The sequence below is a fragment of the Schistocerca nitens genome, chromosome 5 (genome assembly GCF_023898315.1).
Source record: "Schistocerca nitens isolate TAMUIC-IGC-003100 chromosome 5, iqSchNite1.1, whole genome shotgun sequence".
NCBI classification, from domain to species: Eukaryota; Metazoa; Arthropoda; class Insecta; order Orthoptera; family Acrididae; genus Schistocerca; species Schistocerca nitens.
The window spans coordinates 42,319,105-42,463,283 of NC_064618.1; the positions used below are offsets into that span (position 1 = coordinate 42,319,105).

Here is a 144,179-nt window from a genome sequence, read left to right on the forward strand (position 1 = left end):
TAGTTTACGTTGTAGCGAAATTGAATTAGATAGTTCCTGTGAGTTAGTGTGGGCAGAGGTCATTCTTGGCAACCGGAATAAAATAATAACTGGATCCTTTTACCGATCTCCCAATTCAGATGATACAGTTGAAGAAAGCCAGCTTGATTTCAAACACTACCCGAACATACAATTATAGTTGGTGGTGACTTTAATTTACCCTCTATATGTTCGCGAAAATATATGTTTGATTCCGGAGGTACGCAAAAAACATCATCCGACATTCTGCTAAACGCATTCTCTGAAAATTATTAGGAGCAGTTAGTTCATGTGCCCACGCGAATAATAAACGTTTGTGAAAAGACACACCTCTTAGCAACAAATAATCCTGAGCTAATAAGGAGAAACAAAGAGGATACAGCGGCTAGTATCACAGGACTGTCGTAGCAGGACTGAATATTGTAACCCCAAAATTCTCCAAAAATAAAGGAAAAATAAACCTATTAAAAAAAACTCACTTGACGCCATCCTGAGAGACAATCTCTACTACTTCGAAATTGATAATGTAAGTGTGGATATGTGGCTTGAATTCAAAGCAATTATATCGGCAGCAATTGAGAGATTTGCACACAAAACGGGTAAGTACACTGTTGCAGAAACAACGAAATAAACATGCCAAATACAAACGGACACAATATCTCCAAGATTGGCGATCTCTTACAGAAGCTCAAAATTTAGCGCGGACTTCAATGCGAGATGTTTGTTATAGTTTCCCCAACGACACCTGGCCGGCGATTCTGGTCGTATGTGAAGTATGCGGGCGCCAAGACACAATCAGTGCCTTCTCTGGGCTGTACCAATGGAGATACTATCGAAGACGATGCTGCCAAAGCATAGTTAGTAAACATAGCCTTCCGAAATTCCTTCACCAAAGAAGACGAAGTAAATACTCCAGAATTCGAATCAAGAACAGTCACCAACATGAGTAACGTTAAAGTAGATATCATCGGAGTAGTGAAGTAACCTAAATGACAAAGCAAAAGCAAGTCTTGCGGTCCATATTGTATACCAGTTAGGTTCCTTTCAGAGTATGCTGATACAATAGCCCCATACTTAACAATCATATACAACCATTCGCTCGACGAAAGATTTGTAACTAAAAACTGGAAAGTTGCACAGATCACACTAATATTCAGCAAAAGTAGCAGGAGTAATCCACTAAATTATAGGCTAATATCATTAACGTTGATATGTTGCAGGATTTTGGAACATATATTTTGTTCGAGCATTATTAATTATCTCGAAAAAAACTGTCTGTTGACACACAGTCAAAACGGATTTTGAAAACATCGTTCTTCCGAAACACAAATAGCTCTTTACTCGCACGAAGTGTTGAGTGCTACTAACATGGAATTTGAAATTGATTCCGTATTTCTAGATTTCAAGAAGGTTTTTGACACTGTACCACACAAGCGGCATGTAATGAAATTGCTTACTTATGGAATATCCTATCAGTTACGCGACTGTCTTCGTGATTTCTTGCCAGAGTGGTCACAGTTCGTAGTAATTGACAGAAAGTCATCGAGTAAAACAGAAGTGATTACTGGCGTTCCCCAAGGTAGTGTTATAGGCCCTTTGCTGTTCCTTATCTATATAAACGATTTGGTAGACAATCTGAGCAGCCGTCTTATGTTGTTTGCAGATGACGCTGTCGTTCATCGAGCAGTAACGTTATCTGAAGATCGAAGAGAATTGCAAAACGATTTAGAAAAGATGTCTGTATAGTGCGAAAATTGGCAGTTGACCTTAAATAACTAAAAGTGTGAGGTCGTCCACATGACTGCGAAAAGGAGTACGTTAAACTTCGGTTACACGATGTTATTGATGTTGTGGTCTTCAGTGCAGATAATGGTTTGATGCAGCTCTCCAACTAATCTATTCTGTGCAAGCTTCTTCAGCTCCAAGAAACTACTGCAAACTACGTCCTTCAGAATCAGCTTAGTGTATTCATCTCTTGGTCTGACTGTACGACTTTCACCCTCCACACTTCCCTCCAATACTAAACTGGTGGTCCGTTGATGTCTCAGAGTATGTCCTACAAATCGATCCCTTCTTCTAGTCAAGTTGTGCTACAAATTTTTCTTCTCCCCAATTCTGTTCAGTACTTGTTCGTTAGTTAAGTGATATATCCATCTAACATTTAGCATTATTCTGTAACATCACATTTCTAAAGCTTCTATTCTCTTCTCGTCTAAACTACACTCCTGGAAATGGAAAAAAGAACACATTGACACCGGTGTGTCAGACCCACCATACTTGCTCCGGACACTGCGAGAGGGCTGTACAAGCAATGATCACACGCACGGCACAGCGGACACACCGGGACCCGCGGTGTTGGCCGTCGAATGGCGCTAGCTGCGCAGCATTTGTGCACCGCCGCCGTCAGTGTCAGCCAGTTTGCCGTGGCATACGGAGCTCCATCGCAGTCTTTAACACTGGTAGCATGCCGCGACAGCGTGGACGTGAACCGTATGTGCAGTTGACGGACTTTGAGCGAGGGCGTATAGTGGGCATGCGGGAGGCCGGGTGGACGTACCGCCGAATTGCTCAACACGTGGGGCGTGAGGTCTCCACAGTACATCGATGTGGTCGCCAGTGGTCGGCGGAAGGTGCACGTGCCCGTCGACCTGGGACCGGACCGCAGCGACGCACGGATGCACGCCAAGACCGTAGGATCCTACGCAGTGCTGTAGGGGACCGCACCGCCACTTCCCAGCAAATTAGGGACACTGTTGCTCCTGGGGTATCGGCGAGGACCATTCGCAACCGTCTCGATGAAGCTGGGCTACGGTCCCGCACACCGTTAGGCCGTCTTCCGCTCACGCCCCAACATCGTGCAGCCCGCCTCCAGTGGTGTCGCGACAGGCGTGAATGGAGGGACGAATGGAGACGTGTCGTCTTCAGCGATGAGAGTCGCTTCTGCCTTGGTGCCAGTGATGGTCGTATGCGTGTTTGGCGCCGTGCAGGTGAGCGCCACAATCAGAACTGCATACGACCGAGGCACACAGGGCCAACACCCGGCATCATGGTGTGGGGAGCGATCTCCTACACTGGCCGTACACCACTGGTGATCGTCGAGGGGACACTGAAGAGTGCACGGTACATCCAAACCGTCATCGAACCCATCGTTCTACCATTCCTAGACCGGCAAGGGAACTTGCTGTTCCAACAGGACAATGCACGTCCGCATGTATCCCGTGCCACCCAACGTGCTCTAGAAGGTGTAAGTCAACTACCCTGGCCAGCAAGATCTCCGGATCTGTCCCCCATTGAGCATGTTTGGGACTGGATGAAGCGGCGTCTCACGCGGTCTGCACGTCCAGCACGAACGCTGGTCCAACTGAGGCGCCAGGTGGAAATGGCATGGCAAGCCGTTCCACAGGACTACATCCAGCATCTCTACGATCGTCTCCATGGGAGAATAGCAGCCTGCATTGCTGCGAAAGGTGGATATACACTGTACTAGTGCCGACATTGTGCATGTTCTGTTGCCTGTGTCTATGTCCCTGTGGTTCTGTCAGTGTGATCATGTGATGTATCTGACCCCAGGAATGAGTCAGAAAAGTTTCCCCTTCCTGGGACAATGAATTCACGGTGTTCTTATTTCAGCCCGCATCTCATGGTCGTGCGGTAGCGTTCTCGCTTCCCACGCTCGGGTTCCCGGGTTCGATTCCCGGCGGGGTCAGGGATTTTCTCTGCCTCGTGATGGCTGGGTGTTGTGTGCTGTCCTTAGGTTAGTTAGGTTTAAGTAGTTCTAAGTTCTAGGGGACTGATGACCATAGCTGTGAAGTCCCATAGTGCTCAGAGCCATTTGAACCATTTGAACCATCTTATTTCAATTTCCAGGAGTGTAGTTATCGTCCATGTATGCTACACCCCATACAAATACTTTCAGAAATGACCTCCTGACCTTTAAATCTATACCCGATGTTAACAAATTTCTCTTCTTCAGAAGCGCTTTCCTTGCCATTGCAAGTCTACATTTTATATCCTCTCTACTTCGACCGTCATCTGTTATTTTGCTCCCCAAATAGCGAAAGTCATCTACTACTTTAAGTGTCCTCCTTTCAAGATACTGTCCATTCCGTTCAACTACTCTTCCAGATTCCTTGACGTCTCTGACAGAATTACAATGTCATCGGCGAACCTCAAAGTTTTTATTTCTTCTTCAGGAATTTTAATTCCTACACCAAATTTTTCTTTTGTTTCCTTTACTGCTTCTTCAGTATACATACTGAATAACATCGGGGATAGGCTACAACCCTGTCTCACTTCCTTCCCAACCACTGCTTCCCTTTCATGCCACTCTGGTTTCTGTACAAATTATAAATAGCCTTTCGCTCCCTATATTTGACCCCTGCCACCTTCAGAATTAGAAAGAGAGTATTCCAGTCAACATTGTCAAAAGCCTTCTCTAAGTCTACAAATGCTAGAAACGTAGGTTTGCCTTTTCTTAATCTATCTTTTAAGATAAGTTGTAAGGTCAGTATTGCTTCACGTGTTCCAACATTTCTACGGAATCCAAACTGATGCTCCCGGAGGTCGGCTCCTACCAGTTTTTCCATTCGTCTCTAAACAATTCGTGTCAGTATTTTGCAGCCTTTTCTTATTAAATTGATAGTTCGGTAATTTTCACACCTGTCAACACCTCCTTTTTTGGCACTGGAATTATTATATTCTTCTTGAAGTCTCATACATCTTGCTCACCAGATGGTAGAGTTTTGTCAGGGCCGGTTCTCCCAATGCTAAAAGTAGTTATAATGGAATGTTATCTACTCCCGAGGCCTTGTTTCGACTTAGGTCTTTCAGTGCTCTGTCAAATTCTTCACGCAGTATCATATCTCCCATTTCATCTTCATCTACGTCCTCTTCCATCTCCACATTACTGCCCTCCGAATGGGGGACTACTTTACCTCCGGAATATTTTACCCAAGAGGACGCCTTCATCATTTAACCATACAGTAAAGCTGCATGCCCTCGGCAAGAATTATTGCTGTAGTTTCCCCTTGCTTTAAGCCGTTTGCCGTACCAGCACAGCAAGGCCGTTTTGGTTAGTGTTACAAGGCCAGATCAGTCAATCATCCAGATCGTTGCCGCTACAACTACTGCAAATGATGCACCTCCTCAGACACCACACGTTTGTCTGGCTTCTCAAACGATACACCTCCGTTGTGGTTGCACTTACAGTACTGCTATCTATATCGCTGTGGCATGCAAGTGTCCCAACCAGTTTCAAGGTGCTTGTTTCACGGTTAGGGGAGGAGGGAAGGGGGACGGTTACACGATAGATCAGTCAAATCTAAAATCCGTAAATTCAGCCGAATACCTAGGAATTACAGTTAGGAACAACTTAAATTGGAAAGAGAACATAGAAAATGTTGTGGTGAAGGCTAATAAAAAAACTGTGTTTTATTGGCATGACACTTATAAAACCTAACTTGTCTACTAAAAAGACTGCCTACACTACTCTTGTCTGTCCTATTTTAGAATACTACTGCGCGGTGTAGAATGCTTAGCAGATAGGATTGACAGAGTACATCGAAAAAGTTCAAAGAAAGGCAGCACGTTTTTTAATCGCGAAATGGGGGAGACAGTGTCAATGAAATGACACAGGCTTTGGGGAGCACATCATTAAAACAAAGGCGTCTTTTGTTGCAGCGGAATCTTCTCACGAAATTTCAATCACCATGTTTCTCCTCGGAATGCGAAAATACACTCCTGGAAATTGAAATAAGAACACCGTGAATTCATTGTCCCAGGAAGGGGAAACTTTATTGACACATTCCTGGGGTCAGATACATCACATGATCACACTGACAGAACCACAGGGACATAGACACAGGCAACAGAGCATGCACAATGTCGGCACTAGTACAGTGTATATCCACCTTTCGCAGCAATGCAGGCTGCTATTCTCCCATGGAGACGATCGTAGAGATGCTGGATGTAGTCCTGTGGAACGGCTTGCCATGCCATTTCCACCTGGCGCCTCAGTTGGACCAGCGTTCGTGCTGGACGTGCAGACCGCGTGAGACGCCGCTTCATCCAGTCCCAAACATGCTCAATGGGGGACAGATCCGGAGATATAGCTGGCCAGGGTAGTTGATTTACACCTTCTAGAGCACGTTGGGTGGCACGGGATACATGCGGACGTGCATTGTCCTGTTGGAACAGCAAGTTCCCTTGCCGGTCTAGGAATGGTAGAACGATGGGTTCAATGACGGTTTGGATGTACCGTGACCTCTTCAGTGTCCCCTCGACGATCACCAGTGGTGTACGGCCAGTGTAGGAGATCGCTCCCCACACCATGATGCCGGGTGTTGGCCCTGTGTGCCTCGGTCGTATGCAGTCCTGATTGTGGCGCTCACCTGCACGGCGCCAAACACGCATACGACCATCACTGGCACCAAGGCAGAAGCGACTCTCATCGCTGAAGACGACACGTCTCCATTCGTCCCTCCATTCACTCCTGTCGCGACACCACTGGAGGCGGGCTGCACGATGTTGGGGCGTGAGCGGAAGACGGCCTAACGGTGTGCGGGACCGTAGCCCAGCTTCATCGAGACGGTTGCGAATGGTCCTCGCCGATACCCCAGGAGCAACAGTGTCCCTAATTTGCTGGGAAGTGGCGGTGCGGTCCCCTACGGCACTGCGTAGGATCCTACGGTCTTGGCGTGCATCCGTGCCTCGCTGCGGTCCGGTCCCAGGTCGACGGGCACGTGCACCTTCCGCCGACCACTGGCGACCACATCGATGTACTGTGGAGACCTCACGCCCCACGTGTTGAGCAATTCGGCGGTACGTCCACCCGGCCTCCCGCATGCCCACTATACGCCCTCGCTCAAAGTCGTCAACTGCACATACGGTTCACGTCCACGCTGTCGCGGCATGCTACCAGTGTTAAAGACTGCGATGGAGCTCCGTATGCCACGGCAAACTGGCTGACACTGACGGCGGCGGTGCACAAATGCTGCGCAGCTAGCGCCATTCGACGGCCAACACCACGGTTCCTGGTGTGTCCGCTGTGCCGTGCGTGTGATCATTGCTTGTACAGCCCTCTCGCAGTGTCCGGAGCAAGTATGGTGGGTCTGACACACCGGTGTCAATGTGTTCTTTTTTCCATTTCCAGGAGTGTATTTTGTTAACGCTGACTTATATAAGGAGAAATAACCGCCATAATAAAGTAAGGGAAATCAGAGCTCGCGCGGAAAGACACAGGTGTTCGCCGTTCTCTGCGTGCTAGACGAGATTAGAATAATAGAGAATGGTGTAGGTGGTACGGTGAACCTTCTGTGAGGCACTTAAATGTGATTTGCAGAGTATCTATCTAGGTGTAGATGTAGATGTATATGTACCTCAAGTCTTCTGAATTTGTCTCCTTTATCTCGTAGCGCAAAATATCAAAACGTAGGATGCTCTTTACTTTTTATTCATTAACGTTTAGCGGTAATCAAGAAATGAAAGAAAGAGCCAGATTATGACCATTCATTCAGGCCAGGTTCTCATTCAAATGAGAAAAAAATAGGCAAAGTTTTGAAATTTTTTTGAGACAACGAAAAGAGATGCAAAGGATCTGTTTGGGGATTATGACTGATCAAGCTTTATTTTAGATTTTCAATACAAAAATACCAAAATGACGGGCATAATTACGTCTTGATCAAGAGCCTACGAGACTAAAGTACGCAGACTGCGTTCAGTGTAGACCTTCAAGAGTTATCAGAAATAAGAAATGGATAACATCAGTCAATGCTACATATAATTTATGGGAGCTTATACCTAATTATAATAATATTAAGTTTAATGATATGGTGCTCACTCGAATTCTTTGATTTATGTTCTTTTTCACCATTTACGGCCTTAAAAAAACTAGTTGATATTAACAAATTTCGTATATTATACTTTCAAGCTCCGAAGAAAAGTGTTTACTTTCCGGGGGTCAAACGTAAAAGTTAATAGATGGAACCGTTTCTATTTTATGTTCCACGAACTTTTGAAAAATCGTTTCTCAGGAAAAACCGTTTAAAGTAAGGGTAAACATTTATACGTATTATTAGTACAATTCACACAAAAACTACAAGTTACTAGATATTTTTAATGTCACTGAACACAAATCTGAAGTCATAATTTCTAAATTCAAAATGGCTAACCCAATATGGCGGACCAAAATTTATGTTTTGACCAATTTTGACCAAAATTTAACCAAAACAGAGTGTATCCGCCAGTTATGAGAGTCTGCAATTCCAGAACCGTATATCAACCCTTACTCTAACTCGAATTGTTCCTGGAGAGCAATTCCCTCGTTCTTCTTTGTGAGAAAACCCGATCTGGCTGAGCTGGATATGCAGCTTTCGGCATCCTGCACACGTTGTTCGTTAGCTTTTTCGGCGAATATGTTTGCATGCGTAGTGCAATATACACCATTCTTTTGAACGCGCGCCAAGGCACGACAGGTTTTCCAGCGAAGCCGGGTGACTCCGGCTGAGAGCGTCCCACGACGGTCGTGACACTGCTTCAAGCAATGGGCTGTAGAAAATTTTGTAACGCACTGATTGAAAAACCTTCTAGTTTCAATATTCTAGGTGCATAGTCATTTCAAAAAATCGAATTTTCGACCATTTTTAATAAGAATCTGACCTTAAATCAAATTCCGAAAGAAAAGATGACTATGGCCAGAGAACCGCCACAGGACCTATTCTAATGAATCACAGTATTACAAAATGAGCAAAACTTCCCACGACCGTTCACCAATGCACCGTTTTACTTGACAATGATCTTCGGTAACTCGTTGCATTATACCTTCCAAAGCGCGCGTTGCACTTGTTCATACCAGATATAAGACTTCCAGTGAGTTTTTACAAACCTTTCCCGAGGCACTGTTAACCGCGACGACCAATTATCGGCATTGTATTCCACGTGACCTCTCCGACGCGTGTTACCTTGATACTTTGGCGCCTGCTTTTTCACAGCGCACATCTCAAAGGTCCTTCATTTACCACCATTAACGACCAAGTTAAAATGTTCTTCTCATTTATGTTTTACTTTAATTAATGACTTTACGAAATTGCTATTAACCTCTCAGCGCAACTAATGTTGGCGGTATGGCTGGAGGAGCGTAGCAATTTTCAAATAATAGATATTATTAACAACATTGTATTGTTTCGCGCCACGCGCACTATGTGACTGCCGGCTGTCTATACGATACTTCAGCAGGCTACAGTCAGCGCTAGCAGTCCGCAGTTCCACGCTTTGAAAACGTCTGTGGCACAACTCAATGGACGGTATGTAATCTCTCTCTACCTTGCTGCTTCTGAACATTCTTGACCGACTGATGGCCAGCAGGAGGAGGATAAAAATGCTATGCGGGTGAAAAATGTGACAAGAACGTCACAATGTACCATGTCTTTTCTGGCTATAAAACATCCTTCTGGAGCAAACACGTTTTGCAAATTCCTATGTGCGGAATAGCACACAAGCGGCTCGTAGTGAAATTGCGTGCTTTTGGAATATCTTCTTAGTTATGTGACTGGATTTGCGATTTCATGTCAGAGAGGTCACAGTTGATAGTAATTGACGGAAAGTCATCGAGTAAAACAGAAGTGATTTCAGGCGTTCCCCAAGGTAAGCCCTTTGCTGTTCCTTAGCTATATAAACGATTTGGGAGACAATCTGAGCAGCCGTCTTCGGTTGTCTGCAGATGACGCTGTCGTTTATCGACTAATAAAGTCATCAGAAGATCAAAGCAAACAGCAAAACGATTTATAAAAAATATCTGAATGGTGCGAAAAGTGGCAGTTGACCCTAAATAACAAAAAGTGTGAGGTCATCCACATGAGTGCTAAAAGGAACTCGTTAAACTTCGGTTACACGATTCATCAGTCTAATATAAAAGCCGTAAATTCAACTAAATACATTACAATTACGAACAACTTAAATTGGAAGAAACACATACAAAATGTTGTGGGGAAGGCTAACCAAAAGCTCCGTTTTATAGGCAGGACACTTAGAAAATGTAACATACCTATTAAGGAGACTGCCTACACTACGCTTGTCCGTCCTCTTTTAGAGTACTGCTGCGCGGTTGGGATCCTTACCAGATAGGACTGACGGAGTACATCGAAAAAGTTCAAAGAAAGGCAGCACGTTTTGTATTATTGCGAAATATGGGAGAGAGTCTCACAGAAATGATATAGGATATGGGCTCGGCATCATTAAAAGAAAGGCGTTTTTCGTTGCGACGAAATCTTCTCACGAAATTCCAATCACCAACTTTCTCCTCCGAATGCGAAAATGTTTTGTTGACACCGATCTACATAGGGAGGATCGATCACCTCGATAAAATAAGGGAAATGAGAGCTCGTACGGAAAGATATAGGTGTTCATTCTTTCCGCGCGCTATACGAGATTGGAATAATAGAGAAATGTGAAGGTGGTTCGATGAACCCTCTGCAAGGCACTTAAACGTGATTTGAAGAGTATCCTTGTTGATGTAGAAGAACGTATGGTAATATTGGAGGTCCCAAGAAACTGAGCACTAAAGATCTTTTAACCTGCAGTGGTCAGTTTCTTAATACCACATAATTTCCATGCGTTCTTCTGCAAAAAGGTATTTGATATTTAACGCGCTACACTGCACTAACGCACAATACTTTCTGATTTTCATGTTTTTATTATGAACATACGAGTGCATAAAAATAGGAAAACGGGAATGTTTTCTGTGGTAGAGCAGCGCAGTGTGCTAAAAATATACGGCCTTTCTGTTGGAGAAAATATGGAAATATTAAAGGAAACCAAACCCAAGCCACCGACGATGCTTTCAATAAAGCTGAATGCGTCTGATCCCAGTAAGATGGAATAGCTCCCAGATTACTTGCAAAACCGCATGTGCGGAATATAAACATGAAAAACAAAATGAATACATGCCTTCTTTTGTAGACCAGAATAAACGCGAAGCACGATGCTGAAGTGAACATTCTACAACTGGCTGAACGATGAACGACAAAACTGTAGATTATGTTTGTCTTTGTCTGATAGTTTGACACGCCTTCCTTTTTGAAATGAACGTGTTTCGTTGGTAACAAATCGTCCTTGTGTACAGAGACTGAGTCAAGCGCTGTCAAAATGACTGAATACTTGCGCTAAAGTAACACAAATTTCGGCCAATCTGCTGCGTTTCCACCCCACCCGATCAATGTAATAATGTTGTCTCACGCAAATGTCATTTTCTCTGGTGCTCTCCATCTGAGTGGTCTTTCGTTGAAGGCAATAATGGCACATATTCTGTGACGCGTTCTGAGTGCAAACTGGCAGTTGCGTTTTACAAATCCGTACTCCGTGAGCTTTCATCTGATACTAATTCAAAGTTCTTCTGCATATTTTATGGTTATCATAATTCCCTGAATGACGGGCTGGTATAAAACACTGACACAGGAAAATATTTGTATGAGTAACATTACGAAAAATATATGCCTACACGCAATTGGACGCTATCAAAGTACTAAAGCCAGAGATGAGATGCACTTTCTCACAAGAAAAATTTTGTAATGACTGCAAGGGAGCGTGCTGAGGTATAACAAGAATGAGCATCTAGCATGAGATCTATAAGGAGCGATCAAAAAGATTCCGTTTGAACGCGTTGTTGCAGCGCACGTGTACAAAGGGCGTTCAAAAAGTTGTGCACAGTCGTCTCAAATCTTTTGTAGGAGGAGAATGAAATTTTTTGTGAACATACTTAGAAAATTGGTATACAAAATTATTTTCTTTTATTTCCAGGTGAGCCATAATGGAGTGTGAAGTAGATGTCAGGTTGCAACTACGGTCGGTGCTGGAGTTCCTCTTCAAGACTGGCGATGACTCTGCCACATCGATTCACAGGAAGTTGCTCCCAGTCTATGGGGAGGACACAGTGGATCGCAGCAGTATCTAGCGGTGGTTGCAGATGTTTAAAGAAGGGGATTTCTCTCTACTGGACAATCCACGATGTGGTAGACCGTCGAAGGCAGTGAGTGATATGAATAAGGAGACCATTGATCAAATCATTCAAAATGACACATGTATGACGACACGACAGGTTGCTGAAATGACTCATTTGTGTGGTGTCACCGCCAGACTTCACACTTGCTAGGTGGTTGCCTATAAATCGGCCGCGGTCCGTTAGTATACGTCGGACCCGCGTGTCGCCACTATCAGTGATTGCAGACCGAGCGCCGCCACAGGGCAGGTCGGTCTAGAGAGACTCCCTAGCACTCTTCCAGTTGGACAGCCGACTTTGCTAGCGATGGTTCACTGACTACAGACGCTCTCATTTGCAGAGACGACAGTTTAGCTTAGGCTTTAGCTACGTCATTTGCTACGACCTAGCAAGGCGTCATATTCAGTTATTACGTCTTCTGAACAGATAATATTGTGGTTCATGTACCGTCAAGAGCGACGTTCATCATTAATGGATTAAAGTTAAGTATCAAACTAAGTACGTCCGCTTTCTGAATTCTAATTCCTTGTCATGTTCCAGACCTCACGTCAGTATAGTTCTTCCCTCCTCACGCCACCCTGCGTGAGCTAAAACGTGTGCATTTCGGCCTCCACTAGTAACACGGTGTTGGCTCTTCTGCCAACACAAGAATTTGTCATTGAGTGGTGTGGTATCACTGGTACAGTCACTAGGGTACAAAAAAATCTGTGCACGTTGGGTGCCTAGATTATTGACAAGAGAAATGAAAACGATCAGGAAGAATGTATGCGAGGGTCTCATGAAGACCTTTACTGAAAAGTGGAAACAGTGTTGTGACTGCGTAATTACCCAGGATGAGCCGGCCGGTGTGGCAGAGCGGTTCTAGGCGCTTCAGTCTGGAACCGCGTGACCTCTACGGTCGCAGGTTCGAATCCTGCCTCGGGCATGGATGTGTTTGATGTCCTTAGGTTAGTTAGGTTTAAGTAGTTCTACGTTCTAGATACTGATGACCTCAGATGTTAAGTCCCATAGTGCTCAGAGCCATTTGAACCATTGAACCCGTAATGAGTTCGGGCATTGCGTGTGCATCCAGCACAGACGAAGAAGGCCAATGGCCGGTTAGCCTTATCTATATGAAGATATACAACCCCAAACCCCCCCCCCCCCCACACACACACATACACACACACACACGCACACACACACACACACACACACACACACACACACACACACATAAACAGACACACATTCTTCCTTCTCCGACGGGTGTCTACCGGTGTTTGTCCTCCGGCAGTCAGGAAAAGAATAACAGGACGTTGGCTGTGTTTGGAAGCACCAGTAATAAGGTCGCACATAGTTCACGTTTCTGTATTCGCCGCACGCATGACGGAAGGACACGAGTTGCACACTAATCCCTTGCGTACCCGAATCACAGTCTCGCTATGTTACAAAGGGCGTTCAAAAAGTTTTGCACACTCGTCTCTAACTTTTTTGTTTCTTGCAAGAGGAGAATGAAATTTTTTTTGATTATACTCGAAACATTTGGTTATATATTGAGCCTACTCAATGTAGCGTACATCAGCTGCAGCGTATCTGGCCCAATATTCTTTCCATGATGTAAATGCAATTTGTAAAATTCTGGGGATTGACTTTTCCATCATCGCTTGACACAGGAAATAAGGTCATTCTTACTATGAAATGTTTTAACACGCAGGTGGGCCTTCAGACGAACAAAGAGGTAACACTCAGAACTACTTAAACCTAACTAATATAAGGACATCACACACATCCATGCGCGAGGCAGGATTCGAACTTGCGACCTTAGCGGTCGCGTGGTTCCAGTCTCTAACCCCTTGAACCACTCGGCCACCCCGGCCGGCACCCTTACGGAACTCCGTAAGATTGTCTGCAGCGAGTAATGAGTGTAATTGGCAGGGGCAGTACGAATGTAGTGTGTGGACATTAAGCTGGGAATGTGGGTCTGACGGGGATCGTGCAAGGGATAAATCCCTGCAGTCGCTCTACCCTCTGTGTCCTCCGTGGCTCAGATGGATAGAGCGTCGGCCATGAAAGTAGGAGATCCCGGGTTCGAGTCCCGGTCGGAGCACCCATTTTCAACTGTCGCCGTTGATGTATATCAACGCATGTCGACGTTACGGTATGGTGCGCCGTGGTCCGTGCTGGTCACGATTCGAAACAAGACGCCGGTCGGTATGGGGGGGGGGGGGGGGCAGCCATTTCCATTACAGAACTCAAGTGGGAGGCACTGCAGCACCCGCCGTCGAGACCGTATCTCTCTTCATGCGGTTATCACGCGTTCTGTCCTTTAGAAAATGCCTTGAAGGGTTGAGAAAGTATGCAGCGGGCAGTTACGAACTTCTTCGCGAAGCGGGACACGGTGTTTTAGCTAAACGGGTACCGCCACCCCCAACCTGGTGCGTTGGTGGCATGATTGCCTGTATGCTCACGGCGATTTTATCTGACTGACATACCGCTTTCGAAAGGAAGCTGTTGATCACCCCTTATGGTAAGTTGTGCTGTACAATGTGAATGTTTATGGCTTTATACAAAACAGAAATCATGAAGTGATTATAAATGATTAATGAGGTATCCATGGCCATAGACACTTACTTAATGTATGCCCAACGGTAATTTATATGCATACCTATATATTCTAGCACTTGTTAGTAGGTAAGTACCCATCAAAAGCCTGTCCAAAACTTACATAATGTGTACACCATCAGTTTATAGCAAAAGTGGTGCAATTAAACTGTTTACACATATTTATAATAACTGTTTGTAATAACTGGATTTAGACACGAATCTGATTTCCCACGAAAGGTTTTACTATTCTACAAAAGTGCAATGGGTAGTTTCCAACAGCGCGGGGTAGCCGCGTGGTCTAAGGCACCCTGCCACGGTTCGTGATGGTCCCCCCTGACGGAAGTTCGAGTCCTCCCTCGGCCATGGGTGAGTGTGTGTTGTCCTTAGCGTAATTTAGTTTTAGTTACATTAAGAAGTAGTGTAAGCTTAGGGACCGATGGCCTTGGCAGTTTCGTCCCATAAGATCTTACCACAAATTTCCAAAATTTTCCGTAGTTTCCCAAAGTCCTCAGCAATACAGAAGAGCACCTAGTGATCCAACTTTCTCCCCCTGTAATTTAGTTAATGCAAAGGAGAGCGTATTTATTATTTGAACTGCAATAACAGCTTATGCTTCAGTTGTTGAACTATGTGTACCTTATCTCTTCCCTATGCGGTGAAACCTGCGGCAACCGGTCATTACAAGATGGCGGCATGTCAATGTGGAAATGTCTTACGTACGATGTGAGCCGTGCGTGGCGCGTGTTCGAGCTGTTCATTGCTTGCCATGTTGTCTTTGCGGTACTGCCGTCCCGTTTCTTATTCGATTTAGTGGCGTCACTAAGTTGCTGGCTTGCCTGCCCGTGAGTTGCATTAGCGCTTATCGGTAAGAGCAGTGTCGTACTATCTACGGAGCGACCGCTAGTATTTCTGGGTCGTCGTGTGTCGGGGGTTGAGTCGCGACTGAGGAGCAGTGAGGTCCAGACAGCCATGACTCACCTGACCGTTGCCGACACACACGAGGACAACCTTGGTTGGTCGTTCACTCGGTCGTCTTATCGGACGATGTCTATTTGGTCGCCGATTGTTTCTGGATTCTCTGTGTGTGTCTACTTGTGATTCGTCCTTGTTGTTGCACAGTCACTGGTTTTTGTATTGTTCGAATTGTTTGTGGAAGTATTCCAAGCAGCCGTGTGAAGCTTGTGTGGTTTTGACTGAGACGGTATTTTAATGCTGTTTGCATGCTGCATGTAGTGAGTCGGTTGGGACAGAGCAGTGAGGAAGTCTCTGCACTGTGATGCCAGGCCGGGACCGCTGGTGGCGTGCACACACTGTCGGATCGTGAGGCGCTAGCAGCGAGGGCGACAAAGTTCGTTGCCTACCGAACCTGGATGCTGAAGTTAAGTTCTCACCTAACCTGTTATGAAACCTCAACTATTGTGACATCTCTTCGTTCATTTGCAGCCATCTTAGTATGTTGTGATTAAATTCAGTGTTACTTGCCAGTGAAGTGCACCAGCGGTATTTTCTGCTCTGTGGCCGTTAACGCCCCAGTTACCTGCCTTGGTCATTAGCGTAGTTTTCCCGCTGTGTGCCTTTCCATGTCATGTTGATGCTGCCAGGCACGGCGTGTAGTTTGACAGCCTTTTAAGTTGTTTGGTTCATGTTTTGCTTAGTGGTTATTGTTCCCTTGTCTGTTTTTAGAGGCCAATTTCTGAAGACGTAGTGCTGTTCTTATTCTCGTCCTCGGCCGATATTTTGCATCACTGTGCCGTTGATCGGATGAGAAGGAGTTGGTTAAATTGTTTGTCGGTCCCTGGGCTATCCCTAGTTTGGGTTGTCATCCGATTATTTAACTTCAACTCTTGGCTGCCTGTCTTACCTCACCTTACGTATGAGCTGCCTTCTCAGGCTGACTCTTGGGACACTTCTGAGCACCACTTGTTCTGTTTGTTTTAAATTGTGATTTTCATTTTAGTTTAACGTATAGTGCGAGGCCTTCGGCCGCGTATTAATTCAGTTCTTTTTAAATTTTACATAAAGGCCTTCAGCTGTGTTAAATTAAAACTTTGAAGATTGATTCTATTAAAAACAAAAAACATTTTTTCCCTAAAATTTGTTCTATCTGACGTTGTTTGTAATCCAGGCCCTAAGCCGCTAGTTGTTCGATGTGCTATGTGTGGCCATCAGCCGAGCATTTACAGGAACCCCCTTTAATAAGGCCTTCAGCCATGTGTATTCTTTAAAGGAAATTTTTTTATAAGAAGTGAGGTGTTTATTTTAAATTGTTTGTCTGACTTGTTGTTCAGGCCTTCAGACGTTGTTTCAAATTTGTTTGTAGTCTTCAGCCATGCAGTTAGTTAATATTTCTTTAATTAGGCATTCAGCTGTTCTGTTGTAAGTTCAATTTCTTGGTTAGAAAAAATTCTTTATTAATGTGTTTTAATTATAGTTGTCCTTCAGATGTGTAGTGTAGGCCTTCAGCAGCTAATTGCTTTCAATTACATAGTTTATTTAAATTTTACCTTCTATTTCTAATTGATTTTGATTTCTAGGCCAGACCTTCAGCCGCTAATATCTTTCAATTACATAGTTTATTTAAATTTTACCTTCTATTTTTAATTGATTTTGATTTCTAAGCCAGGCCTTCAGCCGTTCTTGTTTTTGGTGTGGTTTTGGGCCTTCGGCCCAGAAAGCGTCTCAAGTTTTCTTTAACTAGGCCTTCAGCTGCTTTGTGTAATTGTGATATTTTAAGGCAATGTGTAAATAAGTGGTTCTTAGAAAAATAAAGTTGTGTGTTTGACTATGCAACTCGCAGTACCTGTTTACAGCCACATCCACAATCGTAACCTTATCCTGGGCGCTCTATGAGTACCTATCAACCAGGTTTCACGATGATAAATGAACGACATGCTGAACAAAATAATTCAGAGGATTGTTACAAATAATTTGTATACGGTTCTGAAAACAGTGCACACGAATCACAAATACCACACGGGTTCCGAACGTATGAAACATGAAGTGAAAGTCACGAAGAAGCCACGAAATTACATGTTTCCAAGATCTGTCTTCCAACAAGTCTATAAAGCATTCATAATGCAAGAGAGGATGACAAATCTAATTCTACTATTTCACAAAAAGTCTTGCATTCTGTACGTCTGTGTATTGATACGCGCAAGAATACCATTTCACGTTGCAATTCACTACAAGTTCTATACGTGAAATAGTTGCAAAATACTGTGCAAATATTCTGGACACTCGACAGTACATACTGTATATTAGTGACCATGGCAGGTAATTGTAAAATATTGTCGAAAAACTTCATCAATGAAGGACATTAAACCCAGAACACGAAGCAAGCGAGCAGGGTACAGGCAGCGAACGGAGAGAAAGTGTCGAGTCGAAATAACACGGCCTTGTCGCGAGACACCAGCCAACTTTCCCCACTGACTGAAAACCTTAGCGGCACTCGAAAGGTACAAGTATTGTTCGGTGGTGCCACATAAGACATAGTTCGAAAATCGAGGCTCGAGTAATCAAAGATATCTATAGGATGATCCCCATAGAACATTGAAAGATGAACTCTTAATATTAGAACACAATAATATCATGGAAATAAGCGAAAATGCAAACCGAACAGACAACTTTCATGATATTTCTGTACCTCTCGAATGGAATATAATAATGAGAAAAGAAAAACAAACCCAAAAATGTCGTATAAGCATAACCCTATCGAAAATATATGAAATGGTCCAGCTTACGAATAATATATGGTACTAAATTAACTTCCAAATCATTGTACTGGACCAAGAAGGTCTGACCACCAGACAGGATACCATTTCATATTTTGTCTTTAGTACCCGTAAAATCTGAAAAATACTATTTACAAATAACTATACCAGATAAGAAAATGAGTATTACTACTACCTATGCTGATATTTCGAAGAACTATTATAACATGGGCATCAGTCTATACACTATATTTATAGTCCAGTCCTCAACATTCGTCAGAATGAAAAGTATTGTTTTAGCCCCTTTATCAAAAGTTTTTGCTGGCACATGGAGCAGACAACTGTAATTACTTACAATTTTTAAACTGTGATTCCTCGTCGATTAGAATCCTATAAAAATCTTCGACACTAAAATTTACTCTAGTTTCATTCTCTGAACGTCGATGGGCATTATCCCATTTAAGATACTCGTATGTGATTTTCTAAAATAAATACAATTTGCAGGGATTATTAAAATCAGTGTACATGTGATTATAGGCCCTTAGTTACCCCTTAATTCTGAGAAACTAGAACGCCAACAACATATTTCACTTCCGGAGTGCATATAATGAAAGTTTTTGGTGATTCACCCTGTATGTATACCGGATGACTTTATTATGTGTAGCCGAATTCATCAAATTATATTGTCTATTCTTTACGAAAATCAATATTTACAGACCTGTTACAGCTCTTTTGCAGCTCACAAACGAGTTGTGGGAAGAATATTAAAATAGATAATCCATATCTAAAATAAGCACATTGCAAGTATGTAATAATCTATGTCTCTTCCTAAACCACGGAACTGATTTAATCCAAACTTATCGCTTACTGTCTGAAAGAATCGCTATAAGGATAAGAACCACCTACCTTTCTAAGGGGTGGTGGTAAAAAAGTAGTGTGCCACACTATGTGCTATCTTTTTTTTTTGGGGGGGGGGCTTTTACCATTTTTTATTGTGATAGTTACACTTAGGCTTCCAGGATTTGCCTTTTGCTTTCTTCCGTTGACGACCACTCCTGGTCTGCCACTTAACGGATGAAGGGACTCATGAACTTGCTGTTTAGTGCCTTTCACTCCAAACCCACCAACAAACCGAAACTGTATTCATCTAGTATTTGAGAACGACAGCACATAGTGATTTGCAAGAAACTTTATACACAATTTCAAACCATTTCGAAACATTTTCTCGATGACGACTCCCACAAGATGATGAAAGGAAAAAGTTTGTCGCTCACTATGTTTTCTCTTCATGCAGTAAACTGCCACATAAGGCATGACGTTGTCATTTATTACTTATTTACTACTAACTATATTCACGAGGTACTTTGCAGACAGTATTCATATATACCACTCGACGTATCTGCAAAACTATATCATTGTACGACGTATGCTTCAGGTGATATGATGTCATAAACACAGAGATGAGTGAAAAACTTCCACATCATGCAGGGAGTTTTAATTTATTCCTTATGTTTTAGTAACTCTATTGCTTCCCATTTCGAAGACTCTATCTACACATGCCGCCGAATGTACGTACAAACTTGTATCACTGTACGACTCATAGCTGAGCAGATACGGCGTCATAAATATACAGCTGTGTAAAAACGTAACTGTGGGCGAAATTCGCTACAGATACAGGTGAAATACGTAAAGAAATAGGAGTGAAACATGTTAAACATATGTGAAGAATAACTGAGATGTGCATGTCCAGGCAAAGCTGCGTATAAAAAATTCCTAATAAACAGCTGGATCGATTTCAACGAACTTTGGTACACATATTACTTATTGTCTCGAAAGAAATATTTTGGGATAATAACCACCAACCTCCTTTTGGGGTGGACTTGATAACGCGGAGAGAGAATGAAGAGATAGACTGACAGAGGGGGGGGGGGGAGGAGGCAGAGATGGACACAAATGCTGGGGAGAATGAGATGGACAGCGAGTGAGAAATGGAGAAATGGACGCAGAAAGGGAAGAGGAGAAAATGGACAGATAGAGAAGTAAGAGGAGGACATATGCATGAAAGAGGAGGAGGTAGACTAAGAGATGTGGGAGAAGGAGATGGACAGTGTAGTAACCAAAACCAACTGCAGGAACGCCTTGCGCTGCGGATCGGAGCCGCCAGGCGGGGAAGCCGCCGGCGGTGGAGCACGCACCACCGGGTAAACACAGGACGAGTCGGGCGACAGACCAACGACAACTAACAACAACCGACCACGACCAACTATGACCGACACAACAAGGAAGAGATAAACAACGGAGGCTTGTGGAAACCACAACACCAAACACCAACAGTAAATCCACTCAGAACCAGAGCCAGGCAAATGTCAACAACGAGCAACGACCAGAACGCAGTACCGCCGAGACAGAAACGAAATGCCGGCCGAAGTGGCCGTGCGGTTAAAGGCGCTGCATTCTGGAACCGCAAGACCGCTACAGTCGCCGGTTCGAATCCTGCCTCGGGCATGGATGTTTGTGATGTCCTTAGGTTAGTTAGGTTTAACTAGTTCTAAGTTCTAGGGGACTAATGACCTCAGCAGTTGAGTCCCATAGTGCTCAGAGCCATTTGAACCATTTGAACAGAAACGAAATCCAGAGCGAGTACCAGACTGACTGGACTAGGTTTTTTTTCTTTATTGTTATTTTGAAACCTGTTAACAGGCAGGCCTGCAGCAGCATACTACTCAGCTCTCTGGACTCAGAGAAACACAAAGATACAAATGAAGACAATTAGAGAAAAAAAGATGGTGGACATATAAACGGAGACAAACACTTTTTGAAATACAAGGTGCCGTTCACGGGCGTAGAGTCCAAGATAAAATTGTTCAGACACTTGGACACATACAGAGACGAAAATTGTCACATGTGAACGTAGGTGCACAAAACGAATAACACTGAACCACTTAAGCACAAAACGACGCCACACAGAACACGAGGCGTTGATCTCCAGCGCGGGAATGTTCACTAACCGTGTACGAGTCCAGGGACCTGCCAAGAGAGGAGGAGGGGGGTGGGAGAGGGAGAGGGGAGAGCAGATGCCATGGGCAGGGGAGATAGGGGGAAGGGAGGAAGGGGGAGGGGAAGCCTGGGGGAAGAGGGAAGGAGGGAGGGGATGGGGGAAAAGGAAAGAGAAGGGAGGAAAGAGAAGAAAGGGAGGGTGCCTAAAGGAAAGGACACAGGTAGTGGGGGGGAGGATCAAAGTTGATAGGAGGGGTAGATGGAGGGGAGGAGGACATCATCAGGGAGGGGGAGCTGGCGGAAGCCACCTTGGGAGAGGGTGAGGAGGGTGGAGAGATGGAGACCGGCTGGGACGTGGGAATACAGGCGCGGCAGCGGGCTGGGGTGGGAGAGGATGGGTGAGACAAGCGGATGAGGAGGATCGAGTTAGCGGGAGGTGTACATGATCCGTATCCTTTCAAGGAAAAGGGGGAGGTGGGGGAAGGGGATGAGATCGTACAGGATCCGCGTTGGGGAGTGGATGCGATAGGCGAGGCGGACAGCCTGGTGTTCAAGGATTTGGAGGGATTTATAAAAGGTAAGGGGGTGGGGCGGAGATCCAGGCCGGATGGGCGTAACAAAGGATAGGGCGGATGAGGGATTTATAGGTGTGGAGGATGGTGGAGGGGTCCAGACCCCACATACGGCCAGAAAAGAGCTTGAGGAGACAGAGTCGGGAGCGTGCCTTGGCTTGGATTGTCCGGAGATGGGTGAGTCCAGGAGAGGCGACGGTCGAGGGTGACGCCAAGGTACTTAAGGGTGGGAGTGAGGGCGATGGGACGGCCATAGATGGTGAGATAGAAATCAAGGAGGCGGAAGGAAGGGGTGGTTTTGCCTACAATGATCGCCTGGGTTTTGGAGGGATAGACCTTGAGCAACCACTAGTTGCACCAAGCGGTTAACCGGTCAAGATGGGATTGGAGAAGGTGTTGGGAGCGCTGCAGGGTAGGGGCAAGGGCAATGAAGGCAGTGTCATCGGCGAACTGGAGAAGGTGGATGGGGGGGTGACGGCGGCGGCATGTACGCCGTATACAAAAGGTACAGAAAGGGGGAGAGGACGGAGACCTTGGGCACACCGGCGGAGGGGAAAAAGGTGTAGGAATCTGTATTATGGATGGTGACGTAGGAAGGACGGTGGGAGAGAAAGGAGCCGATCAGACGGACGTAGTTAATGGGAAGGGCGAAGGTTTCGAGCTTGAAAAGGAGACCGGAATGCCATATGCGGTCATAAGATCGTTCGAGGTCCAGGGAGAGGAAGACTGTGGAGCGACGGGTATTAAGCTGGTCGGAAAGGAGTGAGGTGAAGGTCGTCGGAAGAGAAGGACGGCCGAAAGCCACACTGGGTAACGGGAAGGAGGCGGTGCTGGCGGAGATGCTAGTGGATGCGTCGGGTGAGGATAGATTCCAGGACCTTGCTGAAGACCGAGGTAAACCTGATGGGACGATAGGAGGAGACGGTGGAAGGCGGTTTGCCAGGTTTAAGGAACATCAGGATACGGGAGGTTTTCCACAGGTCTGGGTAGTAACTGGTGGACAGGGTGGAGAGGAAAGAGACAAGAGCTTCACGAAGGTGACGGTAGGTGACATGATCGTGACCAGGAGTGGTGTTGCGTTTTGTGCAGAGTGTAGCAATGAGATCCTGTGTAGTGATAGGGGCATTGAGTTCTGTGTGTGCAATGTTGTCCAAGTACTGGAAACCAGGTGCGAGGGGAGGGACAGAGGTGTCAGTTCGATCGCGGACATCCGGGAAGAGGGAGTAATCGAACTGGGGATCATCGGGGATGGAAAATACGTCGTAGAGGTAGGAGGCAAAGTGATTGGCCTTACTAAGGGTGTCAGGGAAGGGGTGATCATAATGGAGAAGAGGATAGTAGGGGGAGGGATTAGTTCCAGTAAGGCGATGGAAGGCTGACCAGAACTTGGACGAGTTGATAGGTAGGGTAGCATTTAAACGGGTGCATGTCTGTGCCAGTCCCTGCGTTTCTTAGCCGTGAGCAAATTACGAATGTGTTGCTGGAGTTGCCGGTGGCGTCATAGTGTGTCCGGGTCACGCGTGCAGAGGAAGGCACGGGAGAGACGGCGGGATCCACAGAGGAGGAGGACGGCCTGTGGAGGTAAGGCAGGACGGTGGGGGTGGATGGGCGACAGTAGGGACGTGGGCCTCCACGGCCTCAGACAAGGTCTGTTGGAGAAAGGAGGTGGCATGGGTTACATCGTCAGGGTGGTGGTAGGTGAAGGGGTGGCTATCGACCTTGGTGGAGAGGGTATCCTGGTAGGCATTCCAGTTGGCACGGGGTCATGGATGTACTTAGGGGGAGGGTCATTACGAGGGTCAGGGTGGGGGCGAAGACCGTCTGAAACGGTGAGGAGGACAGGGAGATGGTCGCTACCAATAGGCTCCAGGACATCCACCGTTATGCGGCCAAGGAGGTTAGGGGAGGAGAGGATAACATCAGGAGTGGAGTTGGATTCGGGACGGGTGTGCTGGAGGACAGGGATGAGGTCGCTTTGAAGGGAGGAGAGGAACCGATGCCACCGCCGTAACTGGGCGGTGGAACGACTATGGATGTTGAGGTCGGCGGCGATCACGTAGGAGGAGAAGGTACGGTCAATGTGGGAGAGGAAGTCGAAGGGAATAGGGGCGTTAAGGCGTACATAGATGGTGGCGCAGGTAACGGTAAGGCCAGGGAAGAAGAGACTGAGGATCAGGTGTTCAGTGGGGTCGGGAAGGAGAGGTTGGAGCCGAATGGGGATCTGGCGGTGGTGACCAATGGCAACTCCGCCACGGGCAATCAGGAGGGGATTATCGGAGCGGTGAAGGAGGTAGGGCGAAGTGTGGATGGTGTGGTGGGGTTGGAGGAAGGTTTCATTGAGGAGGAAGGCATCCACGCGGTGGGTGGCAAGGGTGTGCAGGAAGAGGTTCTTGTTGGTGGGAAGGGAGCGGATGTTGTTGAAAAGGATATGGTGCTGTCACACCATGACAGGGATTTAGACGTGGGTGTCAAGATGGGAGAAGGTGAAGTAGGCCTGGTTGTTGGAGTAGGTGGTGTACATTTTTAGGTGGAAAACGGAACGTGCGGTGAGGGAGATCTGTTGGAGGGTGTGGGGGCGCTGAAAAGGATGAACATTCTGAAGGACGATGGTGAGGAATCTGATGATGTCCTCAGCGGTAGGGGGTGGGCGAAGGGAATTGCCGGGAGGGGTGGGGGCGTCCAGAGGGCGGACAGGAATGGTGAGTTCAGGAGTGGTAGGAGGGGGTCGGGCCTTACATTTCTGGGAGTAAGTAGGATGAGGGAGGTTACAGGTATTGCAGGAGGGGGGGACTGGAGATTGGGGCAATGCCATAAGAAGTGGGCTTGTCTACAGTGTGGGCAGGTGGGGGCCTTGCAGCACTCTGATGTCGTGTGTGCATTATACCGCAAGGACCTCTGGCAGCGGAGAGATTGTGGAGGGGAACGGGAGGGGTGAACTTTAGAACGTTGGTTAAAAAGGAGGGCACCCTCCTTCAGGAGACGGTCTATGGAGGGGCCGTGCTCGAAAAAGACCCGCATAAGGCGGGTGGGGCCGGCAGAGTTGTGGATGCGGCGAACCGCACGCACCTCCAGATGGGGATGTGCCTGAAACTCTGCTAACACCTCCTCCATGATCGTCGGACTAAGCCGAGTGATCATGGCGGTGAGGGTTGGCGGGCGATGTGGAGGTTGGGGTTGGCCGGAGGGAGGCGGGGAAGAGGCAGGAGTGAGGGAGGCATGAGGGCCAAATCAGGTGACAGGGATGCGGGAAGGAGATCCGTGTGAAGGGTGGGGCTGGTGGAGGAGATGATAACCGAATCATGGGGAGGAGTGAGGAGGGAGATGGGGGCACCAGGAAAATGCTAGCGAAGGGAGAGGGTGAGGTTCCGGGCCTCAAGAAGAGAGGGATCAGGAAGGGAGAGGATGTAGCGGAAGGAGGAGGGGGAGGAGGGGGAGTAGGGGGCAGGGACAGACGGCGAGACATCCATGGCATCCTGGACAGGTGAAGGGGAATGAGGCGGAGCCTTTCTGCATGCAGAAGAGGCAGGGGTGGCGCTAGGGCGTTTGACGGCGGCGGAGGAGGTGTGGGGGACGGGAGCAACTGGAAGGTGGCGTGAAGGGGCGTGATGTTGTGATGGCGATGGCGACGGTGACGATGAAGACGATGATGAGGGCGAAGGGGAAAGTGGGTGCCGCAGAAACGGAAGGAGCAGAGGGATGGAGTGGTGGGAAGGGATCAGAGGAGGTGCGGGAGGAAGGAGCCGGGGATGGGGCGACAAATAGTGAGGGAGATGGGAGAGTGAGGAGTGGGGCGACAAATAGTGAGGGAGATGGGAGAGTGAGGAGTGTGGGGATGGACTGAGGGGGGGGGGGTGACTGGGCACACCACGTGATAGTGGTGGCAGCAGCGGAGGGGGAGGTATATACGATGGCAGTGGTGGTGGCTGTAGAAGAGGTGCTGGGGGTTGACATTATGATAAGGGGAAAGACACAGGACAAGACAAAGAAGCAAATGAGGGACGGGCAGGGCGACAAGAGACACAGAGTAGAAGGGGATGGAGAATGAGGAAAGACAAAGGAGACTGCGGCCGAAACCCCACTCTGCTGTCGCTGGCGGGGGGCGACCTGGCTGGCTGGCCGGTGGGGACGCCTCCGCTGCTGCTGCTGCTGCTGCTGATGGCAGCTAGGACCACTGCTGGCTGCTGGCTGCTGGCTGCTGGCTGGTGGCTGTGACCGTTCGAGGTTGCTGGCTGCTGACAGGGACCGCTGCTGGCCGCTGGCTGCTGGCTGCTGGCTGCTGGCGGGGACCGCTGCTGGCGGGGACCGCTGCTGGCCGCTGGCGAGGACCGCTGCTGGCTGCTGGCGGGGACTGCTGTTGGCGGGGACCACTGCTGGCCGGTGGCGAGGACCGCTGCTGGCTGCAGGCTGCTGGTGGGGACCGCTGCTGGCTGCAGGCTGCTGGCGGGGACCGCTGCTGGCTGCGGGCTGCTGGTGGGGACCGCTGCTGGCTGCGGGCTGCTGGCGGGGACCGCTGCTGGCTGCTGGCTGCTGGTGGGGACCGCTGCTGGCTGCGGGCTGCTGGCGAGGACCGCTGCTGGCGAGGACCGCTGCTGGCTGCAGGCTGCTGGTGGGGACCGCTGCTGGCTGCAGGCTGCTGGCGGGGACCGCTGCTGGCTGCGGGCTGCTGGTGGGGACCGCTGCTGGCTGCGGGCTGCTGGCGGGGACCGCTGCTGGCTGCGGGCTGCTGGTGGGGACCGCTGCTGGCTGCTGGCTGCTGGCGGGGACCGCTGCTGGCTGCGGGCTGCTGGTGGGGACCGCTGCTGGCTGCAGGCTGCTGGCGGGGACCGCTGCTGGCTGCGGGCTGCTGGTGGGGACCGCTGCTGGCTGCGGGCTGCTGGCGGGGACCGCTGCTGGCTGCTGGCTGCTGGTGGGGACCGCTGCTGGCTGCGGGCTGCTGGCGGGGACCGCTGCTGGCTGCAGGCTGCTGGCGGGGACCGCTGCTGGCTGCAGGCTGCTGGTGGGGACCGCTGCTGGCTGCTGGCTGCTGGTGGGGACCGCTGCTGGCTGCGGGCTGCTGGCGGGGACCGCTGCTGGCTGCGGGCTGCTGGTGGGGACCGCTGCTGGCTGCTGGCTGCTGGCGGGGACCGCTGCTGGCTGCAGGCTGCTGGTGGGGACCGCTGCTGGCTGCAGGCTGCTGGCGGGGACCGCTGCTGGCTGCGGGCTGCTGGTGGGGACCGCTGCTGGCTGCGGGCTGCTGGCGGGGACCGCTGCTGGCTGCGGGCTGCTGGTGGGGACCGCTGCTGGCTGCTGGCTGCTGGCGGGGACCGCTGCTGGCTGCTGGCTGCTGGTGGGGACCGCTGCTGGCTGCGGGCTGCTGGCGGGGACCGCTGCTGGCTGCGGGCTGCTGGCGGGGACCGCTGCTGGCTGCTGGCTGCTGGCGGGGACCGCTGCTGGCTGCAGGCTGCTGGTGGGGACCGCTGCTGGCTGCAGGCTGCTGGCGGGGACCGCTGCTGGCTGCTGCCTGCTGGCGGGGACCGCTGCTGGCTGCGGGCTGCTGGTGGGGACCGCTGCTGGCTGCGGGCTGCTGGCGGGGACCGCTGCTGGCTGCTGGCTGCTGGTGGGGACCGCTGCTGGCTGCGGGCTGCTGGCGGGGACCGCTGCTGGCTGCAGGCTGCTGGCGGGGACCGCTGCTGGCTGCAGGCTGCTGGTGGGGACCGCTGCTGGCTGCAGGCTGCTGGCGGGGACCGCTGCTGGCTGCGGGCTGCTGGTGGGGACCGCTGCTGGCTGCGGGCTGCTGGCGGGGACCGCTGCTGGCTGCGGGCTGCTGGTGGGGACCGCTGCTGGCTGCAGGCTGCTGGTGGGGACCGCTGCTGGCTGCGGGCTGCTGGCGAGGACCGCTGCTGGCGAGGACCGCTGCTGGCTGCAGGCTGCTGGTGGGGACCGCTGCTGGCTGCAGGCTGCTGGCGGGGACCGCTGCTGGCTGCGGGCTGCTGGTGGGGACCGCTGCTGGCTGCGGGCTGCTGGCGAGGACCGCTGCTGGCGAGGACCGCTGCTGGCTGCGGGCTGCTGGCGGGGACCGCTGCTGGCTGCAGGCTGCTGGCGGGGACCGCTGCTGGCTGCGGGCTGCTGGTGGGGACCGCTGCTGGCTGCAGGCTGCTGGCGGGGACCGCTGCTGGCTGCGGGCTGCTGGTGGGGACCGCTGCTGGCTGCGGGCTGCTGGCGAGGACCGCTGCTGGCGAGGACCGCTGCTGGCTGCAGGCTGCTGGTGGGGACCGCTGCTGGCTGCAGGCTGCTGGCGGGGACCGCTGCTGGCTGCGGGCTGCTGGTGGGGACCGCTGCTGGCTGCGGGCTGCTGGCGAGGACCGCTGCTGGCGAGGACCGCTGCTGGCTGCGGGCTGCTGGCGGGGACCGCTGCTGGCTGCAGGCTGCTGGCGGGGACCGCTGCTGGCTGCAGGCTGCTGGTGGGGACCGCTGCTGGCTGCAGGCTGCTGGCGGGGACCGCTGCTGGCTGCGGGCTGCTGGTGGGGACCGCTGCTGGCTGCGGGCTGCTGGCGAGGACCGCTGCTGGCGAGGACCGCTGCTGGCTGCAGGCTGCTGGTGGGGACCGCTGCTGGCTGCAGGCTGCTGGCGGGGACCGCTGCTGGCTGCGGGCTGCTGGTGGGGACCGCTGCTGGCTGCGGGCTGCTGGCGAGGACCGCTGCTGGCGAGGACCGCTGCTGGCTGCGGGCTGCTGGCGGGGACCGCTGCTGGCTGCAGGCTGCTGGCGGGGACCGCTGCTGGCTGCGGGCTGCTGGTGGGGACCGCTGCTGGCTGCAGGCTGCTGGCGGGGACCGCTGCTGGCTGCGGGCTGCTGGTGGGGACCGCTGCTGGCTGCGGGCTGCTGGCGAGGACCGCTGCTGGCGAGGACCGCTGCTGGCTGCAGGCTGCTGGTGGGGACCGCTGCTGGCTGCAGGCTGCTGGCGGGGACCGCTGCTGGCTGCGGGCTGCTGGTGGGGACCGCTGCTGGCTGCGGGCTGCTGGCGAGGACCGCTGCTGGCGAGGACCGCTGCTGGCTGCGGGCTGCTGGCGGGGACCGCTGCTGGCTGCAGGCTGCTGGCGGGGACCGCTGCTGGCTGCAGGCTGCTGGTGGGGACCGCTGCTGGCTGCAGGCTGCTGGCGGGGACCGCTGCTGGCTGCGGGCTGCTGGTGGGGACCGCTGCTGGCTGCGGGCTGCTGGCGAGGACCGCTGCTGGCGAGGACCGCTGCTGGCTGCAGGCTGCTGGTGGGGACCGCTGCTGGCTGCAGGCTGCTGGCGGGGACCGCTGCTGGCTGCGGGCTGCTGGCGAGGACCGCTGCTGGCGAGGACCGCTGCTGGCTGCAGGCTGCTGGTGGGGACCGCTGCTGGCTGCAGGCTGCTGGCGGGGACCGCTGCTGGCTGCGGGCTGCTGGTGGGGACCGCTGCTGGCTGCAGGCTGCTGGCGGGGACCGCTGCTGGCTGCGGGCTTCTGGTGGGGACCGCTGCTGGCTGCGGGCTGCTGGCGAGGACCGCTGCTGGCGAGGACCGCTGCTGGCTGCAGGCTGCTGGTGGGGACCGCTGCTGGCTGCAGGCTGCTGGCGGGGACCGCTGCTGGCTGCGGGCTGCTGGTGGGGACCGCTGCTGGCTGCGGGCTGCTGGCGAGGACCGCTGCTGGCGAGGACCGCTGCTGGCTGCAGGCTGCTGGTGGGGACCGCTGCTGGCTGCAGGCTGCTGGCGGGGACCGCTGCTGGCTGCGGGCTGCTGGTGGGGACCGCTGCTGGCTGCGGGCTGCTGGCGAGGACCGCTGCTGGCGAGGACCGCTGCTGGCTGCAGGCTGCTGGTGGGGACCGCTGCTGGCTGCAGGCTGCTGGCGGGGACCGCTGCTGGCTGCAGGCTGCTGGCGAGGACCGCTGCTGGCTGCGGGCTGCTGGCGGGGACCGCTGCTGGCTGCAGGCTGCTGGCGGGGACCGCTGCTGGCTGCTGGCTGCTGGTGGGGACCGCTGCTGGCTGCGGGCTGCTGGCGGGGACCGCTGCTGGCTGCAGGCTGCTGGCGGGGACCGCTGCTGGCTGCAGGCTGCTGGTGGGGACCGCTGCTGGCTGCAGGCTGCTGGCGGGGACCGCTGCTGGCTGCGGGCTGCTGGTGGGGACCGCTGCTGGCTGCGGGCTGCTGGCGGGGACCGCTGCTGGCTGCGGGCTGCTGGTGGGGACCGCTGCTGGCTGCAGGCTGCTGGTGGGGACCGCTGCTGGCTGCGGGCTGCTGGCGAGGACCGCTGCTGGCGAGGACCGCTGCTGGCTGCAGGCTGCTGGTGGGGACCGCTGCTGGCTGCAGGCTGCTGGCGGGGACCGCTGCTGGCTGCGGGCTGCTGGTGGGGACCGCTGCTGGCTGCGGGCTGCTGGCGAGGACCGCTGCTGGCGAGGACCGCTGCTGGCTGCGGGCTGCTGGCGGGGACCGCTGCTGGCTGCAGGCTGCTGGCGGGGACCGCTGCTGGCTGCAGGCTGCTGGTGGGGACCGCTGCTGGCTGCAGGCTGCTGGCGGGGACCGCTGCTGGCTGCGGGCTGCTGGTGGGGACCGCTGCTGGCTGCGGGCTGCTGGCGAGGACCACTGCTGGCGAGGACCGCTGCTGGCTGCAGGCTGCTGGTGGGGACCGCTGCTGGCTGCAGGCTGCTGGCGGGGACCGCTGCTGGCTGCGGGCTGCTGGCGAGGACCGCTGCTGGCGAGGACCGCTGCTGGCTGCAGGCTGCTGGTGGGGACCGCTGCTGGCTGCAGGCTGCTGGCGGGGACCGCTGCTGGCTGCGGGCTGCTGGTGGGGACCGCTGCTGGCTGCAGGCTGCTGGCGGGGACCGCTGCTGGCAGCGGGCTGCTGGTGGGGACCGCTGCTGGCTGCGGGCTGCTGGCGAGGACCGCTGCTGGCGAGGACCGCTGCTGGCTGCAGGCTGCTGGTGGGGACCGCTGCTGGCTGCGGGCTGCTGGCGGGGACCGCTGCTGGCTGCGGGCTGCTGGCGGGGACCGCTGCTGGCTGCAGGCTGCTGGCGGGGACCGCTGCTGGCTGCGGGCTGCTGGTGGGGACCGCTGCTGGCTGCAGGCTGCTGGCGGGGACCGCTGCTGGCAGCGGGCTGCTGGTGGGGACCGCTGCTGGCTGCGGGCTGCTGGCGAGGACCGCTGCTGGCGAGGACCGCTGCTGGCTGCAGGCTGCTGGTGGGGACCGCTGCTGGCTGCAGGCTGCTGGCGAGGACCGCTACTGGCTGCGGGCTGCTGGCGGGGACCGCTGCTGGCTGCAGGCTGCTGGCGGGGACCGCTGCTGGCTGCAGGCTGCTGGTGGGGACCGCTGCTGGCTGCAGGCTGCTGGCGGGGACCGCTGCTGGCTGCGGGCTGCTGGTGGGGACCGCTGCTGGCTGCGGGCTGCTGGCGAGGACCGCTGCTGGCGAGGACCGCTGCTGGCTGCAGGCTGCTGGTGGGGACCGCTGCTGGCTGCAGGCTGCTGGCGGGGACCGCTGCTGGCTGCGGGCTGCTGGTGGGGACCGCTGCTGGCTGCGGGCTGCTGGCGAGGACCGCTGCTGGCGAGGACCGCTGCTGGCTGCAGGCTGCTGGTGGGGACCGCTGCTGGCTGCAGGCTGCTGGCGGGGACCGCTGCTGGCTGCGGGCTGCTGGTGGGGACCGCTGCTGGCTGCGGGCTGCTGGCGAGGACCGCTGCTGGCGAGGACCGCTGCTGGCTGCAGGCTGCTGGTGGGGACCGCTGCTGGCTGCAGGCTGCTGGCGGGGACCGCTGCTGGCTGCGGGCTGCTGGTGGGGACCGCTGCTGGCTGCGGGCTGCTGGCGAGGACCGCTGCTGGCGAGGACCGCTGCTGGCTGCGGGCTGCTGGTGGGGACCGCTGCTGGCTGCAGGCTGCTGGCGGGGTCCGCTGCTGGCTGCGGGCTGCTGGTGGGGACCGCTGCTGGCTGCGGGCTGCTGGCGAGGACCGCTGCTGGCGAGGACCGCTGCTGGCTGCAGGCTGCTGGTGGGGACTGCTGCTGGCTGAAGGCTGCTGGCGGGGACCGCTGCTGGCTGCGGGCTGCTGGTGGGGACCGCTGCTGGCTGCGGGCTGCTGGCGAGGACCGCTGCTGGCGTGGACCGCTGCTGGCTGCAGGCTGCTGGTGGGGACCGCTGCTGGCTGCAGGCTGCTGGCGGGGACCGCTGCTGGCTGCGGGCTGCTGGTGGGGACCGCTGCTGGCTGCGGGCTGCTGGTGAGGACCGCTGCTGGCGAGGACCGCTGCTGGCTGCAGGCTGCTGGTGGGGACCGCTGCTGGCTGCAGGCTGCTGGCGGGGACCGCTGCTGGCTGCGGGCTGCTGGTGGGGACCGCTGCTGGCTGCGGGCTGCTGGCGAGGACCGCTGCTGGCGAGGACCGCTGCTGGCTGCAGGCTGCTGGTGGGGACCGCTGCTGGCTGCAGGCTGCTGGCGGGGACCGCTGCTGGCTGCGGGCTGCTGGTGGGGACCGCTGCTGGCTGCGGGCTGCTGGCGAGGACCGCTGCTGGCGAGGACCGCTGCTGGCTGCAGGCTGCTGGTGGGGACCGCTGCTGGCTGCAGGCTGCTGGCGGGGACCGCTGCTGGCTGCGGGCTGCTGGTGGGGACCGCTGCTGGCTGCGGGCTGCTGGCGAGGACCGCTGCTGGCGAGGACCGCTGCTGGCTGCAGGCTGCTGGTGGGGACCGCTGCTGGCTGCAGGCTGCTGGCGGGGACCGCTGCTGGCTGCGGGCTGCTGGTGGGGACCGCTGCTGGCTGCGGGCTGCTGGCGAGGACCGCTGCTGGCGAGGACCGCTGCTGGCTGCAGGCTGCTGGTGGGGACCGCTGCTGGCTGCAGGCTGCTGGCGGGGACCGCTGCTGGCTGCGGGCTGCTGGTGGGGACCGCTGCTGGCTGCGGGCTGCTGGCGAGGACCGCTGCTGGCGAGGACCGCTGCTGGCTGCAGGCTGCTGGTGGGGACCGCTGCTGGCTGCAGGCTGCTGGCGGGGACCGCTGCTGGCTGCGGGCTGCTGGTGGGGACCGCTGCTGGCTGCGGGCTGCTGGCGAGGACCGCTGCTGGCGAGGACCGCTGCTGGCTGCGGGCTGCTGGCGGGGACCGCTGCTGGCTGCAGGCTGCTGGCGGGGACCGCTGCTGGCTGCAGGCTGCTGGTGGGGACCGCTGCTGGCTGCAGGCTGCTGGCGGGGACCGCTGCTGGCTGCGGGCTGCTGGTGGGGACCGCTGCTGGCTGCTGGCTGCTGGCGGGGACCGCTGCTGGCTGCGGGCTGCTGGTGGGGACCGCTGCTGGCTGCGGGCTGCTGGTGGGGACCGCTGCTGGCTGCAGGCTGCTGGCGGGGACCGCTGCTGGCTGCGGGCTGCTGGTGGGGACCGCTGCTGGCTGCGGGCTGCTGGCGAGGACCGCTGCTGGCTGCTGGCTGCTGGCGGGGACCGCTGCTGGCTGCGGGCTGCTGGTGGGGACCGCTGCTGGCTGCGGGCTGCTGGCGAGGACCGCTGCTGGCTGCGGGCTGCTGGTGGGGACCGCTGCTGGCTGCAGGCTGCTGGTGGGGACCGCTGCTGGCTGCGGGCTGCTGGTGGGGACCGCTGCTGGCTGCGGGCTGCTGGTGGGGACCGCTGCTGGCTGCTGGCTGCTGGCGGGGACCGCTGCTGGCTGCGGGCTGCTGGTGGGGACCGCTGCTGGCTGCGGGCTGCTGGTGGGGACCGCTGCTGGCTGCAGGCTGCTGGCGGGGACCGCTGCTGGCTGCGGGCTGCTGGTGGGGACCGCTGCTGGCTGCAGGCTGCTGGTGGGGACCGCTGCTGGCTGCAGGCTGCTGGTGGGGACCGCTGCTGGCTGCAGGCTGCTGGCGGGGACCGCTGCTGGCTGCGGGCTGCTGGTGGGGACCGCTGCTGGCTGCTGGCTGCTGGCGGGGACCGCTGCTGGCTGCGGGCTGCTGGTGGGGACCGCTGCTGGCTGCGGGCTGCTGGTGGGGACCGCTGCTGGCTGCAGGCTGCTGGCGGGGACCGCTGCTGGCTGCGGGCTGCTGGTGGGGACCGCTGCTGGCTGCGGGCTGCTGGCGAGGACCGCTGCTGGCGAGGACCGCTGCTGGCTGCAGGCTGCTGGTGGGGACCGCTGCTGGCGGGGACCGCTGCTGGCCGCTGGCGAGGACCGCTGCTGGCTGCTGGCGGGGACTGCTGTTGGCGGGGACCACTGCTGGCCGGTGGCGAGGACCGCTGCTGGCTGCAGGCTGCTGGCGGGGACCGCTGCTGGCTGCAGGCTGCTGGCGGGGACCGCTGCTGGCTGCAGGCTGCTGGTGGGGACCGCTGCTGGCTGCAGGCTGCTGGCGGGGACCGCTGCTGGCTGCGGGCTGCTGGTGGGGACCGCTGCTGGCTGCGGGCTGCTGGCGAGGACCGCTGCTGGCGAGGACCGCTGCTGGCTGCAGGCTGCTGGTGGGGACCGCTGCTGGCTGCAGGCTGCTGGCGGGGACCGCTGCTGGCTGCGGGCTGCTGGTGGGGACCGCTGCTGGCTGCGGGCTGCTGGCGAGGACCGCTGCTGGCGAGGACCGCTGCTGGCTGCAGGCTGCTGGTGGGGACCGCTGCTGGCTGCAGGCTGCTGGCGGGGACCGCTGCTGGCTGCGGGCTGCTGGTGGGGACCGCTGCTGGCTGCGGGCTGCTGGCGAGGACCGCTGCTGGCGAGGACCGCTGCTGGCTGCGGGCTGCTGGCGGGGACCGCTGCTGGCTGCAGGCTGCTGGCGGGGACCGCTGCTGGCTGCAGGCTGCTGGTGGGGACCGCTGCTGGCTGCAGGCTGCTGGCGGGGACCGCTGCTGGCTGCGGGCTGCTGGTGGGGACCGCTGCTGGCTGCTGGCTGCTGGCGGGGACCGCTGCTGGCGGGGACCGCTGCTGGCCGCTGGCGAGGACCGCTGCTGGCTGCTGGCGGGGACTGCTGTTGGCGGGGACCACTGCTGGCCGGTGGCGAGGACCGCTGCTGGCTGCAGGCTGCTGGTGGGGACCGCTGCTGGCTGCGGGCTGCTGGCGGGGACCGCTGCTGGCTGCAGGCTGCTGGTGGGGACCGCTGCTGGCTGCAGGCTGCTGGTGGGGACCGCTGCTGGCTGCAGGCTGCTGGCGGGGACCGCTGCTGGCTGCGGGCTGCTGGTGGGGACCGCTGCTGGCTGCGGGCTGCTGGCGGGGACCGCTGCTGGCTGCGGGCTGCTGGTGGGGACCGCTGCTGGCTGCGGGCTGCTGGCGAGGACCGCTGCTGGCGAGGACCGCTGCTGGCTGCAGGCTGCTGGTGGGGACCGCTGCTGGCTGCAGGCTGCTGGCGGGGACCGCTGCTGGCTGCGGGCTGCTGGTGGGGACCGCTGCTGGCTGCGGGCTGCTGGCGAGGACCGCTGCTGGCGAGGACCGCTGCTGGCTGCTGGCTGCTGGTGAGGACCGCTGCTGGCTGGACTGCTGCACGTTGACGGGCTGGCTGGCACCTGCAACACCTATCGCTTCGATTGGTACCGTAATAGCACAATCGGAGGGCGGTATTCAAACGAATTACCGCCGGAGATCCGACTGGACTAGGGCATAGCGGGTCCCTATATACGAAACGGGAGGGAGCGGCTATTCGCCGCTGTCAGCACGTGGCGTAGCGGTGGCGCCCTCGCTGCGCGAGAGCCGCTGCGGAGGCGGAGCCCTCTATGGGCGCGTGGTCGACTTCCGCGGCGGAAGGTACTAGAGACAGGAAGTCGACAGGTGAAGGCAAGTGGGCAGGGTGGGAGAAAGTTGATTGAGACAGGAGAAAGAGTAGATAGACAGAGAGGGGAAAGAGGAAATAGACAGAATGAGGAGGAGATGTAGTAAAAAAACTTGGGCAGAAGGAGATGGACAGAGGGGAAGGAAGAAATGAGAGAGAGGGGAACGAGTAGATGGTGATATAAAAGGAGCAGTTGGTGATGGGCTTAGAGGACGAAGGAGCAAATTTACTGAGAGAGTGAGGAACAGTAGGTGGACACAGCAGGGGCAGCAGTAGATGGAGTGAGAGTGGACCATGGAGAAGACGGACAGAGAGTAAGAAGAAGAAGATAATGATGGACTAAGCTTATACCCCGGCCATGCCAGGTACTGAGTCACACTGTAAAGATGTCGTACACTCTGGAAAAACCATGATTTATCCATTCGCTGGAAACGCCGGTTGACGGATGCATTCGAATGAATGTGGAGCAGTCCTTCTTGTATGTATACGTTTCGCGTGTAGCTATCTGTTCCAACATCCACGCTAGGTCTTCGGGCACAGGTGCTGTCCGAAGCTCGTTCATATATATATATATATATATATATATATATATATATATATATATATATATATATATATATGAATGCGTGGTGTCTGTTCTCTCGGACATGTCCGAAAGAACAGACACTCCGCAGAATCCCGATACAGCTGACAGCGGTGATCCCCTTCATTTACTTTCCTTTCTTCCCTTCTTCGCCTTCGATTAAGGAGATTTAAAAAAATATATTTTTTTGTGTGACAAAGATATCACACGTGTGCCTTCCTCTGTTAGCGGTTCGTGACAGGTTTTAATGCTAGTGATATTCAAAAACGGCGTTCAGGCTGCCGTGTAATGAGTATGGTTTTTGCAGATGTTGCTGAAAATGTCGTCCGTTTACACTACTGCACAACGAGCATCTGCGTGCTAATAATTGCCTAACACACTTAAAATACTCAGTTTCAACCAAAGCGGTTACCATCTGTATTGGTGATTCTACCGGTGTGTCGTACACCGAACGTTCCATCTCCCCTCTCCAAAAAAAGATCCATAGGACTTCAGCAATTGAAACAGTACTGATCACACGGTAGTTTGATCCGTCTCTGGACTTCAAGGACTGCTAGCATCACCTCTCACATTTTTTTCACATAAAAATGTGTTTCATTTCATTTACTATGAACGCTCTAAAATTCTGTACTCTTTTACATCCGGCATATATACACACGTACTGTACCAACGATTTACGACTGATATCATGAACGCCTTATCACAGGTTACTCGAGGATACAAATCGCATATACACAGTCGAGAACAAGCACGTTAATATATAAGTTTTGCACAGTTTATGTGAAGGTAGGCTTTAGCACGTTTCGACATCGATACCCGTACACGTTCAGAAATTCCAGGGTTGTTTCGAATACGTTGACAGCCATCCACAATAAGTTCTCAGAGTTCATCAATAGAAAACCCCCGCCCCCCACCACCCCAAAAAAATTCCTATGGCTTCCACTCGTGGGACCTGGGAAGCCATGGTACTGGCTTGCCACGACCGAATGTTATTTTGGACAAGATTGATGGTTGTAGTTCGTTGCTTCAAGGCCACTCTTCGCTTCACACCAATGGAACTAACGTGTTCCGCTGATCGGTAGTGACGTACCAGCCAGCCTCCCTGCCAACAACAAAGGTGCAACATGAACGTAGCCTCAAATATTAACAGTGATGTAACTAGACATGACTGCACTTACTCATAGTTGTATCTAGGAAAACAGTGGTTTCCGGATATATGTTTATCGCAAGTATTTGCTTCTTTCATTGCCCTCTACCTGGCACTTCAGTTTGCCCTCATGACAGTCAAACACCCAGTGTATTTTCTACGGCACTGCAGTGCCTGTGTTATTCTGAATTACGGTTCAAAACTACTTTGGAGGGAACAGGCACTACGGCGACAACAGGCGTTACTCAATACATGAAATATATTCGCAATTGGGTATGTGGACAACCACATCCTCCGACACCGGGCAACCGACTTTCAAGTAAAATGTTTCATGTGCACGGGAATACATATAACAGGTATACGACTACGGGTCGACGACGTATGGAAGTCAGGGTCTTGCCGGCAATCGTGAACGGATAGCCAAATGGTAAGCGGGGAATCCGGCTTCGAATCCCAGTCTGTAAATTTTCATTGTCGTCATTCAATTCTAAAACTGACGATTGTCCATATTCGCAACTGCGAATAAATTTAATGTACAGTGTATTTTCTGTGAGTATTCATGTGTGTGTGTGTGTGTGTGTGTGTGTGTGTGTGTCAAAGAGAGAGAGAGAGAGAGAGAGAGAGAGAGAGAGGGAGAGAGAGGGAATCAGCATGGGAAATAAGCAGCCGATGCAAATGCACTATAGAGGCTGAAGGTAATGTTCACGCATACGTAGCCCCGTCACAGAGGTAACGCTACATTTTACTCCCCCTGCAGCTAGATGAGGATTTTAAAAATATCTCTGCAGGCGACTACTTGTGGGCTTTATCGTATGCGTAAAACTGCGAGACGACCTTCAAATGGCAGCCGTATATTAAAGGAAACGATGCATTATGCGAAGGTCGGTGGCATTTCCTCCCTCCAAAGCAGTGTCGCGATGTTGCAACTTGCGCGGTTCAACCCTAGGTTACTAGCGCTCCTGCGGGGAATGTATAACTAACAAGGGAACCTCCCCATCGCACCCCCCTCAGATTTAGTTATAAGTTGGCACAGGGATAGGCCTTGAAAAACTGAACACAGATCAATCGAGAAAACAGGAAGAAGTTGTGTGGAACTATGAAAAAAATAAGTAACATATACAAACTGAGTAGTCCATGTGCAAGATAGGCAACATAAAGGAGAGTGTGAGCTGACGAGCGACGTGGTCCCGTGATTAGCGTGAGCAGCGGCGGAACGAGAGGTCCTTGGTTCAAATCTTCGCTTGGGTGAACGTTTTAATTTTTAATTTTCAGATAATTATCAAAGTTCAGGCACTCACACATAATCAACTTCCCTCTCCAAAATTCCAGGACATGTTCAGATTTGCTTGGACATATACAGAATTTGACGGTCTACGCACGGAAACATTTGAAAACGTAAAAAACATTTGTTTTGACAGAGCATAGGGAAAACTGTGCGACTCTGAAACTGTTGCATTCATTTGATGCAGTTTATGTGACAAACTCTTATGTTTTCATCACTTTTTTTGGAGTGATTATCACATCCACAAGAAAACCTAAATCGGGCAAGGTAGAAGAATCTTTTTACCCATTCGCCAAGTGTGCAAGTTAGGTGGGTCGACAACATATTCCTGTCATGTGACGCACATGCCGTCACCAGTGTCGTAAAGAATATATCAGACGTGTTTTCCTGTGGTGGAATCGGTTGACCTACGACCTTGCGATCAAATGTTCTCGGTTCCTATTGGAGAGGTACGTCCTTTCGTCTACTAATCGCACGGTTTTGCGGTGCGGTCGCAAAACACAGACACTAAACTTATTACAGTGAACACAGACGTCAATGAATGAACGGACAGATCGTAACTTTGCGAAAATAAAGAAAGTAAAATTTTCACTCGAGGGAGGACTCGAACCAAGGACCTTTCGCTTCGCACTTGCTGACTCTAACCACGAGACCACGGCGCTCATCAGCTATTATTGTCCTTTATGTTGCTTATCTTGCACATGGACTACTCAGTTTGTATATTTTGCTTATTTTTTCATAGTTCCACACAACTTCTTCCTGTTTTCTCGATTGATCTGTGTTCAGTTTTTCAAGACCTATCCAGTGTGTCAATTTATAACCAAATCTGAGGGGGGTGCGATGGGGAGGTTTCCTTCTAAGTAAAAATTTTCGCAGTTGGCTGAGTCAGTATTGCTTCTGAAGACGTACAAACATAACAATTTACAGTGAAGCATCTCTCGGCCCACCAATGAGTTTTACAACTACATGTTTTCTGAGCACTCGTCAGTCGTTAATAAGGTGACCATATTTCTGGGAGACTAACCTGGCGCCAGTTTTGTAATTGCTCAGCGCACAGAATCTAGTAATGTTCTGTGGCATTATTAAAGCTTAAAACGAAATGAATAGGACGCACCAAATAATAATACAACAAACATAATCCAAAACGGAGGTACATTCATAGCTACTGTGTAATTATAGTAAACAGGACATAACGCTTATTTAGCTAATTAAACATAGTTTTTAAAACTCAGTTGCTCATGGCCCCATACTTCTGCGATGAATGAATTTGATTCAGCAGATATTTGCTTTTTTAAAGACCTCTTGTAAGTTAAAGAGGTCTTAGTATTCCGAACAAGTGTATGTCAGATTAACTTTCTTCATTAGTATACCTTTCAAAGTCTCTACTCTCATTTGAGTTTTCTCGTATTTCCGTGTCTTAGTCATGAAGGAAAAAATACACTCGACTGCTCTGTTTGTACGGTGAAGACATAACATATTCCATAATCTTAGAAATATTATCATAGCATACTTGTTTGGATGTGAAGTGCTGCGATATTTGTACTCGACTGATGTGTGATAGTTTTTTCTATGATCCATTTCTCTATTTTCTAAAGTGTGACAAACTGCTGCATATAGTACAGACACTTTTGCAATCCTAGGAACATAAAAGGTTACATGTTGAAATCTTACATGACCGAGAAATTGATTTGATTTATAACTACGGTAAAATTTAGGGGTCCTGCCAGAACCCAATGTAGAAGAGAGGACTGGACTCCAAATATCGGATCTGTTCCGGCCAAATCGAGTCATCTGGTTACCTTAATTAATGTAGACTTTCCACACGTGGCTGGTCGCTAACTCCCGCTCAGAGGAACCCAGGTTTTGGGCTAAATTCTACTGCCGTGTTTCGGAAGAACATTGGACGATAATTGGCACGTAGGTAATGTCGCCCAAGACTGCAGAATTCATGAAAACTGAAGTTCTACTCGAATCCCACGGCACTATTTTGTTACTGTAGCCAGTTTATTGGGCGCTTCGGCGTATGTGAAACGAAAATTTTTGAAGTAAATACGATTATGCAGATTTCCAAAGATTGTTCTTTATTGATGTTCATTACTTATACAACACATGATTAATTTCGCGCCAAACGCTTCATCAGATTGGTATGGGAAACTAATCACATCTGTGTCGATGCAATAAAATACTTTTAAGCATGGGTAGCAGAAAACTGCTGACATTCTGCCATAGCACTTTACGACATAAAACTAAGTGTCAGTTTTTGTTTTGGTTCAGAATACGTAGAAAACCTATACTAACTGAGGAGCATAAGCACCAACATGTGATTTTACCCACACGGTAAATTGACATTGCAAGATATTGGTTGTGTCCGACTATAAATGCATGTACGTATTTTTTGAAACAATATAGCCCTGACTGGTTTCCCCGATACATTTACTGAAGAACTGCATTTTCCGAAAAATGGTTCAAATGGGTCAGAGCACTAAGGGATTTAGCTTCAGAGATCATCATTCCCCTAGATCTTAGAACTACTTAAATCTTGCTAACCTAAGGACATCACACACATCCATTCCCGAAGCAGGATTCGAAACTGCGAATGTAGCGCCTAGAACCGCTCGGCCACGCATTTTCCGAAATCGATCATGTACGTTACATGGAAGTCTATAATACTTTCGATTATATATACGAGTATACTATCCTACTGTCTGCAGCTTTGGTTGTGTGTGTATGTGTGTGTGTGTGTGTGTGTGTGTGTGTGTGTGTGTGTGTGTGTGTGTTCGATACACATACTATGCATAGCCACCACTCTCCTCTCTCTGTGTTCATTTATTCCAGTTCATCTCTCTGCGCGCTTCATCCTCTCACCGCCATCTGTCCACTGCCTTAATCGAATTCTCTCTGTCTCTTCATCTCCCCTTGTCTTTGCCCATCTCCACTCTCTTCAACCGTATCTTCTCTACTCCTTTGCCCATATTCACCTTCTCTCGGTCTATCTACCCTTCCTCCTCTTCCTGTACATCTCCTCCTCCTCTTCCTCCTCCTCATCCTTCCTCTCCCCCACCCCCCCTGTCACTGTACTTCTCCTTCTCCCCAGTCTCTCTGTCAACCTCCACCTACTTCTTCCCCCCTTTTCTCTGTCCCTCTTGGACCCATCTCTCTTTACATCTCCTCCTGCCCCATTGTCCCTATCCATCTCCACCTTACACCCTTCATATGAACCTCCTCCACCCCACCTCTCTCTGTTCAACCCCTTTTGCCCCCTCTTTCTGTCCATCCACTAAGGTCCCCTTCTCCCAATCTATCGCTTGCTGTCGCCATCTTCCTTTTGACTATGTCAGGGGCTTGGCAACACTAATTTGCCCTAACATATTGATGTTTCTCAAAAAGGGTTTGATAAGGTAGGCTAACAGTATTCCAGCACAACATGGCTGTTGTAGAGGGCACCCTACAAGTTGGGGATTGCAAAACGTTTTCTTACCTCTGACATGTAGGCTGCCCTGCAAATCAGGTCTATAAGGCAGCCTGATACACCTCCCACACAGCATACGGGTTGCGTAGGGCAGCCTTTATAGCAGGGACTTTTGCAGATATTGCCTCCCCTTCAGGAGGTTATGAACACCACAGTGGTGATAGCTGTGAACTTAGCTCTTTATATTTGGGTGAAATCGATACAGGTATCTGCGAGGATATTCTGGACATATATAAATCCATGCTGCTTGATGTAAGTACAGATACTACCCATTTCTAGTGGTTTCATCAGCTTACACGTTCCACAGACATGTTGCACACATTTCCTCCACCAGCACTTTTGGCCCATCTCCTCTCCCCGTCTGGTAAACTTCCCTTCCTCTCTGACCATGTATTCTTTCCCTTTATCGGTCTTCCTTTTTTTGAGTCATCAGTCTTTTGAATGGTTTAAAGTGACTCAGCAGAAATTCCTCCTCTGTGTGAATGTCTTCATCTCAGAGTAGCACTTGCATACTATGTCCTCAATTATTTGCTGGGTGCATTCCAATCTCTGTCTTCCTCTACTGTTTTCGCCCTCTAGACCTCCATGTAGTGCCACGGAAGTCATTCCCTGATGCCTTAACAGATGTCCTATTATCCTGTCCCATCCCTTTGTGTTTTAGACATGTTCATTTCTTCTCTGATTCTGTGCAGAACCTCCTCATTCTTTACCTTATCAGACCATCTAATTTTTACCATCCGCCAGTTCTACCATATCTCAAATGCTTCTATTCTCTTCTGTTCCCTTTTCCCACAGTCTAAGTTTCACTACCATGTAATGCTGTGCTCTAAACGTATATTCTCAGAAATTTCTTCCTCCAATTAAGATCTACTCTCGGCCAGGCTCATACATTCAATTTTGTTGTCACTTTCCCCAATAATTTTAGGAATTCTGTTGGAATGTTATCCACCCCTTCTACCTTATTTGATCTTAAGTCCTCCAAAGCACTGTTAAATTCTGGTTCTAGCCATGGATTCCCTATCTCTTCTGAATCGACTTCTCTTTCTTCTTCTATCACATCAGACAAATATTCTCTCTGATAGAGGCCATCAGTGTACTCTTTCCACCTATCCCCTCTCTCCTCTGCATTTAACACTGGCATTCCCGTTGCACTCTTAATGCTACCAGCATTGCTTTTAATTTCACCAAAGGCTGTTTTAACTTCCCTATATGCTGAGTCAGACCTCCCAACAATCATTTCTTTTTCGATTTCTTCACATTGTTCATGCAGCCATTTCGTCTTAGAGTCCCTGCACTTCCTATTTGTTTTATTCCTCAGCGACTTGTATATCTTTATTCCTGAATTTCCCTTAACGTTTTTGTACTTCCTTATTTCATCGATAAACTGAAGCATTTCTTCTGCTACCCATGTTTTTTTCACAGATACCTTCTTTTTACCTATATTTTTTTCCAACTTCTGTGATGGCCCTTTTTGGATGTGTCCATTCCTCTTCAATTATACTGCCTACCGAGCTTTTCCTTGTTGTTGTACCTATAACCTGAGACAACTTGAAGTGTACTTCCCTATCCCACTTCTTTGTGTATTGATTCTTCCTGACTGATCTCTTCAGCCTACTCTTCATCTCTACCACATTGTGATCTGAGTCTACATCTGATTCTTGGTATCCCTTACAGTCCAACCACTTACCTCTCTATCACTGCCCTTCTCTGCACTCTTCTCGTCTCCTCCTCACGTCACGCCCCTCCCTCCCCCTTCCTGGACCATCTCCGCCTCTCCCGCTGTCTGTGCAGTGTCACATTGCATGTCACTAACCTATCATCATCACCCCTGTATCTGCACATTTCCATCTCGCCAATATCTCTGCCTATCTCTTTCTCCCTTGCTATATAGGTATATACAGGGTGGTCCATTGATCGTGACAGGGCCAAATATCTCACCAAATAAGCGTCAAACGAAAACCAAAAAACGAAACTTGTCGAGCTTGAAGGGGGAAACCAGATGGCGCTATGGTTGGCCTCTAGATCTCGCTACCATAGGTCAAACGGATATCAACTGCGTTTTTTAAACAGGAACCCCCATTTTTATTACATATTCGTGTAGTACGTAAAGAAATATGAATATTTTAGTTAGACCACTTTTTTCACTTTGTGATAGATGGCGCTGTAATAGTCACAAACATACGGCTCACCATTTTAGACGAAGAGTTGGTAACAAGTAGGTTTTTTAAGTTAAAATACAGAACGTAGGTACGTTTGAACATTTAATTTCAGTTGTTCCAGTGTGATGCATGTACCTTTGTAAACTTATCATTTCCGAGAACACATGCTGTTACAGCGTGACTACCTGTAAATACCACATTAATGCAATAAACGCTCAGAATGATGTCCGTCAACTTCAATGCATTTGGCAATACGTGTAACGAGCGAGTTGTTCGCCTTCCGTAATGTTGGCACATGCTTTGACAATGCGCTGATCTGTTGTCAGGTGCTGTCGGTGGATCACGATAGCAAATATCCTTCGACTTTCCCCACAGAAAGAAATCCGGGGACGTCAGATCCGGTGGACGTGCGAGCCATGGTATGGTCTTCGACGACCAATCCACCTGTCATGACATATGCTATTCAATACCGTTTCAACCGCACGCCAGCTATGTTCCGGACATCCACCATGTTGGAAGTACATCGCCATTCTGTCATGAAACATCTTGTAGTAACATCGGTAGAACATTACGTAGGAAATCAGCATACATTGAACGATTTAGATTGCCATGGATAAAATGGGGGCCAATTATCCCTCCTCCTATAATGTCGCACCATACATTAACCCGCCAAGATCGCTGATGTTCCACTTGTCGTAGCCGTCGTGGATTTTCCGTTGCCCAATAGTGCATATTATGCCGGTTTACGTTACCACTGTTGGTGAATGACGCTTCGTCGCTAAATAGAACACGTGCAAAAAATCTGTCATCGTCCCGTAATTTCTCTCGTACCCAGTGGCAGAGCTGTACACGACGATCAAAGTCGTCGCCATGCAATTCCTGGTGCACAGAAACATGGTACCGGTGCAATCGATGTTGACTTAGCATTCTCAACACCGACGTTTTTGAGATTCCCGGTTCTCGCGCAATTTGTCTGTTACTGATGTGCATATTAGCCGCGACAGCAGCTAAAACACCTACTTGGGTATCATCATTTGTTGCAGGTCATAGTTCATATTTCTTTACGTACTACACGAATATGTAATAAAAATGGGGGTTCCTATTAAAAAAAAAAACGCAGTTCATATCCGTTTGACCTATGTCAGCCACATCTAACGGGCCAACCATAGCGCCATCTGCTTTCTCCCTTCAAGCTAGACGAGTTTAGTTCTTTGTAGTTTTTCCGTTTGATACTTATTTCGTGAGCTATTTGACCTGGTCACTATCAATGGACCACCCTGTATAAGGTGAGTCACCTAAAACTAGCACTGCAAATATGCGGAATGGAAAGTGCTATTGATGTACGGTTTTCACACAATGTATTGGTAACCAGGGTCTCGTACTGTTAGCCAGTAAACAGATTGTATTATATTTAGGAAGCGTATTTTTTGTACAAACATTTACTTTTTTAAATGGAACAAAGGCTTTTGACTGTAACAAACTAAAAGTAATGTATGTTAGAATGACAGTAGTGTTTCTTTCTTTTTCTTTTCTTTTTTTTTTTTTTTTTTTTTGCAGGATTCTACAGCGAGTCGCTGCGCGGGATTAGCCGAGCGGTCTAGGGCGCTGCAGTCATGGACTGTGCAACTGGTCCCGGCGGAGGTTCGAGTCCTCCCTCCGGCATGGGTGTGTGTGTTTGTCCTTAGGTTAATTTAGGTTAAATAGTGTGTAAGCTTAGGGAATGATGACCTTAGCAGTTAAGTCCCATACGATTTCACACACATTTGAACATTTCTTCTACTGCGAGTCGTTAACTAGATAGCGAAATTTTAAAAGTTCTCACACCGAGAATTGAAGTGTACCTGTGGTAGCAAACACTACAGAACAACATAAGTGCATACACCATCTACGTGGATTCTTACCAGTAACAAGACAATTGACTAACAGAGGTTGTGTTCAAAATCACCAACGTCCGAGGTAGAGCGGCAATACACGCCTCCACTATGTATCGAATGACAGCTGCACACGTGTTAGCAGTTCGGCAGAAATGTCCGAGCAGGCTGCAGCAATACATCTTTGCATATCATCATGTGTAGTCGGTATGTCCTTGTAGATAGCGTCTTCCAGGTCTACAGACGTCAAAACTGGGGAATGGGGCGTCCAGCCCAACGATTTTGAGACATTTCAAGAAGACATGCTGTAGTACTTGATGCACTATGGGCTGGAACACCGATGTCTCCTAGTCTGCAGAGGGAAGTCTTCTAGCACCTTTGGAAAACGGTCTCTTGGGAGGCTGCGGTATCTGTGCGCCTTCCGTGTTCCGTCTATGACAAATGGGCCTATCAGATGGTGCTTCACTATCCCACGCCAAACCTTTACACACTGTGGACGCTGACGTTATACCTACGAAGCCGACAGGTGTCATAAACGTAGCCATGATTTATAAGTGTGACTTCACCTCAAAAGAAGAAAAATAATTCATCTGCAATATGTTGTCTTAATGCCCGTGCACAGAAGTTAACACGATTCTCATAATCATTTCCATTCGGCTCTGAATAGAGAAAGATGTGATAGAGATGGAACCTATGTCGATGGAGAATGCATAGCACACTTGCCTGACTCATGCCACTTCCTCGTGTGACTACACGGGAGCTAACTTACAGATCAGTTGTAACAGCAGCAAGACCAATAATTGCCGCCTCTTCTGTCTTTCTGTTAATTGTCTAGGTGTTTACACTATCACTTTCACGTAACTGGTTGAGATGGTTGATAAATAATTGTCGAGACAGTCGATATCTGTTGGGATATCTTGCCGCATACACCATACGAGAACGAACTGCATTCTTTCTACAGTCTCCACACACCATGAGGATGTTGGCTTTTTCTTCATTGGTACATCCGTCGTCCACTCACGACCTACTGCTTGGAGTGTCACACACTAACTGACCAGCAAGTCACGGTGCACTCAAGGAACCTACAAACACACTGCAAACAATCATAACAACATCGTAAATAGCAACTGCGCAGTTATAGTGGCACAAACAAGTGTCGAATTGGAAAGTTTTCAAAATACAATATCTCTTAAACGACTAGCTCTAGAATCCTGCAACTAAAACAACTGATATTGTAATTTACCTTAAATGGTTCAAATGGCTCTGAGCACGATGGGCCTTAACTTCTCAGGTCATCAGTCTCCTAGGACTTAGAACTACCTAAACCTAACTAACCTAAGGACATCACACACATCCATGCCCGAGGCAGGACTCGAACCTGGCACCGTAGCGGTCGCGCAGTTCCAGACTGTAGCGCCTAGAAGCGCTCGGCCACTCCAGCTGGCAATTTACCTTACTTTACAGTCTCTAAGTATTATTAGAATGTACTTGTTGGCTAACAATACGAGCCCCTCACTACCAATCCATTCTGTGAAAGCTGCACGTCCATATCAATTTCCATTTCCACAATATTTGCGGTGCAAGATAGTTCACCTTCTATATATATATATATATATATATATATATATATATATATATATATATATATATATATATATATATATATATATAGCTGGCCACCGTAAATGCAACACCCTGAAGGAAGCATCGGAATCAAGTGAAATTTACACCATGGGTTTGCAGCGATGAGATATGCAACTGATTAGAATTTCAGCGCAGACGCACATCACGCGCGCCTGTGGCGCCACCTCATAGCGCCATTTAAGGCTTGGCGATTTCGACGAGTGTACGTTCGGCACGTGTGTTTACCTTGTGGTTGTTTCACAAGACGATCAGTTATGCCTCGTACACAACAGCGAACATCTTTTGATCAAGTATCCGAGTTCGACAGAGGAAGGATAGTGGCTTACCGAGATTGTGAATTATCATACAGAGAAATCGCTAGTCGTGTTGGACGAAACCAAACAACTGTAATGCGGACATGTGACCGTTGGATGCAGGAGGGTACGACGGACCGACGTGGTCGATCGCATTCACCTCGGTGCACCACTGCACGTGCTGATAGGCAAAATGTGCGCATGGCAGTGACGGATCGCTCAGTGACATCCCGAACCATAGCACAGCACATTGCGTCTATAACGCATCATCCAGTGTCTGCGCGTACCATTCGACGCCGTTTACAGCAGAGTGGTCTGTCCGCAAGACATCCATTGCTTCGTCTACCATTGACGCAGAACCACAGACGTCTCCGTCGCCAATGGTGTGATGACAGACGGATATGGACGGCAGAATGGAATGACGTTGTCTTTACTGACGAGGCACGCTTCTGTCTGCAGCACCACGATGGTCGGATTCGAGTGTGGAGACACCGTGGAGAGAAGATGCTGGACAGCTGCATTATGCACCGCCACACTGGTCTTGCACCGGGTATTATGGTATGGGGTGGTATTAGATATTACTCTCGCACGCCTCTAGTACGCATTGCCGGTACTTTAAATAGCCGGCGCTACATATCCGAGGTGCTGGAGCCAGTTGTCCTTCCTTACCTTCAGGGCTCGGTCACAGCCATATTTCAACAGGATAATGCGCGACCACACGTGGCACGCATTGTCAAAAGGTTCTTCGTCAATAACCAGATTGAATTGCTTCCCTGGCCGGCTCGCTCTCCGGATCTTTCGCCGATAGAAAACATGTGGTCCATGTTTGCTCAACGAGTGACCCAGATTACATCCCCAGCTGCCACACCAGATGATCTTTGGCAACGTGTGGAAGCTGCTTGGGCTGCTGTACCCCAGGAACACATCCAATGTCTCTTTGACGTGTGGCAGCGGTGATCTCCAACAATGGCGGCTACCCTGGCTACTGATTCTGGCAGGAACCACATGTCACAGACGTCTGTAAACGTAATCATTTGATACTTGGTCAACATGTTATCTACAAAATAAATCTTGTTGTGCTACCTCTTGTCTTTCTTGGTGTTGCATTTACGGTGGCCAGCAGTATATATATATATATATATATATATATATATATATATATATATATATATATATATATATATATTTCGTGCAAATTGGCTCATCGACGATGAATTAAAGTATCCCACCGTGACTTTATAGTCTGTGTTTACTGGACATTTCTCCTTGCTTTGGTTCACAATACCTCTCAAAAGTCCGCAACTCGTGGTGGTGCGGTAGCGTTCTCGCTTCCCACGCCCGGGTTCCCGCGTTCGATTCCCGGCGGGGTCAGGGATTTTCTCTGCCTCGTGATGACTGGGTGTTGTGTGATGTCCTTAGGTTAGTTAGGTTTAAGTAATTCTAAGTTCTAGGGGACTGATGACCTCAGATATTAAGTCCCATAGTGCTCAGAGCCATTTGAACCATTTGAACCTCTCAAAATAGGAAATACGTTTTTTTTTTTTTTTTTTTTTGCTTTTTTTAAATTCCCACCACACTTAGACGACATTGTTAGGTAGTGGAAACTAGAAGTCTAAACAAACTGTAAGATTTAAACCAGGATACATAAGCATCAATACTCTGCTTCTTAACGATGAGTAAGTAATTTCTCAGAAGACAGAAAATGCATCTTCTAAGCCAAATACGTAAGATCCATCAAAAAAAATCTCAGAAAAACATTAAGTAAAGACTTTAAAAGGGAAATTTCCAGTTTACCTCAAAGGAGTACTAAATTAATAGCTAACAGAACAGGTGTCACATTTGCAGGTTGCGGTATTAGCTAATGTTTATCAGTGTGGCATTACACCCCTCTACCCTCGATGCATGCCGAACTCAGTTGGAAAGGGCGTCATGAAAGCCGTCGTTCCCCTCCTGAGGAGCAGCTCCACAAATCCAGTAACTGGTCACTGATATCCCTAAAATGGTACTGGGACAGGGTCGACGTCCGAGCGGATCCCGTGCATATTTTACTGGCTACAGATTTCGGAGTCTTGCTAACCACGACATTACCCCCAAATCACGCCGACAGTTCGTAGAAATATATGCCCTTTGTGGATGAGCATTGTCCTGTTGAAAAATGGTTAAGCGATGCTGTCACATGAGAGGTAAGACAAGAGATCGCAGGTCGTCCATAACGTACCACTTGGCGAATGGCCGCTCAGTCCGTACCAGCCGTGACCTGAATTCATCCATGAACGCTCCCCACACCACGATGTACGGAGTAGCACTGCTCTCCGAAACAAAACAAACAATGAGAGTTCTAGCCAGTTCGCAGCCGTATTCTCCAACGATGGTCACCTAGGATGGTGCATATCCGCAATTCATCGCTGAACACAATGAGACGCCATTCTTCACAAGCTACCATGTCACACCACCACTCCAAAAGTAGCCGTCTGTGTTGCAGTGTTAACGGCAGCCTACGCATGAGATGGCTATTCCCTAGCCTAGCATCTGAAACTACAATGCTGACTCCGCCCAAGCAGGAGTGGTGGTTAGTAGGTGGTCAGTTGTAGCACAGACAGATAACCCCTTCACTACTCCACGAAGACAAGAAGAAAAAATAATTCCAACACTGAACAGTAATGTCAGTATTCGACAAACGCTTTGCTTTTGCGTGACGACGTAATTCAGTGAAATATGCCAACGTTCCGGCCACTGTGGCATGTAGCCGTCGTCAGGGTGACGATGTCCGATCAAGGCACAGTGGGGCCCCCTGTTCCCCTTCCTTACCACCACTGGCTGGAAACAATGAGGCAGGCGGAGGGCAGGCGAGGTGGAGAACCCCGGCAGCGATTACTCAGTCTCAGTCGGCAGCAGCGGACAATTGCCGCCCTCAATATGTGCGCCGGCTCGGGGAGGGTGGGAGGGAGGGAGCGCTCCCCCTTGACGCCGGACAGCCTGGGGCCGCCGCAGGCGGAAACCCGACTCCCCGATGGGGAGGCCGAGCCCGTGGTCGATTCCAAGCTCAAGGACGCTCTTCCGACTGTTAAGAGGTCGCTACTGTCGTTCCAGCACTACTGCTCTTTATAACTGCAACACCAGGAATGACAGCTTAACGAAATCTTACTTAACTCGTGTACGTAGACGGGAGGAAAAAAATCCCAACAGGAAGAAGTAGTTAATGTAGTGTAAGGAAATTTCTGGAACACATTTGCCTAGGTAAAACATTGTGGTGTGGGTACTGTAAGACGTTCAGATTATTTGACTTGTCGCTCTAACGAAGTAGGTGAGAGTCAGCAATATGTCTCGTGGTCTTATCGTGGCGTGTTTATCTTCTGCCGTTAGGTCACACGATAGAAATGCCACTTGCACGCTTAGAGTAGCAGATTGACGGTCACCAACTTTAAACAGAACTTGATTAATTTTCACACACATTTATTAAAATAATAAAAAGCATAAAAATAACTTAACTTGGTTCTGGATGCTATTTACAATTGACAATCTGAAGTTCCTTTGGTCTTGGTACGTTAATCTTATTCTCACATATCTCTGATACTTGACAAAGTGTCTATTCATTCCTTTTCATGGCTGTGTGCAGGAATGTGATAATCTTATTAGGCGCAGACTGAAACTTGGCTACAGACTAGTGCAGACTAATGCAGACTGTCTAATCGGAGGTCTGTACACTCGTTATAATACATCGCGCGTTCATGTATCACTGTCCGAGTGTGATCCGCGAGGAGAAAAGGTTCTACGTTAGCAGCAATCTCATTGGCTGCGTTGCATATGAATACGCGGATCGGCGGAAGCAGAATTTGGTCCGTCTCTAAGACAGCGTCATCTCGTAGTGCGGAGACGGACGAGCGCTGCGCCTGCGCTCTTGTGCTTAGCTTCCTTTTATCCTTACATCCCATCCTAGAAGAATAAGTCATCAAGGATGATCTCTTCAGTCCACACCACACACTTTAAAAAAAATAAAAAAATAAAAAAAAAAATTGTGCTTAGCGGGGCGCGCTGTAGTGGGAAAGTTGTGTACGCGCTGACTACGCGGAACTATGTACATAACAAACATGTAAGTGATTAACATTGGAAGATCAGAGTTTAATTTAAGTGCGAGGTAATTCATTGCAAATATGAAATGTTGGTACGTTAATAACCGATGTAACGGCCTGGATGTCAATTTGTGGGATGGAGTTCCATGCCTGTTGCCCTTGGTGAGTGAGTACCAGGACGCTAAATACTGTTTGTGTATAATTCTGGAATTGTCACCCAACGATGCCGCATATGTGCTCGACTCTAGACAGATCTAGTGACCGAGCAGTCGAAGGCAACATGTCGACACTCTGTATGTCACATTGGGTTACAACAGCGGTATGTGGCCGAGAGTTATTCTGTTGGAAAACACCCACTGGAATATTGTTCATGAATGGCAGAACAACAGGTCGACTGACGAGATGTTCAGATTTGCAGTGAGCGTGTGTGGGATACGAACGAGAGCTCTCTTCCTGTCACACGAAATCGCACCTCAGATTATAACTCTAAGTCCAGTGTGTCTAACATGCAGACATGTTGGTAGCAGATCCTAAACTGTCCTCCTTCAACTAACACACTGCCATCACTGGCACCAAGGTAGTAGCATGTTTCATCAGGAAAGACCTCCACCGTGCCCTCGAATGAACTCTCGCTTGACTCCACTGAAGGCACAAATGATGGTACTTTGGTTCAAAATGGCTCTGAGCACTATGGGACTTAACATCTATGGTCATCAGTCCCCTAGAACTTAGAACTACTTAAACCTAACTAACCTAAGGACATCACACAACACCCAGCCATGACGAGGCAGAGAAAATCCCTGACCCCGCCGGGAATCGAACCCAGGAACCCGGGCGTCGGAAGCGAGAACGCTACCGCACGACCACGAGATGCGGGCGCGGTACTTTGGGATCAGTAGAATGCGCGCTATACGGCGTCTGTCTCGGATATGTAATAGTTCACTGTTTCAGTGTGGTGCCAGTTGCTACTCGAATAGGTGCTACAGATGCAGTACGCCGAACACGATGATCTAGCCTTTGGGTAGTCTCACGTGACCGTCGAGAGGCCAGCCTTCTTGCTAGCGTGCACCGCTGCCAGCGGTCACATACTGTGGCCTCATTCCTGCCAAGTCTTTCTGCAGCATCGCAGGAGGAGCATCCAGCTTCTCGTCGCTTTATTACACGACCTCGTTCAAACTCAGTGAGGTTCTGACAATGTCGTCTTTGTCGCCATAAAGGCATTTTTCACTGACCTCAACTTACCAGTCCAGTTTCAAAGCTAATTCTCACAGCAAACGTGATCTGCATCCTCCAGTGACATCACTAACGCTGCTCTTCATCGACTGTCGCGAACTTTGAACGGTCCTCATCTTTCAGATGCAGAAACACGCCTACCGACTTTTCGTTTATGACCCACAACTCTTTATTGGTACTGCGACGTTTTCCCGCCAGTGTAGTATAATAACCAAAATTCGGTGCGTGGTGAAATTTGTAGGTGGTTTGGCGGAATGTAGGGTGTGAAAGGTCTCTGTTGGATTCCTTTCATGTTAATTTCTTAAGTCTGTTGTCATTTACGGCATAAATTCCTCTTCTAAATTTACTGTGGTGTTTCTGACTATCTGGGAGGAGACTGAGCAGTGATACGTGTTACTTTTACACATAAACAAGAACGATCTGTCACACTACTACACTTTAAAACACAGTTTATATGTAATTCATGTCACACAGTCTTATACGGAACCTACATCGGCTTTCTTTTATATACTGTATATGATAAGATACTGTCATCCCCCTTCCCTTCTGTGTGAGAGGATGAATGAGCAAATGTATTCGTAGTTGCATGCTGGATGGTAGCAGACAAGCCTGTCTGCTAGAGAACAGTAGGACCAACGTCGGAACAGGTAGCTACGCTTTCTAAAAGCAAAGAGGTTTCTATCCTTAGTATGGTCCTGTCCGTCCCTTGTCATGTTGGCATAGGAAGCTGCCTCTCTGCTCACTTCCGTTTGTATCTGTTAAGCACGCTCGGTAGGAGCGCAGGTCACTCTGTCCGCGGCGAGCGTCTGAAGTGGTAAGATCTCCGGCTAAGCGCATGTCTGCTAAGTCCGTAGGACAATGGTTTTCTTAAGTTCAGCCTAATTCAAAATTTAATCACCTTTATTTCACGTTTAGCTCTAAAATATCTAATTTTATCTTAAATGGCAACGCAGTGTGATTCGAGTGTACAGTTCAGAATATTTTCCAGTAGTTGCTTTGTCACTACTTTGTGAGTTAAGTGGAACCACGTGTTGATCAGTAACTCTAACTAAGATCATCAATCTTAAATGCGAATGTGCGTGAGATTATAACGTCTGGTCTTGACAATATTTTTCAATATAGCAACTTTTCTTTATGTTCAAAAATGGCTCTGAGCACTATGGGACTTAACAGCTATGGTCATCAGTCCCCTAGAACTTAGAACTACTTAAACCTAACTAACCTAAGGACAGCACACAACACCCAGCCATCACGAGGCAGAGAAAATCTCTGACCCCGCCGGGAATCGAACCCGGGAACCCGGGCGTGGGAAGCGAGAACGCTACCGCACGACCACGAGATGCGGGCTTTCTTTATGTTCAACCCATGTGGGGTGTATTTTGTGAGACCAGTACCACGTGCTTATACAATTGTTGACCCAACAGGTTAATAGTAAGACGTTAGTAACCAGTTCGAGGTTTTTCTTTTGTAAATTGCTTTTCGGTCTAATTTATTTTAATTATCAAAATTGTTGTGGAGTTACACTCTTTGTGTAAACGAAGTTGACCACGTGAAGCATGTAGTGAAAGCATCAAAGTAGCCCTCAGGTATTCTTTTCGGGAAGATTTCACAGAGAGTTAGTATGAATTTAGTATACCAGTGTGTGGTAATTACATGACGGACAGGATTGCGCTACGAACGTAACTTCTTTGGTTGAAAATTGAATCGGTTGGTTGTGGTTAATTTCCTCTTGCATATGTTTCAACGTTCTTTGTGTGTTATTTTATGAATGCAGTGTTGTATGTAGTCTCCCAATCTTGGCTCCCTATTTGATGTGTTCCGTAAGATTACAAACTCACATTTTCACAATCCTAAATAAGGCACCACCTTAGTAATGAATCAAGTTTAATATGCTGAAATTTCAATGATCAATGTTAAAATAAATTTCCAAATATAAACTGATTTATTTCTTTTTATTTAAATTCTCTTTTATATATATATATATATATTACCGGTTGTTGTATGACTATTAAAAGATTATAATTAAAGTTAGTCTGGTTGGGAATTTGGTAAGCTAGACTGGATACCTGGTGAAACAGTTGCGCAGTAATGCACGGTTAACTTCCCCAGACAGCTCACAGCTTTTAACCCGCTTTTATTGTCTATCAGTACCGCTTTCATAGCAAATTAAAGCAACAACGTTTCAGGTGCGGTGATAAGCTCAGAGAGCTCCCAACTTTAGCAGCAAGGAGGCTCTGCGTAAGCTGGGCACGGAGTCGAAACGAGCTTTGACGACAGATAATCCTGCGTTGTTCCATGCTGCTTCACCTACATACCAAAATTCGTGTATTGCAGTGGCTTGTCAGTCTCTCTGCAACCTGTGACCAGATGTTATAAATGAATGGGAGATACGAACAAGCTGACCAGAGCAACAATCAAAGCACCCTCTATATGAAGGCCTCTATGCGATGGCATCTACCAGCAAGACAGTGCAAGGTTTCATACAGCTCGCAGTGTACCTGCGTGATTCAAAGAGCACCAGTATGAGTCTACCGTACTCTCCTGTCCAGCAAACACCCTAGATTGAAACCCAATCGACAATGTGTGACACCATCTGGATCGCGCTGTTTGCACCATGGATCCTCAGACAAGAAACCTAGCGCAGCTGGCCACTGCTCTGGAGTTGGTTGAACTACACAGTCCTGTCGGCATCTTCCAGTTACTCATTTAACTCTGTTCCTGCACGTCCGCACTGCAAAAGTTGGTTATCTAGCCCTTTGACAGTTGTGAAAGGATCGTGTACAACATAGATGAGGTCACTCGCACATGATTAGTGTAATTGAGATAAAATGCTACTCATCTTGATATATAAGTATGCACTACGTTTCATGGCTACTTTATTTGTGCTCCACGGCACTTATTGGTGCTGCGGTTTTAATGGCCAGCTGTGTAGTAACAACCTCATTATAGGTCACGGCAATCACTTCCACGAAAACTCGATGTTACTTATCGGGTGCTTTATTGTAAATTTGGATCAGTGGCTCATTGTATAAGTACCAGATCACTATTGCAAAATTCAGAGGTTCGATCCCCAGGTGGTTCTATCATCTGCCATTTCACATTCTTGTGTTCTGGTCACAGTGTGCATCCATCCTATTGGCTGTTGGGGCCACTAGAAATAGATGTCCAGCATCCAGCATCCTGTGAGAAGGAGTGTTGGGCTTCATGGACCTGATGGGTAGGCCTTTCCTAATATGTATTAAGTGGCTGGGATTCGGATCCTACCACTTTTGCTTGAGGGTTAATGACTCTCCCATCACTTTTTGGAAATACAGTTCAGCAAACTACTGCAAGCAGCAGTTTTGTCAGAGGAGTACAACTAGCGGTAGACGGAGATTCCCTTCAAGGAGTTCCTGAGGCTGCCTCACTGAAAGTCTAATATTTCAAAATAATTTTTCACGGGGTACCGTAAGATAGCCGAATTTTCCAGCAGCTCTCTTGTGTTAAGAAAGCTGTCTGTAGGCTCTTCAGGGAGGAGGCAATGTTCTTAATGTAGCCTGTATCAAGCCAGGAGCGAACGGCATATTTTTTATTTTATTTGATTTTTTACTTGTGGCATCAGTTTTTTTGATGGTTTGATGCGGCCCGTCACGAAATCCTCTCTAGCGCCAGCCTCTTAACCGCTTGATCTCTAATAAGCACTTTCACCGTACGTAATCTGTATTCGACTGCAAATTTTACACACTACAGATCCCTCTAGCAGCATGAAAGTTATTCCCTGAGGTCTTAACACAAACATCTTTCTATCCCTTTTTCTTGTGAATGATCTCCACATGCTTCACTCCTTGGCATTCTGCGGAGAACCTCCTTACACCATATCTTATCAATCCACCTAATTTGCAACATCCTTCTACAGCAACGAGTCTAAAATGCTTCGATTCTCTTCCTGATCATAATTTTTCATTGTTCGTGATTCACTTCCATGCAACGATGTGCGCCAGATCCACATTCTAAGAATTTTCTTCCTCAGACTGAGGCGCAGGTTTTATAGCAGTAGACTTCTTATGACCGGAAATATGCTGCTTGCCTGTGATACCGTGCTTTTTATCTCCTCCTTGCTTCGTCCATGATATCTTTATTTGCTGGCAGGGTTGCAGAATTCCTCTTGCATGCTCATCCAGCTTCAACGCCAGACGCACAAGGGAAGAAATTCATTTTATTTAGCGTTTGACGCTCTTCGATAAAAACAAATGTCTTAAAAATTATAAACTAATTAATTATGAACAATCATTTTAGTAAACAAGGAAAATATCGAAGTCCAATAAATGATCTTTCCTTCATCGGGTACCACAGCTATACAGGAGTTTTTAAAAGATATTTCCACTGTTTGCCGGTTAATTATTCATTTATTTTGCACAATCATGATTTCGGCTTCGTAACCACTCTCAGTTGCATGTTGAAATGCTAAAATAGTCTGACCTGTGTGTGACATGTCATCGTCGAAAAACAGATTTCTAGTCTTGTAGACCAGTAGTCGTATTACAGGATATGAATACGTATCCTAGTGAGAAATCTGTGGTGTCACCGCTAGACACCACACTTGCTAGGTGGTAACTTAAATCGGCCGCGGTCCTGTAGTACATGTCGGACCCGCGTGTCGCCACTGTGGGATCGCAAACCTAGCGCCACCACAAGGCAGGTCTCGAGAGACTGAGGAGACCTCAGCGCCAGTTGTACGGACAACATAGCTAGCGATTGGACGTGCTAAGCCTTGCTCTCATTTGCCGAGAGATAGACAGTAGAATAGCCCTCTGCTAAGTTAACTGGCGACCACCTAGCAAGGCGCCATTTGTATCAGTGCCTATAGCTTACTAATATTCAAGAGAGATGTATTCCAAGGACTAATTAAAAGTTAAGTAACAAGCATCTACGTACTTTTCTTCTTATTCATTTATAAGTTCTCATGTTCCAGACTTCACGCCCGTCTGCGTTAGCCTTGCGTGCCCTATCGGCTACAGCATTGTGTCTAGGCTGTATGGTCTAGACACAACAAAATCATTAACTGTCAGTTGATCAACAGAATTGATTAACGCATGTCGCAGGAACATATTAGGCGTTAAATAAGTCGTGGTGTATCTCAGTGGTTTCTCATTGTGCGTAATGTCAGTCATATTACGTGTCTTGGATTTTTACTCGTATTCTGTAATATGGAAAATGGTCTGCAAGACCAGAAATACGTTTTTTCCACGATGCCAGACAACATTTCAATATGCACTTGAGAATGGCTACAAAACCGAAATCGTAATTATGTAAAGTAAATAAAAAATTAACTGTCAACTGGCAGAAATATCTTTCGAAGTTGTATGCCACAGTTCTGTTACTACGTATTTCTCATTCGCTCCGCACGTACCCTCCCATATATATTGGAAGTCTCTCGTAGGAGGCACCACACAAATTTCCTCTGGTATTTCGGCACATTTTTAACATTTCGTATTTTCAGTGTTAGAGTCAGCCCAAACAAACAGTGTTTATCACGTATTTTATGCGACGCCCAGTGTTCGGTATCTGATATTTCGGCCTAATGTTGAGCAATACGTGTCATTTGTTTACATGTAGAGTCAACTGGAAAAACCCGTAACAAGTGTAAATCTCGTTCAGATCTTCCAGAGTGTAGGTTTGTCTGTCTGGAATCGCGTTACAGCCTGTATCATTGCCCAAGGTCAAAGTTTTAAGTATCTTGATATGACAGTCATTGCAATAAACACATGAACCGCTGCTGAGTTATGAGTTTGTGTACATATGGTCCAGTAGGGCAAAATTTTGATGAAAATCTTCTGATGATGGCGACACAGTGGTATGTTGGGGTCTTACCTTTTGACTGTCTGATGATGCTCCACACTTGTTATGAGCTTGAAGTCCTCTGCTAAGACTTCTCCAGTACAGCAATTGAAATTAAATAGATTACGAAATAAATTCCATGTCACAAATTGGCAGCTATAAACGTTAGAAGTTAATCGCGAACGTTATCAAATTAGCCAAACCACTCGCTAAATTACTGAAAACCGCAGATATTTTTATTTAATTGTTTTCCACATTTTTTGGTACCTTGTGTTAGCTGTATCTTGCAGAACACAACAGATTCGTCACCGACACGCTGACGGAGCTTCCAGTGTCTCCCGCCAAGTCATTTATGTTTATGGCACTATACCATCCCCTTAGTATAAGCCCAAACGTACTTTTATGACTAGTTTCTTTCCGTTGAGGATGCAGTGTAAGACGCGCGTATTTGACTAGTAACCGAAACGTCGTGTGTCACAGGTTCGATTCCAGCCACTGCTTAAAATGTGAATAAAAATCATCAGCAATGGCTGCCGAAGACTTCCGGCATCAGAAGTGTTTCGGCGTACCGTAAGCGACGGCATAAAGATGAAGGACGCAAGAGTAGAGAAGGCTGTGAGACGACGTCAGCCAATAGTACGTTGACTTGGATGGCATCACGACAGGAGCAACCTCTACAAGAAGAGAATATAAGAGCCGCTTCTGCCAGCCTCGGCCAGACAGTAGTGGACCGGCACTGGCAAACCTGGCATTAGAAGCGCCGCCATCCTAGCTGTTACACTGACAATTGTCTTACATCAACTGCTTACATGGGCGTTCTATATAGTGAAGGACGTTAATTATTTGTATGTCGCCCATCGCCTGCGACACCATTGTAAACCAAAGTTACGAATTGTTCCTCTACTTTATTGTAATAAAATCCGTTTGCTTGAATTGTTGTATAGATATCCGAGAGAGCAGCATCCCTTAGGCACCCCATAAGATACGATTGGCCGGAACCCACAAGAAGTCGCCTGCATTCTGCAAACGGCCTTGTCAAAGAGGGTGTAGAAGCGGGTAGAGGTTGTAATGGTTCTCTATTTACGTGACCTTTACGGCACTCCAACGCCAGTTCTCGTTACCAGTAATATCGTACTACTTTTCTACGAAGTAACGGACATATTTTTGTGACAATATTCATATTTGGTTTTATTAATGTATAAGTACTCCGATGTATCGATATATTACAGTGATATGGTTCTTGTGTGTATTCATTTCTGTGAGACTGTCATAATCTTTGACTTACTTGTTACCGTTTTGGCGCGAATGCGCACAGAGCAGCCTTTGTTTCACTTTGCAGAAGTTAAGCTGTTATTTCGCTTTGTAAAAGAAGAGTCAAGTCTTGTGTTTGGTTAGAGTTGCAATTAAATACATGAAGATTGATAGAAAACTGTTTTCTTGATGATGTGACAATTAAGAAGAAGTATATGTGAATTTACAAGAAGTTTAATAAAAATGTGGATCGTGAACACCAAGTCAAAAATTATTTCTACCATACCATTGTTCTGATCTGGGATTGTTTGATCATTAAAAATTTCCTGAAAAACGCATTTGTTAGGTCTTCAAATATAACTAAAATACAGATCTGGACCTTCTAGCAGTCAAAGTGGAATCACCCTAGAATCAACAAGATGAGCCACAACAACTTCGACGAAATCTACGTGGGAATCCATTCAAGATAAGTGCCAAAATTAATGACTTTTTTACAGTGACTTCATTATTTCCATTCTGCCGATACCATCCACAGTCAATAATTTTGTTGTTGCCCGATAAAGCGAACACATGCTGCGTCAGCAACATTATTAATCTGATTTCTAACCTACTTTGCAAATGGTGGTATTGTTAGAAGGTTCAGGGCACTCGCTTGGCCTTGGGATTGGAAATTGCCCCTGAAGGAGGAGGAATCAGCAAGGATCAACGGCTTGAGGTTGTCAGAGGCAATTTAAACCACTGCACTGAAGGCACGTAATGTGTATCCACCCGACAGGTGGCCTATAAATGACAAAGCGTCATGTGATCTCTCCATTGGCATTTTTGGATCTGTCCCCCATTCAGAGCTCTGCAAGGGAACTGGCAAGGGGGAGGTAACGATGAGGACGAATAACGAACGAACGTGTAATGTCAATAGTCGGAACGTGGTAACAAGGTAGTAAATCTGGAAAGGTAAACACAAAGCCTCACAGAGTGCGAGTCTTCCGAAATGCAAAGAAGATATATATTTCAGGTCAGACGAGCATAGGAAGCAGCAGAAAATGGTGTAATGGAAATGGGATTCATCATGAAGAGGAAAGTAGGGGAGAGAGTGAGTTACTGTGAATAATCCAGTGACAGGGTTGTTCTCATCACAATCGACAGCAAACCAACGCCCACAACGATAGTTCAGGTATAAATGCCGATATCACTAGGAGACGATCAAGAGATGGAGAATGTATATGAAGATTCTGAGCTGGTAATGCAGTAAGTGAAGGCAAATGATAATCTAGTATCTTGGGGGATTGGAACGCTGCTGTAGGGAAAAGAAGAAACAGCTACAGGAGCATGTGGTCTCGGTATTAGGAACGAGGAGAAAGACTGAGTTTTGCAATAAATTTCAGCTAGTAATAGCGAATACACAAACGTGTACTTGAGAAAGCCCTGAAGACACGAAAAGATTCCAGATGGATTACGTCATGGACAGAGATTCCGAAATCAGATTTGGATTGTAAGGTATAGTCAGGAACAGCCATAGACGTGGATCACAGTTTAGTAATGATGAAGAGTAGTATGCAGTTTAAGGGAACCGTCTAGAAGGATCAATACTCAGGGACGTGGGATACTGATGCAACGAGTATTGATGTGATAGGGCTGAAAGTAGGCAGTTAAGACGAGCAGGAATGGATATCTCTAAAAATGGCAATCACAGAGGTTTCACAGACAAACATATGTACAAGGAAAATAAGAAAGTAGTGACCTTTGGTAAAGGAAGAAATACTTTAATCGATCGACATAAGTAGTAACTCCAAAAAAGACAGGAATACACCAACATAAATCAAATAGAAATGAAATAAACGGGAAGTGTAGGAAAGCCAAGGCGAAATGGCCCCACGAGAAATATGAATGCATCGAAAAAAAAAAAAAAGGTCATTGAAGACTGATTCAACGCGTAGAAAAAGAAAAACAATCTTCTGTGAAATTAAATATTAAGACTGCAAGAGGAATTCCACCGTTAAAGGCAGAGGAGAAAGCGATTAGCTTGAAAGAGTACATTGAAGGCCTGTATAAGCGGAAGCATCTGTCAGATGACGTGTTATAAACAGAAACACAGTCGATATGGAAGACAGAAAGGATCCAGTATTAGAATATAATTTTACAGAACTTTGGAAAATTTGCGATCAAGAAAGGCAGAAGGTACGAATAACACACATCCTGAGTTTCTTAAGATGAGTGGCAACCGGCCAACTACTGAAGCAGGTTTGTAGATTCTATGAGTGCGCAGACATGTCATCTGACTTTTAGAAGAATTTTGTGCACAAAATCCCGAACATATTCCACAATCAAGTCAAGAGTTCACAAATGCAAGTTTCTAACAAGAATGATTTACATGAGAATGAAAATGAAAATTAGATCATGATCACTATGACTTTCAAAAAGTAATAGTATCAGAATGGCAGTTCCGTCGTTGCGATTAGCAATGAGAGCAAGACTTCAAGAAAATCAAGGCAGGTTCACAGGACTTATCGTGCTAGATAAAGCGTTATGCAATGTAAAAAGTTTCAAGACGTTAGAAATTCTGGAAAAAGTATGATTTGCACTAGACCTAAGAGGGAAAAATATGAGTTAAGAACCAAGAATAATAAGCTTGGTTTAACAAGTACGTAAGAAAAGGATGCATACTTTCTCCTCTACTGCTTAATCTAGACATAGAAATGCATGACGGAAACGAAGATAGACTGAGGGTAAACAGAATAAAGACTACAGTAATGAGAAACAGCATAAGTGAGGTAAGCGACAAACATCTAAATTGATGAGCACGAAGTACACGAAATTAAAGAAATCTACTATCTGGGACACAAAATTAAACATGACGAACGAAGCAAAGGCAACATAAGGTGCAGACTATCAGAGGCAAGGAGGTAAGTCGATCTTAATTTAAGATAGAAAATTCTGAGAATGGACGTTTGCAGCACAGCAGTATATAGTAATGACTGAGAAAAATCGTAAAAAGACACTCGAGAGGGTGGACTGATAAAAAAAGGAATCAGGAGGCTCCCAACAGAATTGGTCAGGATAGAAATGATAAGGAAGAAACTGACAAAGAGAAGGGAGAGGATGGTAGGACATGTGTGAAGAAATCACGGAGCCACTTCCATGGCGGTAGAGGGAAATACAGAGACTAAAAGCTGTAGAGGAAAACAGAGATCCAAATAATCAAAGAAATACGAAGGGCGTTGAATAAGTAATCTTATACATTTATTTTCGAAAGCAGGTGGCTTTCATTCACTATTCCAATAAATCATACTATTCCTCGCTCATTTGGCTACAAAAACCTGTTTTTTTAAGATGATCTCCGTTCAGTGGACAGGTCTTCGATCCTCTAAATGGGAGGGCCTCCTTGCCAGCCGGTGTCACTCTACTGGTCGACGGCGGAGTCAACGTCTTGCTGCATCAACAACCTCCCACTCATCCACGTGGAGTTCGTTCTCCGTAGGATCAAACAGATGGCAGTCGGAAGGTGTGAGGTGCGGGCGGTGGGTTGGATGAGGAAGAACAGTCCAATAAAGGTTTTTGAAATCCTCTCGGGTGTGCAGACTTGCTTGAGGCCTTGTGTTGTGATGGAGACGAACACGGTGAGGTCGTTTTTTCATTTTCCAGAAGGTATTACAATAAGTGTCAGAGTTAATCGTTGTATCAAGACAGAAGACATCAAAGAAAATAACCCCTTCCTAGTCGCAGAAAACCTTTTACCAGGGCTTTACCGGCTGAGGCTGCGGCTGCACTCCATGGATTGGCGTCCTTTTACCCGTTCGGAGCGATGAACCCAGGTTTCATCGCCTGTGATGATTTTCTATTAAAAATTGTCACTATAAGCTTCGTAACTCACAAGCAATTTCGCAAAAGTCGTCCTCCGTGGTTGTTTGTGGTCCAACATTGCAGGAGACACAGCTGTGGGTTGTCTGCCAGCACACGGGAGATCGGCCCTGTTGCTATGGTGACGGACGCCTTGCCCAATGACTCACCTCACTTTTCTTCTCTATCAGGTGTCTGTAGACGTTCTGCAAGCGCCTATGAGCATCTGCGATGCTGCGGCTTTACGCCAAGAGAAACTCAATTACAGCTGTCTGCTTGGAACTCACCTACGATATAGATGCAATTTTAAAAGCTGAATGTAGTGCCGCCACCTATCAGATCTTCTTGAAACTACAGGGGCTCAAGGGAATAACCTACGATGCCCCACAACAAATTGTGCGTTTTGTCAAACGAAGCTGGCCGAGAAAAAAATAAGGTGTACTTCATTACTTATTGCATGCCACTCGCAGTGGAGGACGTACAGTATAAAAGCTGCTCTGAAATGGAGAGGCTGACACGTGAAAGGAAGTCCAGGCAGGCCGCATCAAATCAGTCAGAAGAAAGCACTTCCTGCCCATTAGGAGATCAGTCCAGTTAGATCAGTCCAGTTAGGAAATCAGTTCAGTGACAAAATGGTCTGATGTTCCGCACACTTCTATGGCGGATTTGTGGCAATGCAGTCAAGGAACAAGGCGTCAATGACAGCGCTTTACGTACATTGGATGCTATCTCACGTGAAACTATTTATAGGTGGGAGGAAGGATGGGAGGAGGGGGGGGGGGATACTAACACATCGCTTAAAATTTTTTCGTGTATCAGCGCTCTAAAAAAATCACCGTCCGTAATGAATAAAATTACGTCCATGCAGTGATGATAAACTTTCACTGGTACTTTAAATGCCGTAAGCAACCATAAACTGTCCAGACGAAGAAGGACGATTATCCAGAACCTTCTGGGAATGCAGTAAAATAAATTATTTTATAGGTGGGCGCAGATAAGATTTTGGTCCTATCATATGTCCGGAAGTACAGAAACTGTTTGATCCCGCAGCCGTTATGAATCAACATACAAAGAAATTCCTTCTTAGCTACTAGTGGGCATTGATTTAAACACATGGGAAAATTCGAAAATTTGTGCGAGGCCAGGATTCGAACCCAGGCAGATGGCCTGAGCACTGCGCCATCCCGACACAGCGGCCATCCCTAGTCGACGGGCTACCCTAACACGCCTATCGTCAGACCCAAATTCTCAAATCACCCACGCACTACTAAGGTAGACCCCCTCGCCAGTTATTAGATAAACTGAGAATTTGGGTCTGATGAAAGGCGTTCTAGGGTAATCTATCCGTTTGCGATGACCACCGTGACAAGATGGAGCGAAGGTCAACGCATCTGCCACGTAAGCACAGGCACTGTTCGAACATCGGTTCGGCACAAATTTTCTCAACTTGCCCCAGTGATTTCAGTCAGTGAGCACTAGCGGTTAACAGCTAACGTCGGTAATTTCTTTCTGCCTATTATATGTGCTAGGTCACTGTCAACTGTTGTAAGTACACGCACACGGACACACACATACACTGCGAGAGAATGCTCAGTTAATCTATAATAATGGAAGTTTATAAGTCCATAATGCCACAAACTGGAAGAGTAGTTCATCCTCCTCTGTGTTTACACTCCTCGCCCAGTCAGTGTGTAAAACAAACAAGAAATAAAACGAAGAAAGCAAGATCATCTAAGCATACTCTCTATCCTCTGGTGTATCTTGCTGAAAGGCTTTAAAACAAGTAATTCTCGTCTTCATCTTACTTACTCCCGAATATATTTAGCTATATAAGCAGTACACATTCAGAGCAGTATGCCTCCGAATTTTCCCGATGTACGTTGTGGTCAATTTATGAAGTGCTCCAATGAAGTTCACTCCATGTATTGCGGGTTTTATCTTGTAGAGGTGATTCACAATCACCGCAAATGTTTGTATCGAACTTGAAACTGCCGTTCGGTGTTATTCCAGTAAACGTCTTAGTAACTGAACCGAAAAATTAGATTTCATCTTCAACCATCCTATATTACACTATTTTTTCTGTAAGTGGGTGTTAATTGTGTTGTTTTTATTCAGACAAGGCACTTACTTCTTCTTTATATGAACATTACCGACGCCATGACACTCAATCTTAGAAACTAATGTTCGGGAAGCCTATGGTTCAATTCAACGTGTATCACGAGGTGAAAGTATATAAAATTTTAAAAATGTACAGATCAATGTATTACCTAGTAACTAACTGTAATAAACAGCTAGCTAACTGAATATAAAAGAACTACATACCGCTAAGATACTCTGTTACTACTAGCAGTAACGCACCTATTAGCGAACAGATAAGACTTGTATACTTGAGTGTTTGGCCTCACACAGTCTATATAAAAAATGTGTACTTTTTTTCTGTTCAAGGTGATACAGGCTAAAATGGAAATACATGCGCTCATGCTACTTTTTCGTTACTATCTGAAACATATATGAAGAAACAGTTTCGACGTACAACATTCTAGCTGCTATAAAGTTAAAACGAAAGTCAGAGTATGTTCATTTTTACTCTGAGAATAGAAGCTAATAAGAAATGTAAAGTTCTAAAATATAGTTGAGTCCGCTTTAGAATATTTCACGCGAATGTTTTCAGATATTTCATCGGCATAAATCGTTCTAGGTTCCTATTCTCCGGTCTGTAGAGAAAGCTACGTGATAGCTTATATATGTCCGTATTCATTATGGCCCATAAATCCACGTTCGCGCTAAGTTGCTACGTCCTATATCTAGCAGAATTACGACTCCTTTCCATAGACTACTCCGAGGTTGAGCAACATTAAATCTTTGACGATGCTAATAGGAAGTGACTGAGAAATAGCTTTGTGTCAGATTCAAACTGTACAAAAACGGTATACGAAAATGGAATAAGCTCGATAATCTTCGTGTCGCTGGCGTTAGGCAGGGGACAGAAAGTGACAGACTAATGTTCTTGTCACTGTGTGTGTGCGAGGGGCAGGAAAGGGGGATGGGGAGGGATAAGGGGGAGGGGACTAACATATTGCAAGAAGGCACACAAATTGTGTACTACATTCATGAATCACACAGCATTGACCGACAACTTATAGATGTATTAGAAGTCCGTTTATTTATTTATTACAAGAAGAGCAAGAAATGTGAATATGGAAGTACTAAAGTGACGAAGAAAATAGCTACCGTGAGAAATGCTGGACAAGCGTGTTATCCCTCCCCCCCCCCTCTCTCACCCCCACCCTCTCTCTCTCTGTGTGTGTGTGTGTGTGTCTCCCTCTCTGTTTTTTTTGTTTTTGTCAAAAGTAAAATAAAGATGACAAAAATAGGAATATAAGATAATACTTGTCATACGTTCTGCCTAATCGGAGAGGATAGTGAAAAGAATACTTGTTTCATATCTTCATGAACGCCTTGACTAAGCACAGAAGGAAACCACGATAACGAGAAAGTGAATAAAGATTCTGAGGCAACTGGCACAATAAGAATTTGAGCTACATCGACAAATAACAGAATAGGACACATGTTTTGGTCAAGTATGAGACGGTAATTGATGTGTCGGCAGAAGTGCCAACACCGTGTTGTTTGAGGAAGCCGAAATGCACACTATAATCTCACGCAGGATGGCGTGAGGTCTGAAACTGGATACTTAATGAATGCTATAAAGAAAAGTACGTAGCTGCTGGAATACTTAACTTAAATCCACAATTGGTGAACATTGGTCTTGTTACTGTACATGCTTCATTAGATACATAGCAAAGGATAAATGGCGCCTTGATATGTCGTAGCAATTGACTAAGCTGAAGGCTATGCTAACTGTCGTGTCGGCTAATGAGAGCGTAATTCTCAGTGAACCTTTCCTAGCAACGTCGGCTGTACAACTGGAGCGAGTGCTAGTAAGTCTCTCTAGACCTGCCGTGTGGCGGCGCTCGGTTTGCAATTACTGACAGTGGCGACACGCGGGTCCGTCGTATACTAGCGGACCGCGGCCGATTTAAAAGGCTACCACCTAGCAAGTGTGGTGTCTGGCGGTGACACCAGAATAATTACTTGTTTTAATTTGATTAGTACGACTGATAGAAAAAGAAAATGGACATTTAGTAATTTCATGCCAAGATAACATGGTTGAAAATAGAATCAAAATGCGAAAAAGTAGAGGAAAGAAAGACAGAAAAGTTAAAAAAAATCAAATTAGGATCCTCATACCCTACGGCATCACACCGGTTCGACAAAAATATACGAACGTGAGAAAATCATGCTCGAATATACGTGCAGATGCTAGTCAAGCCTGCAGGTAGCGCTGTTGTATTTTACTATGAACGTCGCCAATGAAATACCTTCAATAACTTGCAAGTGTCAGCCGCGACTAGAACGGTATTCTGTTAAGTTGTGAGTGCAACATGTCTGAGCTACGTAGCTTCTAACATGGTCCTCGTATGGTGGATGCTTCCGTAACCAAATACCCAAAGTGTTATATCGCATACAAGGAAATAGGAAAAAATTTCCGCTAACTCACAACGCGGACGAGAGTATGTTGAGTGATCCTTACAATCATCGAAGAGGACTGCGCCGAAACACTAGAGGACGACAGTTGCAAAAGTCACTGCAGAACTGAATATCGCAATCACGAACCCTGCCACCACAAAATCTACACGAAGGGAGCTGCATGAACTGGGAACTGCAGGGAGACTTTGAACAAAACCACACATCAGTGATGCATGAAAAAGTAGTGTTGAAGCGATAAAACCTGCACTACGTAGCAATAGAAGGAAGTTATTACGTAGGATATTTTTTTTTCACACTGTTTCTTACTTACGGCTTCACGTCGCAAGGATAAAATATGGTGGGGCTTCGGTGACGTCCTGGGCAGCCTGTCGTGGTATTCCATGGGTCCCATGTATACTCTGTAAGGTCGCATTAGTGCCAACGATTATGTGATCATTTTGGCTGCTCAGGACCATTTAATGGTACAGTTTTTCTTCCCCAGTTATGACGCTGAGTTCCAAGGCGAGACGATCCCTGTTCACACAACTCGGTAATTCAGGACTGGTTCTGCGAGCACAAAGACGAGTTGTCGCATCACTCCCGGCCACTACAGTCACCAGATGCCAACATTATGGAGCCCATCTCCATCATCATTACCTCAACTAGGCACTATTTTGCAGGAAGAATGCTATAAGACTCCATGCATTTGACTGCAGATGGTTTTCCTACACCATAGTAGTGCTTGTGTGGTTTCATATTTTTGTCCACTCCGTTTGTACTGCTATCGAAGGGAAAGAGCAGTAGACCCAGAACGCAATATCTACTACCAAAAATAGTTTGGCATCGCATGCAAATTGGCGAAAGTATGACTCTTTATATTCAAACTGTGCACAAAATATGAGTTAAGGCCTTATGATTCCAATAGCAAATACCAAGATGTTTTGGTAGGTTTGGGCTCAATTTTCATTTCTAGTTCACTCACACGTTTCACTCGTTCGTTAACTAGAAAATGAAAGGTTTCTAAGAACCTACCAAAACATCCTACTGTAATCTACTTTTTCAGGTCTAACACACTTAATTTAAATTACTTAAAAAAATAATAAATATGAATATTTTTTTATATCATATTCGCCAGCTTTTAAAATAATTATGTTTTTCATACATGAGGTATAGTAAGAAATTAAAATTTAATATTTTTTTTATAAAAGATGAACATAAGAAAATAAAATTTAACGCTTTATAAAAGGCGAATGTAAGACAATAAAATTTTATATATCTTTATAAAGGGCAAATGTAAGAAAATAAGTTTAATATTGTTTTATAACAGGTGAATGTAAGAAATAAATTTGATATTTGTTATAAATGATAAATGTAAGAAAATAAATAAAATGCATTATGGTAAATTTAAAAAGTATCATATTTTTCCAGGGTTGGGGTTTTGGGAGGTGGGGAGAGGAAAGGGGTATGAGCATAGACCTGGAATTATACAGGTATTAAATTTCCAGGGTTCTGCTTCGAAGACCCTGGAATCATCAATTCATTATCAACAATTCCAAATGTTCACATTCTGAATTTAGTATCATGAAATTCGTTATTTCTATTTTTAAGTTTCTTCATTCCCTTCTATTTCATTTTCATCCATTTGTTTCCAATTAATTGAAAACTCCAATGAGTAATTAATTTAGATTATCTATCCAATAAAATCATCTTAAACTCATTATTAAGCGCAACACAAATTTTTTCACCATATCTAGTACATAAATGTTCATGTTCAGTAAACATTTATCTCTAACTCACTGAATGTTTGAATCTCTTCCAAGACACTTGCATTGTTTTCTTCTTGATTAGAGTCTCCATTTACATTGTTGTTGTTGTGGTCTTCAGTCCTGAGACTGGTTTGATGCAGCTCTCCATGCTACACTATCCTGTGCAAGCCTCTTCATCTCCCAGTACCTACTGCAACCTACATCCTTCTGAATCTGCTTAGTGTATTCATCTCTTGGTCTCCCTCTACGATTTTTACCCTCCACGCTGCCCTAAAATACTAAATTGGTGATCCCTTGATGCCTCAGAACATGTCCTACCAACCGATCCCTTCTTCTGGTCAAGTTGTGGCACAAACTTCTCTTCTCCCCAATCCTATTCAATACTTCATTACTTATTTGATCTAACCATCTAATCTTCAGCATTCTTCTGTAGCACCACATATCTAAAGCTTCTATTCTCTTCTTGTCCAAACTATTTATCGTCCATGTTTCACTTCCATACATGGCTACACTCCATACAAAGACTTTCAGAAATGACTTCCTGACACTTAAATCTATACTCGATGATAACAAATTTCTCTTCTTCAGAAACGCTTTCCTTGCCATTGCCAGTCTACATTTTATATCCTCTCTACTTCGACCATCATCAGTTACTTTACTCCCTAAATAGCAAAACTCCTTTACTACTTTAAGTGTCTCAATTCCTAATCTAATTCCCTCAGCATCACCCAACTTAATTCGACTACATTCCATTATCCTCGTTTTGCTTTTGTTGATGTTCATCTTATATCCTGCTTTCAAGACGCTATCCATTCCATTCAACTGCTCTTCCAAGTCCTTTGCTGTCTCTGACAGAATTACAATGTCATCGGCGAACCTCAAAGTTTTTTTCTTCTCCATGGATTTTAATACCTACTCCGAATTTTTCTTTTGTTTCCTTTACTGATAGCTCAATATACGGATTGAATAACATCGGGGAGAGGCTACAATCCTGTCTTACTCCCTTCCCAACAACTGCTTCCCTTTCATGTCCCTCGACTCTTATAACTGCCATCTGGTTTCTGTACAAATTGTAAATAGCCTTTCGCTCTCTGTATTTTACCCCAGCCACCTTTAGAATTTGAAAGAGAGTATTCCAGTCAAAATTCTCAAAAGCTTTCTCTAAGACTACAAATGCTAGAAACGTAGGTTTGCCTTTCCTTAATCTTTCTTCTAGGGTAAGTCGTAAGGTCAGTATTGCCTCACGTGTTCCAGTATTTCTACGGAATCCAAACTGATCTTCCCCGAGGTCCGCTTCTACCAGTTTTTCCATTCGTCTGTAAAGAATTCGTGTTAGTATTTTGCAGCTGTGGCTTATTAAACTGATTGTTCGGTAATTCTCACATCTGTCAACACCTGCTTTCTTTGGGATTGGAAGTGGTTCTCTTTTCTCCAAAGGTCTCTTTAATTTTCCTATAGGCAGTATCTACCTTACCCCTAGTGAGATAAGCCTCTACATCCTTACATTTGTCCTCTAGCCATCCCTGTTTAGCCATTTTGCACTTCCTGTCGATCTCATTTTTGAGACGTTTGTATTCCTTTTTGCCTGCTTCATTTACTGCATTTTTATATTTTCTCCTTTCATCAATTAAATTCAATATTTCTTCTGTTACCCAAGGATTTCTATTAGCCCTCGTCTTTTTACCTACTTGATCCTCTGCTGCCTTCACTACTTCATCCCTCAAAGCTACCCATTGTTCTTCTACTGTATTTCTTTCCCCCATTCCTGTCAATTGTTCCCTTATGCTCTCCCTGAATCTCTGTACAACCTCTGGTTCTTTCAGCTTATCCAGGTCCCATCTCCGTAAGTTCCCACCTTTTTGCAGTTTCTTCAATTTCAATCTACAGGTCATAACCAATAGATTGTGGTCAGAGGCCACATCTGCCCCTGGAAATGTCTTACAATTTAAAACCTGGTTCCTAAATCTCTGTCTTAACATTATATAATCTATCTGATACCTTTTAGTATCTCCAAGGTTCTTCCATGTATACAACCTTCTTTCATGATTCTTAAACCAAGTGTTAGCTATGATTAAGTTGTGCTCTGTGCAAAATTCTACCATGCGGCTTCCTCTTTCATTTCTTAGCCCCAATCCATATTCACCTACTACGTTTCCTTCTCTCCCTTTTCCTACTACCGAATTCCAGTCACCCATGACTATTAAATGGCCGACCGCGGTGGTCTAGCGGTTCTAGGCGCTCAGTCCGGAACCGCGCGACTGCTACGGTCGCAGGTTCGAATCCTGCCTCGGGCATGAATGTGTGTGATGTCCTTAGGTCAATTTCTTCGTCATCTGCAGAGCTAGTTGGCATATAAATTTGTAATACTGTCGTAGGTGTGGGCTTCGTATCTATCTTGGCCACAATAATGCGTTCACTATGCTGTTTGTAGTAGCTTACCCGCATTCCTATTTTCCTATTCATTATTAAACCTACTGCTGCATTACCCCTATTTGATTTGGTGTTTATAACCCTGTAGTCACCTGACCAGAAGTCTTGTTCCTCCTGCCACCGAACTTCACTAATTCCCACTATATCTAACTTTAACCTATCCATTTCCCTTTTTAAATTTTCTAACCTACCTGCCCGATTAAGTGATCTGACATTCCACGCTCCGATCCGTAGAACGCCAGTTTTCTTTCTCCTGATAACGACATCCTCTTTTGTAGTCCCCGCCCGGAGATCCGAATAGGGGACTATTTTACCTCCGGAATTTACATAGAAAATTTTTACTAGATTTTTTATAATTTGTAATGAACATATGGTAATGTATCTATTTTATTTTTCAAAACATATCTTTTGTCATCATGAGAACTCAATGCTTTCTTGTTTACTTCATATAGTTTACAAAAGGACTTTACTTTCAGCAACCCAGTTTTGACTACTTTTTATTTTTTTTCTATTTGGTTAATGTTTCTAAATGCTAGCTACTTTTAAACAAATCTAATAATTTTTGCCTCTGTAAATGGAAGCTGCAAATGAAATGTATGCTACAAACAAAAAGATATATTCGATAAAAGAACTTTCTGTAATTAAATGATACCACAAGTTTACTGTTACCAGTCACCGTTTTATTTTTTCCATGACGTGTTTCGTTTAAACCTCCATCATCGGGTGGATTTACATTAGTTAGTATTACATATGTGTGTGTGTGTGTGTTGTGTTACGATTTTGGAGGAACTTGTGGCACTGCCTAGTGGAGAAACAAGACACTATTTCAGAATATGGTTTTGGATTACTTTTCACAAAAAATTAAACTGATATCTAATGGTAAACTTAATAAGTAAACTAGAGTACCTCCAGTGGTCACAGGTTACAAATGGACTTTACTTTCAGCTACCCAGTTTTGACTACTTTTTACCAGGTGATTCGAGACGCCATGTTTGTTTACCAATGTGGCAGTATACATGTGATGTGTTACGACAGCAAAAGGAACCTGTGACCACTGGAGGTACTCTAGTTTACTTCTTAAAGTTTACCATTACAAGTCAGTTCCTTTTTTTGTCAAAAGTAATCCAAAACCATATTCTGAAAAAGTGTCTTGTTTCTCCACAAGACAGTGCCACAAGTTCCTCCAAAATCGTAACACAACACACACACATATGTAATACTAACTAATGTAAATCCACCCGATGATGGAGGTTTAAACTTTCGAAACGCGTCGTGGCAAAAATAAAACGGTTACTGGTAACAAGAAACTTGTGGTTTCATTTAATGTCAGTAACAGTCACGGTAAAGCCTAACCTAAAAATGTTCGCATTTAAAGTTCAAACATACTGTAAATAAAGTAAAACCAAGTTGTGAAAGGTTTGGCTTATGGCTACTTACAGAAAACGTATATAATAATAATCTCTTTACAAGTATTGGAGACATTATATAAACAAAAGGAGAACAAAAATTACAAGAATTATACCAATTACACAACCTTCTTGCAATAATAATATGATTATAAAGATAACAGACTTTATAGTCTGTAAGGAGAAATAAAAAATGGAAAATTTCTTGTAAAAAAGTGAGAGTGTGATGGTTTTAATAGTATTTTAAGATCTAGATTTTCTAAATTTAGTTTGGTAAGTCCAAGCAAAAATTCCACATTTATTAGAATCCAATACACAAACAATCAAAGCTGCTAAACAAATTATTAGCTAAGAAGGACTATAAGGGATGGACGAATCTTAAAAATGGAAGTAATGAATTTCATTGTAATGAATTCACAATGTGAAAATTTGAACTTTTTGATGGTGAATTTATTATTCTAGGGTTCTCAAAGCAGATCCCTGGGTATTCAACATGTAATTCCAGGGTGTATGCTTACACACCCAGATAAAATAAAATATACTCTTTATATTCACCATAGCGTATTTTATTTATTTTCTTACATTCACCTTTTATAAAAAATATTAAATTTTATTTTCTCACTTTCGCCTTTTATAAAAAAATAAATATTATTATCTAAAATGCATCTTTTGTAAGAAAAAAATAATTGTTTTGAAAACTGGTGAATGTGATACGAAAAAATAATCATTTGATTACTTTTTCTAAGTAATTTTAATGAAATTAAGCGAGTCAGACCCGAAAAACGGGATTACCGTAGGATGTTTTGATAAGTTCTAGGGAAGTTTTAATTTTCTAGTGAAGGGATGAGTGAAACGAGTGACTGAGCCAGAAAGTGGTAACTGAGCCAGAACCTACCGAAACATCCTACTGCAAATATACTGAATGAAAGAAAAGAAAATAAAATCACCAAAATAAACGCAGTTTGTTCCAAGATTCTGCACATTGTAACACGCTTGGTTCCTGCTTGGAATGCTGTCCAGTGTGTGATCATGCATTATCGTCTTAACAAACGGACCAGTCGCCTACATACATATTGACTGTTGGGCTGGACAATAAGTAGGACGATCCAGTCCCGATGCTGTACAGCTCTCAGTTTACCCTCGATAGCAGGGAGAAGCGTCCGATAGGAAGGAGCAGACTCCTTAAAAACTCACTTTAGTCGACTTAATCGCCGCGGCCGAGTCAGCAACTGTACTGTCCTCGGAGTCTTTCACTGCAGCATGTCTGAATAAAGACTTCTCAGTTTTCAAGGGTACAGTTCTCGAGCTTCTGAACGCCATCTCCACCATCGTCGTCAGAGGTAAAACCACTGACTGCCGGGCATGGTACAGTTTTCCGCTTATATAGCCACGATTGCGGTCTGTGACACCAATCAGAGAGGGCCGAAACGACGCTCCTCGGCAGCTGCTATTAGCTGCCCAATGCGCTTTGGCGCACGCGTCGTTTAGGTCCTCCCTGATTGGTGTCAGTGTCCGCAATCGTGGCTATATAAGCGGAAAACTGTACCATGCCCGGCAGTCAGTGGTTTTACCGCTGACGACGATGGTGGAGATCGCCTTCAGAAGCTCGAGAATTTTATGCGAACTGAGGCAATTTGAAAATATTATATAGCTACTGTATTAATGTTTAGAAATAACGCTTACTTATTGTTCAGTCTCAGTTGCACGTTTTTGATTAGACTGCATGTTTCGATCACTCAAGGTTATCTTCATATCTAAGTAGTTGCATAGACAAACCGTCTGTCCACTCAGAATCACTTACAAGAGTATCGTACTCTGATACAGTGTACTTACTGTACTCTGATATAAGTGCTTCTCCTACCACCAATATTTCCGCCCTCCCCTCTACCATTCGCGGATGATGCCTGGCAGGGATGACGGCCGATAAACTTCCGTATGCGCTCTGATTTGTAGTTGTGATGAGTTCTCGAGACTTAAGTGGGAGGGAGTAGTACGTTACCCGACTCTTCTTCGAATGCACACTCTAGATATTTCGCCAGCACTCCTCTCCATACACACGGTACCTCTTTTGAAGTGACAGCCAGTGAAATTGATTGATCACCTCTGTAACGCTCTCGCACCTATGTCGTTCTGTCAAATATCAAATAAATCTTACAAAATGAGGTTCGTCCGGCATGTTATGGATACATGTACCTAGCTGTATCACAACACAAGTATTGACATCAGAGAGAAATTAAAAGTGGAGTTAGTAAAACATGTTATAAGAAATACAGAATAAATTGCAGGGACCACGCTCAACGTATGGCAGACAATAGAATTACTAACACCTCTTTGCAGTATAATCCTAGACCAAATCGAAGTATTGACAATGCTTTAAGGATGCACTCAGAAATATTATGAAACATAATTATTAAGTCACTTAAATTACAAGTGTATGGTAATGTAAAAATTTTTACATCCATTTTTCCTAAATACAGCTTGTTGCCCATTAAAGGCTGTAGAATCTGTGTGCATAAAACATTAGGGATTAAGGAATAAATATAATAATAATACTAATGACATCACGACATCATTGGCCTTTGGTAATGGAATGACAATAATGAGACAAAATTTTACATTGAGTTGACGGCAAATAATAATAATTACTTGAAATAATTATTTAGAATGATATTACTGAAATGAATTCCTTAAATATTCTTCAAGTTACACAGACAAAAAATTTCTAGTCTCACTAGAGATTGCTAAAATGGATGTCTCGATAATGAGAAGTGACTTCGTGGAGACTAAGTAATTGACAATGTTACCTGTTTTGATGTCTATCTCTCATACCATTACTTATTCGCGGAGAGCCATATGTATGATTTGCTCTTAAACTTTTACAAGACGGGAATAGTAAGTGCTTTCATATAAGAAGTAGCTTTAAATGCGTTACACAGAAAATGCAATTTTACTTTGCTTTTAACAGCTTGAGAGGTATGATGCGTTATAGAATAAGTTCTCATAAGTGCCTGTGCTTTTGGCATAATTCTACGGTCTTTATCTAAATTCATGTACAGTGAAATAACAGTACAGAGCAATGGCGTATATCGTGTAGTTTGTTACGATGTCTGCGCCAGGACAACAAGGAAACAGGTAGAGAAAGTTGAACTTAGATTTAAAAAAGCGAAGAATGTAATTCAGTCAGTTAATGTGTAAAAACTGTCTATCTTTAGTAAACCTGAAAATTTTTTCTTGATGTAGCTAAAATTTTCTGTGCTGATATTACAAGCATGTAAAGTAAGTATAAATACTACAATGTTTCGGTGGTGGAAAGAATGGTTGCATCTTGCTCTATTTCATGTGAAAATTCTTAAAATTATTCCTTTTTGGTACAATCCGCAGATTTCCCTCATTTTACAATCGAATACTCCTGAGGGCAAAGCCTTCAACTTACCTTTGCCTCGTACTCTGGCCAGTGATGAAAACTGTGCATATCCCACTTTATTCACTGACAAAGGAGCTAGCTCTTCAGGACTAATTATTCCATACAATAATGGTTTGTCAGGCTACCCCTAGCGGGGAAACATCTCCGTTGCAATATTCCCAATAAGGAATCGCTAACACATATGTATAACAACTGTCTCGTTTCGTTTTCGTTGCAGAAGATAAAACTGCGTCACACAGTGGAAAGATACTGTTACGCCTGTAAGTGATTCTCACATAACCTAACACACTGTCTGCCAAAGAGGAACAACGTCCAGAAATTCAGCACCAGAGCGAACAGAATATTTCTGGGTCAGAGAACATAAACGTTGCTTCCAAAAATCATTGCCCATCGAAGGATGAATTGTGAAAGATATCACAGAAACACAGTGAGGCAGAATAGGCCAAGAGGTCTAATCCATGTTGTCAATCACGATGAGCATGAATTTGTCACGTGCAGCAAAGGGGCTGCTGTATTCCGCGTACTTTTTAGGGATCTGTGCCTCGACCTGTAGGGAAGCCACCTTTATAGGATCACTTCGATTACCGCCTATCTCTCTGCCTGCCTGCCCGACGGTTAACAGCCCTTTTCCGCAGGGACGGGTCAACGTATCAGTTTCAAATTTATGTCACACATTAAGGTCTATAGTTCTTTGCTGGTGTAAATATTTTAAGCTACTAAGTCACTTCGATCAAAAGATACGGCCATTTATTTCACACATTTTGACACTCGAAATCTCACTCATCAGAACCTACAAGGTGCTTCCCGTTATCTAGAAGCATGAAATTTGGCAAAAAACAAGAATTAACAGTACAAGTAAAGGAGAAAGCCGGAAAATTGTTAATCTGTAATTATATCAATCTAAAATATACTTTTTGTAATTTTTTATCCGTCTTTCTGTTTGTCCGTCTTTTAAGAAACCTTTTTCTCACGAATAGGTTGGCGTATTAAGTGTAAATTTATATAACATATTAAAATGTATAGTACCCTGACGGTGTACAAAATTTACGCCTCGTAAGTCAATGCAATCAAAGGATTCGGTGGTCATTTATGTCACATTTTTTGATACTAGCAAACCCGCTAATCAAAACCTATAGGGTACTTCCTGTTGACCTAGAATCATGAAATTCTGCAAGGAGCAAGGTTTATCAGTTTAATTAAAGCAAAAAATTAGAAACCTGTTAGACTGTAATCATATCACATAAAAATCTCTTTTGCCATTTAACCTACACTGCATTTATCACCTTCAGGAGCATAAAAGACGAACATCGCTGCATGCAAATATAAGCTGTAAGCTGTAGTCATGTTTTACTAAGTAAATAAAAATGTTATGTAAACACGTATATAAACTGAAGACCCCTGCTTGCTTCTTCCTGTATGTCCGGTCTAGTCTGATTAACCACTGTTAGTTTTTTATAGGGTCTTGGAATTCCTGGGACCAATATGTTGCCAGTATAGGCATGGATAACAAGCAAAAATCGTCGAGATTCTCGATTCCCTGGATTCTCGGCCACAAAATTAGGACCACATACCTAATTGCTGTTATGTCCAGCCTGGGCACGGATAACAGCGGCGACGCGTCGTGGCATGGAGGAAAAGAGGTCTTCGTGGGTCGCTGGAGGGAAAAATGGTTCAAATGGCTCTGAGCACTATGCGACTTAACTTCTGGGGTCATCAGTCGCCTAGAACTTAGAGCTAATTAAACCTAACTAACCTAAGGACATCACACACCGTAGCGGTCGCTCGGCTCCAGACTGTAGCGCCTAGAACCGCACGGCCACTCCGGCCGGCTCGGTGGAGGGCGATGGCACCACACCTGCACACACACTTCATTTAATTCCCGTAGATTTCTGGGAGGAGGTCGATGAGCTCTACCACCACACTGAATCACATCCCAGATGTGTTCGATTGCGTTCAGATGTGGCGTGTTGGAGGGATCAGCACATCAGTTGGATATGTTCCTCGAACCACACCATCACACTCGTGGCCCTGTGAAATGGCCCATTATGTTGTTAAAAATGCCACTGCCGTAGGGAAAATTGATTGTCATGAAGAGGTGTACGTGGCCTGCAACGAGTGCACGATACTATTTGGCCGTCAGGGTGCCTTTAACGTACTCCATCTGGACCCGTGGATTCCTCAGAATACGATGGGGCTCCATCCCCCAGTAAGGTGTCAAGCGCCCTTCCCCTGGAAGAGGACGCATTCGAGCTCTCCCATTGGTTCTGTGAAGAAGGTATCGGGATTCATCAGATCATGCAATGATGTTACAATGCACCATCGTCCAGAGCCGATGTCATATGCCCATTTCAGTAGTAGTTGCCGATGTCGTGGTGTTAATATTGGCACATGCCGGAGGTCCATCGTTAGAAGTGTTCGGTGCACTGTGTGTTCAGACTTTTACTCTACCTAGCATACGAGGGCAGTTCAATAAGTAATGCAACACATTTTTTTCTGAAACAGGGGTTGTTTTATTCAGCATTGAAATACACCAGGTTATTCCCCAATCTTTTAGCTACACAACACTATTTTTCAACGTAATCTCTATTCAATGCTACGGCCTTACGCCACCTTGAAATGAGGGCCATGTATGCCTGCACGGTACCATTCCACTAGTCGATGTCGGAGCCAACGTCGTACTGCATCAATAACTTCTTCATCATCCGCGTAGTGCCTCCCACGGATTGCGTCCTTTTGGGCCAAACATATGGAAATCCGACGGTGCGAGATCGGGGCTGTAGGGTGCATGAGGAAGAACAGTCTACTGAAGTTTTGTGAGCTCCTCTCGGGTGCAAAGACTTGTGTGAGGTCTTGCGTTGTCATGAAGAAGGAGAAGTTCGTTCAGATTTTTGTGCCTACAAACACGCTGAAGTCGTTTCTTCAATTTCTGAAGAGTAGCACAATACACTTCAGAGTTGATCGTTTGACCATGGGGAAGGACATCGAACAGAATAACCCCTTCAGCGTCCCAGAAGACTGTAACCATGACTTTACCGGCTTAGGGTATGGCTTTAAACTTTTTCTTGGTAGGGGAGTGGGTGTGGCGCCACTCCATTGATTGCCGTTTTGTTTCAGGTTCGAAGTGATGACCCCATGTTTCATCGCCTGTAACAATCTTTGACAAGAAATTGTCACCCTCAGCCACATGACGAGCAAGCAATTCCGCACAGATGGTTCTCCTTTGCTCTTTATGGTGCTCGGTTAGACAATGAGGGACCCAGTGGGAACAAACCTTTGAACAATTGTGACAGCACTACCAACAGAGATGTCAAGTTGAGCACTGAGTTGTTTGATGGTGATCCGTCGATCATCTCGAACGAGTGTGTTCGCACGCTCCGCCATTGCAGGCGTCACAGCTGTGCACGGCCGGCCCGCACGCGGGAGATCAGACAGTCTCGCTTGACGTTGCGGCGATGATGACACACGCTTTGCCCAACGACTCACCGTGCTTTTGTCCACTGCCAGATCACCGTAGACATTCTGCAAGCGCCTATGAATATCTGAGATGCCCTGGTTTTCCGCCAAAAGAAACTCGATCACTGCCCGTTGTTTGCAACGCACATCCGTTACAGACGCCATTTTAACAGCTCCGTACAGCGCTGCCACCTGTCGGAAGTCAATGAAACTATAAGAGACGAAGTGGGAATGTTTGAAAATATTCCACAAAAAATTTCCGGTTTTTTCAACCAAAATTGGCCGAGAAAAAAAATGTGTTGCATTACTTATTGAACTGCCCTCGTAGAAGTCAGGTGTTAGTTCCGCCACAGTTGACCTCCCGTCGTGTGCAGCCTACGACGTCCGACATCTGTAATGAGGGGTGACCGACCAACCACACCACAACGTCTGCACATGGTTTCAGCTCGGTTTCGCCACGTATTGAAGGCACTCACCACAGCACTCCTCGAACACCCGATGAGACATGCAGTTTCCGAAATGCTCGTGCCGAGCCTCCGGGCCTTCACGATCTGCCGTCGCTCAAACTCACATACATCGCGCACCTTCCCCATCCTACTCGCCGACGCCACGCTCACTGACAGTAGAAGCACCGTGTGTGTGTCTGACCAGCAGATCTTCCTTGGCATCTGACGCTGATAACACCTGGACGGATTTATATCGATAATCAGTTGGCGGTCATAATGTTCTGGCTGATCATAATTAAGTGTGTAGGGAACTAAGTGCGCGCGTCCTGCTCGCGCCTGGCCATTTCTTTATTCTTTTTTTTCAGTGTCCATGTCTGCAGCTTAACGGTTCGTAGATCCACTCAGGTTTCCCGCTCTCTCAGGTGTATCACGCACGAAAGAACCGAGAGCGAGACTATTTACTTCCCGCCAGGATTTCGCAATTTTGTCGGGGAATTAGGGCCCGCATGCGACAGTGCTGCCACCCTCCTTTCCCCCGCTTCCCCGCCTCCATTTCCTCGCTGCAACCGACCGCCTCCCACCCCTTCTTCACTCCTCCCAGCGATTTTTAATTGTCTTCTGCGCCGGCGCACAACCTGTGTCCTGGTAATGAAAAGTGGCGGCCGATTAACCAGTGGGGGCGTTAATGCTGGCCCCGCGTTTTATCATTGCGACCGATATAATGGCCGCTCACACAGCGCCGCCGAATGAATGAGGGTTGGCGCTCGCATGGGGGCTGAGCAGGCCGGCCAGACCGCCTGTTTCAATGGCCGCTCACAAAGAAACCGGGCCTCGCGCAGAGCCTGCGGCGATTACTGGGGGACACCGCAGGTTTTAGGCCGGATTACATGGATAAGCAATACCGCGAAATAAAATGGGTTGGCGCTGGGGGAGCGCTGCGTTACTACAGAGACAAATCACCCTGCAGCAGAGTGCGCGATCGGGCCGTCGAACCAGACCTATTGCTCCGACGGTAATGTGCAGGTCCGATCCGTGAAATGTATCCTTGCAGAGCGTGTAACGGTTGTTAAAAACAAGCGCTAATGGATCTGCTCCAGTAACTCTTCGTTTCAGGAGTAACTTTAGGTTGTCAGCACAGATTTTGCTTTGGAATATCATTAATTTGTACGATGTTGTACCATCATTCGTCTGACTACCGCACAAGCGATAAATTTTCTGTACACAGCTGACTATAAATCACGAATGTGTGAAAATGAGAGCGACCCTTTTCCCTTTCAGCAAACTGGAAAAGAGTACAGATTTTAACACGAAGGAAAATGCTGTGACTGTCAGCTCTGGATAAACGGCGACGGTAGACGACACCTGATTACACAATGCCTTAGGAAATGGCCAGAGTGTTGAAACGAGACTTCCATTCCATTTGTTTGGAGAAAAACAATACGACAAGTTCGGTAAAGGTTGGATGCTGGCAAACAATGCAGACTTTTGGCTGGCTGTAGCTACGCAAAAGGGTGAAAATTGTGAGATGCTGCAAGTGTGTGAGTAATGTACGAATCCATCAACTGTCATGAGAAATCCAGCCTCAACCAAACACCACAGTCGGAGCTCACATGTGTGTCTTGTAGGCGTGTAGCCTGAATACAACACTGGCTTGGTATCTCTGTGGGGGCTCCTTTATCCCTTTCCAGGAGTCACGAGTCGATACAACGTCCCAAGTATAGGTAGACGATAGGACCATGAACTGTTTCAAAGATGGCGTCAGCGACTGGCGAAACGTTTCAGATCGAAAATGCCTCTTCATTGATGTCAATGAGTGGAATGAAGATTCTAGGACAAGCTGCTGCAACAGGATCTCAGGCAGTATGCTGAACCAGTCATTATGGCATTGACCATTATCGTAAGAAGTTTCAGAAAATAATGCTTCATTTACATACATAAGTATTCTCAGCAGCTTTTGTCAATTAGAAAAAAAGAGAAAGGTCACTTCCTTAGAACGCTGCATTAACGCAGAAAACACTATATTGTCTTTCACCTCCACTAACGATTCCAAAAACATATCTTAAGGAGCACACTACAGCTCACGAGGAAAGATTGAACTAGAGTTGACTGACTTGCAGTGGCTGCTTTTCCACTCTCTGCACGTGCACACGTGGACTGCTCACCAGCTGCTCACTGCTACCCCCCCCCCCCTCCCCCATCAGCCACTCATTGCTCCCTGGCCACTCGCTGCACGTCACCCACTGGCCTTGTACCACTCACCAGCTGCTCACTGCTACCCCCCCCCCCCTCCCCCATCAGCCACTCACTGCTCCCTGGCCACTCGCTGCACATCACCCACTGGCCTTGTACCACTCACCAGCTGCTCACTGCTACCCCCCCCCTCCCCCATCAGCCACTCACTGCTCCCTGGCCACTCGCTGCACGTCACCCACTGGCCTTGTACCACTCACCAGCTGCTCACTGCTACCCCCCCCCTCCCCCATCAGCCACTCACTGCTCCCTGGCCACTCGCTACACGTCACCCACTGGCCTTGTACCACTCACCAGCTGCTCACTGCTACCCCCCCCCCCTCGCCCATCAGCCACTCACTGCTCCCTGGCCACTCGCTGCACGTCACCCACTGGCCTTGTACCACTCACCAGCTGCTCACTGCTACCCCCCCCTCCCCCATCAGCCACTCACTGCTCCCTGGCCACTCGCTACACGTCACCCACTGGCCTTGTACCACTCACCAGCTGCTCACTGCTACCCCCCCCCCCCCCTCGCCCATCAGCCACTCACTGCTCCCTGGCCACTCGCTACACGTCACCCACTGGCCTTGTACCACTCACCAGCTGCTCACTGCTACCCCCCCCCCCCTCGCCCATCAGCCACTCACTGCTCCCTGGCCACTCGCTGCACGTCACCCACTGGCCTTGTACCACTCACCAGCTGCTCACTGCTACCCCCCCCCTCCCCCATCAGCCACTCACTGCTCCCTGGCCACTCGCTACACATCACCCACTGGCCTTGTACCACTCACCAGCTGCTCACTGCTACCCCCCCCCCCCTCCCCCATCAGCCACTCACTGCTCCCTGGCCACTCGCTGCACGTCACCCACTGGCCTTGTACCACTCACCAGCTGCTCACTGCTACCCCCCCCCCCCTCCCCCATCAGCCACTCACTGCTCCCTGGCCACTCGCTACACATCACCCACTGGCCTTGTACCACTCACCAGCTGCTCACTGCTACCCCCCCCCCTCCCCCATCAGCCACTCACTGCTCCCTGGCCACTCGCTGCACGTCACCCACTGGCCTTGTACCACTCACCAGCTGCTCACCACTGACCACCCGTCAGCCAGTCACAACGCACCAGCCTCTGCTCACTGTCAAATCAGCTGTTCCCCTCTCTCCAGCTGCTCACACTCACCATTCATCATTCATCATCTGCTCAGTAGTCACCCGTTGCTCACCACTTACTGCTGGCCAGCCAGTCAGCTCTTGCCAACTGCTCATCACTCACTGCTCCCCTACAGCTCCCGAGCCCAGAGTCACCCCGTAAGTGGCACTCTTGACTCTTTCATTGATTCAGCCAGCAATGCTCTCCGCTGGTTCACTGTTTTAGCTTGCAGTGCTCTTGGCTTGCTCACTGATTCAGTTCACACTTCGAAATGATTCCTCCTTGACACAGCATTCTCCACTTATGTTCAGTTTACTGTTCATATTATTCATCACAATAACAATTACGTGCATTATTAAAATTTATTGGCTGAGAATTCTATGTTCAGCCCTGGCACCTGAATTCTGTTCTAAGGTGGAGAAATCTCACTCTGTGCCTCTCTTTGATGACCTACAGAGAATTGTGTTCCCTCTAAATAGAAGTGCTTTTACTGGACTCTAAGGATAACTGAGCTGTTACTTTCCTCTGTAAAACTTAGCTGGCTCTTCCAGCTTTGGATCTCGCCAGCCAGTTGCACCATACCTTGTGAGTTCAATTCAATGAATATTTAATAAACATGCCAAAAAATTCTCCACCTTAACTGATCTTGCCTTAGTTAACCGATGAAGTATATTTTCTCTCTTGGTCTGAGGAAGAAGCTAGAACATCTCCGTCATTATTTAACAGATTTATGGTTGCGACCAGTGAGAAGGTATGCAGGTACATATTCAAGGACAACCTCCCCTATTACTAAAATAATTACTGTGAGGCAACCATATATGTCCTTAGTGGATTCTGAACCAACATTCTAGCTATCCTCCACTTGGCTGAACAGATGGTCCCACACTTATAGTGTCGTGGTCCCTCCTACCCTTCATATTTCTGGTTCTGCTCATTTCCCTCACAAGCTGACCATCCTCATTACTGGCGCTGTACTCAGTCAGCAGAGGGCTCTTCACTGGTTTACCTGCGTTCAGGAGAAACATCTTCATGACCCCTGCGGTTCCACTAACAAGGCAACCTCCCCATCGCACCCCTCTCAGATTTAGTTATAAGTTGGCACAGTGGATAGGCCTTGAAAAACTGGACAAAGATCAATCGAGAAAACAGGAAGAAGTAGTGTGGAACTATGAGAAAAATTAGTAAAATATACAAACTGAGTAGTCCATGCGCAACATATGCAACATTAAGGAGACTGTAGCATAAGGAGCGCCGTGGTCACGTGGTTTGCGTGAGTAGCTGCGGAATGAGAGGTCCTTGGTTCAAGTCCTGCCTCGACTGAAAATTTTACTTTCTTTATTTTCGCAAAGTTATGATCTGTCCGTTCGTTCATTGACGTCTCTGTTCACTGTACGAAGTTTAGTGTCTGTGTTTTGCGACCGCACCGCAAAACCGTGCGATTAGTTGACGAAAGGACGTGCCTCTCCAATGGGAACCGAAAACGTTTGATCGCAAGGTCATAGTTCAACCGATTCCTCCACAGGAAAACATCTGATATATATTATACGACACTAGTGACGGCATGTGCGTCACATGACAGGAATATGTTGTCGACCCAGCTAACTTGTACACTTGGCGAATGGGTAAAAAGATTCTTCTACCTTGCCCGATTTAGGTTTTCTTGTGGATGTGATAATCACTCCGAAAAAAGTGATGAAAACATAAGAGTTTGTCACATAAACTGAAAATAAAAATTTAAACTTTTCACTCGAGGGTAGACTTGAACCTAGGACCTCTCGTTTTGTAGCTGCTCTCACTAACCACGGGACCACGGCGCGCCGTGACACACATTGTCCTTGATGTTGCCTATCTTCGCATGGACTACTCAGTTTGTGTATTTTACTAATTTTTTTCATAGTTCCACACAACTTCTTCCGGTTTTCTCGATTCATCTGTGTTCAGTTTTTCAAGGCCTATCCACTGTGCCAGCTTATAACTAAATCTGAGGGGGGTGCGATGGGGAGGTTTCCTTGTAAGTAACGTTCTCATTTCGCTAATCAGTTAAAAGCCCCAGGGCTGCCGTAATTAGAAGACTTCTTCAGTATACGAAAACGGAAAGAAATAAATTTAATTCAGGTATCAATCATTTGCAATTGTTATTATTACTAGCAGTTTTCACGTAGTACTACTGAGCTGAGTTGATATACTAGTCGGATAAGCATATGAATTATATTATTAAACAGGTTGTGGAAAAAGTCGTCACATAACAAATGTTTTAGTAGTATGGCATTAGGTTCAGGTGTGCCTGTTAAATACATGTTATATACCGACAAACTAAGGAAAAAACTGATGTATCATGGGACAAATGGAACATTTAGATTCGTAAGGAGAATTGAATATATTAGTGATAGACCACATAACGGGCTCTACCATGACCTGTTCTTCTTCAAGAAGTCTAAAGAAGAAGGCGGAACAGTAATTAGATATTTTGTACCAGAAACGTATGTATGTAAGGACGGTCCGAAAATGTTATGCTTAGAGTTCAAGGCGTTTGAAGATTATTCTGACTGAAGCCTTAAAGTTCTTTCAGTAACTAAGAGCTATGATTGGATGTGATTCATATTAAAACTTAACTTGCCTTTCAATCGACGCTACTTGCAAGACATTCTTCATCTTAGATTGTAGACCTAGTAACTGGATCATGAAGTAAAGGAGGAGACAAAAAAGCCTTTCTCGAAAGATGAAAAGCTATTTGAAATTTAATACTTCTTTAAACGTCTGCCTTGTTGTGTACAACCTGCTTTCTTCCAACTAGGCATGTATACCTTCTACAGGAAAGCTACAAAATCATTGCCCACCAGCACTCCTTTTCGAGAGTTGGTGAATTCCAGGACTCAAGAATAAACGCAATCATTTGATACGTTCGTCATACACACAACGGCTGTTATCAGCATTATGGGGACATTAAATCCTAAATCTAACCGCAGTCCTTTTTCACTGATACATGACTCCTGGAAACCGATGAAACCACTTACGCTGCTTGTTTCAGAGGCCCAGTTGAAATCATGCGGCCACAAACTGCCTATAAATTTGGAGGAAACAAGAAGTTTCAACTACCAATAAGAGCTTCCATTTTTTTGTGGAATGCCATCTTACCGACAGCACAACAAGGACGCAAAAATGCGTTCCAGAAGATACAAGAGATGGGAGGACGAACGCTCAGAACAGAATTAGGTTAGTATCTGTCTGATATCGCTGATCTGCTGAATATTGCGTCACATCGTTCACCAGCAAAGACGATGTTACGAGTGTCAAGCCTAACAGTTTTATCAGGACCTTTCAGCAGGTACGGGAACCTACCGCATTAGACCATGAGGATGGTTGACCATTTGTTCTGGGTCCATCAACACGACACTTGCAGTGGACAGAATGGGACCCTCGTTTCCCCAGCGTTTAAAACGACTGATAGGATAAGAGAGTTGCTAAATAATTTGACTATTAGTGTGGGGTTAACCAAGTGTCCCCACGGGATAGCTGGACCTCCAATCTAGATCTCCAGTAGAACATCACTGATTTGAGAATTCATTACAAAGAACAACTTTCTTTCTTAAGATTCAGTTACCACTTTGAACACTGGCGTATGCCAGTGACGTTTCTCTGTCTATTGACGACAGTAACGACCTTGAGCCGGCACGTCTAATCGTGGAATAACGACCACAACATGAAGACGACTGAGTGTCTGTCAACATGTGCAGATCAGTATCGACGGCATAAATCTCCCAGAGTACTTTGTCACACTCTTCTTCTAAATGACAAGTCACGTTCAAATATATGGCTTCAAAAGCGAACAATGACTTGTGTGATTGTGATAAGAAGATTCTGGACCAACTCAGGTCGAAAACATACCGCTTGCCAGTTACTTTGAATAGCGTAGAATGTTGGCCCACAACAAAAGAAGCAGAGTAACGATTTCCTGTTATGGAAGGACATTTGGCTTGATAATTCATGATCATTTGATCAATGGTGAAATTCCCAGGTGGTACGAAGCGTTACCCACTGCTGAGAAGAGAAGGGAAAGGGGTCCACGCTTTTATCGAAATGTATTTCGAAACAATCAAGAAACAATAGCAAAACACGGGTTTTCGTTGAAAATCAACGGTAATCGACCTATTGGGAGAGCGAGACAATTGACTAGATTACCTCCAAGTAGACCGGGCAACAGATTGCGCCAAGTGGAATCAGATAGGCAAGAAGGGGGACAGCACTAAGTTGCGAGACAATTCCGAGGAAGGAGAAGGTATTATCGGCCTTTCCATACAGCATTTACCTAAACACTTGCTCAACCAGTGTTTAAGACAGAGGAGAGTATTTAGGATAGTCAGTTCGCAGGAACTTATTTTCAATGACTCCTTATTTAACGATGAACACTCGTTGTATCTATTGTATTCGTCTGAGTTGGTTTTATTCCTAACCACGGATTTCTACATTCTTTTCAAAATTACACCTCGAAGGCACGACATACTAACTTTAGCACTGACGGAAACAATAGACTCAATCCCAGAACATTACGTATTCACATACACTGTGCTGTATCAAACTATTCAAGTTGTCGCCACACCCGAGCGGGAAGAAGTTTCGTGTTGCACCAAGAGAAGGCAATAATAATAGAACCTCTCTTAATTACAGAACATCTCGACAAAACTGTATTTAGTGTTCCCTGTCATTTATATCTCACAATAGCATCAGTGGCAGTCAAATAGGGCACGTGGACTTCACTCTCAGACAGCATCTGTACGATTTGACACATCACGCCCGCTTCTTTATACAAGAGAATATCAGTACTCAAGACGATGTTCTTTTGCTGTTAGGAAAGCTTTTGGCAATAGATTGTGTACTGTATATTGTAAAATTCCGGAAGTACACTGATATCTCTGCTACAGGTTTTCTCGATTTCCTTTTCAATACCCAAATTTTGAAAGCTCACTTTTTTTTGTAATGTGCATGCGTTTATTTTTGTAATGTGCACGTATGAGACGGGCTTTTGAAGACTAAAGATCAAATAAGGGAGGAGGGGTAGATAACATTCTATCAGAATTTCTAAAATTATTTGGAAAGTGGCGAGAAAACGACTATTTACGTTGGTGTGTAGATTGTATGAAACTGCCGATATAGCATCAGACATTCAGGAAAACATCAGCCACACAATTCCGGAGACAGCAAGAGCCGACAAGTGCGAGAACTAACGCACAATTAGCTTAACAGCTCATGCTTCCCAGTTGCTGACAAGAATAACGTACAGAAGAATGGAAAACAAAATTGAGGAAGAGTTACTTCACGTTGGCTTTAGGAAAGGTAAAGACACCAGAGAGCAGTTCTGACGTTATGGCTTATAATGGAAGCAAGACCGAAGAAAACTCAAGACACCTTCATAGGAGTCATCGACCTGGAGAAAGCGTTCGACAGTGTAACGTGGTGCAACATGTTCGATATTCTGATAAAAATAGGTGTAAGCTGCAGGGAAGGACGCATAATATTCAATATGTACAAGAACCAAGAGGGAACAGTAACACTGGATAACCAAGAACGAAGTGCTCAGATTAAAAATGATGTAAGACAGGGATGTACCCTTTCGCCCGAATGTTCAATCTATACATCGAAGATGCAATGACGGAAAACAAACGGTCATGATCTGAATTGAAATTCAAGGTGGAAGGCCGTCAGTGGTGAAATTCACTGACGGCAATGATTTTCTCAGCGAAAGTGAAGATGAAATACAGGAGTTGAAGGGGATGAACAGTCTGATGAGTACAGGATATGTAAGTGGAAGAAACGTGAAAGTAACAGAAAAAAGAACAGCGAGAAACTTATCAAATTTGGGAAAGACGAAGCACACGAAGCCAAGGAATTCTGCTATTATGGAATTCTGCTGCACATGCAGCAAAATAAGGCAAGATGGACAGAGAAAGGAGGCTGTAAAACAGTCTAGCAATGCCAAAAACAGCATTCCTGTCCAAGAGAAGTCTACTACAATCAAACATATGCCTTAATTTGAGGAAGGAATTTCTTAGAACGTGCCTTTGGGGTACAGCATTGTTTGGTTGTGAGACATGGACGATGGGAAAAACCGGAACAGAAGAGACTTGAAGCATTTGAGATTTAGTGATACAGAAGAACGTTCAGAATTAGGTGGATAAGGTAAAGAATGAGGAGGTTGTCCGGAGAATCGACGCGGAAGAGAATACATGGAAGTCTCTGAGGAGAAGAAGATAGGATGATAGGTCATCTGTTAAGACAGGGAATTACTTCCGTGGTACCAGAAACAGCTGTGGAAGTTGAAAACTGTAGAAGAAGAAAGAGACTGCAATACATCCAGCTAATAATTGAGTGCGTAGGTTGCAAGTGCTTCAATGAGGTGAAAAGATTGGCACAGTAGTGGAATTAGTGGAGAGCCGCATCAAATCAGTCAGATTACTCCAAAAAAAAAAAGGTAAATACCTGGATGATTAGCGCACTTGTGTATTTATTCCCATAGTCAAACTTGTCAGAGACCCAGATTCGGTCAGTTAATATCGTCCCATCGTTCTTTCTTCTTGGGCCGGCCGCGGTGGTCTAGCGGTTCTAGGCGCTCAGTCCGGAACCGCGCGACTGCTACGGTTGCAGGTTCGAATCCTGCCTCGGGCATGGATGTGTGTGATGTCCTTAGGTTAGTTAGGTTTAAGTAGTTCTAAGTTCTAGGGGACTGATGACCACAGATGTTAAGTTCCATAGTGCTCAGAGCCATTTGAACCATCTTCGTTCTTGCGTGCTCAGAATACTAGAAAGAATCTAGAAATTTAAAAATGAACACAAACAGTCTCGACCGCAATGCATTTACTTTGATGGTAACCTGTTTCGGTCAGTTTTTGATCGTCCGCAGACCCTCATACCATGATGGTCGGCGGTGGCGGAGAATAGAGAGGGTACTGTAACTCCGCGAACGTCTGTTGACGTACGTTTTGAAAGACCGCTGTTCATCACGAACAATATTCTCAAAAAATTACTGAATATAGAAATGAGATTTGGACTAGTGATTTGAGAGTAACTCCCTTATGCACGCCCTCAGTACGATTTTAGAAAAGGAAGAGGCACTACAGACAGCGAATGTAGAATGCAGTTACCTTTTAATAGCTTCATGACGGCAATGGTTTTCGATGAATTCGGTGCTCATGACAACGTGGGCTTGACCACCCTAACACAGAATTTTCAGTCAGTAGACGTTCAGATCTCATTGCCCGCAACCTTTAATCCATCCAACGGAAACGTGTAATATATGCTACACAACAGGAAAATGCTTTGCCTGGACCACGCCTGCTCTACAGAGGACTGGCACAATACTCCGTTTTTCTGTCCTATTCGTAACAAATAGATGGAATTATCTGTCGTTCAGTAAAAACCATAACGTTCGCCGACAAACCTCCACTTACAAATTTTCCCTAAGCTTTAGGATGGCACTCATGTGATTGGATCGAGCGGCGGATGTGCTCTTGTCCTGGACTGGCATAACTAGATTCTGTCTTTCAGACATCAAATCTTCTGCGATTCTCTTTATACGGAAACAATAACACTCCAGTTACGATTGGGACCTTTTACCATCCTCGTCAGGAGCTTAATTAAATTGCTTGGGGTCTACGTCAATACTGTTAAATCATCCCGTATTGTAAGGAGTCGTTGTTACTGGCCACTCATCGTTTACTGTGGCGTGATTGGTTCTACTTTGGATTATGGGAGCACTTTATACGGTAATGCTCCGTCATCTGTACTAACGAAGGTCGATACGCCACTATTCCGAGCTCTACGATTGAATCTGGGAGCAATGAAGTCTTCTCCTGCGAATGTGCTTTTGGCAGAGGCGTAAAAATACGCTCCCACAATTGAGGAGGAATTTGTTGGCTCAGAAATTCATACTTGGTAGAGCAGTGAGCAGAACTCATCCTCTCCTCCTTAACCTAAACTGATTCGTTAAGGACAGTGGGTACACCGATAGAATTCGAAGGAGAAAGAGGCTTCTACCAGTTCAAAGCCGCAGACACCAAAGGCTGTTGATACCCCTTATACTGAAAACCCTCTGCCAGCTGCGGCTAGTTTTAGATACGAATGACTGGATCATCTACGAGGCCTGCCACTAACCCCCAACTCACTGCATCAACGTGGCAGTCTTTGTCAAAATACGAGGGTCGTTCAATAAGTAATGCAACACAATGTTTGTGAAAGAAAGTTGGTCTTATTCATGATTTCAGTGAACCATATTATTCCTCACTCTTTTGCCTACAAAACCCTGTTGTTTGCCACAGTTTCCGTGCATTCTGACGGCCTTACACCATCTCGCTGATAGGGCCTATACGCCCACTTGGTATCATTCTACTAGTCGATGTCGGAACCAACGTCTTTTTGCGTCACGTACTGCTTCCCGAGGAGTGCATCCTTCATTGGACTAAACAGATGGAAGGTGCATGATCCAGGCCATACGGTGGACGAGGAAGAAGATACCAATGAAGTTTTGTGAGCTTCTCTCTGATAGGTAGACTGGTGTGAGTCCTTGCGTTGTCATGGAGAAGAAGTTCATTGTTCAGACAATCACTTACAGTGAGTATGTGCGCACCTTCCAACTTTGCAAGAGTCACAGCTGGGGGAGATCGGTCAGGTTAGCGCGATGCTGTTGTAATTTTGGCAGACTCCTCGCCCAACGACTAATGTGCTGCTTTTGTTCACTGCCAGGTCTCCGCAGGCGTTCCACTCGCACACACAAACATATTAAAAACAAGAGAGAGGTAAACATAATCTTGATCTATGTGTAAGCTTCCGACGGAAGCCAGGACCTTCACCGCCAAAGTTTACGACATCAATGTCACCTTTAGATATGCGGCAAATTCGTTCGGCGAAGTCCTTATAGTTACGGACTGAAGCAGTGCAGGGGGAAACATAGAAGAACGGTAGCGGGACTCGAATCACATCCGCCATATGCTTCATGTTCTTAAATTGATCAACCAGTATGAATGCCAGCTTAAACGCGTCGTGTTATGATGTTCACTCTGCATTATCGTACGACACATATGGTGAAACATAGTGTGGTTGATGTCGAGCGTTACCACATCTGACAACCGCGTACGAATCAGAAGTCAGAAATGAGCTCCGTATGCTCTCTTAAAAGTCACCAGCGAGTCCTGCCACGTACTCTCCGAATGAGCCGTCTGCGCCTCGACTCGTGTCTTCGCCACAGCTCACTTGTCACCTGAGACCGGGGGTACAAGATGACTCGACTCGTTCAGATAGGAAAGCGAGTACAAGATTTGTTCCTGCTATATACGCAAGTGCTTCGAAAGAAATTTCCGCCATTTAACTGTAAATTCCTATTCAATTTTCTCACACAATCATGATTTCTGCTTCACAACCAATCTCAAATCAAAGTTGAAATCCCACAAAATACCCGATCTGCCTAAATGACAGAATCAAGTTATACACCTGTACAACGACTGATCGGTTAGCAATAAATATTGTTCTGTTTATAGATACGGTTATGCAGACAAAACCTTTTGGAAGACAGAAGTAAGTCCATCTGAATTTAATATCTATACAGAGAATGTTTTACAATTACGTTTTGAGACTTCACCAGACAACAGGATTATGAAGTATAACCTCTAAATGATGATTAATTAGTGAAATAAATGACAGATGAATAATAAGTTACACAACGCACTGTTAGCCCATAATCGCAACCATTAATTTGAGGCCGCACACAATTTTCTCACACAATCATGATTTCTGCTTCACAACCAATCCCAAATCAAAGTTGAAATCCCACAAAATACCCGATCTGCCTAAATGACAGAATCAAGTTATACACCTGTACAACGACTGATCGGTTAGCAATAAATATTGTTCTGTTTATAGATACGGTTATACAGACAAAACCTTTTGGAAGACAGAAGTAAGTCCATCTGAATTTAATATCTATACAGAGAATGTTTTACAATTACGTTTTGAGACTTCACCAGACAACAGGATTATGAAGTATAACCTCTAAATGATGATTAATTACTGAAATAGATGACAGATGAATGATAAGTTACACAGCGCACTGTTAGCCCATAATCGCAACCATTAATTTGAGGCCGCACACAAACAGGATGGCCCACAACTCACTGAACTATGATTTAAACTAAAGACTAAATTCATGTTTCATTACAAATACAAACAATACTTCCAATTTTTGTGTTCAAATTCTTTTCCGTCTTCATTAATACAGCCTTGAAGTCTTGTTGGAACACTGTTACATACTCTTAGCATAGTGTGGTATCACTGACCAAATCGTGAAATCAGCCGTGTATACAGTCTTTCAGTTCTGCAACGGTCTGTGGCTTTTGAGAATAAACAGAGTTCTTGACGACACCCCACAGGAAAAAATCCATTGACGTGATATCTTCTGAACGTGGAAGCGTGTTAACATGTGCCCCTTGACCAATCACCCCTTGACCAGTCACTTTTCTTTGGGAAGTTACGTTTAAATAATAGCGGACGGCAGTGGCATAATGTGGCCTAGCGCCATCGTGTGGACAGTAAATTTCCTGAAAGTTTTCAGCACACGTCATAAGTCCTGGTAGCACGTAATTATGAAGCATATCCAAATAGTTATCTCCTGTCACCGTTCCTTCAAAACAATATGGTCCAAGTACGCCAAATGATAATACTGCCCCGCAAACAGGCCAAGCTGATTTAGTGAGTGTTCTAACAAAAGTTTTTGATTGTCATTATACCAATAGATGCAGTTATGTCTGTTAACGTGTCCGCTTAACTGAAAATTAGCCTCCTCAGGCCACACAATTTTACTGAATAGGTTAGGATCGTGTTTCTTGAGAACTTTTAACATTGCAGCGCGTCAGCAATCGTGAATAATTTATTGATTATAAAGAATCTGCCTCGATTTCAGATTGAAACCGGATGTTGACCTAGGTTTCGGCGTGAATAACCACGCCTTCTTCGGAACTCAAGAAAACTACAAACTGCCTAAAGAAGCATGGTCCAACATAAATACAGAATGCCCGAGTCTTTTGATCTTTTGGGCGTTCTGTATTAGGCAGTTTGTAGTTTTAGTGCGTTCCGAAGAAGGCGTGGTTATCAGCGCCGAAACCTATGTCAACATCCGGTTTCAATTTGCAATCGAGACGGATTCTTTATAATCATTAGATCATGTTTCTGTTGGTCAAGCATCCATTCACAAAACTAAAGACGTCGATGTGGAACATCCTCACGTAATCCAAGTCCTATACGTGAAATGTAAACTTTAAGCTTCTGTTTGTGTAACATTCTTTGCAACGACCTTCGTGATAAATCCAGCTCAATTGTTAATCGTCTGGTTGGTTTTCGCGGACTTTGGGTCACACCTAAACATACCCGTAGTTCATTTTCCTTACTTGTGACTGCTAGTGGGAGGCCAAATCCTGGTTTATCCATAACAAATCCATGTTCTTCAGATCCATCTCGTATGTCGTACACTGTTTGTCTAGACGGTCGTTTTGACATAATGTGGCTCCCCCATTCATTAACAACTGCAATAACATCATTTTTAAAAAAAATGTTTTTTAACGGGATATTCTTTCTTGTTTCGATAACATCGTGAAAATTCGGAAAACTACAGCTGCAAACACGTCTCACAGATCACGCTTTCACTTGTTTGATTATTGTGTTTGTCAGTGCATTGTATACCAACATAACAAGGCGTAGTTATCACAAATTGGTAATAACAACTTAGTGGGTAAAAATTTCCTACTGTGCTACGTCTTGCTGTTACTTTTGTTTTCCTTTAACCAACTGTCTAGTGAATTTTGTACCACCCTATATTTTCTCGTGAAACAAGATTAGAATCATTGGACGAAATTCGTGCGTTTTTCCTTTGAAACGTAGACCATACTGAGAAATTTATCCCAGATATCACTTCTGTCACTACTAGCCTGCAAGCTTCAGAAACAGAAAACGAGTCGATGAGTATGAGGCGAACGCAGCGCCACCGCTCCCAGACTCATCTTATTCACGGAACTGTAGCGGGAATGACGGAAGTGCGTTACTTCTGATATAACAGCGGCGCCTTCAGTTATGCAACCCGAACTTTAGGTGCATTTCGCTCCTTTTCAGATCTCTAATACAGATTTCGTCGCTGATGTAGGTCTTTCAAGAATGTTCACTGATGTGGTGGATCTCACAAGAGTCGAAAGAAGGACACTATGCAGTAGAACAACTAAGTATTCCGCAGACAAAGATATTAAAAGGACATACCCCAATTGTATCGCTCATCCGGATATACCACGGCAGTTGTTCTGTACTCCTTATAAAGTGAAAATTTAGTCGTCTCCATAGTGCATGCTGCATAGAAAAACCAGATAAGGTCGCAGATCTGAACCAGGTGATACTAGGGTTTACGCGTTACGAAAGAAAAGGGCAGAAGCTTCGTGATTACAGCAAGAGCTCCCCACCTGTTTCAACAGCTGTCCGGATTACCCGCTTTCTGTATATAGTTCTAAGTCAGACACAAAGATAGAGGAAATATCATAACAAAGGTATCCTTCTAAAGAGGCCGTCCGATGTATTCCTTCTCCGTCTACCAGAAGCCAGCACGAGCAGATGTGATATACGAGCCTGATTGCAGAAGCTGTGATCAACGAAAACGATACCGGCGAGGTGGTACTGACGTCTTCGGCGCAGCCTTTACGGGTCCTCATATGTTCGAGATACTCAGGGGCGATATATGTGTTGGACTGTCTACACCTCCTGTGGGCATCTATGCCTCCTTGTTACTGTAACATTCTCTTGCTTAACAATTGTACTAAGTGTATCGTGAAGTTTAAATTGTAACGGTGTAACTTAAAATATCTGTGTTGCATAACAGTATGATATTGAATATGTTGTGTCGATTCCCTAAGGTCTCGACACAATGAGTGGCTAGGTGCACGCGAAACTAACGCAGACGGGCGTAAATTCTGAAACAGGAGACTGGATGAAAACTATAAAGAAAAGAAGAGAGATTTTAATATACTTAACTTTAATGTAGTCTTGTTCTTGTTGAAATACATCTCTTGCATAGTAGTAAGCGATTAGCACAGATACACATGGCGCCTTGCTAGGTAGTAGCGATGGACTAGCTGAAGGCTATTTAATCTGTCTCTCGGCAAATGAGAGGAAGACGTGATACGTCTTGTCGCAAGCTATGTCGTCCGTACAACTGGGGCGAGGTCAAGTCCGTGTCTTGTGACCTGCCCTGTGGTGGCGCTACGTTTGCGAATACACAGTGGCGACACGCGGGTCCGACATGTACTACAGGACCGCGGCCGATTTAAGTTACCACCTAGCAAGTGTGGTGTCTAGCGGTGACACCACAGAATATCTGGTCTGTCAGTTCTCGCTTCACTGACTAAATGGGTAATACCCAACGCAAATAAATAAATAAATAAAAGTGTTTGGCATTGCTACAATTCCCTTTGGTCCAACTACGGATGCAACAAGTATTGCACTAGAAGCCTTCCTAAGAGACAATCTCCATTCCTTCCGAACTGACTATGCAAATGTAGACGAGAAGTGACTCAAATTCAAAAATATAGTAGCAACAGCAATTGAGAGATTCATACCTCATAAATTGGTAAGAGATGGAACTGATCCCCCATGGTACACCAAACAGGACAGAACTCGGTTGCAGAGGCAACGGAAAAAGCATGCGAATTTCAGAAGAACGCGAAATCCCGAAGATTGGCTAAAATTTAAGGACGTGCGAAATTTGGCACGGACTTCAATGCGAGATGCCTTTAACAGGTTCCACAACGAAACATTGTCTCGAACTTTGGTAGAAAATCCGAAGAAATTCTGGTCCTATGTAAAGTACACAAGCGGCAAGACGCAGTCAATACCTTCGCAGCGCAGTGCCGATGGTACTGTTACCGACGACTGTGCCACTAAAGCGGAGTTATTGAACGCAGTTGTCCGGAATTCCTTCACCAGGGAAGACGAATGGAATATTCCAGAATTTGAAACACGAACAGCTGTTAGCATGAGTTTCTTAGAAGTAGATAACCTTAGGGGTTGTGAAGCAACTCAAATCGCTTGATACGGGCAAGTCTTCAGGTCCAGATTGTATACCGATTAGGTTCCTTTCAGATTACGCTGATACAATAGCTCCCTACTCAGCAATCATATACAACTGCTCGCTCACCGATAGATCTGTACCTACAGATTGGAAAATTGCGCAGGTCGCACCAGTGTTTAAGAAGGGTAGTAGGAGTACTCCATCGAACTACAGACCTATATCATTGACGTCGGTTTGCAGTAGGGTTTTGGAGCATATACTGTATTCAAACATTATGAATCACCTCGAAGGGAACGATCTATTAATACGTAATCAGCATGGTTTCAGAAAACATCGTTCTTGTGCAACGCAGCTAGCTCTTCATTCGCACGAAGTAATGGCCGCTATCGACAGCGGATCTCAGGTTGATTCCGTATTTCTGGATTTCCGGAATGCTTTTGACACCGTTCCTCACAAGCGACTTCTAATCAAGCTGCGGGCCTATGGGGTATCATCTCAGTTGTGTGACTGGATTCGTGATTTCCTGTCAGGAAGGACGCAATTCGTAGTAACAGACGGCAAATCATCGAGTAAAATTGAAGTGGTATCAAGTGTTCCCCAGGGAAGCGTCCTGGGACCTCTGCTGTTCCTGATCTATATAAATGACCTGGGTGACAATCTGAGCAGTTCTCTTAGGTTGTTCGCAGATGATGCTGTAATTTACCGTCTAGTAAGGTCATCCGAAGACCAGTATCAGTTGCAAAGCGATTTAGAAAATATTGCTGTATGGTGTGGCAGGTGGCAGTTGACGCTAAATAACGAAAAGTGTGAGGTGATCCACATGAGTTCCAAAAGAAATCCTTTGGAATTCGATTACTCGATAAATAGTACAATTCTCAAGGCTGTCAATTCAACTAAGTACCTGGGTGTTAAAATTACGAACAGCTTCGGTTGGAAAGACCACATAGATTTTATTGTGGGGAAGGCGAGCCAAAGGTTGCGTTTCATTGGCAGGACACTTAGAAGATGCAACAAGTCCACTAAAGTGACAGCTTACACTATACTCGTTCGTCCTCTGTTAGAATATTGCTGCGCGGTGTGGGATCCTTACCAGGTGGGATTGACGGAGGACATCGAAAGGGTGCAAAAAAGGGCAGCTCGTTTTGTATTATCACGTAATAGGGGAGAGAGTGTGGCAGATACGATATGCGAGTTGGGATGGAAGTCATTAAAGCAAAGACTTTTTCGTCGCGGCGAGATCTATTTACGAAATTTCAGTCACCAACTTTCTCTTCCGAATGCGAAAATATTTTGTTGAGCCCAACCTACATAGGTAGGAATGATCATCAAAATAAAATAAGAGAAATCTGAGCTCGAACAGAAAGGTTTAGGTGTTCGTTTTTCCCGCGCGCTGTTCGGGAGTGGAATGGTAGAGAGACAGTATGATTGTGGTTCGATGAACCCTCCGCCGAGCACTTAAATGTGAATTGCAGAGTAATCATGTAGATGTAGATGTATTGCAAAGATAAACAACTGAGAGGGCAATACGCATATATGTACAGAGATAATAGTTTGCTGCTAGACAATCATGTACAAACATTTTCAGTGATTTAAAGCTGAGGAAGACTCAGTCAATGTTTGCGGAATTGTTGTGGACGTTTGCAGACACTCCAGTGACTCGGATTAACTGTCTATAGACTAGAAGACAAGTTCTGTTACTTATCGTCATTTTGGTTTACCTGCTGAGGTTTTGAATGTATAATATTAGCATAGAAGACTTCATGTTGCTGCGAAATGGTGATTTTTAATGAAATAGCTATTCGGAATCTATTACAGGACGACTCGTTCATAGCATGCACTACTGTTTGTTTTACACGAACTTGTAGAGTTTATTGTCCCACTGCCTAATATGTGAAGTACCGGTAACCAGCAATGCTTCAGATGGTCTTTGGTGCCGTCATTCTGTGGCTGCCGTTCCTTGCAAACGTCTTCCGCAGCCTCCTCTCATCAAATGCACTGTCGGCCTTTGGTAATTGTACCTGAGGAACTTTATGTCACTTTGACTCACAGGGAGTATAGCACCCAGACAAGGTCGCGACTACGGTCACAGCAAACTTATGACTCTTATGGTTTCATGTATTCGCTGGAACCCAGACGTGTAAAGTTGGCTATCTTTCTCCATTTTCTTATAATCAAATATTAACTTCCTTTTGCATATTTTTTCTAGAAAATAACACAACAAAAAGATTAAATCTCCATTTCCTCCGAATAATATCTCGTTATTCATGACACAAATATGAGACATCACTCATAACAGTATGTCTTTCTCACAAGCTTATACAGTCTATCATAGGGATTTACAGTGAATAAAATCATAAGGGCAGTGTCGATGTTTGAAATGTATCAACTTTGGCCGCAAAGATCCATCAGAGTCAGCGGCTGATACATAATTTCTTTTCGGGTGGGGGATGGAGGTGGGGAGAGTGGGAGGGAGGGTGCGGGAATGGGGTGGCACAAGGATCAGAAAGGTAATCCTGTCCTCATAGTCTTCTTGCGTCTATTTTTAAAATAAACACAGAAGCACGAACCTTCGCACAAGCACAAATACGCGCACACCCATCCACAGCTGCGGATTACGTATAAGAAACTAATTTTATTACATACACTACTGGCCATTAAAACTGCTACACCAAGAAGAAATGCAGATGATAAACAGGTATTCATTGGAGAAATATACTAGAACTGACATGTGATTACATTTTCACGCAATTTAGGTGCATAGATACTGAGAAAGCAGTACCCAGAACAACCACCTCTGGCCGTAATAACGGCCTTGATACGCCTGAGGATTGAGTCAAACATAGCATGAATAGTGTATACAGGTACAGCTGCCCATGCAGCTTCAACACGATACCACAGTTCATCAAGAGTAGTGACTGGCGGGTAGTGACGAACCAGTTGCTCGGCCACCATTGACCAGACGTTTTCAATTGGTGAGAGATCTGGAGAATGTCCTGGCCAGAGCAGTAGTAGGACATTTTCTGTAGGCCCGTACAGGACCTGCAACATGCGGTTGTGCATTATCCTGCTGAAATGTAGGGTTTCGCAGGGATAGAATGAAGGGTAGAGCCACGGAGCGTAACACATATGAAATGTAACGTCCACTCTTCAAAGTGCCGTCAGTGCTAACGAGAGATGACTGAGACGTGGAACCAATGGCACCCCATGCCATTACGCCGGGTGATACGCCTGTATGACGATGGCGAATACATGCTTCCAATGTGCGTTCACCGCGATGTCGCCAAACACGGATGCGACCATCATGATGCTGTAAACAGAACCGGGATTCACCCGAAAAAATGACGTTTTGCCCTTCGTGCACCCAGGTTCGTCGTTGAGTACACTATTGCAGGCGCTCCTGTCTGTGATGCAGCGTCAAGGGTAACCGCAGCCATTGTCTCCGAGCTGATAGTTCATGCCGCTGAAAAGGTCGTCGAACTGTTCGTGCAGATGGTTGTTGTCTTGCAAACGTCCCCATCTGTTGACTCAGGGATCGATACGTGGCTGCACGATCCGTTACAGCCATGTGGATAAGATGCCTGTCATCTCGACTGCTAGCGATACGAGGCCGTTGGGATCCAGCACGACGTTCCGTATTACCCTCCTGAACCCACCGATTCCATATTCTGCAAACAGACATTGGATCTCGACCAACGCGAGCAGCAATGTCACGATACGATTAACCGCAATCGCGATAGGCTACAATCCGACCTATATCAAAGTCGGAAACGTGATGGTGCGCATTTCTCCTCCTTGCACGAGGCATCACAACAACGTTACACCAGGCAACGCCGGTCAACTGCTGTTTGTGTATGAGAAATCGGTTGGAAACTTTCCTCATGTTAGCACGTTGTAGGTGTCACCACCGGTGCCTGCCTTGTGTGAATGCTCTGAAAATCTAATCATTTGCATATCACAGCGTCTTCTTCCTGTCGATTAAATTTGGCGTCTGTAGCACGTCATCTTAGTGGTGTAGCAATTTTAATGGCCAGTGGTGTAATTTTATCACAGTCGTTATTAGATTTGATGGAATGAAGGCTTCCTCATATGTTTCTTACGGGCGAGATCCAAAACTTGCTCAACGTTCATCGTTGACACAACATCTTGATGGATGAGCATCAGTGCCAGTCGATTTAGACGATCTTCTGTCATCTTGCTGCAGTCTATGTATGCTTCAACACTTCGTATAACATGACTAAATTTCTACGACAGCATTTTTTGCATGTGTCCGATTCATTGTAGCCGATCATTTAACAATTGATCGAGGAAAACTACGAACGCTGATAGATGGTTATACTCCCCTGAAAAGTGGGTCTGTTGGTGTGTTCAGAGCGTAGTGTACATTGCTACGTACACAGAGTGCCATCACTAAACGTTCATGAAAGTTCCCCATTGATTAGTAATAGTGCCTCTTTATTTATATAGTTAACTAAGTTTGCCCACGGCTTTGTTCGCGTCTCAGCAGTATTCTTATGATGAGTACAGGTCGCGATGCGTGCCGTCCCCTCAGCTGCACCATCGTACGAAGTAATGTGTTACACGTTTCACGTCTTCCTGTGTGTACGGAAACACATATCCGACACGAATGCATCGTTTTCAATGCATTTTTTAATTTATTTGCAGGCTAGTTTAATCAGAATTTTCGCGACATACAAGGTTTAATGAAATTTTGTTTCACCGTCCACACATAATCTGCCATATAAAGAGTTTGCCGACAGCGACACGCTGCATAATCAATATGTGATACACCATTTCACGTCATTCTAAAATACATATCTCAAAGATATCTACAGAAAGTCAGCGAGAACAAATGTTTCTTTTATGGTTTCCTCACAGTCACCATTTTTGTCTTCGGACTCGCTGCTCCAGGCGCAATCATAAGACCAAAATACCGCGAGGAGTCATACCGGTTGCGGAAAGGGTTCTTCCGGATGCCATGAAGAGTATACTGTGCAACCAACTGCAGGCGGTGGCTCATGTCGGTACCAATGACGTGTGTCGCTTTGGATCGGAGGAGATTCTCTCTGGTTTCGGGCGGCTAGCAAAATGGAAAAGATTGCCAGTCTTGCTTGCGAGGTTAAGGCGGAGCTCACCATCTGCAGCATCGTCGATAGAATCGACTGTGGTCCTTTGGTGCAGAGCTGAGTGGAGAGTCTGCATTAGAGCCTCAGGCCGTTCTGTGACCGAGTAGGCTGCATATTCCTTGGCTTCCGCCATCGGCCTGTGGGTTTCCGGGTTCCGGTTAATAGGTCAGGAGTCCACTACACACAGGATGCGGCTACACGGGTAGCGGGGGCTGTGTGGAAAGGACTGGCCGGTTTTTTAGGTTAGAGGGCCTTAGGAAACCACAGAAACGGCGTCCGTCTAAAAGGGGGCAGGTAAAACACAGTAAGGTAGTTGTAGAAACGAACGGTATTGCAGTTGTAAATTATCGTAGCTGTGTGGGAAAGAATCAGAGCTCGAAACCCTTGTAGAAAGCACTGAAGCTCAAATAGTTACGGGTACGGAAAGCTGGCTAAAGCCGGAAAGAAGTTCAGCCGAATATTTTTTCAAATCACCTAAGAGTGTTAAGAAAGGGTACATTAAAATACAATTGATGGAGGAGTATTTATTTGCTGTCAGATGTAGTTTACCTTGTAGTTAAGTTGAAGTAGATAGTTCCTGCGAAATACACTGCTGGCCACCGTAAATGCAACACCCTGAAGGAAGCATCCGAATCAAGTGAAATTTACACCATGGGTTTGCAGCGATGAGATATGCAACTGATTAGAATTTCAGCGCAGACGCACATCACGCGCGCCTGTGGCGCCACCTCATAGCGCCATTTAAGGCTTGGCGATTTCGACGAGTGTACGTTCGGCACGTGTGTTTACCTTGTGGTTGTTTCACAAGACGATCAGTTATGCCTCGTAGACAACAGCGAACATCTTTTGATCAAGTATCCGAGTTCGACAGAGGAAGGATAGTGGCTTACCGAGATTGTGGATTATCATACAGAGAAATCGCTAGTCGTGTTGGACGAAACCAAACAACTGTAATGCGGATATGTGACCGTTGGATGCAGGAGAGTACGACGGACCGACGTGGTCGATCTCATTCACCTCGGTGCACCACTGCACGTGCTGATAGGCAAATTGTGCGCATGGCAGTGACGGATCGCTCAGTGACATCCCGAACCGTAGCACAGCACATTGCGTCTGTAACGCATCATCCAGTGTCTGCGCGTACCATTCGACGCCGTTTACAGCAGAGTGGTCTGTCCGCAAGACGTCCATTGCTTCGTCCACCATTGACGCAGAACCACAGACGTCTCCGTCGCCAATGGTGTGATGACAGACGGATGTGGACGGCAGAATGGAATGACGTTGTCTTTACTGACGAGGCACGCTTCTGTCTGCAGCACCACGATGGTCGGATTCGAGTGTGGAGACACCGTGGAGAGAGGATGCTGGACAGCTGCATTGTGCACCGCCACACTGGTCTTGCACCGGGTATTATGGTATGGGGCGGTATTGGATATTACTCTCGCACGCCTCTAGTACACATTGCCGGTACTTTAAATAGCCGGCGCTACATATCCGAGGTGCTGGAGCCAGTTGTCCTTCCTTACCTTCAGGGCTCGGCCACAGCCATATTTCAACAGGATAATGCGCGACCACACGTGGCACGCATTGTCCAAAGGTTCTTCGTCAATAACCAGATTGAATTGCTTCCCTGGCCGGCTCGCTCTCTGGATCTTTCGCCGATAGAAAACATGTGGTCCATGGTTGCTCAACGAGTGACCCAGATTACATCCCCAGCTGCCACACCAGGTGATCTTTGGCAACGTGTGGAAGCTGCTTGGGCTGCTGTACCCCAGGAACATATCCAACGTCTCTTTGACTCAATCCAGAAACGTGTGGCAGCGGTGATCTCCAACAATGGCGGCTACTCTGGCTACTGATTCTGGCAGGAACCACATGTCACAGACGTCTGTAAAAGTAATCATTTGATACTTGGTCAACATGTTATCTACAAAATAAATCTTGTTGTGCTACCTCTTATCTTTCTTGGTGTTGCATTTACGGTGGCCAGCAGTGTAGAATGGGTAGAGGTTATACTTGATAATCGAACTAAACTATTAATTGGATCGTTTTACCGACCCCCTGACACAGGATATATAGTTGCTGAACAGTTCTAAGAAATTTTGAGTCTCATTTTAAATAGGTACCTCACTCATACAATTACAGTCGGTGGTGACTTCAATCTACTCTCGACATGCTGGAAAAATTATGCGTTTAAAGCCGGCGACAGGCATAAAACGTCATCCGTAATTGTACTGTATGCTTTCTCAGAAAATTATTTCGAACAATTAATATATGAGGCCACTCGAAGCGTAAGTGGTTGCGAAGTATACTTGACTTCTTAGCAACAAATAATGCTGGAGAAATTGGGAGTATCATGACGGTTACAGAGATTAGAGAGCTCAAGGCAGTTGGTACTAGGATGAATATCGCAACACCCTCAACCATCAAAACGAAACGCAAAGCACATCTATTTAAAAACGCTGATAAAAATTCTCTTAACGCCTCTTTAAGAGACAGTCTCCGCTGCTTCCGTTATGATCACATAAGCGTAGAAAAGATGTGGAATGATTTCAAAGAGATAGTATCGACGGTAATTGAAAGATATATACCACATAAATTAATAAGTGATGGTTCTGATCCCCCATGGTACACAAAACGGGTCAGATCGCTGTTGAAGAAGCAACGAAAATAGCATGCCAAATTTAAAAGAGGGCGTAATCCCCAACATTGGATAAGTTTTGTAGAAGTTGGAAAGATAGCGCGTACTTATAATACTTTCCACAATGAAACTCTGTCTCGGAATCTGGCAGAAAACCCAAAGACATTCTGGCCATACATAAAGCACACCAATGGCAAGACGCAATCAATACCTTCACTGCGCGAGAACAACGTTGAAGTCACTGATGACAGTGCCACCAGAGCAGAGTTATTGAATACGGTTTCCCGAAACTTCTTCATCAGAGAAGACGAAGTAAATATTCCTGAATTCCAATCAAGAACAACTGCCAAGATGAGAAACAAAGAAGTAGATATCCTCAGTGTAGCAAAGCAGCTTAAATCACTTAATGAAGGCAAGGCCTCCGTTCCAGATTGTATACCAGTCAGGTTCCTTTCAGAGTATGCTGATACAACAGCTCCATATTTATCAATTATACTCAACTGCTCCCTCACAGAAAGATCCGCAGCCAAAGACTGGAAAATTGCTCAAGTCACACCAATACCCAAAAAGGGAAATAGGAGTAATCCGCTGAATTACAGGCCCATACCACTAACGTCGATTTGCAGTAGGGCTCTGGAACATAAACTGTGTTCGAATATTATGAATTACCTCGAAGAAAACGATTTATTGACACATAGCGCGGATTCAGAAAATATCGCAATTTAGAAACACAGCTAGTTCTTTACACTCGAGTGCTATCGACAGGGGATGTGAAATTGATTCCATTCTTTTAGATTTCCAGAATGCTTTTGACACCGTTCCTCACAAGCGTCTTCTATCCAAACTGAATGCCTGTGGAATATCGCCTCAGCTGTGCGGCTGGATTCGTGATTTCCTGTCAGAAAGCTCACACTTCGTAGTAATAGACGGAAAGACATCGAGTGAAACAGAAATAATATCAGGCGTTCCCCAAGGAAGTGTTATAGGCCGTCTATTGTTCCTGATCTTTATTAACGACATAGGAAACAATCTGAGTAGCCCTCTTAGATTGTTTGTAAATGATGCTGTCATTTACCGTCTTGTAAAGTCATCAGGTGACCAAAACGAATTGCAAAATGATTTAGATACGATATCTGTGTGGTGCAAAAACTGGTAATTGACCCTGAATAAGGAAAAGTGTGAAGTTATTCATGTGAGTACTAAACGAAATCCGCTAAATTTCGATTATGAGGTAAGTCACACAAATCTGAAGGCTGTACATTCAAGGCTGTAGATATATGTACTTACGAATTAGAAATACAAAGGACCTGAATTGGAGCGCTCACATAGATAGTGTTGCGTATAGATCAAACCAAACACTGATTCATTGGCAGAACATTATGAAGGTGCACACGTCTCCTAAAGAGCCTGCTTACATTACGCTTGTCCACCCTATTCTGGAGTATTGTTGTTTGGTGTGGGATCCGCATCAGATGGGACTGACGGATGACATCGAAAACGTACAACGAAGGGCTGCTCGTTTTGTATTATCGCGAAGTAGGGAGATAGTGCCACTGACATTATGCGTGAATTGGAGTGGCGTTTTTCGTTGCAACGGGATCTTTTCATGACATTTCAATCACTAGTTTTGTCCTCCGATTGCGAAAACATTCTGTTGGCACTAACCTACATAGGGAGAAATGATCATCACGATAAAATAAGAAAAATCAGGGCTCGCACCGAAAAATTTAAGAGCTCGTTTTCCGCGCGCGCCGTTCGAGAGTGGAACGGTAGAGAGACAGCTTGAAGGTGGTTCATTGAACCCTCTGCCAGTCACTTTATTGTAAATAGCAGAGTAATCACGTAGACAGAGATGTAGATGTAGATGATTATGACTGAATCTTACAGGACAAACTTATGCTCTCTGTACTTTTGTGTAGATCTTTTTGAGGTTTGCAATAATAATACTTCCCAGTCTGACTTAGCTCTCATCGGCTGTGCAGCCTACTGTAGAACTGTGCATTGCCAACAAACTACTTACTGACTTTATTAACTTTTACCGACCATCAACACCTCTGCCTACCTATTCAGTTTTACTAAGTAGCCTGTGTTCTTTCTCAGGTTTCAAGCTATCGCTCTAGCAGAGTCCATCAAATACGATTCAGTGGTTCAGCAGTGAAAAAGTGACAGACAGAACTACACTGGTTCCTGTTAAAACGCCAAACAGGAGACAAAGTACTGTTTACCAACAAGAGGAGTTTGATGAAATGTCAAAACACATAGAATGCCAAATTCCCTTTCTTTAATTATTTTCTACCTGACGAAGCCGGAATTGCCTAGGTATTCATTTAGCCAGCTTTCAATTGGAAGTGGAAACAAAAATGTGAACAGTGTTTGTAGTGAAGTATCGAAAAATTTCATTTCCATGTATTCGTGGAGAAATCTTGCAATTATGATACAGTGGTTCAAAGAAACTTACATAATGTAGAAATGTGTAAGAATGCTATTCAAATTAAGAAAGGGCATATGAAACAAACGCTGACCGTTTCCTCTTCGGGTGTTACAGCCAGATTTTTTAAACGTCTCTATGGAAACGCCTCTTCATAGCTCTATAGATGACTATCGTTTGCCTACAACCGTTTGCTCGTCGCGGTTGAAAGATGTCAAAAGCGCTGCCAGATGTCAGTGATTTCCATAAGACGACTTGATCATACCATTGTCTTAGTAGTAAAGAAAACTTCAAGCATGACGGAGCATCATTTCATGAATCTGAGTGTTTATGACGTGTCGTCTCATGAACGATATGTTGTGCAATGACACACACAGAAGCACCAATGAAAGTGGTACAGGCATGCGTATTCAAATACACAGATATGTGAACAGTCTTAATATGGATCTACGGCCGGCAAGGTTTATGTAAGACAAGTATCTGGCGCAGTTGTTAGATCGGTTGCTGCTGCTACAATCACACTGGCGATGGGACGGAGCACCTCCGAGGTGGCGATGACATGGGGATTTTCCCGTACGACCATTTCACGAGCAGGCCGTGAATATCAGGAATCCGGTAAAACATCAAATCTCCGACATCGCTGCGGGTGGGAAAAGAACCTGCAAGAAAGAACCAACGATGACTGACCCTAAGTGCAACCCTTCCGTAAGTTGTTGTAAATTTCAATACTGGGCCATCAACAAGTGTCAGCATGCGAACCATTCAACGAAACATCATCGATATGGGCTTTGGGAGCGGAAGGCCAACTCATGTACCTTTGATGACTACTAAGAAACAAACTTTATGCTTCACCTGGGCCTGACAACACCGATATTGGACTGTTGATAAATGGAAACATGTTGTCTGGTCGGACGAGTCTCGTTTCGGATTGTATCTAGTCGATGGACGTGTACGGGTATGGATACAATCTCATGCATACATGGATCCTTCTCGTTAGCAGGGGACTGTTCCAGCTGGTAGGAGCTCTGTGATGGTGTGGCGCGTGTTCACTAGGAGTGATATTGGACACCTGATACGTCTAGACGGACTTGCGTAATTCCAGCAGAATAATGCGACACCCTACGTTCGGAATTGCTACATAGTGGCTCCAGGAACACTCTTCTGAGTTTAAACCCTTTCTCTGGCCACCAAACTGCCCTGACATGAACTTTATTGAGCGTATCTGGGATGCCTTGCATCGTTCTGTTCAGAAGAGATCCCCACCCCCTCGTACTCTTACGCTTATATGGACAGCCCTGGAGGATTGATGGTGTCAGTTCCCTCCAACACGACTTCAAACATGAATCGAGTCCATTCCACGTCGTGTTGCGCCTCTTCTGCGTGCTCGCGTGGGCACTACACAATATTACGCAGGTGTACCAGTTTCTTTGGCATTTAAGTATTTTTGGGCAGGTGCATTCAACAGCATTTGTGGATAATGTCAAGAATCAGTAGCAAAGAAGTAATAAAACGTCAATCACAATGCGGCAGTTTTTCAAGAGTCTCAGTATTTATGACGTCATATCTGCTGAATTATGTGTGCTACCACAATATATCTAGGGGGAGGCATTTAGCGGCACATGTAGATGCTACATGCGAAATTAATCCAGAGTGTAGTTAATAGCAAGGAAGCAACACTCTTAACCGTCATGTGTGATGCGGCAGTTTTTACGCTGTTTATCACTGTTTATCACGTCATATCTTATTAACTATGAGAGGTAGATGGTTCTTCTCTTTTCAGCGTTTTTTGTCTGACAGTAAGGGATATGAATAGCAAGTTTGGTGGAAATTAATCCAATGGCTGAAAACCAGTACATATGTACAGCCATTTTTATAATATGTGTGGATTTGTGACATTTAGTGGGACCATATGAGTCAAAGCTGTTTGTTCATGGAACAGGTCAGTACTTATTTTACAGAACGCTAATTAAAGAGTTTGTAAATAAAAATTAAAAGATTATTAAGACATAAAAACCAGAGAGTATATAGACAAATAGCACAATGCAAGAAAATATTCTCAAATGATGCGATGGACTCGAGTATAAAATGGGAGTCTCCTTACGCAAAAGTATTGTATGATTCAGTAAATGCAATTTTTTGTTAAATCAAAGAAAATAGCTTCTGTCCTCATCCTGTCATTTAGACCTGCTAATGTCTCAGACACAAAAGAATAAATAACATATTGTGTGGATACTCCCATCGTGAAATCAAACTGAGAAGCCGATAGTTAATTATACGAGGAGCGCTCAGTAAGTAATGCAACGCATTAATTCTCGAACAGTTTCGTTTGAAGAAATGCGGAATTCGTTGAGGAACATCGTGGAATGTATCTCTTCGGCCCCTGTATTTTCATGTGGTTCCGATGGGTGGCAGCGCTGTACAGCAATGACAGCATCATCTGCAAAAAGGCACTTATAACGGAGGTGCATTCCAAGCAGACAGCCGTCACAGAGTTTCCTTTGGCTGAAAACCAGTACATCGCAGTTATTCAAAGACGCTTACAGAAGTCTACGGAGACGTGACAGTGTACAAAAGCACGGTGAGTCGTTGGGCGAGGCGTCTGTAATCATCGTACTCGGTCGCGCAGACATGTCCGATCTCCAACGTGCCGGCTGACCGCACACTCTGTGACTCCTACAATGTTGGAGCTTGCGGACACTCTAATTGGAGGTGCTCCACGGATCACAGTAAACACCTCGCTGCTGAATTGGATTTCTTTGTTCATAGTGCTGATGCACTCGTCCATCAGTTGGGGTACACGAAGGTTTGTGGCCGCTGGGTTCCTCGCCGCATAACAGAAGATCATAAAGAACAACGATGGACCGTCTGTGTTGTTTGCACGTTACGAGGTTCGGTGTGACAATTTTTTGTAGGTGATGAAAAACGGGTTCATTACTTGGAACCGAAACAATAAGGCAATTCATGCAGCGGCGCGGCACCACATCTCCTCCGAAGAAAAAGTTCAAAGCCGCATCCTCAGACGGCGACTTCTGGGACTCTCAAGGGGGTTGAAAATTATTATTAGTATTATCGGTGCCATGCGTGCAATGATCGTTCCAGGCGCGCTATATTGAATCTTTATCCTATCTTTAATGGCGCGAGACCTCCACGACCTTATAGAAACCGTTATAGTTCTGTATTATTCTACTATGACACTAAGGGTAATTTCACGTAATGAAAGGGAGAATGTAAAGATTTAAGGACTCATTTATTTAACAGTTGAATATTGAACAATTATACAATCAAATGGGGGTGGAGGAAGAAAGAATTGAGTTCAGCAGCCTACCCCAACGCTCGTTCATAATAAGCCACGATAGCAGAGAAAAGGAATTTTAGGAACGATCGCCGTATTATCAAATGGAGTCCAATTTACCAAAGGAAGGGCTTGCAGTCATGCAACGACCACCACCATGAATCAGCCAAAGACTAAGAAAGATGCTACTGCGGGTGAGCCGTTAGGTAGCCTCCTGCACTAGAGGAATAAAACCAGCAAGACGCGAAACTATTCATACGGGCGATACTAGATAATTTTGGCGCCAGACACTCACCAGGTGGCGTAGGACAAAGGGCACAAGTTTTCAAGCTATGAAGACCTAAATTCTGAGTCGAATTTTGCACGGGAGAACTGAAAAAGCTGCTGCCAGAAGAAGCGGAAAAACGAGCATGAAAGTATACACTTTAGTGCCGTACTGCAAGTACTGTGACCAACCAACACATCTCGCACATTATGACCAACTGTACAAGGGAAACCTACAGTCTTATAACCCGGAAAAATTGCGTAAACCGTAACTTAAGGAACACACATTAGTAAAACGACCTACTAGGTTCCCTCTGGGCCGCAGGGCGCGAAGCTACAGTGCACGGCGGCGCTCATGCTTACCGAACATCTCCTGGAAGCGGCACCTCCGGCCTCAGGCACGGCCACACTAGAACTGAACTACTAACCCTTTGTCCACTATCCACCCGCGGAGGGCGGTTGGCGCCTACCGGCGAAAAACGGGCGCGCACCTGAACTGGCCAATCACAGGGCCGGAATCTCACAGGGAGGCGACCTCGCGACGTCAAAATGTAGCAGAAATAGCTGTTACAAGGTTGGTAAGGCAGGTTGGGGAACTGAGAACAGGAGAAACTTTGGCCACTACTGAACTTTCAAACGACACCACTTGCTACCCTGGCGATCGGAAAAAAATAAAGAAAATTCCTAGCGCCAAGCTCCTCTCGCGGATCAGTGTGAGAGAAACTGTAAACCTCGTCAAATAAATTAGGCAACCCATAGAAATTATTAATATTGCCTGAATTATTGTTTTACCGAATACCAGAATGCTGTGATTAGAAATATGAAACAGGAGCACTGAATGGTGAATCAAGTGCACGTCTTTCAGGGTATTTCGTTCATGTTCTCCCTCATGGAGCAAACGATCAACTCCGAGATGCATTATAGTACCCCCAGGAAAATGAAAAAGCGACTTCACCTCGTTCGTCGACACAAAAATGCAAACGAACTCTCCTTCTCCATAACAACGCAAGGCCTCGCCAAAATCTGCGCACCCGAGAGCAGCTCACAAAACTTCATTGGTGTGTTATACCTCATTCACAGTACAAACCGTCTCGCACCTTCCGACTTGCATTTATTTGGCCCAGTGGAGAATACACTCTGAGGAAAGCAGTACGTGGACAATGTGGAGGTTGTTGATGGAGGAAGACAATGGCTCCGGCGTCGACGAGTACTGTCGTATCAAGCGGACACGCGTGCCCTGCCCGCAAGGTGGCTAAAGGCCGTCGCACTGAAAGGAGATAAAGTTGGGAAAATACAGTTTTGTAGCCAAAAGAGTGGCGGGAATAATATGGTGCATCGAAGCCCTGAATAAAACCAAATACGCCCCTCGTATGTACTATGATGTTGCACTATTACTCTGCGCATTACTTTCACAGCGAGCTTTGAAAACACTAGGGGCTAAAAAGAATAGGCTGGTAATACACAGAGTGTAGTTGCTAATCATTTTCGTGGCAAATCATGTAACACATTTCATACCAATCTGACGTTCTTTGCGTGCCACCTTCATGAAGTTGCGATTTTTATGGCCGGCGGTGTAACTAACGATCCAGTATCAATTACGAATCACCTCAGGAGACAAAGAGTGTGAGCTGTCGCCACTTATAACAGGGCAGCACGCACGACGACGCCGCCAGTGGCTGGTGTTCCTCACGCAACGCGAGGTGAGGCGTGGCGTGGCGTGGCGTGATGTGGCTGGCTGTGTCCCACGGGAGCGGCGGCGCGGCCCACGCCCTTTGCCGAGGCGGGAAGTTTCCGCCAGATAAGCCGCACACGCATGGCATACAAAGTGTGCAGAGGGCGTGGTGGAATCAGACGCGATGGTCCAGTCCATCTCCATCGCACTGCCAAACACAGAAATTAGAGTTTTGCATGGGCAAAGTGAAGATGTCATCCTTGTTGCAGTGCTGCAAAATGGTCGACGAAGTTAAGTAGGGATAATTAGGTAGCAGGGATCCAATAAAGCCCAAGGGCGAGCATTTCACCTACGCGATAAGGAGGCATTGAGAAAGATGGAAGTCATATGGAAAGGGCGCAGTCTGAATCACTGTCTCCGTACTCAGTATCTGAGGTTAAAGATGAATGCTGCCTTGACCTACGTATCGTACTGTGTGTACATAAGACCGAAGGTATGCATGAGGAGTTGTCTTACCCGCCACCGGCGAGCAGCACCTGCGGAACGCAACCTAGTGTCCTCCGCATATCCGCATTTAACTCACTGTTTCTCTGTAGCCGAGTACGCCGCCCCACTCTGTTTTTGTAAATGATAACCAAGATGAGCCACGCCGCATAGCCACCGAGTGCCTGAGAACGAAAATAAGCAGCAAGAAACGTATGCAAGCCATCAACTGCTCGGAATTCTAGTTTGTCCATCACGACTGGAATCCAGAAAAAGCTTCCTAGGGCCGGCCGGAGTGGCCGTGCGGTTCTAGGCGCTGCAGTCTGGAGCCGAGCGACCTCTACGGTTGCAGGTTCGAATCCTGCGTCGGGCATGGATGTTGTGTGATCTCCTTCGGTTAGTTAGTTTTAATTAGTTCTAAGTTCTAGGCGACTAATGACCTCAGAAGTTGAGTCGCATAGTGCTCAGAGCCATTTGAACCATTTTTTTTGAAAGCTTCCTAGTTACTATAGCACCAACATCTGCAGGAGATCGCCGAACTGAGCTGAGGGGAACAATGTGTCCTGAAGGATTATGGACAGCAACAGAGAACCTACTGCGACTATCTGCAATACGGGACCTGGAAGAAACTTAACGGGTCAAGAAACGGTTTGAGCAAGTGCAAGACTAATTTGAAGAAGTGAGGTATCAGGGATGATGAATTTTGTGAATGACAAACTGCCTATTGGCTTCTGTCTCGGGTTCTTCGGCCGACGTTCATCTAATGCTTTTTCTGACGTTTCGCCAGCACGAGTGGCTGGCATTGTCAAAGCTTCACCCACCACTACCGGTGGTGAACTGGAGTAGAGCTCGCGGCCGCAGACTATATGTACCTGGCGCGCCAACGTCCGAGGGCTTCTCCGCGGTCATTTCCGGTGCGGTTCTCCTCTTGCTACCTGCGACGGTCGTTCGCTGCAGTACGGGAAGCCAGGATCCGTTTACCTTAAGCCTTTCCTCTTTCTTGTTGAAACTGTTCGCGTGTTTTTGGATTTCTACAGCTTCTCTGAACAAGCGCGTGTGATAGTGCTTCTCTACAGCCAGAACTTCCGTGTCGGCGAATTTTATTACGTGGTCGGTCTCATTCAGTGCGTGCTCTGCCACGGCCGATTTCTCCACCTGCCCCAACCTGCAACGTCGCTTATGCTCTTTGATCCTGGTGTTAATGGATCGTCCAGTCATTCCGACATAAACTTTTCCGCATGTGCATGGTATACGGTATATTCCCGACATTGCAAGTGGGTCTCTTTTCTCCTTCGCCGATCTAAGACACTCTTTGATCTTCCTTGTCGGTTTGAAAATCGTCTTTAAGCCGTGTTTGCACAATATACGGCCGATTCTGTCCGTCACTCTGGGAATGTATGGCAGAAAGGCCGTACCCCACATTTCTTTTTCTGGTTCCTTACTTCGCCGAGTGTTTGGCTCTGTTACACTTCTAATGTAATTTGTGGAGTACCAATTGCTCCTCAGAACAGATTCCAGGTGTTGCATTTCTCGTTTGAGGTGTTGAGGCTCACATATTCGTCCTCCTCTCGTTACGAGCGTACTAATCATGCCTCTTTTCTGGCTCGGGTGATGATTTGACAGTTTGTGCAGGTATCGGTCCGTGTGTGTCGGTTTTCGATACACGCTGTGTCCCAGGTTTGCACCGTCCCTTGTGAGCAGCACATCTAGAAATGGCAGTTTCTTGTCCTTTTCTACTTCCATGGTAAATGTTATGTTGGCATGGAGGCTGTTCAAGTGTCTCAGGAATTCACCGAGCTGTTCTTCACCATGGCTCCACACCACGAAAGTATCATCAACGTACCTGTACCAAACCTTAGGTTTGCAAGTCGCCGAGTCCAGTGCCTGTGCTTCCGCGAGCTCGCCTCCAGTTCACCACCGGCAATGGAGGGTGAAGCTTTGACAATGCCAGCCACTCGTGCTGGCGAGACGTCAGAAAAATCATTAGATGAACGTCGGCCGAAGAACCCGAGACAGAAGCCAATAGGCAGTTTGTCAACAAGGGGCCACGAAAGCCTTAACAATTTTGTTTTACGCCTCTACCGGGAGGAGATTTGCAGATTGTACCGACGCCTTGACCAACGACGGAAGAAGAAAGCGCGACTGATGTCCTCTCTCGCCTTTCTGTCACGGTGCCGAGATGAATGTGCTACACCGAAGTTCTTGAGATGCAAGCGCCTATTCACCACCACCCTAGCACATCGTATCTACGACAGAATGGAACGATCTTTTCTTCGTGAGCGAATACATACAACACGGAGAGACTTGGCAAGAACGGATCAGGAACTACTGGACATTTTCTATCAACTAAGTAGCAGAATGCATCGAGACGACTGGGACAAGATCGACAGCATCACTCACAGGAGCATGCAGAACGAACTCGAGCGCTGCACCGAGCGACAAAAGAAAAAGTTTGAAAGATGCCGGAAGCAGACCGACAAGGCGATTCCCGACATGTCACACACAGTGGTCAACCTCACTGAACGACAATTGACCGAAGTGGAAGTGTCTGTTCTTCAAACAGGAGGGAATTTCGCTATCATCCCGAGAACTATACCTATGGAGGACATTATTGCCAACACCGAAGCAGCCATTCGGACCCTTCCTTGTGAAAGGGCAGAGGAAATACGCACTGAAACAGCCAGGATACTGCGCCGAGCAAAACCACCAGCTTGCAACCTGAAGAAAGAAGAGGTACGTGCCATTAAGAATCTCAACGCTGACAAGAGTATATTGGTACTGCCTGCCGATAAGGGGAATGCGACCGTCCGAATGAAGACCGAAGATTATGAGCAAAAGATCCGAGACCTATTAGATCCGACGACGTACCGAAAACTAAGCGCAGATCCGACGCAGCGTATCACTCGGAACACGAATCGATTAATCAAGGCGTCTTCTCTGCCGGCGGACATACAGAGAAACCTGCGCAACACAGAAGCCCTACCACCTCGGCTGTATGGATTACCCAAGATCCATAAGAACAACGTTCCACTGAGACCGATCGTTAGCGCTCCTGGCTCACCAACGTATAAACTGGCGAAACACTTGGCCTCTCTGCCCCAGCCACACGTGGGGAAGACCGACACATACATTAAGGACTCAGGACATTTCATTGAGAAGCTGAAGAAACTGAAACTTGCGTCAAACGACGTCCTGGTCAGTTTTGATGTTGTTTCGTTATTTACGAAAGTGCCACTCAGTGACGCTCTGGAGCACATCGGTTCCACGTTCCCGCAAGACATCAAAAAGCTCTTCCATGCATGTCTCACCACGAGCTATTTCACGTGAAATGGCGATTTCTACGAACAGCTGGAAGGCGTCGCCGTGGGTAGTCCTCTCAGTCCAGTGGTGGCCAACTTCTTCATGGAACAATTCGAAGCACAGGCACTGGACTCGGTGACTTGCAAACCTAAGGTTTGGTACAGGTACGTCGATGATACTTTCGTGGTGTGGAGCCATGGTGAAGAACAGCTCGGTGAATTCCTGAGACACTTGAACAGCCTCCATGCCAACATAACATTTACCATGTTTTGTTGTTGTTTGTTGTGGTCTTCAGTCCTGAGACTGGTTTGATGCAGCTCTCCATGCTACTCTATCCTGTGCAAGCTTCTTCATCTCCCAGTACCTACTGCAACCTACATCCTTCTGAATCTGCTTAGTGTATTGATCTCTTGGTCTCCCTCTACGATTTTTACCCTCCACGCTGCCCTCCAATGCTAAATTTGTGATCCCTTGATGCCTCAAAACATGTCCTACCAACCGATCCCTTCTTCTAGTCAAGTTGTGCCACAAACTTCTCTTCTCCCCAATCCTATTCAACACCTCCTCATTAGGAACGTGATCTACCCACCTTATCTTCAGCATTCTTCTGTAGCACCACATTTCGAAAGCTTCTATTCTCTTCTTGTCCAAACTGGTTATCGTCCATGTTTCACTTCCATACATGGCTACACTCCATACAAATACTTTCAGCAACGACTTCCTGACACTTAAATCTATATTTGATGTTAACAAATTTCTCTTCTTCAGAAACGATTTCCTTGCCATTGCCAGTCTACATTTTATGTCCTCTCTACTTCGACCATCATCAGTTATTTTACTCCCTAAATAGCAAAACTCCTTTACTACTTTAAGTGTCTCATTTCCTAATCTAATTCCCTCAGCATCACCCGATTTAATTTGACTACATTCCATTACCCTCGTTTTGCTTTTGTTGATGTTCATCTTATATCCTCCTTTCAAGACACTGTCCATTCCGTTCAACTGCTCTTCCAAGTCCTTTGCTGTCTCTGACAGAATTACAATGTCATCGGCGAACCTCAAAGTTTTTACTTCTTCTCCATGAATTTTAATACCTACTCCGAATTTTTCTTTTGTTTCCTTTACTGCTTGCTCAATATACAGATTGAATAACATCGGGGAGAGGCTACAACCCTGTCTCACTCCTTTCCCAACCACTGCTTCCCTTTCATGCCCCTCGACTCTTATAACTGCCATCTGGTTTCTGTACAAATTGTAAATAGCCTTTCGCTCCCTGTATTTTACCCCTGCCACCTTCAGAATTTGAAAGAGAGTATTCCAGTTAACGTTGTCAAAAGCTTTCTCTAAGTCTACAAATGCTAGAAACGTAGGTTTGCCTTTTCTTAATCTTTCTTCTAAGATAAGTCGTAAGGTTAGTATTGCCTCACGTGTTCCAACATTTCTACGGAATCCAAACTGATCTTCCCCGAGGTCCGCTTATACCAGTTTTTCCATTCGTCTGTAAAGAATTCGTGTTAGTATTTTGCAGCTGTGGCTTATTAAACAGATAGTTCGGTAATTTTCACATCTGTCAACACCTGCTTTCTTTGGTATTGGAATTATTATATTCTTCTTGAAGTCTGTGGGTATTTCGCCTGTCTCATACATCTTGCTCTCCAGATGGTAGAGTTTTGTCATGACTGGCTCTCCCAAGGCCATCAGTAGTTCTAATGGAATGTTGTCTATTCCCGGGGCCTTGTTTCGACTCAGGTCTTTAAGTGCTCTGTGAAACTCTTCACGCAGTATCTTATCTCCCATTTCATCTTCTTCTACATCCTCTTCCATTTCCATAATACTGTCCTCAAGTACATCGTCCTTGTATAAACCCTCTATATACTCCTTCCACCTTTCTGCCTTCCCTTCTTTGCTTAGAACTGGGTTGCCATCTGAGCTCTTGATATTCATACAAGTGGTTCTCTTCTCTCCAAAGGTCTCTTTAATTTTCCTGTAGGCAGTATCTATCTTACCCCTAGTGAGACAAGCCTCTACATCCTTACATTTGTCCTCTAGCCATCGCTGCTTAGCCATTTTGCACTTTCTGTCGATCTCATTTTTGAGACGCTTGTATTCCCTTTTGCCTGCTTCATTTACTGCATTTTTATATTTTCTCCTTTCATCAATTAAATTCAATATTTCTTCTGTTACCCAAGGATTTCTATTAGCCCTCGTCTTTTTACCTACTTGATCCTCTGCTGCCTTCACTACTTCATCCCTCAGAGCAACCCATTCTTCTTCTACTGTATTTCTTTCCCCCATTCCTGTCAATTGTTCCCTTATGCTCTCCCTGAAACTCTCTACAACCTCTGGTTCTTTCAGTTTATCCAGGTCCCATCTCCTTAAATTCCCACCTTTTTGCAGTTTCTTCAGTTTCAATCTGCAGTTCATAACCAATAGATTGTGGTCAGAATCCATATCTGCCCCTGGAAATGTCTTACAATTTAAAACCTGGTTCCTAAATCTCTGTCTTACCATTATATAATCTATCTGATACCTATTAGTATCTCCAGGATTCTTCCAGGTATACAACCTTCTTTTATGATTCTTGAACCAAGTGTTAGCTATGATTAAGTTATGCTCTGTGCAAAATTCTACAAGGCGGCTTCCTCTTTCATTTCTTCCCCCCAATCCATATTCACCTACTATGTTTCCTTCTCTCCCTTTTCCTACTGACGAATTCCAGTCACCCATGACTATTAAATTTTCGTCTCCCTTCACTACCTGAATAATTTCTTTTATCTCGTCATACATTTCATCAATTTCTTCATCATCTGCAGAGCTAGTTGGCATATAAACTTGTACTACTGTAGTAGGCATGGCCTTTGTGTCTATCTTGGGCACAATAATGCGTTCACTATGCTGTTTGTAGTAGCTAACCCGCACTCCTATTTTTTTATTCATTATTAAACCCACTCCTGCATTACCCCTATTTGATTTTGTATTTATAACCCTGTAATCACCTGACCAAAAATCTTGTTCCTCCTGCCACCGAACTTCACTAATTCCCACTATATCTAACTTTAACCTATCCATTTCCCTTTTTAAATTTTCTAACCTACCTGCCCGATTAAGGGATCTGACATTCCACGCTCCGATCCGTAGAATGCCAGTTTTCTTTCTCCTGATAACGACGTCCTCTTGAGTAGTCCCCGCCCGGAGATCCGAATGGGGGACTATTTTACCTCCGGAATATTTTACCCAAGAGGACGCCATCATCATTTAATCATACAGTAAAGCTGCATGTCCTCGGGAAAAATTACGGCTGTAGTTTCCCCTTGCTTTCAGCCGTTCGCAGTACCAGCACAGCAAGGCCGTTTTGGTTAATGTTACAAGGCCAGATCAGTCAATCATCCAGACTGTTGCCCCTGCAACTACTGAAAAGGCTGCTGCCCCTCTTCAGGAACCACATGTTTGTCTGGCCTCTCAACAGATACCCCTACGTTGTGGTTGCACCTACGGTACGGCCATCTGTATCGCTGAGGCACGCAAGCCTCCCCACCAACGGCAAGGTCCATGGTTCATGGGGGAAGAACATTTACCATGGAAGTAGAAAAGGACAAGAAACTGCCATTTTTAGATGTGCTGGTCACAAGGGACGGCGCAAACCTGGGACACAGCGTGTATCGAAAACCTACACACACGGACCGATACCTGCACAAACTGTCAAATCACCACCCGAGCCAGAAAAGAATCATGATTAGTACGCTCGTAACGAGAGGAGGACGAATATGTGAGCCTCAACACCTCAAACGAGAAATGCAATACCTGGAAACTGTTCTGAGGAGCAATGGGTACTCCACAAATTACATTAGAAGTGTAACAGAGCCAAACACTCGGCGAAGTAAGGAACCAGAAAAAGAAATGTCGGGTACAGCCTTTCTGCCATACATTCCCAGAGTGACGGACAGAATCGGCCGTATATTGTGCAAACACGGCTTAAAGACGATTTTCAAACCGACAAGGAAGATCAAAGAGTGTCTTAGATCGGCGAAGGAGAAAAGAGACCCACTTGCAATGTCGGGAATATACCGTATACCATGCACATGCGGAAAAGTTTATGTCGGAATGACTGGACGATCACTTAACACCAGGATCAAAGAGCATAAGCGACATTACAGGTTGGGGCAGGTGGAGAAATCGGCCGTGGCAGAGCACGCACTGAATGAGACCGACCACGTAATAAAATTCGCCGACACGGAAGTTCTGGCTGTAGAGAAGCAATATCACACGCGCTTGTTCAGAGAAGCTGTAGAAATCCAAAAACACGCGAACAGTTTCAACAAGAAAGAGGAAAGCCTTAAGGTAAACGGATCCTGGCTTCCCGTACTGCAGCGAACGACCGTCGCAGGTAGCAAGAGGAGAACCGCACCGGAAATGACCGCGGAGAAGCCCTCGGACGTTGGCGCGCCAGATACATATAGTCTGCGGCCGCGAGCTTGCCTCCATTTCACCACCGGCAGTGGTGGGTGAAGCTTTGACAATGCCAGCCACTCGTGCTGGCGAAACGTCAGAAAAATTATTAGATGAACGTCGGCCGAAGAACCCGAGACAGAAGCCAATAGGCAATTTGTCAACAAGGGGCCACGAAAGCCTTAACAATTTTGAATTTTGTGAATGTTTGGCGAGGCAGAAACCTGACCCCTTTTCAATTTTTTGAGTAATGTGAGCGAACGATGTGACGTGGGAGTCTCGTTCGCCGCGGATGACGGTGTCATTCTGGCTCTTCAGCATTGGACTCATACAGTTTGAAATTCCCTATAGTGAATAGTTACAACCTTTAAATTATATTGTGTTTATTGTTGTTTGGGCTTGGGTGAATAAAATGGATCCAATACGGAGCGAACAGATATTTACAACCCGTACAGAAATTATTGTTGCAATTGTGATCGAAGGACATCAAAGGAACGACGAATGGAAAGCACCAGTTGAGGACGGAATAAAAACAGTATACGAAACCAAAGGGAAATTTGGGAATGGAATTAAAGATCAATGCGAAAAAGTAAAAACTTTGATCAACTTCTGGAGGTTTTGGTTCATATCAAAGTCGAACATTCTTAAAGATACCATGTTCGCGATTGAGTGCAGATAATATTTATTTATACAGTTCCAATTTTGACCTTATGGGTCTTATCAGGTGGTATACTGGAAACGACTGAGTTTCAGTACATGTCAGACTTCAAACCTGTATTGAAGAAAAGTCGTTTGCAGTGTAGAAGTTGCTAATGCCCTTAAGGCCCAGATTGCAATTGTGAAAATAAATATCTACCGGAAATGGTGAACATGATGTGTTCTCTTTAAAAATGGTATTTCCCAGTGACATTGTAATTCTGTGAGAGACTTGTAAGAGGAGCTGATCGGAGAAGATACTGTCTTGAAAAGAAGTTGGAGATGAACACCGACAGAAGTGAAAAGATGGTGATTATGCTCTCGAAATCGTTTGCAATGCTGACGAAACTGAGCTGAAGTGGAAACCTTCGTAAAAAACACGTTGTGATTTAGTGATTACCATGGATTCATAATTCGAGGATCAAGGATACTGTTTGGCTTGTGCTAACGGCTACTGGTAGCCACTGCCTGGAGTCATCATTCACCTCACAAAAGAGAGCATCGATGGACAGTACGATTTTCAAGGGATGGTTTATGGGAGTTTTCGTAACCTATATAATCGCTCATCAGAATTACATTGATTTTCGTTGACGACGCACCAACCCACCCATGATGTGATAACTAAAACGAGAAAGACGCGTACATAAAAGTGTTGCTTCTTGCACCTAACGTTACCTCCTTGTTACATGAATGGAGGTGTTATTGAGACATCAAATAGAAATCAGTTGTTATATAAGTTACTGCTAGAAAGAGAAGAGGAAGGAAGAGAAAATCTATTAAGAAATCAGTAAAAATATTATTTTAGAATCTCCGTTGTACATGATCAGGGAAGCATCGGATAGTATAGCAGAACAGAATTTGAAGAATAGCCCGGAATACGATTTTGGGTACGGCAGAAAGTTCTTAAAGTCTAATTGTAAATGACGAACAGAACAGTATACGCGAATAATGTGCTAAAAGAACTCAACTGCCATAAACATGACGAAGACGTTTAAGAAGGGATCAGCGTCGACCAAGCAGATACAGCACGCTAAATCATGTAAGATAATGAAATTGTAAATTCGTCACTGATAGAGGTGACACCGCCACCAGTATCTAACTAGCGGTCGATAAAATGATGATGAAATACGCAACCTGCTTCTGAATCATTTACAAGTTTAGTTTCTGCCATGCTGTGGTTCGAAGCTGAAGACAAATCTTACCAGTATCAGATTTACGTGCTGAAAAAAGTGCGTGATTTAGTTACTCGTAAGTGGGTGGGGTTGCTTAGAAGACCAAAATTGAGAACTTTTTTAAGCGCTAATTCTACAGTGTGCACTGAAATGCCAAATGCATACCTATTACATATTTTCTGTTCACTGGGCTGTACTGCATGCATTCGTACCGTTCTTTCCATTGTAATAATAAAAGAGATTTGTGTTATTATAAATGCTCGTGGTCGTGCGGTAGCGTTCTCGCTACCCACGCCCGGGTTCCCGGGTTCGATTCCCGGCGGGGTCAGGGATTTTCTCTGCCTCGTGATGACTGGGTGTTGTGTGATGTCCTTAGGTTAGTTAGGTTTAAGTAGTTCTAAGTTCTAGGGGACTGATGACCATAGATGTTAAGTCCCATAGTCTCAGAACCATTTGAACCACTTTTTTGTTATTATAAATACAAGGAGTAAAGGGTATACGTGCAGATACTGCTATTCCTGACTGAGGATAGTGTGCTGAACAACGTCACATCAGTACTAACGTCATCTGCATACTACTAACTGCAACTATTACAAGTCGTATGTTTGTAGGTTGGTTAGTACCTACAAATACATGTGGCAAGAGCAAGCCATTAATGCTTCTTTTCCCCTGTGCACCGGCTAAGATGCTGAAGTGTGGACACGTAGACCTCAAAGGTCAATCTATACTGACACTATTGACAACTGTAGTCCACTTAGTGGTGAAGTTACGACCGTGCAGGTATCAACGTGTAGTAAATTATGTGATGTGCTTTCACGATGGCTATTCGACGAAGAGAAAGATTATCGGTGAACAAAAATATACAGTTCGATCAGTGGAATAAACCGGTTTTCTGAACACACATGTCCCACAGCCATTACGGATAGTCGACACTCTACTGTATTTTTCTCATAATCGGCGTAGCGCGAAGATTTAGTTTTCAACCGAAATAAACGCTTCGCTTGACCACCCACGCCTGCTCTTATCGATGACCCACACACTATGTTTACACGCAGAACCCAAAAACAGATTTCGTAAACTGATTGCTCAGTCCTCTACCACAACCGATTTCTGCTCCCGCGTTATTACACTACCGTTTCTGAAACGTACTTGTGTAGTCAAGTTACGTTTTGTTCTTACATATTTTCTGTTAATCGACACGGAGTGGCTCTCTCTGCAGTGATGGGGAAGTATAGAAATATTAGGCTGAGTATGAAGCTGTCTACATCCGATATTTAACTGACGAGAAGTAGCCATTTTTCTGACCATTCCGCTAAACCAGAGACTGCAAAAGCTTATTTCCAGAGGTCATTTGTGTAAAACAGTTTTCGCCTTCCGAAAGTTGTTTTGCATATAAATGTCGCGATTTAAAAGTAACAACAGTTACCTATCCTATTGTTCATAAAGCAACATAATATTTGAAAAGTTTCTGCCTTATAGAGTTATAGTTTTTCAGAAGAGTATTTCGAATGTTTGATGAAATCGATAATTCAGGATATCATCATTTAATGTTAAATATTTATACCGAGTATACCTTGCGTTGTTATCTAATGAATGTTCGATCTATGTTAGTATACTCAATGACATGTAGCTATTTTGATAAATGATTATATTTTATGGTTACTCATAATGTGTGGGCTATGATTTTATCTCATGACTTTTCATTTGATATTTATGGCCTTAATCTGGAACAGTGTAAAACATGAAACTGGATTTGGAAAATTCAAATTTATATTGGGGGTGTACCTTTAACAACAATTTTATTTATATTTTAGAGAATGGTAGCTTCAGCGTTTATTTCTAAATCACTTTCTCAAGTCTTCCGCATTTGATCCATCGCTGTCAGCTGCTTCAAGGTACTCGAAATAATGTTGATTTGCGTTTGGGGTCTAGTTCAAAAGTGATTTCATGTATTTAGGTTTTTTTATTGCTGTTCAATTTCCTGCTGTATTTTTTTGGAAGACTGAATGGCTTTAAGCAGATTTTCAACCTATGCGCGTCTAATATTCACTTCTTTTTTGTCAGTGTCATCATAATTGTGGGTAACTTTTATTTAGAATGGATACTGTTCCTCGAGTTTGAAACTGACTGCTTGTGAAAAAAATCAGATTTCTTTACAGTACTGCACTTCAGACACTCCACGTCCTTGAAGTCCTCTCTCTTCATTTTCGTTAGCACAAATGTTGCTTTGATCGATGGCTCTGCAATAACGTTGGTCCAGTCGTCAGGAACATTAATATTCCTCATACATAGCACGCTTCTCTGTTCGACCAAAATCTCTGTCACATGGTAGCCTCGCCTGTCCTACCGGGGGAAACCAATGTGTAATGGTTTTGAATCTTTGGCGTTCTAAGAGGGAACTCTCTAACGCCACTATAGTCCAGTTGTTATTTTCACCTTTGAAGTTGTCACTAATAATGTGTAAATTCAGAGCTGGTGGATTGGCAACTTCCTAATATTTCAAAATGCGGCTTCCCACCCCAGTAGCGCCTCGCCTGGCTTCATTTGCTCTATAAAGAAACATGTAACCAACGCCAGTAGGCCTTCCTACAGTAGAAAGTTGATAAACATATACTGTACCTGTTCACATTCTGAATCTGATCTAGTTGTTTCACGATTCCATGAACTTCCGCCATTAGAAAAATCAGTACCACTCTCTATCGAAGCATAAGTAATACTTAAATCTTCATTTTCTTTAGATGCAAGCAAAAGCTTCTTCTTGGTTCAAATGGTTCAAATGGCTCTGAGCACTATGGGACCCAACTGCTGTGGTCATAAGTCCCCTAGAGCTTAGAACTACTTAAACCTAACTAACCTAAGGACAGCACACAACACCCAGCCATCACGAGGCAGAGAAAATCCCTGACCCCGCCGGGAATCGAACCCGGGAACCCGGGCGTGGGAAGCGAGAACGCTACCGCAGGACCACGAGATGCGGGCGCTTCTTCTTGACTTTACTGTGGCTTGAGATCACCTCTCTAGAACTTTTATGAATGATGAGGTATATCAGGTATACCTCCATATTACACTATTATGATGTGCACTCGTGAAATACACTATGTGTACATACAAACATGTGGGTTGTGGTCAAAGAACTAAGATGTAGCAGATGTAAAGATGTTGCTCACACAGAAACTTGTAGGTTCTGTTCAAAGAACTTAGCCACAGGAAGTGCAAAGGTGTTGCATATATAGAAATTTGAAAAGCTATTATAGACTGCGACGTTTATTGACACACATTATGAAATTTTTTGGTTCTAATTTTTGACGGAAAACTTGGATCTAGGAAGTACAATGTTCTGATACATATGAAATTACTCAAAGCTGTTACAAATTTAAAAAAATTAAAGAAAAAGAGCGCTACAACTGTTTTGAGCCACACTGTTGTCTGAGAACTTAGATTTAGGAGGTACAATAATGTTACATATATGAAATTTTTGAAAGGTATTACACATTATAGAATGCCAGTTACAGCTTGTGTTTACAATATGACTATTACAAATTATGATAATGACCCTTGGACTGTTGTATGACTGCTACATCGAATTTCCATAGAATTTTACTTTGTTATTATATCAGAGGATAATAATTTCTGTTTTTGAATATTTCATGAAATATATGAAGATAGGATTTGTTTTCAAGTTCCACTTGTTCGTTCAGAACAAGATCCGGTGATTTAGAGCTGTGGATATAAATTTGTAGTTCTTCAAGCTGATTCATTTCCTTTCCATTTTTCAAAGTGTGTAGTATTTGTAGGTTTTCTGTAATGGCTGTGGCTGAGTGACCATTGTCTTTTAGGTGCATTGCAAAGGATGATTTATCAAAATTATTTAGCCGGAAGGCATCCATATGCTCACAGTATTTTATAGTGAAACTCCTTCCAGTTTGGCCTATGTAGAACTGTGGGCAATTGTCACATAAACGTTTGTAAATACCTGATTTGTGGTGGCATTGGTTGTTTGTCTTACTGTTGTGGATGATGTGTTGTTGTAGCTTGTTGTTAGTGCTGAAAGAAATTTGAATACCAGTTTTCCGGAAGAGGTTGGCAATTTGGTATGAAATTTTACCTATAAATAGTATGCAGGCGAATGTGTTTTTTCCTTCTTGTGAATCTAATTTAGTAGGTGTGGATTGTTTCTTTTTGATTTTGTTGTTAAGTTTATCCATTACATCTCTGTTGTATCCATTTCTCCGTGGAATTTCTTTTATAATGTTAATTTCTTTTTGTTCATCATGGAGGCTGAGTGGGATTTTATGTATATGATTAGGTGTGGATCTGAAGAATGCCATTTTGTGTTGTGCTGGATGACATGAGGAGTTGTTAATGACAACGTCACTAGTGGTAGGTTTTCTGTAAATCTGGAAGGCATGTTTGTTGTTTACATTAGATATTGCAAGGTCAAGAAAATTGATGCCTTTTTCGACTTGATGTTCTACAGTGAATTTGATGTTGTTGTGCATGCTGCTGAGGCCTGTAGCAAGTATCTCAATCTCCTCAGTTGTGTCATTGTACAAGATAATAGTATCATCCACATACCTTTTGTAGTATATTATTTTATTTTTGAGTGAACTATCTGATCTGAAAAATTTATTTTCTATGTGGTTAATGTAAATATCTGCAAGTATTCCTGCCAAACCACTGCCCATTGCAAGACCATCTTCCTGTTTATAAATTTTGTTACTAAAAGTAAAATAATTGTGTGATAGGACTAGTTCTAGCAAGTCAGTGAGTTCACATATCTCAGCCTTGAACAGCTTTTTGTGTTTTAATAGGTTGTTTGTAATTATCTGAAGAGTGTCATGTACAGGAATGTTGGTGTAAAGGTTTACTATGTCCATTGAAATAAATTTGGCACCCTCTGGTATTAGCAAGTCTTTGATGTGCTCAATAAGTTCATAGCTCTTCTTAACTGAAAAATTGTTTTCATAGGTATAAAAGCTACAAAGAATATCTTTAAGTTTCTTGCTGATAAACTATGCTGGACTGTTTCTTGAGTTGACTATGGGGCGTATAGGGCAAATATTCTTATGAATCTTTGGTTCCGAACGTAGTTATGGTGCAGATGGGTTCATGACAAGGCATTTTAGAACATCAGAGTCAGATAGAAGGAAGTCAGAAGATTTCAGTAGTTTCTTAAGCTGGGCCTGAAATTTGGGTGTGGGGTAATTGTGTATTTCATGTATGTTATTATTCTGGAAATTATTGTTGATATACACAGATTCATTCATAACAACAGCTGAGTTCCCTTTATCAGATTTGACTACCAGAGTTTTGTTTTCAGATGGTTTTCTATTAATATTTCTGAGCAGTTTGGAGTCACAGTTATTTGATTATTGATTTTGTAAGTTTTTGTGTTGAAAGGGTACAGTACAGCCCGACATTGAAAATAGGTACAACATACTTCATTATTTTTGTCAGAACAACACATTCTTTTTTGTAAAATAACTCAATTTCAATTAATGCAACGAAGCCGGATACCAGTGTGGGAAAGAATGACAATTTATTTATTTAATTGATCACATGTGAACTCCCACAAAGTAAATCCCTACATCCAATTTGGTGAGATCTGTGAAATGAATGAATGTATGGTTGTCTGCTAACTGCAGATAGTGAATGTGAATATATCATCATCTTTGAGACGATCCTTTGGCCACCTTTGGTGGGACCAAAGAGATGAAATTTACCTGAGCTTTGAGCGCCTAAAATGTGGCTGACCAATACGGTAGCAAGGTGATCCCCCACCTCGACAGAGGTGCGAGATGACCTAGAGAATGGCCATGTTTCAGCACTCTGCCGCTGGATCTTGTGCTGTTAAGACCTGTTTTAGTTGTGCTCCGTAATGACGAAAGAGTGGAGACATGGTATGCATGTGGAATATTTAAGAGTAGTTTGAAATAATAATTTCTCTATTTCAGGAACTTTTGGGGGAGAATTAAATGTCAGGCAGGTAATATTAATGGGATTGTAGTAATCTTTGGAAGTGACCAATGGTCACAATGGAACCGCGTGTAGCAATAAGTTGAAATACTTCCGTGTGCTTAAGTTAAGCAGAATTACTAGCGTGTGTACAATTAGTTGAAATATTTAAGAAATGGCGTGTGCAGGACTTGAAATTAGAGACGAGTACTTCCACGTGGTGAGTACTGTGTGAGTCTCAAACTGTGTATGAGACAAAAGATAAAGAGAAGTACTTGTCCATGGTATCAGTTGAGGACTCGCGTGTGTGATGAATACGTTCTTAATATTACTTTGCGTGATATGATTCCGTGTGACGCTAGATTCAAACTCCGAGAGAGAAGCAAGGTGAGTCGGCCGTCTATCCAGCAACGCCACTTGGCTTGCATTGCACAGGAAGACGTGCATGTATCTCCAGAGTTCATAGTAGGAAAGTAGAATTACGAAGTGGGGCAGTGTCGTGTGAAACTGGGATAAATATTAATTGAAGTGGGAAAGCTGAAAGTGATAATGTTGTGACTATTCTCTGTGTAGTATTTCATGTTGTAGTGTGGTGTATGTCATGTAATTTGGGTATGTGTGCTTTGCATGGGAGAGTAGCAAGGTAGTTTCAAAAGATTAGTGGGTTATGCTTGTTCCTTCTGTACTGCTCGGTCTGGAGGATAGTTTCGTGATGATGATTGTGAGAGTCGAAGTGTGAGAAATAATAAAAGATCCACCATCCTATCCAGAAAGTGCACTGTAGCGTTAAATAATTACGAGACCATAATATAGAGATTCACCAATGTAAAGCCATGCCCACTGGGCGGAATTTCTCATGTGTTATTGTTGTAGGTTATAGAATTTGTGTGTTTAGGTTAGAGAATTTATCGGAATAAATAAGATAGTGAAAAGAAAAAGATTGGTGGACTTTTCCTTCGAATTGTATGTCGTCATAATGTCCCGAAAATTTATAATGTGTGCGCCATTCATATTCAGTGCGGTGGCCACGTGTTGACAAAAGCCGTTCAATAAAAGACAAAAAGAAAATGATGTGGTATTGGCAGTGCGTAGTGTACAGTCAGAGTTCTGTAAATTACTGATAGATGCGTGTTTCCGTTGCGTATTAATCATATAGGAGGATAACTTGTAACTTAAGTGTGAGTACTAGAGTTCATGTTACTCGATAAATAAGAATGAATCCACTCGCTTGGCAGACCACTCATCTTGCAGGCCTGACTGCTTGATGCCACAGTATGAGCAAGGCATGTGGGTGCCTCTCAGTGTATGATATTGTTAACTTGCAGCCCAATACTAATCTTTTCATTATTATTTATTTTAGCTGAGTTACATGCCATTTTAGAGCAGACAATTAATTCTTCGATATTGTTATCAGTGAGTAAAGGTGGCATATTATATTTGAGACCCTTCTCAAGTAATTGAATTACGCGATCCAACATTAATAATGATAAATGTATATAATGAGCCTCTAGATTAAGTCACAACTGGTGGCTACAAACGTGAGTATTGGCTGCCGACTTACGCCGCCAGCTGTCGGTGAGCGGCTGTCCACCTGCAGCGCGGCTTGGGCCACGGGACCCCCCCGCACTCGCCGTCATCAGCGGCCTCGTCGGCCCCGCAGACCCGCCGCCGTCGGCGTTGTGATTGCGGCCGGGGCGCCACTCAGCTGTCAGATTTGGGTAATCTCGCCCCGCGGGGCACCGAGCCGCTTTAACGCCGCCACATCAGCGCGCGCCCCGAGCCACTGCGCGCCGCCGCTCTCGGCTGCTACATTAGCGGATGCTGAGCGACGTGCCGGCTCTGGCAGCACAGCAATCCGGCCAATGTGGGCTGCTCTCACCTGCGCTCCCGCACAGTAGCCTATACGCACAAAACGTAAATGTGTGTATAATCATTTTGATGATTATTTCAAGAAATACGGCAACCGTCCCGTTCATATACACTCCTGGAAATGGAAAAAAGAACACATTGACACCGGTGTGTCAGACCCACCATACTTGCTCCGGACACTGCGAGAGGGCTGTACAAGCAATGATCACACGCACGGCACAGCGGACACACCAGGAACCGCGGTGTTGGCCGTCGAATGGCGCTAGCTGCGCAGCATTTGTGCACCGCCGCCGTCAGTGTCAGCCAGTTTGCCGTGGCATACGGAGCTCCATCGCAGTCTTTAACACTGGTAGCATGCCGCGACAGCGTGGACGTGAACCGTATGTGCAGTTGACGGACTTTGAGCGAGGGCGTATAGTGGGCATGCGGGAGGCCGGGTGGACGTACCGCCGAATTGCTCAACACGTGGGGCGTGAGGTCTCCACAGTACATCGATGTTGTCGCCAGTGGTTGGCGGAAGGTGCACGTGCCCGTCGACCTGGGACCGGACCGCAGCGACGCACGGATGCACGCCAAGACCGTAGGATCCTACGCAGTGCCGTAGGGGACCGTACCGCCACTTCCCAGCAAATTAGGGACACTGTTGCTCCTGGGGTATCGGCGAGGACCATTCGCAACCGTCTCCATGAAGCTGGGCTACGGTCCCGCACACCGTTAGGCCGTCTTCCGCTCACGCCCCAACATCGTGCAGCCCGCCTCCAGTGGTGTCGCGACAGGCGTGAATGGAGGGACGAATGGAGACGTGTCGTCTTCAGCGATGAGAGTCGCTTCTGCCTTGGTGGCAATGATGGTCGTATGCGTGTTTGGCGCCGTGCAGGTGAGCGCCACAATCAGGACTGCATACGACCGAGGCACACAGGGCCAACACCCGGCATCATGGTGTGGCGAGCGATCTCTTACACTGGCCGTACACCACTGGTGATCGTCGAGGGGACACTGAATAGTGCACGGTACATCCAAACCGTCATCGAACCCATCGTTCTACCATTCCTAGACCGGCAAGGGAACTTGCTGTTCCAACAGGACAATGCACGTCCGCATGTATCCCGTGCCACCCAACATGCTCTAGAAGGTGTTAGTCAACTACCCTGGCCAGCAAGATCTCCGGATCTGTCCCCCATTGAGCATGTTTGGGACTGGATGAAGCGTCGTCTCACGTGGTCTGCACGTCCAGCACGAACGCTGGTCCAACTGAGGCGCCAGGTGGAAATGGCATCGCAAGCCGATCCACAGGACTACATCCAGCATCTCTACGATCGTCTCCATGGGAGAATAGCAGCCTGCATTGCTGCGAAAGGTGGATATACACTGTACTAGTGCCGACATTGTGCATGCTCTGTTGCCTGTGTCTATGTGCCTGTGGTTCTGTCAGTGTGATCATGTGATATATCTGACCCCAGGAATGTGTCAATAAAGTTTCCCCTTCCTGGGACAATGAATTCATGGTGTTCTTATTTCAATTTCCAGGAGTGTATACCGTTATTTGAGCCAATACGAGTTTTCTCTTTTCGCACACTTTCAGGTCGCGAAATACATTTACAGGGTGTTACAAAAAGGTACGACCAAACTTTCAGGAAACATTCCTCACACACAAAGAAAGAAAATATGTTATGTGGACATGTGTCCGGAAACGTTGACTTTCCATGTTAGAGATCATTTTATTACTTCTCTTCAAATCACATTAATCATGGAATGGAAACACACAGCAACAGAACGTACCAGCGTGATTTCAAACACTTTGTTACTGGAAATGTTCAAAATGTCATCCGTTAGCGAGGATACATGCATCCACCCTCCGTCGCATGGAATCCCTTATGCACGAAGAGTCTCTATATTTGGTACCGGGGTTGCGTAGACAAGAGCTTTCAAATGCCCCCGTAAATGAAAGTCAAGAGGGTTGAGGTCAGGAGAGCGTGGAGGCCATGGAATCGGTCCGCCTCTACCAATCCTTCGGTCACCGAATCTGTTGTTGAGAAGCGTACGAACACATCGACTGAAATGTGCAAGAGCTCCATCGTGCATGAACCACATGTTGTATCGTACTTGTAAAGGCACATGTTCCAGCAGCACAGGTAGAGTATCCCGTATGAAATCATAATAACGTGCTCCATTGAGCGTAGGTGGAAGAACATGAGGAACAATCAAGACATCACCAACAATGCCTCCCCAAACGTTCACAGAAAATCTGTGTTGATGACGCGATTGCATAATTGCGTGCGGATTCTCGTCAGCCCACACAGGTTGATTGTGAAAATTTACAATTTGATCACGTTGGAATGAAGCCTCATCCGTAAAGAGAACATTCGCACTGAAATGAGGATTGACACATTGTTGGATGAACCATTCGCAGAAGTGTACCCGTGGAGGCCAATCAGCTGCTGATAGTGCCTGCACACGCTGTACATGGTACGGAAACAACTGGTTCTCCCGTAGCACTCTCCATACAGTGACGTGGTAAACGTTACCTTGTACAGCAGCAACTTCTCTGACGCTGACATTAGGGTTATCGTCAACTGCACGAAGAATTGCCTCGTCCATTGCAGGTGTCCTCGTCGTTCAAGGTCTTCCCCAGTCGTGAGTCATAGGCTGAAATGTTCCGTGCTCCCTATGGCGCCGATCAATTGCTTCGAACGTCTTCCTGTCGGGACACCTTCGTTCTGGAAATCTGTCTCGATACAAACGTACCGCGCCACGGCTATTGCCCCGTGCTAATCCATACATCAAATTGGCATCTGCCAACCCCGCATCAGTAAACATTGCACTGACTGCAAAACCACGTTCGTGACGAACACTAACCTGTTGATGCTACGTAGTGATGTGCTTGATGCTAGTACTGTAGAGCAATAAGTCGCATGTCAACACAAACACCGAAGTCAACATTACCTTCCTTCAATTGGGCCAACTGGCGGTGAATCGAGGAAGTACAGTACATACTGATGAAACTAAAATGAGCTCTAACATGGAAATTAAGCGTTTCCGGACACATGTCCACATAACATCTTTTCTTTATTTGTGTGTGAGGAATGTTTCCTGAAAGTTTGGCTGTACCTTTTTGTAACACCAGTATTGACGAAGATATAGATGTACGAGGTACGTTCAGAAAGCAAGTGTACTGTGACAATAACGGTCTGTGGAATTTGTTTTTTTGAGGGTTGGCAACACTGATTGGTACAGGGCTATCCCCAGACCAGAGTGAGCATCACAGGAACACGGTGGTACGTAAACTCGCGCTGTAGCGTCCATTTGGGTGAAAGATGTCAGTAAGAAATCCCGCCAAATGCAATGTGGCGCACAATGGTAAAAGATGAACATTAGCACGGAACGACTTTATTGCTCATGTGATACGTTTCGGAATTTATCCCTTACCAGATTTCAAGGAGTGATCGTAGCACTTGGATATGGGTTTTTAAGTGGTATGTGAAACGCCATATCTACGTCCAGCAATCGCTCCTCGATATCTGATGATGAATAAATTATGAAACGCGTAATATAAGCTAAATAAAGTCATACCTTCCATGATGTTTCACGTTTGCTTTTACGACCCAGACAACCGGAAGGCAGAACTAGTGATTACTATGAAATAAATATATTCACAATTTTACGGAAACTGGAGTTACGGAAACCAGATTTAGCTCCATAAGCTCTTAGCTTTTCGCCACTTCACACACGTTTTACCCACACATAGTAAAGCAATGTGATTTTTAAACCAACCTTCGTGTTGATGACAGTTTTATTTCGATACTGTAAGTTTTGTTCATTTTTCATTCTTCATTATTTTTAAACGTTCGCGTGACTCATTTAGCTGTTCATAGCCTGTTGTGCTACTTACATCTCTACAAACTTAATAATATTATCATCCTCGATAATACTTATTTTTATTTTAAAATTTGTGAGTTTCGGTCTGAAGGCTGTACAGCCAAATAGTCCGTTCATATGTTACAATGTTAGTCGACAGCTACGATATTTTCCTTCTAATCAGTTAAATGAAAACACTCTTCCGCTGAGGCTGTAAAATCATGACACAAGGTACAAGAGGACAGTTCATTTGTGAACCTATCATTTGTATCCAGCTGATTCATGTGAAGAGGTTTCCGACCCTATTATGGCCGCACAACGGAAACGAACACACATTCAACGTGGAACCTTAGTCGCAGCTAGACTCATGGCACATTTGATTACGGAAGTCGTTAGGAAATTCAATTTTCCGAGACCCACACTGTGAAGAATGTGTGGAGAACAGCAGATTTCAGTCACTACCTCTTACTACGGAAACGCAGTGGCGGAAGGCCGTCGCTAAACGATCGAGAGCACGCGATACTATTTCCATTGTATATTTACCCACACTATCCCATGACTTTTGTCACCACACTGTATTAGGTTATATAGCGCTACAGGGTAAAGACTGAGACTATACTGCCTATGCATATGTCCAAGAACATCTACTGAGGAACTTTTACGTGTGTAGAATTCTGGATTTAATTATGTAATAAGAATCTAGTGAATATCTGTTATTAACTGCGCCGCAAATAAAGACTTTTGCTTAGTAATTTTGCTCGCTAACTCTGTGTTATTGTTCAGGTATGATGAGAGATATTTAAATAAGCGCATAGATAGCACCAGGTTGTGGATTACCCCACAGAAGATACTTCGATATTTGGACCTTTAAGATGGTGTAATTCCGAGAAATGATGCAGTAATTACTTTGTCCTGATGTTGGTTAATAGAATATTGTTTTATATAAAATTTTCGGGATAGTTGAAAAAATTATAAACTTAAGAATTTCCTTTGAATCAGTATTTCCCTGTGGAGGTTAGAGTGTGTTGATAAAATAGACGAACTAAAGTTATTAATTTTATAGTAATTTACCACTTATTTAACTAAAATTGTCACTTTGTTTCTCCAATTTCATTGCAGTTACCTTCGACATTGTTGTTGTTATAAAATGAAACTTAATAACCAAGTTTAAAATTTGTGCTTAGGCAAGCCTATAAGTAAATGTGAGAGCGCATTGTGCTGCCAGTCGGCACCTAATACCTGAAGCGATAACACCTACATGTCAGTCACGGCTAGTATAGGAATCTTTATGAGAACTGTTTAAGATGATGTTCAGTCTGCCACCAATTTGATAATAGTGTTTATAAAGGATTGCAAATCTCTGTCAAGATTTTTCTGCTGCACTCCGACAGTCCAAGTGTGAATATTTATCTCAGAGTTCGCCGTTTGCCACGACTATGTTAACATATCCATCTCGGAGAATGGATCTTTGAGACTGGTTTTTTGAGTTCGCGGGAATGCTGAACTCTGGGAATATTTCAATGTTACAGTTTCATATTTGTGTCGACTACGTCACAAATTGCCGGGTAAATGAACATTATAAAGTGATTGCCACTGTCTGATTAATTTGTATCTAAGTGAAAGAGCTTACCTCTGACCATTATTCATTGTGAGGCATTTTATCAAGCTCAACATCGAGTGAATATGTACGAAGATATAAAACGATAGCTGAAGCTGTGTTGTCTACATCATTTCAAACATTTGTACAAAATCAGATTAAAGCCAGAGGAAAAACTACCGAAGGCATTAAACGAATCGCAGGTAAGACTCAAGTCTTGTGTCTACTAGCCCACCTTTGAACTGCGTTGGCTCCTGACTGACGCAAATTCTAATGGGTTATGCCAGGCTAATAGATGCTAGAGCTGAATGAATTTCTTTAAAGGACTGTTAGTAATTAGGTATCACAACACGCAGTCAATGCATTTCTCTTGAAAAATAAACTCTACTGCTCGTAAAATGTGAAAACTCAGAATCAATGGTCTGCAACACACCACGATAAGAGCAGCGGAGCCATAATAAGTGATTTGAACGGCGGAGAAGTGGCATGAAGGTAGCCCCAGTAGCGCCCTCTGTTGTGTGACCGGACGTGTCGATGCGGAGACATCATACGAAGTGGAAACATGTAACGAAATGCTGGTATGCCTGCAGTGACGAGAAATGTGCAAGGGTACCACTGTTTCGCTGGTCCATCCTTTGGCCTGAGATGTCGCCCATCGAACATGTAGGGCATATGGTTTGATGCTAACTTTTTCGTTCAGGTCTTTCTGCAGCCGTGGTTGATGCTTTGTGACCACGCTTTCAAGCCGCATGGCAGAGTATTTCCCAGCAGCATCTTCAGCGGCTCTTTGATTCCATGCCAGAGTGAAGTGTCGGCATGTGAGTGCATTGGGAAGGGGGCAGAATGATTGGTCTCCAGGAGGAGGGGCTATCATTTCGTGACACTGTGGCTCATACAGGGCACACTGGTTCAAGAGTGAGGCGTATGTATAACCAGTGGAAAAAAGAGGGGCGTGCACAACGCCGACAGGATACTGTAGGACACAGTACGACCACAGCGTGAGGTGACCGCCATCTTGTCCACTTGGCCGTAACGGATAGAACAGCTTCGTCCACGGTGACGTTGGAGCTCTGCAACTGGTGTGGACTTGTCTGCGTCGAATATTTCTGCGTGCTGGACTGGTAGCACGGATGGCACTTTGTCTGCCCATTAACCAGAACCCACCAACGCCGCAGACTGCAATACCCACGTGAACGCCGACACTGGCGTTCTAAAAGGCAAAAATGGTTTCGGGCGAGTTCCGATTCAACTTGTTCTTCAGCGATGGCGAAATACGAGGTCGACGCTGCCGTAGTAAAGGCATTGGGCAGACTGTATTGTTGAGAGGCATAGCGGGAAAACGCCAATTGTGATGGTGGATCGTCTATAACACGCGATCTCATATCCTACCTCTTGAGGACAACATCAACAGCTACCGCTACGTCAAGGTGGTTTTACAGCCCGCGCCAGTGTCCGTCCTGCAGGCCGTTCCACATGGCATATTTCAGCATGGCAATGCCGTGCGGCATGTGACGAGGAATGTGCAAGGGTACCACTACTTCCTTGGCCCATCCTTTCGCCTGAGATGTCGTCCATCGAACATATCGGATATATGGTTGGTTTGGCAACGTTTTCGTTCAGGTCTTCCTGCAGCCGTGGTTGATGCTTTGTGACCGCGCTTTCAAGCCGCATGGCTGAGTATTTCCCAGCAGCATATTCAGGGGCTCTTTGATTCCATGCCACGTCGTCTAGCGGCTGTGATTGCAGAGCTACTTCGTACTGAATTTTCACAGTCACAGTTCATGTACAGATCTCTAATGCTAATAATTGCTGGCCGAAGTGGCCGTGCGGTTAAAGGCGCTGCAGTCTGGAACCGCAAGACCGCTACGGTCGCAGGTTCGAATCCTGCCTCGGGCATGGATGTTTGTGATGTCCTTAGGTTAGTTAGGTTTAACTAGTTCTAAGTTCTAGGGGACTAATGACCTCAGCAGTTGAGTCCCATAGTGCTCAGAGCCATTTGAACCATTTTTTTGCTAATAATTCATATAATGTCATGTCCCTAACCGGTGGAATTAATTTCACTGTGATCACATCTATTGCTCTTGCTGTTTCACTTTTTCCAAAGAGTATTGTATGTTGTTACATTTGTTTCCACCAATACAACTTTTTCCCTTTACGCATTGAGAGGATATGTTTGACTATGAGATCTGTCATTTTCAGTTAATTACAAGTGTAAAGTTACATTTTTTGGTACGTGACATTAAGTATATTACTACTGTATTTTTAGAATTGTGACAGACCACTCTACACTTTTTTTCATTTTTTTACGCCAAAGTGGAGAAACTTTATTGTGGAAGGAAACTGAATTATTGAATCGCAATCAGATCATATATTTTAGTGTCTTAGACCGACTTTTGTACTGAAAATTTTCAGTATCAGGATATTTTTGTATTATGCCCCTATTACCGCGGGTTCACCTTAACAAAAATAAACTCTTCAGATACGTTCGGAAACTCGTCGTAGGAACTGCAGTTAAATTCAATCAGTACAAGTGAATCCCGCTACGGGAGGGAAAACGAGAGAAACATGACACTCGTGTTATTTTGAGCACCATCGCAAACATGTGAAGCAGAAAGTAGATGATGTATCTCTCAGGAGATGTCGCAGAATGGAATGGTTCGACGAGAGGACCGTTTGGTTCCCTGTTTGGGGTACGGGGGGGGGGGGGGGGGGGGAAGGGCGCCCAGAGGTATTTGTCGACCTTGGCCCGTGTCTGGCCCGGCGCCTGCTGGTTCCGCCCCCACTTTTTTTTCTATTTTCCTCCGTCTCTGCCTTTCTTTATCTGGGACACTTCCGTCGGCCGTATATCCGCTGTTCTCTCTGTTTGTTCAGGTTGTTTGTCAAGCTTCCTCGCCGCGGTTCGGCTATTTATCGTGCAGGCTTCGGAAATATGGCTTACGTGGCCGACCCGGGCGAAAGCCGGGTCACCGCGTGGGCAGCCGTAAAATATTTCTGTCCTCCGTGGGCGGAATCGACAATTTTGTGACCGCATAACACTACAACAAGCTCGGTTGCAACACTGTGCATTCAGTGTTAGATGATGAAGGTAGGCTTCGCGTATCACGCGGATAAGTTCTTTACGTTACGGAGGAGTTTCCTGCAGTGCCGGCAGCCTTTGTGTTTTTATAAATCAGCATTGTTGATTAATACACAATATAAATACCTGTTGTCTAAAGGCGAATTTCTTACCTAATTTTCTTAGCCATTTGTGGCCAAAGGTAGCAAAATATTTTAAAATTTATCCGTTTGGTAATGTTTGTGTTACTTCTTCCCACTCTTTGTCGATGGGGAGAAATAATTTCATGTCTTTACTATCATACAGTCTGTATCCGGTAGCAGAATATATAGTTATAGATTACTGAAAATGTGTGTCGTATTGTTTTATGTTTCATGTCAATATACGACTACGCAGGACGGTAATCACAAGTGATGCCAGGGTGAGGTGAAAACTCGGACCCGGTTATACAACTTCCATGTATGAAGCCGCCGAATTACGAAAGCACCAGGCTCCTCAATAAGAAACACAAATGAAAGTGTTAGGAGAACGATGTAATCAAGTCCTGTGCAAGGCGAGACAGCTGAATTGAAATTCTCGGGAGATTGAGATGGTGTTCAACTAATAACTGCTGTACAAAAAGTCTCATACAGTCCACGGAAGAAAAGCCGGGTCAGGTATAAACACTACAGCGTCGGGAAAATTCGCGGAATTCGGGACAAAGAGAAGAAAATATACGCCATCGTTGCGGAGAGTTATGTTGAAGGTTCAGAGGGTATGATACCAACGATAGGAAACTTTATATGTTACTTTGAATGACGAAACAAATAGGCTTCCCTGTGAGCAATGGTGCAGGTTCAATTGAGTTAAAACTTTTAGATTGAAAGGCCGTGTGACAGTTTAGAAAACCATCAGAGGTATAGGTGACAACAATGGAAATGTCTCCTGGAAATGCGGATGAAACATTAGTGAATAGTTTTACATACTAAGTGCCAAAGAAACTGGTGTAGGCACGCGTATTCAAATACAGATAAATGTAAACAGGCAGAACACGGCGCTGCCGTCGGCAACGCCTATATAAGACAACAATTGTCTGGCGCACCGTATGACGATTCCACGAGTGTATCATGAATACCAGGAATCCGGTAAAACATCGAACCTCCGACAAAGTTGGGACGGAAAACAGATCCTGCAAGAACAGGACCAACGACGACAGAAAAGGATCGTTCAATGTGACACAAGTGCAACTCTTGCTAATTGCTGCAGATTTCAGTACTGGGTCATGAGTAAATGTCAACATGTGAAACATTCGACGAAACATCACCGATGTGGACTTTCGGAGCCGAGGGCCCAGTCGTGTACCATTGATGACTGTACGACACAAAGCTTTACGCCTCACCTCGGCCCGTCAACGCCGACATTGGACTGTTGATGGCTGGAGACATGTAGCCTGGTCGGACGAGTCACGTTTCAAAGTATATCAAGTGGATGGACGTGTACGGGTATGGAGACGACCTCATCAATCCATGGACCCTGCAAGTGAGCAGGGGGCTCTTCAAGCCGGTGGAGGCTATATAATTGTGTGGGGCATGTGCAGTTGGAGTGATGTGGGACCCATGATACGTCTAGATCGACTCTGATACGTGAAACGTACGTAAGTGTGCTGTCTGATTACCTGCTCCCATTCATGTCCATTGTGCATTCTGACGGACTTAGGACAATACGACACCCCACACATCTAGAATTGCTACAGAGTAGCTCCAGGAGCACACTTGTGAGTTTAAACACTTCTGCTTGTTGTTTTATATAGGCGTTGCCCAACGCAGCGCCGTATTCTGCCTGTTTACATATCTCTGTATTTGAATACGCATGCTTACACCAGTTTCTTTGGCACTTCATTGAAGGTATACTATCGGATACGGAAAGTCCCAACATAGTTGTAACCCTGTGACAGGAAACAATTTTAATCGTGGTATTCACGTTCATTGCATCGATATCTATAAAGACTGTCTACTTTGGATTTTGCAAAAAAATGTGCTGTGGATCAGTACAGATGGCATTTTCATGACAGGTCGAGATTTGGCTAAGTTGTTCGTCTCGCTTGTCGCACGCACTACGGGGGCAGCCGTCAGCACTGGCGGTCGCGGAGCCGGCCCGGCGGCTGACAGGGCCCTGGTGACCCAGTGTCGGCTGGCCCGCAGCCAGCGGCCGCCCCGGGGGGCCGACCTTTGCGACCGCCGGCAGTAAAGAGTAAAGGCCAGCAGCCGCGGGCCGGCACGTGGAGGGCGCGTGGAGCTGCTGCTGCCACAGGACAGGACGGGCACCGAGGATGCGGGAGACAAGAAGATCACCGAGTGGGGGAGGTGCCGAGAGAGATCACCGAGCGGGGGAGGTGCCGCACGGGTCTGATTCAGCGACACTTCCACTGTCTGCCTGTTGCAGCTGCATTTGGAGAGAGCAGTCGAAGACCGTACAAATGTTTCTTCGGGATAAACCTGATTGCCCTCGATTCAAGGCTCATAGACAGTTGCAGTCTTATGTTACTCCGTTTGTACTCTCCTAAACAAGGCCAGTTTATACTGGCGTAAACACTAAAAAAATGGGGCGCCAAACGAACACAATTTCAGAAAAATTGGAATATTCTTTGGAGTGAAAGAACATCACATACTCAGCAAGTCAATTACGCACTGGTCCACTTCAGGCCCTTATGTGAGCAGTTGCTCGTCTTGGCATTGATTGACAGAGTTATTGGATGCCCTGCTGAGGGACATCGTGCCAGATTCTGTAGGATTGTGAAGATACCGTGGCGGTCGGGGGAGGGCTTGTCTGTAATGTTCCAACGCGTTCAGTCATGGAGCAGTTCGGCGACCTTGCTGACAACGACAGGGTTTGGAAAGCACGGACAAGCAGGGCATTATCTTGCTGAAATTTAAGTCCAGGGTGGCTTGCCATGAAGGGCAACAAAACAGGGCGTAAAATATCGACGTCGTGCCGCTGTGCTGTAAGGGTGCAGCGGATGACGACAACAGGGGTCCTGCTGTGAAATGACATGGCACTGTAGACCATCAGTCCTGATTGCAGGCCGTATGGAGGGCGGTGTTGGTTTCCCGCTGCTGTCTGGTGTGTCTCCAAGCACGTCTTCGGCCTTGACTGGACCCCCGTTGACCAGCGAAGAGGTAAACGTCGTCGAACTGTTCGTGCAGATGGTTGTTGTCTTGCAAACGTCC

At 46.1% G+C, this 144,179-nt stretch overlaps 1 protein-coding gene across 1 annotated transcript; it reads right to left on the reverse strand.

Moving 5' to 3' along the window:
* Nucleotides 1–22,336: 22,336 nt before the first annotated feature.
* On the reverse strand, nucleotides 22,337–113,230 carry LOC126260268 (mucin-19-like; the record flags this gene model as incomplete). Its single annotated transcript, XM_049957595.1, has 6 exons — nucleotides 113,178–113,230; nucleotides 26,248–34,990; nucleotides 25,970–26,015; nucleotides 25,291–25,319; nucleotides 22,692–22,743; nucleotides 22,337–22,356 (listed from the first exon to the last, which is right to left on the reverse strand). Coding segments are annotated over exons 1-6 (8,943 nt in total), but the record flags the coding sequence as incomplete, so codon positions are not given.
* Nucleotides 113,231–144,179: the final 30,949 nt, after the last annotated feature.